This window comes from Camelina sativa, chromosome 12 (assembly GCF_030686135.1).
Source record: "Camelina sativa cultivar CO46 ecotype springtype chromosome 12, ASM3068613v1".
Taxonomy (NCBI): domain Eukaryota; kingdom Viridiplantae; phylum Streptophyta; class Magnoliopsida; order Brassicales; family Brassicaceae; genus Camelina; species Camelina sativa.
Window position 1 is genome coordinate 15,348,108 of NC_141891.1, and position 112,529 is coordinate 15,460,636.

The following is a 112,529-nucleotide window of genomic DNA, read 5'->3' on the forward strand; positions in this document are numbered from 1 at the left end:
ATGTGCTATCAACTAGCTTAGAGATTATTCCAATTGGTACATCCTTCGTTTTTTCCCACGCATCCAGTCCTATTGGTTCCCTAATCTGAGGTAATTCTAACATCGTGAAATTGGTGTTAATTTGTTTAGTATGTAGAATAGACTTCATTTCTGGCCAAAGTCTTGGTGGGTAATCCCTTGCTTGTTCTTCAGAAATATCCTTAGCCATCTGATAGTAAAGCATAAAATAAATCAGCCATAACATATGGCAAACGCAAGGCATATAATAACTCCGCCATAATACATAACTCAGTCGTAAAGCATAAGATAACTCAGTCCAAACTCAGCCATCCAAGACGGCGACAATCACCCGTAACTCAAAAATAAATAGGAAGACACATACCGGAACTCGAAGACGAGACGGCTTAGACGGAAACAAACAAGACCAGCAACGACAAAGAGAAGAAAGAGCGAATGAGGATATCGAGCAAGGACGGCGAGAGATGACGGCGGGAGAGTAGATAAAGACAGATTATCACCGGCGGAATTAGGGTTAGATTTCACCGACGATAAGGACAGAGAGTTTTTTTTCCACGGTTTAAAAACCGTTCACTTTCCCTCTCATTGTAACTGTCGATGCTAGAAAGATAACTCAGCAGTCATAAACGGTATCTCAGCCAACCCTCAAATTAGAATGATTAAATAACCGACTAAACCGAACCGAACCGAAAAAATAATTTTTCCCAATTTGGTATTTTTGTATTGGTATGTTTGCCTAGTTTTCTTATATTCGGCTTATTTCGGTTATATTATGCTAATCTACCTAATTACAATATATTTTGGGTTATTTATTGTTAGATATTCATCTAACAGACCCGTAACCGGAAATAACCAAAAATTAATTTCAAAATTTAAAAAAAAAATTTTAAAAATTAATTTCAAAATGGTACTCATATTAGTATATCCATATTACCACCTTAATCCAAATACATTATATCCAAAACCAAACTGTTATATTAAAAACAAATAATGTTACCTCATCTAACCCTAAACCCTAAACCCTAACCCTAACCCTAACCCCTAAACAACATGTTATGGTATGCTTGACACATTTTGATCAAAATGTGTAAAAATCACTCTTTTTGTCTATAATTATTATTTTTATTGGTTATAATAATAGTAATTTTCATTTTGCCATTCTAAATTTTAATTTTGAGTTATAATAACCTTATTTTACAAATATCTCATAACTCAGCCGTTTAAGTCAATAACCCAGCCACTACTTAGTCAAATTACTGGCCCCTTCTTTAATAATAAATAAAAATACATAAAAAATTTGAATTCAAATTTTTTAATTTATTTTTAATAATAAATCGTTTAAAATATTTTTATTAAGCGTATGGATGATAACAAGAAACATAATTATTGTTTGCGCCTCCCCAACAACCCTTTTTGCATTCCCGAGCAGGTATATAATAAATTAATAGGGTGGCCGTCGGATAACTCAGCCGTAATACCATTATTATGGCCGTTGCATAAGTCAGCCATAACAAAGTTGTTAATTTAACTGACTATCCTAAGTCAGTCGTGTAAAGAACACAACTCAGCCTTCAAGTATATTACTGTCAAACGACATCGTTCGATATATTGTTTTAGTATAAATTAAGTAATCGAGATCGAGTCAAGATGATGGCAAATAGAGATATCTACGGCGGCAACTCCAGGGCTGATGAGAAAACTGCTTCTGAAGCACTAGCTGAGGTAGATCTCTGGACTATCTGAAATCTCAAAGCATTATCTTAATATTGTGTTTGTGGAACTGTAGGAGCTGAATCGTAATGAAATAAATATGAAAATGAGGTACGGCGAAATCCGGAGGCGAGACAAGGGCATTCCAATCGGGTGTAATTGCGGTGCGGTGCTTCTCGTTGCCACTTCTAATGGTCGTACCACGAGAGGAGAACGTTATTGCAGTTGTTCGTATGACATCACATATGTAAAGATTTTTGTACTCTTATTTTTGAGTTTTGTGTTCTGTTTCTGACTTTTTTTTAGTCTAATATGAATAATGTACTATTTGTAAGGGTCCCGGTCAAGGCTGCGGTTTCAGGAAGTGGTGGACTGATGCAGTGCGCGAAGAGTTTAGGGTTATTCAGGAGGAGAAGAATGAGATGAAGCAGGACTTGGATGCATCCAAGAAGCGCATCGAGATTCAAGAAGAAATGATCTTGTATTTGGAAAAGAAATATGACGCGCTGGAGAAGAAGTTTTAGAGCTTGAACAAGTATCTGTGAGATTAGTCAAGCTCCGTTGTTGTTTTTTTTTTTTTTTTGGAATTGATATGAACTTTCTATGTTGTGGTGTTTTATCAATCTATTTTAATAACTCAGTCATGATTAATTATAACTCAGTCATGATTAATTATAACTCAGCCGTGATAAACGATATCTCAGCCAACCCTCAAATTAGAATGACTAAATAACCGACTAAACCGAACCGACCGATAAAATAAAATTTCCAATTTATTATTTTTGAATTGGTATGTTTGGTTTATTTCGGATATATTCGGCTTAATTTTGGTTATATTAGGCTAATCTACTTAATTACAATATATTTTGGGTTATTTATTGTTAGATATTAATATAACCGACCCATAACCGAAAATAACCAAATTTTTTTTTGATTTTTTGATTTTTAAAAAAAAAATTCAAATGGTAATAATATTATTATATCCATATTACCACCTTAAACTATACACATTAAAACACATTAGAACCAAATCCAAAAATCAAATAATCTAAACCCTACATCTCAAACCCTAAACCCCAATCCTAACCCTAACCCTAACCCCTAAACGTCATGTGTTGTATGTTTTACACATCCTTTGTGAGAATGTGTAAAAATCAATCTTTCTCTATAATTATTACTTTTTATTGGTTATAATAATTGTAATATTCATAATTCAATTTTACATTTAAATGTTGAGTTATAATAATGTAAATTTACGAATATTTTATAAGTCAGCTGTGTAAGTCAATAACTCAGCCATCACTTAGTCACTTTGTCGGAATTTTAAGATTTTTATTCGAATTTTGAGTTCAATTTTTTAATTATTTTGTATAATATATTGTGAGAAAGCTAACTTTATAAATTGATTACGCGTGTGGATCTGAGCAGGCACAGAATTATTGTTTGGGCTTCCCCAACAACACTTTTAGTAATATCGAGGCACGGCACGAAAGACTAAACGAAGCCGTACCAAGTACATAACTCAGCCATAACTCACTCATCCATACGAAGTAGATAACTCAGCCGTTTGAAATATAACATATATGTTTATTTAATATTTAATTATAACTCAGCCGTGTGAAGTACATAACTCAGCCGTAACATTGAAAAGATACTAAACAAAGGACTTTCTTATCTAAGTACAATTCCTACCAAAAGAAATCCAAATTTTTCCAATATCCAAGTACAATTCCTACCAAAAGAAATCCAAATGTTTTTTTACATATCCAAGTACAAGTCCTACCTACCAAAAGAAATACAAATGTTTTTTACATGAACTGATTTATAAAATCAGGTGACTCATCGTAGATTTCTGCTGCCATTTTAACACGTATACCCTGGATGTTTTGATCACAGATTCCATCAAAAGACACACCAAGCACTAGACATTCTATAAACTTTAAAGCGTACACGCCACAGTCACCAATCTGTACGTTTTGCGGGACCTTGGAGACTGTCCTCCTCTTGAAGGTAAACTGTTTGAAAGTAGGTTTAAGAATTTCGTGAGGAACGTTCGCGTTCATCATTGCTGGAATCATCCGCGTAAACGCCCTACAAGCATTCAGCATTCTAAGCTCACTGTCATTAGTTACTTGTCCCACGATGCTATCATAGCAATCAATATGCCTTCTGTTGAGATCCACGTGCAGCACCACCCAGTGATCGCCTCCAGTTTGTGGAGCAATATACAGGTGATCCACATCTTCTATCCACTTCAAATTAGTTTGTTCATCTGATGGAATCAAACCTTTAACTAATTCTTCATAACAATTGCCAGTCATTGTAAAAAACTTGGGTCCGGACTTGAACATCGGATAATGACGGTGAACCATTTCACTGGTGAACCACGGGTCTATAAACGCAATGCGTTTGTTGTGGAATGGGAAGGGATCTTGTTTGTACCTACACCTAAGGACTCTCATATACGCGCCCAAGTGTTGTACAACAGAAAACTGAGTAGTAAACGACAACGCAGCCATAATGTAATATAAGCCAGACAACGACAACAATAACTAAGACATTAAGATAAACTTACTTCATCAGTAAGCCACCCATATTTACCATATTCTTCTGGTCTCACTGGCCAGTCCTTTCGTTCGGTGATTAGCACCCTATAGAATTCAATTTCCATTCCGCCTTTGCCTAACGGGATATTCCTAACAAACAAATAAACACAAGTTAATATAATGTTAACAAGCTGTTATTAACTTGTTAAGCAAAAGGGTCTAAAGGGTCATACTCGGCTTTCTTTAGGTACTCCAAAAGTTTCTACAACTTGACCGGATCAACAGGTGCCAGAGGATCATATATTCCAGGTCCAGGTGAACAGTTCTTCCTCATGCACGTCAGTCTGTTGTCTCCAATATTAGGGAAAATCCAGCTTGGATGATCTTGTTGTGTATTCAATGCACTCCCATCCGCTGACAGCTTAACACTCTCCAGCCTTAAAGCTTTAATTCTATCAAGCCTAATCTTTTCCTCCTCATCATCCTCAGATTCAGGTTCAAGTGAGTTGGCTTCAGCAAAATACTCGTTTGTAATATCTTCTGCACCAGCTTCTGCACCAGCTTCTGAACCAGCTTCTCCAGGTAGTACAAATTTCAAAGGCTTAACACCAGCAGCGACAACAGCAGCAGTAGGATTTTTAGGCGCCCTACCTCTACCTCTACCTCTACCTCTACCTCTACCTCTACCTCCACCTCTACCTCCAGCCGCAGCTACTTCTTTGGCCTGCTTTGCCGCAGCTACTTCTTTGGGCTTCTTTAACGCAGCTACTTCTTTGGCCTTCTCTGCCGCCTCTAACTCTTTGGCCTTCTCTGCCGCCTCTAACTCTTTAACATTTCTCCTCGTGGAAGGCCGTGTTTTCGTATCCGCTGGTCTCTTAGTAGCTAGAGACTTCTTAGCATCTGGAGAAGTCAAATAGTTCTTTTCCTGTATATTAAAATTATAATAACTCAGCCTAAACATTCTGAAAAATCAGCCATAAAACAAAGATAAATCATACATTATGATAACTCAGCCTAAACATTCTAAAAAATCAGCCATAAAACAAAAATAAATCAGACATTACCTTCTCTGCCGCCTCTAACTCTTTGGCCTTCTCTGACGCCTCTAACTCTTTGGCATTTCTCCTCGTGGAAGGCCCTGTTTTCGTATCAGCTGGTTTCTTAGCAGCTGGAGACTTCTTAGCAACTGGAGACTTCTTAGGAGAAGTCAAAGAGTTCTTTTCCTGTTTATCATAGTGAAGACAATTAAAATTATAATAACTCAGCCTAAACATTCTGAAAAATCAGCCATAAAACAAAGATAAATCAAACATTACCGGAACTTTTGGTGGACCTTTTGATGTCTGAAGTTCCTGTCCATGTCCCAGGTTATTTAGTTCCTGTCCCAAAATTAAAGTCTGGTCACTCGTGCTCTTTGGAAGCACGAGCTCTTTCATCTATTTGAGGTCCGTCACAAAAGATCCAAGCCTGGTTTCAATCCTTTCATCCATCTTCTTCTCCAGATTCGCCGATACATTTTCAATGTTCCTATCAACGGTGTCAAACCTTGTGTATAACTTAGAGATCAATTCGTAGATAGTACTAACCGACTCATCTTCGATAGTTCTAACCGACCCATCTTCCCCAACATCTTCCTCCTCACTTACCTTTTTTCCTTTCTTCTTCCTCCCCTGTGCAACTCCTTCACTAGTTTCCTGACTGTTGGAAACTTTCATCTTCTAGACTTTCCGCTTCTTTGCGGGAGGAGATTCAGACTCAACAACTGCTTCAGCTTTCTTTTTCTTTTTCTTCTTATCACTCCCCTTAACATCCCAAAAACCTTTAACAAACGTATTCATATGTATGTCTTCGATCAGGCGATCGATTGCTGGGTCGTCTTCTTGTTCTGGCCACGAATGAAATAGCTTGCAGCCATTTTCCTTCATAACCATATTAATCACACGCAGTTGTAACATAAGAGATTATTAAACCCATCAGTAAGTTTTAACTCAGTCATTACTAATGAAAGCATAGATCAGTCATTACGAAAACATAACTCAGCCAACACTAAAGCATAAATCAGCCATTACTAAAACCTAACTCAGCCGTTACTAAACAAAAACTCAGCCATAACTAAATCATAACTCATCCATTACTAAACAATCACTCAACCAGATATAAACCTTACCTCACCAAGCGCTTTGATCTCTTCAGCAATTGCGGTTTCCAGCGATGAACGTGTACGGTTTCCACCCCATTGAAGCATCAGTATGCCACCATCTTCAGCTGATGCATTCCCAAACCATTCTCCAAAGCATTTGATGGACTCATACGCCCAAACCTGTAACACGGGTGTAAACCCACTGAGGGTGTACGACTTTCCCGTAGGGTTCAACATCTTTATGGAATCAACAAGAGCTTCAAATGCTGACCGACCCCACGGATACGTCTTCATTGCTTCATCATCAAAAACTCTTTTGGCACTTTCATATGGAATTCTAGAGTTATGATGCAAACCATAAAGTCCAATGTGTTGAAGAAGCAACAGCCCCAACCATTTACGATGATCAAGGTTAACCCATCCCCAGCACACTCTTAATGCTTCCCTGAGTTCAAGTAGCGTTGGACCTGCCCCACCAGGCACTTTCAAAAGTCTGAAGAAATCTTTGTGTTCCTCTTCAAGTTCAAACCGTTCAGTAGGCATTGGGTCTATGTTTAACCCCGTCAGATAATGAAACTCATTCAACCCAAACCTGATAGGTTGACCGCCGACCACAAACCAAAGCTCCTTCTTATGTACCCTTAACTGGTTACATAGTAGGAAATGAACAACCTTACCAGACCAGACGAATTGGCTATCAACTAGCTTAGAGATTATTCCAATAGGTACTTTCTTTGTTTCTTCCCACGCATCCAGTCCTATTGATTCCCTAATCTGAGGGAATTCTTTCATCCTGAAATTTGTGTTTATATCTCTAGACTCTATTTTAGCGTATAGTCTTGGGGGGTAATCCCTTGCTTGTTCTTCAGAAGAAATAATCACCATTGACATCTGTTATAGTTCATAAGTAAATCATAAAATAAATCAGTCATAACATAAAACAAACTCATACACAAAGCATAACATAACTCAGCCACAAACATATAACTCAGATCTAAAGCACAAAATATCTCAGTCACAACTCATCCGTCCGCAGAATAAAACAAACAGTAAATCAGCCATCGAATCGAATAAATCTAACAAATCAGCCATAAACCCTAAAATAACTGAGCCGCAACATAAAACAAAAAGTAAATCAGCCATCGAATCGAATAGATCTAACAAATCAGCCGTCATTAACAACGACGACTCCAGCGGTAAATCATCGAAAAAACCCATATTCAGCCGGAAAACTCGAAACTAAACAGTCGACACATACCGGATAGACGAAGACGAAAAAGACGAAGAGAAAGAGAGAGCGACGACGAAGAAAGAGAGTGCGACGACGAAGATAGAGAGAACGAGTAAAGACGGTGAGAGATGACGGCGAGAGATGACGGCGGGAGATTGACGGCAAGAGAGTAGACAACAACAGAGTATCGCCGGCGACAAGAGACGACGAGAGTTTCGATATTTTTTTTTTCGCGGTTTGTGAACAGTTAAACCTATTCACTTTCCCTCTCTTTGATATAAACAAGAAAACAAAACTGTGGATCAAAAAAAAAACTACAATCTAAAAAAAAGTTGCTTAATGACTGTGTTAAATCATATCTGATGTGTATTTTAATTTGCTGATGTGTATTTTTTTTTTAATTTTTTACTCAAATTCGAGAAATAAAATCTAAGAGGTAAATTGTAATTACACCCAGGACACTAAACATTCTAGTAATTTTCAAAAGATTTATAGATATGAGTAATAAACCAACTTTTGGATAACATTTGAGTAATTCTTTCTATTCTTTATGCAGACAAAGCTCTACACTAAAGACTGGATTGGTCTGAAAACCTTGGATGATGCTGGAAAAGTGAAGTTTCTTAGTGTCCCTGGCGGACACATCGAAATAACGGAAGAAGAGCTTTTAAATTACGTTGTGCCTTACCTCCAGAACGAGTCTACGTTATCTTCTGAGCACGAGGCAATATAAACATTTCCATCTTGAACCCATGAATAAAAAAGACCTCATCCTAAAATAAGGTCTATATTAATGTAACATCATCATCATCTATGTATCATTGAAATACAAATAAATGCTTCATAAGTTTTATCAAAAGATGATGAGAAAATTATTCTAAATACTACCACTAAGAATTACATGGCTTCAGTATTACGAGAAACTTTCAACCTGATTCTTTTTTTTCCAAGAATTAATCAGTCTAGTTCAAGATCAAAAACCTCTAATCACGATTTGATTAGTTAATCACTATTCAAGATAATTTGGTTTTTAGTCGTTATAGCAAGATCCCTGATGCTGCCAAAATATTTATCACTATTCAGGATTATATTGTTTTTTAGTCGTTATTAATTCCTTATTAGTTCAAACGATACAACAATGATCCTACAGAAACTTCTCGGTTTGACTATTATCTATAGGAAGGATTATGGAAACCTAGAGAACGCTCGTTCTTGTTCAAGCATAAACTTGTGTACCACTTGTATTTATATATACAAAAGACATATACATGACGGCTAGACCTAATATGTAATAACGCTAAAAAAACACATAAAAAGTCCAGTTATAAAATATATAATAAGAGAAGGGTTTTTCTAAACTTTATTTGAGACGATGACATCTAGCGTTTTATATAGTTGACACTTGTCCATTGCTAATTAAATATAACCACAATTGTCAACTTAATCCTTTGGTAATTAAAAAATTTGGCTTAATAAACAAACAAATGAGATTTGAACATGCAGCTCATGTGTTTCTCTTCTCCCATACGGTACTTAAATTGAAGCTCGGATTTAGTTTTAGTTTTGCATTCTGCTTTTGAAAACGTAACCTCTTGCCATCAAAGTAAATTAAGTCATTTGATAATTGTTTTCTTATTTATTTCCAAATATATATTAGTAATCTGTTTTCCATAACATTATAATCCTATAGAATTCAATTTCTGATTACTTTTATTATTATTATAATCTCTCTCCCTCAATCTAATGAGAATCAACACTCCCACCCACACACTAACTACGCTTTTAAAAATGTTACAACCTAAAAAAATTGCTCTCTACTCTACTCTAGAGTTACTCTCTAACGATGACCACCGGTAAAAATATGATTGTTTTTGGGAAGCTCCATACTTTAGAAGAAACAATCTCTTACTCAGCTTTAAATGTCTCTTTCTAGACGAAAATGTAAATCAACTACCTAATCCACACCACACCTATCTCACCTACTGTATATTAAAAACTTCCTCTCTAACTAATTTTTTACTTGCTTTCAGACATGCAATTCGCCTATCTAAGTTTGAAGATCTGTTGATTCGGGGAAAGCAGTGTCTCTCTTTGGGAAAAACTTGCCATTGAAACACATGCCAAGCTTCTTACACTCTGGACAGACAATTTATATTTGAATGCAACCCAATGTTTTCTGAACTCCAACAATTCCGCAAAGATATTATATTTTATATACATATGGTTAATTCTGTATTTGTTTTTTCCCATTCTCCAACATGTAATAGATATTGCTTCCAATTAAATCAGTTTTTGTCTTACTTTTCACATCAGTTTTTTCCCAATATTCCTACAATAATGTTTTAAAATGAACAATAATCTTATAGTCTTTAATATTTTCCCCAGTAACTATTTCAAGGCAAGTAATTTCCCATCAATTTTAGTTGGCAAAATTTATTAACACCCATTGAACAAATAGAGACTTACGTCAAACAACAAGGATGTAGGCATACTAGGAATAGGCTCATCGTGCGAGATATATTTAAGTTTTTTTTGTTATTTATAATATGTATTAAATTTAGAAATATATTTTTGAAATATATATTAAATAGACTTTTTATGAAAAGTTTATTTTTAAAATGTTTAAATGTTTAAAACCTTTATATGTATGGTTCTTAAACAAAACATATTAGAAATATTTTTGATTAAAATAATTAAATCCTTCAAAGTTCTGTTGTTTTGGATTTTATTGTTTAATGATAATTTATTAGGTTCTTAGAGGATCTCTAGTCCCAGTCTATTTTAAAGTCAATACTCTATTTTAAAGTCAATACTCTATTATAGAGTAACATTTGCTCCAGCTCTATTCTATATCTTACTCTAAATTAGATTAAATGGTAGGCTAACTTTATATTCAACTTTATTCTCAGTTTTTTCCCAATATTCCTACAATAATCTTTTAAAATGAACAACAATCTTATAGTCTTTAATATTTTCCCCAGTAACTATTTCAAGGCAAGTAATTTCCCGTCAATTTTAGTTGGCAAAATTTATTAACACCCAAAAAATTTGTACATGATTGAACAAATAGAGACTTACGTCAAAAAACAAGGATGTAGGCCAGGCAATATGACTAATTTATATTTATTTTTACTACTATTACTTAAAACATCGTCTTGCTATTTTTAAGGAACATTTGTTTTTCGTGTAAAGCGAAAGTGGTTGAAGTTGTGTATTGCGCAATAGGTGGCACTACATTTCATGCACTAAATGTAATTTGAAAATGAAAAACTCTGGTTTGACCTTGGCACGTCACACTTTCTCTCCATCTGAAGCTGTGGGAATACTCCGGTGTGTTGTTTTCAATGAGTCCGGAGTGTGGCAATCCGTTGTTTCATAGTTCTTTTCATATGTTTTTTTTTATTTTATTTTGTGTACCAACTATTTGAATGTACTATTCAAACTAAAATTGCCAACCCAAGTCACTTTTTTATTCTTAGGCCAACTTAGATGAACTGGACGACGAGGTGGCTTAGCTCATCAAAGACTTAATAGGGAAGACATTCTATTCCAATGTTAAAGAGTCTATATACAACTTCACGGCTCTATGTACCAGAGTTTTACTGTCAGTCTATCACATCTATCAAAGACGATCAACACCACTTACCCTTAGAACTTGAGACACACATGTGGAAAAAATTTCAACAAGGAATCATAAACCATTTACGCTTGAATTTTAACATTTTCAACTTTACATTTTTTCCTTTGTTATTTTAACAGATAATTATTGATGATGTAAACCAAAGCTTAAAATTGAGGTTGAAGTCTCTCCAAGATTTGCAAGGGATAAAGGCATTGATTGGGGATTTAACATTACTGGTCTATTGTTGACAGGAAATACAACAACAAAAGTAAAACAATTTCTGATGTTGGGAGAAACCAGCAGGAAAAGGGAATAAAATCACTTGTCATTTCATCTACAAAGCAAAGACAAATACAAGCCACATAAAAAGAAGACAATACAAATTTCAAATTTCACCGTATATGTATTACAAATTGGTAGCATCCCAAAACAACACATTCTAATTGTAAAACAGAGAGATATTTTAATCTTTTATACATTTTATTATTTAATAAATTAAACAAGACTAATAAATTAAATTATACATCAAGGTTTGTTTTTAGTAATAGAGTGTCGGTTGGGGTTGGGTATGGATAAATTATTATTTATGCTATGGATTGTTCAAATCTCTTTGTGATGCTGATGCCAAATATCGTTAGTCGATGTTTTCATCAGAACTGAATGATTTTAGGTTTTTAGAAATTGATTTGTTGAATTTAGTATTAGACATATATCTTAAGGATAATATATGTACCAAGTGAAATTTACAAGAACAGAAGGTTTCTATTTTTCTCACTTAAAAGCTTGTGGGTAACTCTTTTTTGAAGAGAGAAAGAGTCTTTTTCAATAATTTAATATATGAGGTTTGATTGTAAAATAAAAGTAAAAATAAATCTGTGTGTAGCACGGCATAACCTCTAGTAATATAATATATTACTCCTCAAGTTGGAGCATGAAATTCCAAAATACCTAACTTGAACACTAGATAATAATATTTGGGATGATCAAACGTCTCTGTTAAAGTATCCGCAAATTATTCTGTAGTAGGAGCATGAAAACTGGATATTATCCCATCAGTAATTGCATCTACATGACAAAACAAACGAGTTGGCTTTGTTTGAGGAGCACCAAGATCCGATAGGAGTTGCCTCAACCAAATAATTTCATCGGTAGCACGAGCCATAGCCCTATATTTAGCTTCACCAGGGGAACGAGATATCACTACAAGAAAAATCGTTATTGGTAGCATATAAGGATAGCACGGTTTCAATAACTGCTATTAAAAGTAAATTTAGAAATTTTGGTACTTTGTAATAGCTTTTGAAAAATGCTATGATAAAAAATCACTAAATCAAAAGTTAAAATAACTTATTCCATCGATATATGCAAAAAATTTCCTCTCCCTTTTAACACTTTTTTTGCATATATCGATGGAATTTTTCTTCCCTTAAGCATCGTGACCTAAAATTTCTTTTTCCCCCAAATTCTAATTAGGGCAATTTTTCGAGATAATCGGGAGATGAGATCTCCATTGTCCTGACCTGAGAGACTCGCAATATTCTTTCAGAAGAGGAAGACTCATGAGTAACGAAGAATTGGAAGAGGCGGATCTGGATGAGACGACGGTCTGGAACTCCTATGCAAAAATTGGTTCAACGAAGAAGTGGAAGAGGCAGATCTGGATGAAGACGACGGTCCGTCCTCCTGCAATCTCGCCGGTCTCCATCGTCTTCTGTTATGGTTTTTCAACAGGATCCTCCGTCATCGTAACACCAGCCATAGACGTAATCTTCTTCTTCTCTCTGGATTTCAATTAATTAAATCATATGGGTTTCATAAAGTCTTGATCATTGCTTTGTAAAGTTTCTTTAATGTGTTACATGGAGAAGCAGTCACATCAATTGCAGAGAGACTATCGATGTCTTGTGTGAAAATTGTTGTGTCTGAATACAAACAGATGTTCCTTGGTGAATTGAGTATGTCTTATCTCTCTTCTGCTCCTATTTCAGTAAGCTACTAGACATTCTTGTGATTTGGATCTGCAATTCAGAGAAGCTGATTGTGTGTCATTTTGCAGTGTGAATTTAGTGGTGAGGACTGCAGAGAATCTAACCGTGGTGACAGTTGAGTTCAAGGAGACGATGTAAGTAACTTACCTATCTCCTGCTACTTACATTGTTTAACTTTGCTAGGGCGGATAATGAGCAAGCCATCTTCCTCTTGAAAGCTTTTCTTGTATGAACTACACATTGGTGATTATAATGTCGAAGTTATGGCTGATACAAGGTGAATGCTTTGTTTATCCCATCAGTCTCTGATTTTTGAGTTTGAGCTAAAATTTCTTTATTTGATCTGTCAACGTTTTGGGTTAGTGAATATCTTCCTTTACATTACCACAAAAGCACCTTATTATTGTATTAATGAGTTGAAAGTATTGTATTAATTTTGATCAACTTCACATTCATGTGGATTCAGTTTTGTCAAAAGTTGGAATCCAAGAAGATAAAGACATACACAGAGGTAAAACTCTCTTCTCCATTAATAATTTGTGACGTAAACAGTGAGTTGTTTATCTAAGATTTGTTGTGGTATTAATTTTTTCAGCTGCAATGTGAGTTTATCCATTTTTAATGTTATACAGAGAGAGAAAACAACTATTAGCAATGTTGGAGGTGTATACAGAAAGAAGAAGCAACAACCATTTTAATATTGGTTCAAAAGCTGTAGCTGTTGGTGATGGATGGCAATGCATAGTTGAACATTGGGTGTTTCTATTTATGTGGTAATACGTGTTTGTTTTATTTCTCATCTACAAGATGGAACTTGGAGTAGAGGTATGTAACTATGTATACTCTTGAACTCTAATGAAAAAAAATTGAAAACATAAGCTTTAAGTTGATGTGGATACACATGATTACAGGGAATATGAACGGGAATGCTAACCGGAACAGCTCTTTAGACGTGTGTACTGCTTTTGATGGGAAGGCAAAACCATAGAGGAGAAGAGATTTAAGAGATCAAAATTTGTCTCTATCCTTATAAGTTATAATGTTAGCTTTTTGGATAAAACTTGGCAGCATAGTACAAGACTTGGTATGATATGTAAGACTTGTTTATATTAATGTTATGTTATGTATGTTGATGATTTATGATTTTTTTTTTTTATCAGTCGAGTTAAATAAAGTCAGCAAAACTATGGTCAAATATATAAATTATAAAAAATCAAATTAAAAATTAAAAATATCCATATAGCAAAAAACAAATGCTATGACATAATATAAAATAGCACGAAATATGTGTTATATAAAACAATATTATAGCATTTGGTTAATGTTGTCAAAGAACGACATATAATAACATTTCAAAAACACTATAATAGAGGTGACACCTAAGATAGCTGCGGATAACATAGCATTTATGAAAACGCTATTAAACACATATGATAGCATTTATCGTGTGTTATGAATATTGATTTTTCTTGTAGTGTATAGAGCGTTGTTTCTTAGTATTCCAAGATAACGCACAACATGAACAGCAGCTTCCCAATGAACTTCACGCGGAGCTTGCATAAATTGTGACAAGATATAAGAACAGAGTAGCACAATTCGGGACGAGTGATAAGAAGATTCCATACTTTTGTCAACTCAACAAGTTAATTCCTCTACTCACTCAAGAGCATCTTAGGATCACTCAAGAGTTGTGGAACACATTGTTCCTTGCTTGATGGAAGGTGGTCCATGACTTGTTAGATATTGGTCCCTTCACTGTCATTTTGTGCAAGGTATTGACACCACGTAAGGTCAAGTTTGTGAGTGTTTCGGGAGAGTTGTGAAACATATTTTTCCTTGTTTGATGCAAGGTGGTCCTCAACTTGCTAAATATTGGACCCTCAGTGTCATTTTGTGAAAGATATTGAAACCACGTATGGTCAATTATTTATTCAAAATAAAATCCATGTTGTTGAATCGTTGATTTTATAAAATTTTTTTGTTGAAATCAAGTGTAATTTATCTGATTATTTCTGAAGTTAATATATAATATATACTAATGATTTATTGTTGAATTTTAAATTCTACAACATATGAAAAAGAATTTAAAAAAAAAAAAACCGAATCAGAGGATAAATTATGATATTCAAAATTCACATGTCGAATTTCCTATTTCCGTATAAAAAATATTTATCAATCAAAGTGCATGAATCAATAATGATTGTGGATAAAACAACTCTTCCAAGTATTCATTGTTGATCGTTATAAACGAAACCAAATATAAAATTTTGAAAATATAGAACCGTTTAACAAAAAATCTTTCTATGGCATACTTTACAAGTACGGTATTTGTAGATATTTTTAAAAAATTAATTCTTACATTGTTATAAAAGTCCAAAGAATAGGCGAACATATCAAACACATGGAAAAAACGTTTTGTAAGATAGTAACTTGTATGGAACCCAATATCTAGTTCGTGTACAGCCTTATTCACCACAATAATTTACTATTTTTTGGACAAAATAATAATTGATCGAAATTCGAAACTAAAATTCATACACAATAGAGCATCTCCATGGATGATAGAATTAGAGTCTTTAGTTAAATAAAATAAAATAAAATTATAATAAAATTAACATTTATTATAGAAAAATGACAGGTGGTTATAGAGTGTTTTAGGAGAGGTATTTAGTGTCTTCCCCAAGACACTCTTCTCTTCTCTTTCTTCAAAAATGTCTAAAATTTCTATTTAAAAAATTACTAAAAACACTGATAATATGACCAATGTTTAATGGAAGTGGTTTAACTTTCAAAAAAGAATTTACTAATATAAAGTTATCTAGTATGGCTGTGTTACTCTTCTACAAAGGTGTTATATATATGTTCTCTGTTATTTATATCTATACTAGATGAGGACCCGTCCAATGTGCGGGTTTAAATTCTTATAAATTAAATTAAATTTGATACAAATATATTAAAATTTGTTGTATGTTATTTATAAATTTTATTTTTGTTATAATACACTTATTTATATTCATTTACAAATCTTTTATGTGTGTTACTATTAAAAGTGTATTTTTTTACACCTAAATATACTTTATGTTACAAATATATTCTTTGTCACCACCTAGAAAATGTCTATATGAACCCATTAAGCCAACTATTTTACTTTCACTTATGCATAGTTTTTTAATTACTAAAATTGTTTGCTCAAAAAAAAATTGAATAAAAAATATATTACATAATATATTAATCAATGATGTATCATCACATTAATGTATGACCACCATGGAGAAAGCCTCGGCTCCGCCCTCATCCCTTATGGAGAGAACCTTGCGTCTAACCTCCTCCACCGTGGAGAGAACCTTGGCTTCTGCCATCCTCCCTTAAAGAGATAACCTTGCGTCCAACCTCCTCCACCATCCTCGCGTCCAACCTTCTCCACTATAGAGAGAACCTCGGCTCTGCTCTCCTCCTATGTGGAGAGAACATGTTCACGTCTTTTTGCTATCTCAAAATGTCTTGCTGAAACAACCAATGAAAGTAAAAATCTTTTTCTAACGTCACAAAATCTTTTGATAGTAACTAATGTTAAATTTTTCAATGTATTCGTAGAAGTATCTTTGACACACAATGATGTAGCCTCTGTCTCTGTAACGCCTCAACCGCCACCTTGCTTAGTGAGCCAATGTCTACTCTCAGTCTATGGGCCCACCTTCCTAAGTGGGCTCAACATCTATTCTCGGTCCGTGGACCCACACATATCCGATGGTCGGTTTGTTACGTCTAGGAGGCTTTAAAAACTTATTTACCGACCCTACAAGTCAACAAATGATATTTTCCTTTGTTTTGTCCTTACTCGCACAGTTTCGATAATCACTTCCAGGAAGGTCATCCATCATGAAGTTCTCTCAAGACCATTGACCAGAAAAATAAGTGAATTTTGGTGACATATGTGGCCAAATCAATTCTTTTAAACATTTCCGCAAACCAGGGTGTCACAGTCTTTGAGCTCCTATGAATCAATCAACTATGATTTATGTTTTTCTAATCTATCTATCTATGTTTGTTGTAAGCTTGTGTTTGATTAGCCTATTTTATCTATCCATTAGGTTGATGAGCTTCTACTCATTATCTCCCTTTGGGATTGGATGAAAAATGGTAACAATTATGTTTGCAAAAAAACAGAAGGGTTTATGACCAACCGTTGAAACATTAGAAGAACATTAATTTGAAATAATTAAAGAAGCTATAGAAAATTATAAGCACGTTAATATATGAATCCCAAATAATTCAAAGATAAAAATAAAAAATTAAATAAAACAATCTAAAAATACTACAAAAAAATTTAAAATACATTCTTAGGAAAAGAAAATGCATATATTAATTTTTATTTGGTCAACATATTAATGTTAACTATTCTCAACTGAAAAAGTAAAAAGTAGAAAAAAATTTTGGTTTAAAAAATAAGAAAAATTTACCTTCCCATTAAAAAAAAATTCTCAATTAAACAAAGTTGAAAGCAGTGTTTTTGAATAAATTATTTAAATATGAGACGATCAACCTTATTATATAAAGCTTGGTTCTTAAAGTTAGTAACTCACCAGATCGTGACACGTGTTAGTTTTAACCGGGACCGGTCCGTAGGTAAATGATGCCTAAAGCATGGTCAAAAATTGTTGCCCACTGATTTTTTTTTCTATATACATAAGATTATATAAGTATATTATGAAATAAATTAAGCAAATTATAAGAATTTAACATGTTTGAAGAAAAAAAAGAGTACTAAAAAATCCAAAACCTCTATGGCAATATAGGTTTATAATATATTTTTTTATAGGTTTATAATGTAGGTTTATAATGTTTATGATATATTTTTTTGGGTCAAAATGTGTTTATAAGTAATGTGTTAGAAACCAAGAGAAGAAAAAAATCTTAATATGATATAAAATCCAACAGTCCACTCTCTTTTTTTGGGCTAAAATGTCCACTTTTAACTTAAATAACTAGACTCCAAATATAAAACAAAGAAAAAGAAGAGATAATAAAAGGTAGAAGACGATTCAGACAGACATACTAAAAATTGATGCCCCTAAAATTACAAAAAAAAAAATGATGCCTAAAGCTTTTGCTTCACCAGCTTCTGGTCTGGGCCGGCTCTGGTTTTAACGATCAGAGATCAATGTAAAAAACTCACCAGATCGTGACACATGTCAGTTTTAACGATTAAATATCCAAGTTAGTAACTTATCAGATCATAACACGTGTCAATTTTAACGATCATAAATCACATATCAAAGTTAGTAACTCATCAGATTGTGATACGTGTCAATTTTAACGATAAGAAATCACAGCTTTCAAGATTGGTGAAACGATGCATAAGATAATTGTAATCTTATTATATTTAAAAAATGAGTGTAAATACAAATAGATGATGACATATTTTACACCAAACAAAATAATTTCGACTAGCTTTGTTTTTCTTGGTAAAATTTTATTCTTTGTTTTTATTAACCTTTTGTTTGACACATCATTGTTCTTGAATAAGTCACAAAAACAAAAACAAAAAAGTCACGAAGGCAATTTGTTTGTTGTCTAATCGAAACAACTATATAAAAAGATTCATATATATTACCACGTGTTTTTGTCATCGTTTCTTTGAATTTTGTTTTGTTTCTCACTTTCATAAGCATACTATGCAATCTTTAACTTTGAAGTGTTAACAAAGTTTCTTATGCATAACAACTAAGGTTTTTGGGATTAACAAATTTCTCACGGTGTTATTATTTCTATTAATTTTCAGGACAAGTAGCATAAAAAGATAAATACACAAATGCAAGATAACAACAGATTATATAACACTTGATCAACTAAACAGAAAGCGTTCTTATTGTCGAACGATAGTACGTCTTACAAGAAAGTGGGAAGCAAGAAATTTTTAAGAAAACAATGAGCTCATTGGAATAAATTTTCTCATAAATAGAAAAGGGATTAAGGAAAATTTACAGAAAATTATTAATTCTAAGAAACATAAATACTCACTTCTATATAAACATAGATTGTCTCATATTATTCATCTAACAAAATAATTTATTCAAAAATATTGCTTTCAACTTTGTTCTATTGGTCAAACTTTTTTAATGGGAAGACAAATTTTTCTTATGTTTTTAAACCAAAATATACTCCTACTTTCTACCTTTTCAGTTTGGAATAGGTAAGATTAGTATGTTGACCCAAAAAAAAATGGAAGATTAATTTATGCATCTTCTTTTTCTAATACTGTATTTTAAAATTTATTGTAGTAGTTTCAGAATGTTTTATTTAATTTATACTTTCATATTTGAATTATTTGAGATTCATATATTACTATGCTTATAATTTTCTATTATTTCATTAATTATGTCAAATTAATTTTCTTCTAATTTCTCAACCTTGATTGGTTGGTCATAGACTTTTTTTTTTGGGCAAACATAATTGTTACCATTCGTTCAATCTCAAAAAGAGACAAAAAAAAAGAGAGGTCATCAACCTAATGGTTGGATAAAATAGACTTTTTTTTGGGCAAACATAATTGTTACCATTCGTTCAATCTCAAAAAGAGACAAAAAAGAGAGGTCATCAACCTAATGGTTGGATAACATAGGCTAATCAAACACAAACCTACAACAAACATAAATAGATTGGAAAAACATAAATCGTTGTTGATAGATCCATAGGAGCTTGGAGACAAAGACTACATCATTGTATGTCAAATAAACTTCCATGAATATATTGGGAAATTTAACATTAGTTACTATCAAAAGATTTTGTGACGTTGGAAAAGGGTCTTTAGTTTCATTGGTTGCTGGAGTAAGCAACTTTGAGATAGCTAAAAGACGTGAACATGTTCTCTCCACACAGAAGGAGGGCAGAGCCGAGGTTCTCTCTATGGTGGAGGAAGTTGGACGCAAGGTTATCTCTCCAAAAGAGGAAGGTGGGAGAGGTTGGACGCAAAGTTATCTCCCCAAGGGAGGAAGACGGAGCGAAGGTTCTCTCCATGGTGAAGGAGGTTGGACGCAAGTTTCTCTCCATAAGAGAGGAGGGTAGAACCAAAGTTCTTTCCATAAGTGTATTGTGATGTAATTTATTTTTTATTCAAAATGTTTTTTGAGCCAACAATTTTAGTGATTAAAGAAACTATGTAAAAGTGAATGTAAAGAGACATGTAATAGTTGACTTAATTTGTTCATATAGATATTTTCTAGGTGGTGGAAAATAATAAATTTGTAACATACAGTATACCTAGGTGTAAAAATACACTTTTAATGGTAACATACACAAAAAGTTGTATATGGATATAAATCAGTGTATTATAGCAAAAAAAAATTATAAATAATGTACAATAAATTTTATTAAATTTAATTTTATTTACAAAATTTTAAACCCGCATATCGGGCGGGTCCTTATCTAGTGTTTATATAGAAGTGAGTATTTACAAAATTTAAAATTAATGATTAACTGTATAATTTCCTTAATCCCTTTGTCTATTTTTTTGTAGAATTAATAACTTCAAATTAAAAATATATAAATAATATTATAATTTCAAATTTTATGAAATATAAATATATATATATAATTTCCTTATAATTTTTGATAATTATCTTTTTACATTATTAATATTTTTTAAACAAAATATTTTATTTTTGTTGTAATCAAATTTCTTCTTTTTAATATTAACTTTTACATTTGTCAAAATCTGAGATTAATAACTTGACACATGTCAAAATCTTGTCAATGGCTAACTTTCAAAACCCAACTTTATATATTAAGATTTATCATAAATAAATTATACTTTCATTTGATGTAAAAAAATAAACATTATACTTTTATTTAAAACACAAAGAAAAAATAAATAAAAAAATTGCAAAGTCATTATTGCCCCACAAAATATAAAAAAAATTCATCCCCGTGAAGAATTTTACGAGCAGTTTAATATATTTCATACTCTTCCATTAAAACACACAACGTAAGACAAATCTGTAACAAACGTAAACTTCTTGCCTTCTCTTTCTTGGTGTTCCCCAAATATTAATACACTCTTCTTTCTATATCTTTTTTCAGTGTATCTAAGAAAGAACCAACGGTACGTACTCTTCGGCGACAATGGAGAAGAGTATCCAACGATGTGTTCTCCTTGTGACCTTGTCTCTCTTCTTCTTCTCCTTTCCAGTATCACTCTCTGTTCCATTCGTTGTGTTTCACGGTGAGTAACAATTGATCCTTAATTCTTCTTCCTCTCATTCCCTCCTTCTTCCTCTCATTCCCTCCTTTACTCTGGCTACTAATGGATTTGATTGAGAAACAGGGTTTGACAATGCATGCTCCGATGAACAATTTATAACCGTAACACAGTCCCTTAGCAACCTCTCCGGCCACCCTGGATCTTGCGTGTACCGACCTAACTCCTTCTTCTTGTTTCATCCCTAATCTTGCAAAATTGTTTATCGCTCTCTGTTCTCTCTTTTTGCATCATCTCATCATAGGGAAATAGGAAATGGACATCAAGATTCCCTTCACATGCCGCTTACGCAACAAGCGAGCATAGCTTGTGAGAAAATCAAACAGATGCCAGAGCTGAGTGATGGTTACAACATTGTTGCAGCGTCTCAAGGAAACATGGTCGCTAGAGGCCTAATCGAGTTCTGCGACAATGCTCCACCAGTCTTCAACTATGTATCTTTAGCAGGTCCTCATGCTGGCATTGCTGCAGTCCCTGAGCCGTGTAATGTGAGTTCTCTATTTGTCTGTGTGTGTCAACCACGCACAATCACATTCTTTCTTACAATCATAATTACAATAACAACAACAATGAGGTTTCTCTGTTTACAGGTCCCATTTTGCTGGCTCCTGAAGGCACTGTTTCCATTTGTCTACAGCGACCTCGCTCAAGTAAACCTTCCCTAATTCTTCTTCTTTAATCAAGACTTAAACCTTAAACCATGATTAATAATGACTCTGCAGGATCTTGTTGCTCCAAGTGGTTTTGTCAAAGTCCCTACTGTAAATTCAAAACCCTGATCTTTCTAATCCTCAAATCATTTCCAATTATATGAAACACTTATCAATTGACACAACATTATATGGTTCTCAGAAAATAGCAGAGTATTTGGAGCACTCCAAGTATTTGCCAAAGCTCAACAACGAGAGACCTGCCGAGAAGAGCTCTACTTTTAAAGACCGTTTCACCAGCTTGCAAAACTTAGTTCTCGTCATGGTGACTCTCTGTCTGAGACCAATGATCCTTGAGATGATCATCACCACAAATCTTGAACAACGTTGTCACTAATTTTCTTTTTTCCATTTCCTAAACAGTTCGAAAATGATACAATGTTGATTCCAAGAGAAACTTCTTGGTTTGGATATTACCCGGATGGAGCTTCCACACCTGTTTTGCCTCCTCAAAAGGTTGAACCTAATCATCTCTCGAATTCAGTTTCTAATTAACTAACTGTATATTCTTTATGCAGACAAAGCTCTACACTGAAGACTGGATTGGTCTGAAAACCTTGGATGATGCTGGAAAAGTGAAGTTTATTAGTCTCCCTGGCGGACACGTTGAAATAACGAAAGAAGAGCTTGTAAAATACGTTGTGCCTTACCTCCAGAACGAGTCTACGTTATCTTCTGAACACGAGGCAATGTAGACATTTCCATCTTGAACCCATGAATAAAAAAGGCCTCATACTAAAATAAGGTCTCTATAACAATGTAACATCATCATCTATGTATTATTGAAATAAAAAAAATAAATGCTTCATCATTTATCAAAAGATGATCTGTAACATCCCCAATTTTATAATTGGGAGTTGGGCCAATTCTGTTAGTTCAGCCCATTAGTGATCCAGCAAAATACAACTCGATAAGGGTTTATGTGTGTCGAATTATGTGCGTATAATACATATGTATTCATGAGCCGTCAAAAGGGAAACGCAAATCCAAACCCTAAGAAGATAGAAATTCGATCCTTGTTTCTTGAGAAGAAGTGGACGTGCTCTTGTTGTGTGGTTATTGGAAAGAGTGAGGAAGAGAAAAGAGAGTTGTAAGGAAGGAGAACAGAAGAGAGAGAGAGAGAGATGGGATGTGTAGAGAGGGGAGAGGAGTAGACGTCATGGAGGTTGTGGGAACACTGGTGGGGTCTGTTTATTCTTGTCATGGCTGTGGAAAGCCTCGGTGGTGGTGGAGGAGCAACGCCGGAGTAACTGAAAGGTGGAGAAGAGAAGAACAAGAAAGAGTTAAGAAGGAAATAAGAACAGTTTGGAAGAGGCATCTTTGGAGGCTCACCGACGTCGGAGGTGACATCGGTATGGTAGTACAAATACACCGGCGTGATCACTATCAAGCCATGAGCTCGTAGCAACTGACGGAAGTCCGATCGGAGTTATACTCAAGAAGTTATGTCCGTTGCTTCCTGCGCAAGAAATATCTGAAACAGTCCGAACCTGCAACACTAAAATCAGATTCGAAGTTCATTACCTTGGAACAGCGTTTGGTGGCCCGAAACTTATCCGATCGAGCTGAGATTTTGTGGGGAGCTTCACGGTACTATAACCTAAATATTCAACGGTGGGATTGTGATTTTAACGGTTAGTTGTTGTTTTACCGGTGTGTTTATGAGGCTTGTTGGTATAGAATAAATGATGACATTGTAATATTTGGTTGGCAAACAAGGTTCGATGGAGCTGCAGCTTTGTAGGAGTTTTCATGAATCTTGGGTCTTACATTAAAAGGAAAAGGATAAATGAGTTTCAACATTTAAGTGGCAAAGGTGAGGGTGGTAATCGCAGAAACACAATGATTATTTTCTAAACATGTCTTTCATGAATTGCTTGTATAGGCTGGGAAACTATGTGATTGGATATATTTATTGTTTGATATTGCATGCTTTGATATGATGATTAGATGTATGATTATAATGAATGATGACATGATATGATGAGTTGATGTGTAACATGATGATCATTGTGTGGTGATATGAAATGAGATTGTGTGTTGAGGACACAAACATGGGATTTGTTTTGTGTCTCATGATGGGCGGAACATGGGATTTGTTTCGTACCTGGTGATGGGCGGAACATGGGATTTGTTTCATGCATGGTAATTGTACAAACCTGGGATTGGTTTTGTATATGGTGATTGGACGAACATGAGATTTGTTTCGTGCCATGCTAAGCTGATGGGATTTCGGTTTAGCGATATTGATGAACGTGGATATGATTAACTATGATGATTTGAGAAATGTAGTTTAAATGATATTATGATTATATGCTAGGTTGAATATTATGTGAAACCGTTATGCTTGTTGGATGTATGTCAAGAATGTGGAGTCTGATTCTATGCTATGCAGTGATTGTTGAATGTGATTAGAATGTCGTCATTGTGTTCACCCTTTTATCTTTTCCCTCAGGTTAAAAGCTTTGTGAGTTGTGGAACATGTTTTATGATTTGAAGAGTTTTATTTTTAAGAAAAAAACATTTTGGCGAGACCATTTGAATAACACCTTGTCTTGTTCGATAAGGCGGGACGGATGTTACATGATCAACTTTATCCAAATTATTATCAATCTCGTATAAGCTAGAGGGTATACTTTACTCGTGATTTTTTATATTTTTTATACTTGGACGTTCCCGAAAAAGTCATGAGGGTTGTGAAACACGTTTTGTTCCGTAGTTGATGCAAAGTTGGTCCGTGACTTGGTAATATTGTAATATTGTCATTTTGAATACACCCCCCTTAGTAATATTGGACCTTGTCATTGTAATATTGTCATTTTGTGACAGGTACGTATTAATAGAAAGTAGAGACCACCTAGTATCAACTCTTAATTCAAAGCAAAACCATGTTACGAGATGAATACAAATCTCATCATTTATTAAAAGATGGCCAATTTTATCCAGATTTCTGTAAATTTCAATTTTTTCATCGAGAAATCTAATAATATGTACATTATTCACCAGACAAAAAGCTATATAGATATAACTGGATAGGTCTGAAAACATTGGATGTTCCCGGAAATGTCAAGTTTGTGAGTGTCTCAAAACTCGGGAGAGTTGTGAAACACGTTGTTCCTTACTTGATTGCAAAGAGGTCCATGACTTATTTAAACGTATTGCAACTACGTAGGGTCAATTATTAGTTCAAAGCAAAAAGCCAAAAAAACAAGTTGACAATCATTGGTTTTTAAAATTTATTGTTGAAATCACTTGTTAATAATTATATCTAAACCCTAGTTAAAATTGGATTTCATATGTTTAGTGATTTATTATTGGATCTCAAAACCCGATAAACTTTTAATATGGGTTATAAAATTGTAGACTATATAATATGGGTTATAAAATTAATTATTTGATTATTTGATAGATTATAGGTTATATGAGTTGTAACCATTAGTTAAATCTCGATTTCAGATCCTTTTAGAAAAGATATTCTAAAAAAAAAAATCTCCACAGAATATTTAATTAACCATATATAGGCAACAAAATCTCAAAACCTAATATTATCCACAGCAATTTTTAAAAACAATCATTTTTAATCCGGGTCCTAAATTTCAACCCGGGTCCTAACTTTTATTCATAACAACTCCTAAAAACAATCACATAAATTATATTTTATATAAAAACCACAATATAAATAAAATAAATTTTAATCCATGCTCTAGCACGGGTCCTAATCTAGTATAATTTTATAAATAAATCAAAAGTTTATGAATCTAAATGTGGATAAAGCTTTTGACAAAAAAAAATGTGGATAAAGCTCTTCCAAGTACTCCAATGTTTGATTTGTCGTTATGAATGAAATCAAAAAGTTTATAAACTAGAGAGTATATAACCGGTTTAAACAGATCATTTTTCTTTAACATATTTTACAGGTACAGTATAGGGTATTTTGTAGATATTTTTGCAAATTGTTGTATAAGTCCAAAGAATACTATATTAATTGGTGTAGAGCCTAGCTACATACATCCAATCATACAACGCAATAATTTACATTTTGTGTCTATATAAATGTTCGAACTAATTCATATACCTCACAACTTTCAAAAGAGAAGTTAATAATATAATACAGTTACAAACTTCTTTCGTATCTTCTACAAGAGGGTACTCTTCTTCCCCTGAGTATAGCTAGCTCCATGGAGAAGAGTTTCCAACGATCTGTTCTTCTTGCGACCTTGTCTCTCTTCTTCTTCATCTCCATTCCGGTTTCACTCTCTGTTCCTTTCGTTTTTTCCCACGGTGCTTAACGATCCTTATTCTTCATCCTCCTTTTTTTTTATTTTGTTATAATCGATAACGAAATAAAGACACTAATGGGTTCGACTTAAACAGGAATCGGAGCTGGATGCTCCAATGATCAAATGAGAAACTTGACAAAGCTCCTTAACAATTACTCCACTGGATCTTGCGTGTAACGACTCAACTCCTTCTTCTGGTTTCATCCTAATTAATCTTGCGTGCAAAATACTTTATCAATGTCTACCTCTCTCTGTTATGTGTCATCCATCTTGTAGAGAAATAGGAAATGGAAAGCAAGATTCCGTATTCATGCCTCTTACGAAACAAGCGAGTATAGCTTGTGAGAAAATCAAACAGATGCCAGAGCTGAGTGATGGTTACAACATTGTTGGAGTGTCTCAAGGAAACTTAGTCGCCAGAGGCCTAATCGAGTTCTGTGACAATGCTCCTCCAGTCTTCAACTACGTATCTTTAGGAGGTCCTCACGCTGGCGTGGCTGCAATCCCTGAGTGGTGTACTGTGAGTTCTCTATATTTCTGTGTGTGTCAACCCTCAACCACAATCACATTCAAAATAACAACAACAATGGGATTCTCTGTTTGCAGAATTTTTTTTGCACGATCTTGAAGGCATTTTTTTCACAGGTCTACAACGACGGAGTTCAAGTAAACATTCTCTTATTCTTCTTCTCTAATCAGGACTTAAACCTTAAACCATGATTAGTACCCATAACAACACTTATAATGACTCTGCAGGCCTTTATTGCTCCAAGTAATTTTGTCAAAATCCCAACTGTAAACTCTAAACCCTGATCTTTCTAATCCTCAAATCATTTCCATTTATTATGAAACACTTGTCAATTGACAAAACTTTATATGGTTCTCAGAAAATAACAGAGTATTTGGAACACTCAACGTATTTGCCAAAGCTCAGCAACGAGAGACCTGGCGAGAAGAACTCCACTTACAAAGACCGTTTCACCAGCTTGCACAACTTGGTCCTCATCATGGTACCTCACTTTCTGTCTGAGACCTATGATCCGTGAACCAAATTGTTAAATATATAGCTCATTATTAAATTTCATACTTCGATATCCTAAAAACAGTTCGAGAAAGATGATGTATTGATTCCTAAAGAAAGTTCTTGGTTCGGATATTACCCGGATGGAGATAACTCAACTATTCTGCCTCCTCAAAAGGTAAACCTTATCATCATCTCTCGTATTCAATTTCTTAACCCGATCATCGGACAACCCCAATATTGGCTTCTTACTCAAATTTTCTTCCTAACAGACAAAACTATACACTGAGGATTGGATTGGTCTGAAAACCTTGGATGCTGCTGGAAAACTGAGGTTTGTTAGTCTCCCTGGCGTACACATCCAAATAACGGATGAAGAAGTTATAGAATACGTTGTGCCTTACCTCCAGAACAAGTATCCGTTATCTTCTGAACACGAGGCAATGTAGACATTTGCAAATTCTTGAACCCATGAATAAAAAAAGGGTCTTATATCTATGTAACACTGAATAAATCTTCTGTAATAAACAAGGAAGATAAATAAAAGTTTCATCCTTTATGAAAGATGATCATTCTTATCCAAAAAAGGTTTCATCTTGTATATTATAACGCTACAGAGACGAAGTACAAGTTCTTCATCACCAATACCTTCAAGACTTTAGTAAATTTCGTATCGAAATTGAAGGATAGATCGAGTGAAACAGCATCTATTGGAATAACGATATTTATTAAAACCCTAAATTTTGTTGCCTGAGAGAGACGTCGGGAAGAGTTTTCCAGTGTTAAACTGGTGATCGACGACGGACGCGACAACGCACACGGCTTGGGCCTAATACTGTGGCCCATTAAGGGTACTTTATTATTTGGGGCCCTTTTACGATTTGTCGTGTGTAGAGATTAGTGAGAATAATTCGATATTCAAAACTCAAGGTTCAGTAACCTTAATTTTATTTTTTTAGTATAAGAGAAAGGGGTATAAAACAGATCTAGTTTAACATCTGAAAATAATAATAAAGGTTTGTTTTGTAAAAGGTTAAGCTGATTTTTTATTTTTTGTTTTAATTTTGTTTATCAAACAAACAAGAATAGCTAATTTAATCAGATTAAAAGTAAATTTAAAAATGAAGAAGAAAGGTTTTTAAGGATACATAGCTGAGTTGAGAGTCAATAATCTAAAAAGTACAATGACCCACATAAGTAACACAACAACCCATCGAACTGGTATTAAAAGTTAAGACCTAGGACGCATCACATCAAAGGTTGACCCATGTGCCATTTGGAGCCATGGACTCAATGAGACAGACCGTTGGTTGTGGTTAGATGAGGACGGTCCAGCCACTCGTTCGCACGATGGACACATTAAAAGCGTGGTCGGGGGACTCATCTGACCGTACAACCGCGGTGATAGCTTTAATGCTCTTAGTTCCGCAGCCTCTTTCTCCAGCCGCCGGTTCTCTTCGGTTAATTTCTCAACGCATCTTTTCAGATACTCGCAGTCTACTTCGGTTTGCTTCAGTTTGGTCCTATATTATGGGATTAACAAAACAGCTTGTATTGTAAATAACATGACTCTCAAGGGTTAAAATGGTCAAATAGTGTAATCAAAATGAGTTCTATCTCACCTTGCTCTTCTGTTCTGGAACCACACTTCCACTTGTCTTGCTGTTAAGCCTAGCTTCTTAGCCAAAGCCAGCTTCTGTTTCTGCATATTTTACCATAAAGCCCTTGTCAAAACAGAGTATTTTACAAAGAATAATACCCTCACGCTCATAGAGATGGATAAAATGAACTTACGGGATTGAGAGTGTTGTGTTCCTTGAAAGTGTCTTCAAGAACAGCAGATTGGTCTTTGGATAGCCTAAGCTTCTTCCTACAAGTCTCACCTCCGTAATCTTCTTCTTCGTCGGAGGTTCCACGTGAGGAAGATCTATCTAGAGTAACGTCGATGTCATCTCCGGCACCACCACCACCTCCGGAGGTTCCTTCTCTATCACTCCTCCTCTTGCCGCTCACGGTGCTCGATATCGTACTGTTCGGAGATGAAACTCCTGTCTCCTCCTCCAAATCCACCGTAGTTGGCAAGCTGTTCACGTCGATTTTCCTAAGAAACTGTTGCTTTTGATGACCTGAAAAAAAATGGACAAGGATTCATTTCGAGATCTGTTTTGTTTTCCTTGTGCTCTAAGACTTTGTAGAAGAAGAAATTAAAGAAGCATACCTGAGGAAGAAACAAAGGTTTGGTTCCATGGAAACATCTGGAGATTGGACACTGGTGAAGAAGTGGGTTTTAGATTTAGCTGGACAGGATTGTGGTTTTGTGCAAATCCCAAGCTAAGACTTAAACTCAGATCCTCTTTTCCCATCATCATGATGTTTTTCTCAAGGTCTTGAAGATTTTTAGGAAAGGAGAATAGCAAAAGTTTTGATCTTTATGGGTAGAGAGATGCAAGAGAAACCTTGATGATCTAAAGCTGATTTTACCTCAAAAGCTCTCTAATTTTTTTCAGTGGTGGGTGGTTAGTGTAAAGAAGATAACAGAAACCTTCTTCAAGCTAGGGTTCTTATAGAGAGAGAGAGAGAGAAAGAGAGATGTGAAATGAAATGGGAAAGAGAGGATTAATATAGGAAGTGAATGATATGAGATGTAGTCAGCTTGGCCAATTATAATCTATAATTGCTCTTTCTATAAACTCAATTATTATATCCCCAACTTGTTCCCTCTTTGTCTTCTCTTTCTCTTTTTTCCTTTTCTTTTTGGATCTCTTTCCCTCTTCGTCTTTTACTATTCTAGTAAATAGTATAAGTCCTATCTTTAGTTTTACTTTGTTTCATAACCTCAATGTAGTTCTATATTTGTATGGAATCCAAAGTCTACTTTCAAAATTTTAAAATTTTAAATTCATATTTTCAATCTCTACTTTATTTTTGCGAATTTGTGGACTAGAAAAAAAAAATAAAGTCTATAATGAGGATCGAATATATGTGGCACAAATCCAACATGACATTATTTACCTTCATATAATTATACAAATTGTTGTTCAAAAGAAAAAAATATATATACAACTTGTATATGTATGTAAAAAATTATCAAGATTCAAGGCCTAGGATATATCATGGTGATGATAAGAGTTTACTTATATGTGTAGTAAGTAGTAACTCATGTCATGTCTTGCTAACTATGGTAGGATTATTATTCAGTGTTGTAAATTGCGAAGTTTTTATAAGAAAATAATTATTAACCAAGAACTTCTGAACTTTTAATTAGGTCAATAATCTTTTCGGACCAAAGACCAAAACATAATTATTTAGTTTTTTCTCATTATTGGTGCTAAAAACTTGTGACCTTGCAGAAGAACTCAATCAGTCAAGATCACACACGGATGAGAACAGATAGTATCAAATAGATAGTTGGCAATTAATTGTTGAAATGATGGGGATAAAAAAAAGGACTAAATCAAGTGGTAGGTACAAAAACACAATCCACATGAATCTGAGCTCCTTCAAAGTAGTGGGCCAATCAAACTGTTGTGATCCAATCATATCCATGTGGGATGTGGGATCTATCATTACAATAACTACAAAACCATATGAAAAAAAAATCCATTATTTATTGACTCTTTCTCCTATGTTCATTCAAAGTTCCTTCCTTTCTAATCAGAATTTGTAGAAAAATTTGCATAATCAGATAGATATATTATTTGTTTTGTTGCTAATCAGATTAATCATTCATTTTGATTGTCCAAAACTATATATTGTTGACCCAAAAATGTAAAAACTGCCGAAAGAAGTTGTATTTTTAGATTTTTTAATACTATAATAATGAGTGTCACAAATAGTTTTTTGGGCTCAAGAGAGGAGGAGAACATGGGCAGGTGGGTCATGTCACGTGACGACGATAAGGGACCCGAAAACACTCGACCCGGCCGTGCGTCTTCTTTTGTTTCCTCACGCGCCGACATCTTATCATTTGCTACCACGCTCTCCTTCATCATTTTATGGACTTCGCTTCGTTGTAATCATTATACGCATCATTTTTTCCCACATGAATTAACTTCTTCTCCTCATTAATGATCTAACTGTGCTCGAGATTTTATACGATATCATAAATAATGTATTCATAATCACATTTTAGAAGAGGTATTTCCTACTTAAGAAACCAATGCAATATGCATATACGTACATTTATATTAGTAACTTTTTCTAAAAACCAAAAAGTAATTACATATATAGATGACGTGAGAAATCATGAATCTTCATTTCAAAGTTAACTAATAGACAATTAATACAAGTCTGTTGGTTTTATATAGGGTGTGACATATCCGTCTGCGGACTGAACCACTTTTTATTTACCATTCAGCAAATATAGTACGCAGTGGTGCAATCCAAATAAAGCAGAGACAAGACCGCAGCGGACCAACTACAGACCGCTTTTGCATACAAATAGAATTGGTCTACAGCAGTCTGTAGTCCGTTTTAAAAATAGAGCAATCCAGACCGCAGATAGATTTGGCCGTCCTGACCGCAGTTACCATTCAAACCCATAGTACTACTATAGTAATAATACTTAAGAGGTCGTGTCTCCACTTCCTTTTTTTTGTTTGGTCAACTGATTTATATTAATGGTTTTGATGGTCGGATACCCTTTGCTTACAAAGACAAAAGCCAAGAGCTTTCAAAATAACAAACGAAAGCAGCCATCATCCACAATTAGCCTACTACTAACAATTAGCCAAAACCAGTCGAGTAAACCTGGTTTTTACAAAAAATGGTTAAAAAACCTAACAACCATTTGGATGACACCCACATATCTATAGAGAGAATACAACTCTCTTCATCCTCGAAAACATTTTGAAGCCAAGTCAGGAAAACTATTTGTGACATAGGATTTTGAAATGTTTAAAACACATGTAGTCTCGATCAAACATATGTCTAAAGCAAAATTAAGATCCATTTTTTTAATAAAAGAAACTTTAATAATACAAGTCGTATTTTCTAATGTTGTAATCATTTGAGGCGTATATGTATGTTTTGCTTTTATAGTAGGACTAATTATCATCAATTTAGTTAATCATATTTGATTGCGTAGCTAGCTTAATAATTATTCTCTACAGAATTGGCTGTAGATTAATGTCATCATTGGGGAACTTTATATGTTTGGACCTAACTTCACCATTATATATAGTCGAATATTATATATTCTCGTACATGTAATCATTCGAATGTTTAAATTTATTATACACTTCAAAGAATATACTCATCATTGACAATTTGACATCGGCATAACGAACAAGAATTAAGGAGGGTAATTAAGCAGTAAGAAAAAGAAAGATAATTTGAGTTTGACGTTTCATAACATTATAGTTAAATTAATTAATGTTTGATTCTTGATTATTTATACATTATTTTAACGCATCAAATGGTATAAACTATATAACTGCTACATATGCATAATTATTGAGATTCTAGCATCATGATTAATCAGTAATGGTTTTGGGAATCTATGTTTTTAAATAAAGAAATATAGTTGGTGTATAAAATGAAGCTTCAAGGAATGCTTGTAACTGAACAAAAATAATAGAATGAAGAAAAGGACCAAGTTGGCTCGTGCGATATATCCTCCCATGTGGAACCGACGTGGCGCACACATTCCTAAGCGAACCACACCACCCATGACAGCAAAGCACACGTGTGCTCTTGTCCACCCGCACGTGCATTTCTGGTCAATATATTCCTATGCTCTTGCCTTGTTGTCCCTAGTCCATGGTCAAACATCCTTCCTTTCACTTGTATTCTATATTTCTATTTCTATGAGTAAAAAATAGCAAGAAGTGACTCTTCCAATCTCTCAAAATAAGAAGAAGGTGGCTTCTTCACTTTGGGATTCTCAAAGGTGGCTTTCACATCTGAGATTTGTAAGGGTAATTTGTAGACCTTCTTGAAAATGGTTGTTCATAATTTCACTAGCTAAATGTAAACGAATTTTGACCTAATATTTAAAATAAAGAAATATATCATTATCATTCTCAAATCTATAACTTAAGTGTTTTTGTAATGGATTGTTCACATTCATGAAGTGTTCATTTAGTGATGAATTTTATTTGGAATTGAAAATGTAAAAGGAAAGTTAATATAAGAACCAAATTCTAGTGGCTTACATATCATTTTCAATTTATCAAAAAAGAAAAAATATAAGACACAAGAGAGATTGCAAAAGGAGTTAACTAAACATAGTTTTAAAAATAGCTTTTAATTTCAAATCAGAATATTTCGATTATAACTGCAAACAGAAAATATATTTTTTTTTTTTGAATTTAATGTTTAATTATATTCAAAGAAAAAATAAACGTTTTACAACCTTGGTATAAACTGTATGCTTAAGACATTTTTGTTTGTAAAATCAAAAAACTTTAGTAGAATCTAGCTTCAAACCACGCCTGCAGATGGGTACCTTCCTTGTCAAGTATGGTACTTAATCTGTTTCGGATGTTTTTGTCAATCAGCTTCACCATCATGTCTTCGGTTGAGTTTGGTTCTCCATGGCGCCTATTGTTTCTCTCCCTCCAAATAGAATGAATGGTATTCTGGATAGTATAGCCCAGAATGAAACTTGTCTTCTTATCCAATTCACTTCCAAGTAGTAGAATCATCACCTTCCTCCACTCGTTTGTGTACTTGTTTTTGAGAAGCCCTTTAACCAGCAATTCCCAGATTTTATGTGAGAAAGGACAGAGAAAGAACAAGTGCTCCTTTGTTTCCAAGGGGTGGTTACAGAAAACACAGCTTACTGAAGCGTTGGTGTTCCATTTAACCATGCGGTCCCCTGTTGCAAGTCTGTTCTTAACCATCAACCAAGTGATAAAAGCATACCTCGGGGTTGCTTGGGAGAACCAAATCGCTTTAGCCTCCACCATCTTTGGGTGCGCTGCATGGATGTGAAGCCATGTGGCCTTTGTAGAAAACTGTTTATGATATGTATTACTCTTGCGCTTCCATAATGAGACATCTGGCTTATCAGGGGCGCGAGAAAGCTGTTTTCTACGAAGCTCCTCTTGAATTAAACAGAGAGTGTTGTCTTGATAACCTCTTCTTCTGATCATGTCCATTGCTTCAGCTACAGTACTACATAGAGGTAATCCCATGGCTATGCAGCCTCGATCCCCCACCTTTTCGTAGAGGCAACCCAAGGAACTCCAGTTGTCAAACCAGAAAGATGTGGTCTCACCATTGTTTACTTCCACACAGTGGAATTGTTTCGCAAGATCTCGATACTTCAGTAGCTTTTTCCATATCCAGGAGCCAGTTGCGACATTTTCCTTTTCAGACCAGAAGGAGCCACTGCGGATGAGGTACCGGTGAACCCAGTTGACCCAGAGTGAGCTTTTAACCGAGAGAATACGCCAAATGAGTTTTAAAACACTCACAGTGTTTGCCTCATGCAAAGAACGGAGTCCCAGACCTCCTTCAGACTTTGGGAGACAAACTTCCGACCATGCAACCTTGGCTTTCTTAGAATTTAAAGAAGGACCCGACCATAAGAAAGCTGAACACAACTGATCCAACTCTCGAATACAAGCTTTGGGAAGCCTAAATGCAGCCATCCAAAAATTTATGAGTCCAAAGACAACCGATCTCAACAGCTGTAGCCGTCCGGCAAAAGAGAGAGTCCTAGCAGTCCATGAACTGATTTTTGAGCGAATTTTCTCCAGAAGAGGGAGGTAGTCTGCAGATGACATCCGCTTTGGGAGGAGCGGTAGACCCAGATATCGAACCGGTAAGGAGCCAGATGCAAAAAAAAACTGCTGAAGAATAACCCTTCTCTGCTCAACTAGAATACCAGCCATGTATAAAGTCGATTTTTCCAGACTGATATTAAGCCCTGAATGAACTGCAAAGTCAGCGAAAACACTAAGAGCTCCTTCAATAGAAGATTTTTCACCGTCGACAAAGACCATAAGGTTGTCGGCAAAACAAAGATGGGTGAGTTGTAGATGTCAACAGTTGGGATGGAAACCAAAAGTCTTATCCGTAGCTGCCTTGTCCAGTTTACGAGAGAGTACATTCATACAGATAACAAACAAGTTGGGGCTTAGGGAGCAACCTTGTCGAAGACCACGGTGACTACCAAAGTAACCTGCTAGTTCGCCATTGACCTGGACAGAGAAGGATGCCGTAGTAATACAAGTCCTTATCCAATTCACAAACTGCTCCGGGAAGTCCATCACACGAAGAGTAGTGAGAAGAAAGTCCCATTGGACCGAATCAAACGCTTTTGATATGTCAATCTGCATTGCACACCGGAGGGAGACTGACTCCTTATGATAATCTTTAATGACCTCTGTAGCCAGTAGAAGATTCTCCATTAGTAATCTGTCTTTGACAAATGCAGACTGATTGGGTGAAATGAATTTGGGTAGGATGATCTTTAGGCGATTGGCAAGGATCTTGGAAAATAACCTTATAAAGCACGTTGCAGCAGGAAATTGGTCTATAATCCTTCATCACCTTGGCTTTTTTCTTTTTTGGAATCAAAGCTAAGATAGTCGAGTTGACTCTCTTAGGCGATTGGCAAGGATCTTGCAAACAGAAAATATCATTTTACATTTTCAGATATTCTTTTTCAATGAACAGCAAATTAGAAGTTTTTTTGTCATCGTCGCAAATTAGAAAATTTAGTTTTCAAATGTAAAGAAAAGACTTACTATTTTAATAAATGAAAATGAGAGGATTTCGTATACAAATGTGGATGAAAATATTTGTTTTCAATTGATTGCATATATATATATATATATATGAAAATATTGTATTATTACTTTAAGCTATAGTATGTTTGAGAAACTAGATTTTTCAACATAATCTATCGAGACATGAATTTGACTAATCAAACCGTCAGATATTTACTTTCAGTTTCGTTAGTTTTGGATCTATAATATGTTAAGATTTGAAACCTTTGCTAGGCCAAAAAGAGGAATATTTCTGCAAAAAACATATGTTTTCGACTTGCATATTTTTTATTCTCCCAATGGGAGGTGAGCTGGTGGTCATGTGGATTCATCGGTTAACCAAAATATCGTTTGGAATATTTTTCGGTTGTAATGCGAGACACGTGCAACAATAATAGGGTACGGACTCATTTCACAACCTTTAAATAATATATAATCCCATATATCTAACACTTTCTCACATGCAAACGTTGCTTAAAAATACTTACGTTCAGGGTAAAAAAATTTAAGTCTACTATCTATCTCTCTTTATAATTTATGTGTTTTCATTATATGTTCTTTCTTAATTATTCTAAAAAATTGACAGTATAAAATAAATTAAGCCATCGTTCGGCCAATCCTCAATATACTTTTTAAGTGTCACTTAACGTATGAATGAATCGGGACCTGGTTCTGGAAGACGTGAAACACTAGACGACCTATATGATATGGCTTGAGTGGTCGGAATTTTTTAGATATAAGAAAAGTAAAAACACCCAGAAAATAAGTTTGATAGTATTTTATTAGGAATGAAGGGTAATCATGGAATTTAGCTTTAGACCCTAATTTTTCCACTAGGTGACAGGCTCAGGAATCATTTTTTTTGGGGTGCCATTGTGTGTGGTTGGTTGTTGAAGGGATACAGTATCAAGTACAACGAGGACTGTGTATGACGTAGATAAAGCAATGAATGACACATGATATATATAAGTATAACCAATCACATCATTTTGTTAATTTTACTATATCACCATCCTCTACATGCTCGCATGCATTATCTCAAAGCTATGTTCAGAAAATATAACGAATATATCTACTCCATCATCAGTAATAGGTTTTGCCAAACCTCAAATTTAGATCACAACCAAGTAATCAGTTTCTTATGTAAATCAGTACAATACCTATCATAATAATAGGTTTTGCCAAACCTCAACTTTAGATCACTAAGCGAGTAATCTATGTACTAAATGAACATACGGACACACTTCGGTTTGGATTCAAATACGTTTGATATCACATCTTTCTTTTTAATAAACTGAAAAGATTGAAAGTGTATATGATTCCTTTTTTATTGGGTGTGTGATGTAATCGGTGAAAGCTGTTCTCGAATGAATTGGCTTTTTGGAAACAAGAGGAGCCCACTGAGAATGATACTCTTCATTAATTATTCGGCAAGAACTACTTTGTAATAATGATTAAGTTTTGAATCGGAACTAATTTTCTTTTAAAAAAGAAATAATTAAAACCGACAAACTGACAATTTGGCCTCGCTGTAGAAGAAGAGCATAATGGTGAGAGTCAAATGATTGTGGACTAGAATCATTATGTGATGAAACACAAAAGGCCTAACATAATCAATGATACGCCCTAACCCCCGAATGATCATTCCCATTTATAGTAATAATGAGAAGAGTTCATAATTAATGGAACAAACCTTCTTCAAAGTAAGCATGCTCTTTCTAATTATATACTACTAATAAAATTTACAAGAAATACATTTCCTAAAAAAAAGTAAGAGATGCCGTAGTTGGTGTATAGGGCCTTTTGGATTTGGAATCATGAATATCAGCCCATTTTAACTTATTGGGGTTTAGGTACTCCATTAAGACTCCAAGGCTTAAGATGCAATTTTTACACATGAGTGTGATGAACAGTAAGCAATTTTCTTAATGCAGATTTTGTTGTTGTTGTTCTGTACTACTGGCTGGGTATGCAGTTTTTTTCCAGCAGTGAAGCAAAAACGACTACAAACTCTTAGTTTCACATTTTTCGGTATAACACTAATGCAGAACTGTAACTATTTCTGTGTTGTCATTATTTTACAAATTGAATTAATGAAGACTAATCTGTATACAATTTTGAAAACAGTTTAATCATTTATTTCGCTTTATGATCCATGGATTAGAGGCTCAGAGCTGTTTCTATTAACACTGTTACTTATCGGAACCATTTAATCGGCTTAGAACTACACGACCTGATCTATGTACCACGTACATATAACCCTTTCAAACTGCAGGGTTAAGTTTCCTTTAAACCTCTTAGAAACCGTAATACATTTTCAGCTATGTGTTAGTAAGAGTTATAAATAGTTTAATAAATCATTTGCTGTGCTAATCAGAGTTAGAAATAGTTTTAAAATAGATATTGTTGTTTTGCTCTGCCATTATATTAAACGCATCTTACTAACCGATTTTTCTGCATTTCATCATCAGTAACTCAAAAAACAAACCCTTCTCGCTCTCTCTCTCTTTATATATCTGATTTATATCTATAAATATATGAACCTTATAGATATTTACTTATATTTTTGTTACTACTAAGTTTGTTATGAGACAGGAACAAGTCTCTTGAGATATCTTCTTCCTATCATCCTCTACTGTGGTGTATCCTGGATTCTCTCGATCACCAGCATACCTATCTACCCTGCAACAAAACCAGAAACAAAGGTACCAAAAAATTAGGCACAAACCTCAGAAAGATCAAGCAATGCATAATAACATAACAACGTTTACCATATCCATGAAAATGATAAGTTTTAATAAGGGAGAGACTTCACCTTTTTTTCTTTCACCAAGAGACTACTTTGCACCAATCATCGCTGCAAATGGAACACAATCGTTGTTACGAGTTTCTTGATCATTAACCACGTTAATGTAAAGCTAAATAGCTTTCCAAATGTGGGTTTAATGTTATCTTAGCACAATGATAATGAAACTTCATATCGTCTCTAAATAGCACTAAAGGACTGTCATCAAGTTCATACTATCTAATGTATCTAATGTAGCAAAAGGGTTGGTTGATCCAAGGCATTTAATCAAAGCAAAGTAATTGAATTGATCAAAGCTAATGTGCACACACACACCTTAACCGGAGAATTGGAAACTTTGAAGCAATCAGCATTCATCCCAACGAGACACAATCCAGGGAAAATGACCTATATACAATAGCAAAGACATTATTGAAATGCCAAAGAGATGAAGAGACTAGTAGAGATAGTTTTCAGGGGTGAGGCATTTCGTCGAACACCTGGTGAGTGGTGACTTACATCGAGATACTTCTGCATCGTTTTAGTCCTCTTCCGTGGTCGGCGAGATGGCCTGTTCCCACACATGCTGAACAAATCCTCTTCGATCTCGTCTCTAGAAAGAGCAACCCAAAGCCTGTGATTCTCCTTCGCAACCTCACCACCGCCTAATCCGGGTGATTCCGCCGGGATTCCTCTCTGCCTGTTCGATTTCGGCTCCATTCCTCCGCCTGATTTCTGATTCTTCACCTCCGAAGCACCTCCTCCGCCGCCGCACGCCTCCGCCGCGAGTACGCCGTTTCCTTTCTTCAAACCACCACCACCACCACCACAAGCCTTCCTCGGCCGAAGATTCCAAGGCCTCTTCTCTTCCTCCTCCTCCTCCTCATCCTCCGCTTCCTCTCTCTCCTTCGCCGACACCGGAGCTTCGTCTCTCTTAGGAGAAACCTCATCGGATTTCATCTTCTTAGGGTAATCGTTGTCGGATGACTGAACAAAGGTGGAGAAAGAGAGCCGCGGCTGACGACTAGACCGTGACGCCACCACACGGTTAGAGACAGCCACCGTATTATCGGCCGATTGAGAAGCAGACCTCTCTAACTTGGAATTCGCAGACATTGAGATGGGATTATACCAAAGACCTATTCACCTGAGAGATGATGATCAAAAACCCTAGACCAACCACAAGCAGAGAAGAGAGAGAGATATGTAGTACAAATGAGGATTAAGGAAAATGCATGCGTAAGTTTCTTTCTAATTATGTTTTTTTTTTTTTTTTTTTTTTTTTTTTTTTTTTCATTTAATTTCATTTAATTAGTTTTAGACTAGTTGATTCTTTTCTTCTTCCATCTTACAAAGTCTTTCTTCTTTGAATTTAATTTGTTGTTATTTGGACTTTTTCTTACCCAAATTTATTGTTATTAGATCTTTCTCTGTATGTTTGACTTCCAATTTACCAAATTTCGTATATATTTAAAAATACATATGTAATTGTTATGGAGAAAAAAAAAGCTACAATAGAATTTTCAAAGACTAATCTTTGTTTAATTAGGTTAAAAATCATTAATATTGAAATCCTTATATATATCATACCAAATTAAAAGGATTCTCTTCAATGCATGCATGCCACTTAGATACAAAGCATACAAGTAATAAGTGACCCATTACATTACAGCTTCTATGCTTTTTTGGATGTATAAAAGGATCTAGAATATGTATAATATTCTTGAGTATATTTGTTATTAATTACTATAACTTATACTTATGGAAACTAGGTTAATTAGGTTATCATTCTATTCTTTATATAAACACTAGGTTTTGAACCCACGCTACGTATGGGTTTATTTGATATATTTTAATGAAAAACCCACGCTACGCATGGGTTTATTTGATATATTTTAATGAAAATTTTATATACTCACTCAGTTTCAAAATATAAGAAATGACCACTTTAAAAAAGTTTACTTAAATTAGTATTAAGTAAAAATTTAAATTTCAGATATCCAATTTTTAAAAATATAAAAATAAGTTGTGTTATAAAATCAAATCACATCAAACAGATAATGAATTTAACTCGACGTCCAGGCGAGGCAAATCAAAATGGTGACCTACATATCCTAAACCATTTCTTTGACCACCAGAAAAGCGAAATAATTTTATAATCTTGAATTTATCTCGTTTTTCATATTTAATTCATAGCTACCACCTATGTTTTCGTGTTTTAATTCAATATTTTCTTATTTCATATTCTTTATTGTCATTTCCGTTGTCAAATTTTATGGTAATTGTCATCGTTACTTTTATCCGGTTCTTCGTTATACTCTTCTTCTTCTTCTTCCTTGTCAACTTTTTCACATTCTTCCATTGAAAAACTTTTTTTTTAGACTACCATACAACTTGTTAACCCATCAAACTCTAAGACCAAAATCATTTCTTTTCTAATAAAATTTGTGCAATTCATAAAGACCAGCATAGTCAAAACATGCATTCAATTATTGATAATTTCATCCATATACTTATTCGTTTTTAGATCCACACGTATTGAAACTTCTCAAACCAAAATCCTTACTCACGGAGAAAGTAATATGAACACATGTATAGTTAAAAACAATATTTGTGCTTTTCGTCGATCCTTCTTTTTTAAACTCAAATAACCTCAACTCAATGTCTTGCGACGTCAATCTTTCTTTCTTATACTTAAAAATAAAAATTTTACTGCAAGAATATGAAATCATATTTCTTTTATTTCTATAAATTTTACTTTTTTTTCTAAAAATTCTTAATAATATAGATTACTACTATATTTCCAAAAATGTTAATTAGTGAAATATCTAATTTTTATTGGTTGTTTTAAATCCTATATGGACACCTTTAGGAGTTTATGGCTTCAACTTTTAATTAGTATAGATATAATATTTTAAAATTTCTATGGAGGTTAAGTAATTGTAATATTTTAAAACATTCTATGAGATTTAAATATTTTTAATATTTGAACCTTTTAAAAGTTTTAATATTTATAATATTTTAAACTTTTAAAATTTATAAAGTATAATTTTTTAGAAACCTTTATAAGCTAAGAAATTTTTAAAATTTAAAGACTATAAGATTTTGAAACCTTTTAAAAGCTAAGACTTTTAGAAGTTTCAATATTTATAATATTTTAAACTTTTAAAAGGTTTCAAAATATAATATTTTAACCTTTTAAAAAGTTCAATATTTATAATATTTTAAATACTCAAATAAAAAATCGGATCAAAGCGAATAAAACTTTTTAACTTGGACGCATGATAAATCAAGTTTTCCTGCTCATTCGCTGTTGGAAGCATATTAATCTTTATTTATACTGGTTCTGAACCATTATCTAAAACATTTCTAGCCGATGTGGGACGTTGTACATAATTCTTTTATTTCCATAAATTTAAAATTTTCCTTTTTCTAAAAATTCTTAATATAGAAAATTCTGGAAATTTAAAAAATGTTAATAAATGACATGTCAAATCCTTATAGGTTGTTTAAAATAATTCTTAATATAGAAAATTCTGGAAATTTAGAGAATGTTAATGAGTGACATGTCTCCCGATAGGTTGTTTAAAATCCTATGTGGACGCCTTAAAGAGCTTATAGCTCCTACTTTTATTTAGTATAATTTATAATTTCTATTGTATATTTTATGAGAGTTAATATACTGTTTTCTAAACACTAAGGTGTTCTTTTTTCACCAACATTCAACATGATGTGTTTATATTTTCTTGATAGTTTTGTTTTGTAGCCTATGTACTGCATAGTGCCTACAGATGCATATAATTTCACAAATGGAAAGAAACAGAAATTTTATTGAGCATAAATGATTTGAACTAGTCAACTTAAACTTAGTATAGATTAAACGTTAGACTCGATTTCTATGTTTAATGAGATTAGCATCAAACATAGACTTAGATTATGTTTCATACTAGATTAGGACCCGCGGTACACCGCAGGGCAAAATTATTTATAACAAAAATATTTAAATTATAAGTTGTATTTGTTGGTTATATATGTTATAGTTATATAATAATTATTAAATAAACTATATAATATCGCAATATAATTTATTTTTTATATAATATTTATTTAATCAATTTAATTAGATATGTCTATTCTCTGATACCGACAGTGTTAACAAAATAATGAAATGATGTTTTACCACTGTTACACCGAATTAATGATATTTTTTAATTTATATAAATATCGATAAAACCCGTCCTGTTCTATAACCCCGTCCCGAGATATTTTAACTCACACTATATCATCTTAATTTTTAATATTTATTGTGTATCTACAGTATAATATTTATCATATTTAACCTTTTAAAAATTTTTAAAATAATAAACCGGAATAAACCAATTAAAAGGTTTTAAAGTATGAATGCCTCATAAATCAAGTTTTCTACTCATTTGTATTCGGAATCATTTTGGTTTCTTTTATAGTATGACTATGAACCATTGCTCAATTCTTTTAGACAATGTGGGATATTGTATCCGTATTTTTTATTTATCTATTGAGTAATATATGTCCGTTTTAAAAATTTTGTATTACATCATATGCAGGAAAAAATCACAAATTTTTATTAACTAAATGTATTATAGAATAATTCAAGATAATTTAAATATAAATTCAAATAAAAATAAAAAAGAATCATATATTTATGTTTGAATGATGTAGAACGATTTCTACTAAAAATAAAATAATAATTAGTCACACAACTTGTTTTTTTTTAATGAAGGTTGTGATTTTTGGCAAGAATGGCGGAGCAGGAACTGAACCAATTGAGAGAGGTAGCAATGGCATCAGTAGATGGCTTCATTGAATTAAGGCACGGTCAGTTTTTTCACTACATTAGTGGAGTAACTATCCTGTATTCGGATTCATACTTTTCCCGGTTGGTAGCCATCTTGAGTACCCTATATTTCCTATCATTATATTTTTTCAACTTTGCCACATAGCGATCTGTAATCTTGTCCAAAAGATTAGGCTTGCCTCTCACAAAATCAGTGCACGTGAATTCCAATTCTTGTCCAGATGAGATAACAATCTCTCTAAATCTCTAATAAGTAATTAAGAACAAAATATAAAATTGCATTTTTCTTTCTTCATTCACTGAACTGGTCAATGATGTACTACAAAACTGATGATGTATAACAAAAAAAAAAACTAGTTTTACTTACATATGCTTGAAATCTTGCAAAGGTGGTGATTTGTAGACGTTTGGTCAGAAGGAACATTCCAGCGGAATAAAACTAGGAAAAAGATACCGTTCGGCAACCACGAGATTAGAGAGTTTTTTTGATGGATCATCCACCAACTCATACGCTTTCTTGAAGAAATCCAACACCTCGTTTTTTCTTATATCTTCCATATATCTATGTTAGATGAGAAAGCAATACATAATCGAATTCAAAGGTTAACAAATATCATAGCAAATCACAACCCTAAAATATTACAGACCCATGAATTCACGTGGACGACTTTTTTATAAAACTTTTGTTAATTTTCAGTTTGAGCCTATATGTTTGGGTTTTGATAAATTTTTCATTAGTTTTTTTCTTTTGTCGGCAATTTGGTGTGTTGTTGTTATGTATATAGTAGTAGTGTGTTATGAAAATCAAACAAATAGAGGTTATAAAATTTTGTAAATTACTATTAGATTAAATTACATTATTAGATGAATAAAATAAATAAATGCTTCCATCTCAGATCTATTTTCATTAATTAACCATACCAGGTCCATCATTAATCCACATCAAGCAAGCAAACAAATAAACAAACAAAAGACAAAGACAAACAAAAGCTAGCCAAAATGTTTTTTATACTAAGGCCATGTTCGTTTCATCATCTAGCATTTCCATCTAAATGATCTTTTTAAATGATACATCTAAATGATTCATCTCAATGTCAAATGATCCAACAAACAAGACAAAAAGTAGTTTATTTGGATAGTCCTTCAATGATTCCCCTGTTCTTTTTGGATGAACCATCTCCATCCAAATGGTTTAATTAGAATCATCCAAATGAGTTTCAAATTTTTGCCTAAAATTTTAAAACTCATTCAGATAATTCATGTGAATGATTCTGGATGATGTTCGTTTTTTTATAAAAACGAACAACATTTGAATGGTTCATTCAGATGGTCCATCCAAATGAATAAACGAACAAGAACTAACAAAAAAAACAAATAAAGATGAGTAATCTTATTTTCAGCTGATGCTACACATTATTAGGTGGCGCCAGATTGGTAATAGCAGCATTGATTTGATTGAGTTCGTTGATGGCAGCCTGAAGGTGATGCATATTATTCAATTACAAATACACACAATAAAAGAATGAAATTAAAGTCAAAATTATTAGAGTTAAAAGTGTCTAAACAAAAAAAATAATAATAAAAAAGATGTCTCACGGTGTTAATGGAGTTTAAAATTAATGGGATCCTATCTTTGAAACATCGAATCCCTCTCTTGCTACAAATCTCACTTGGTTCAATTCCTCTTTGTTCATATTCTGTGGAGGAATCTGTCCGGCATAATAATCAGGATTGGTGATATTTTAGATGGTTGTTAGTCTGTTGATGACAAACTCAAGATTCTGAATATTATTCTCCTACAAATCAAACCAAACCAAAATTAATATTATTAGCAAAATATTATTTTTTGTGATTTTTCATTCATTCTTGTGATTCAAAACATTTTAACTTTACTTGTTTTGCTAATAATACTAATCTTGGTTTGGTTTGGTTTAGTTGGTAGGAGAGTAATATCCAGAATCTTGATTTTGCCAACAAAAGACTGATAACCATTCAAAATATCTCCAATTTTGATCATTATGCCGGACAGGTTGCTCCAACGAATATGAACGAAGAGGAATTAAACCAAGTGAGATTTATAGCAAGAGAGAGACTGATTTGTAATTTGTAATTTGTACTAATTTCGTCTACTGATTTGTAATTTGGACTAATTTCGTCTACTGATTTGTAATTTGTAATTTGTAATTTGGACTGAAGAGGTTCCTTGTTAGTTTCGTCCACTGATTTGTAATTTGGACCAATGTGTTTAAACCGGTTTTTGGTAAGAAGAAATCTAATCTGACGTTTTTATAAGCAAACCAACCGGTTTTAAAATAATGATACGCACCGTTTTTAACACCGTCTAGGCGTCTACACACGAGTAAAATAAGTAGAGACGCAATGATGGCATGGCGTCTCAAAAACCTCAAGAGCACAAAAAAAAAAAACATGAACAACTTGTTCAATCCCAGTAGACCAAGCCCGAAGCCATGGCCAAACAGGAAGAAGCAAACCAACAAACCCGCCATTTTTCTTTGCTCCGTTACCCTTTTTGTTTTCTTCTTCATAGTCGTCTTCTTCTTCATCACTTACTCCGAGATGCCCAAGTCCCTGTTCTCGATCTCCGCCTTTTCTGGATCCGTTCAATTCCCTCAGTGCAGATCCGAGACACTAACCCGAACTCTTCTAGGTCAGAAGTTTCTATTCTACTCTCCTCACAGTGGATTCAGTAATCAGCTCTCCGAATTTAAGAACGCGCTTCTTATGGCGGGAATTCTTAATCGGACCCTCATTGTTCCTCCGATTCTCGATCATCACGCCGTCGCTCTCGGCAGCTGTCCTAAATTTAGGGTTTTGAACCCTAGCGAGATACGTCTCTCTGTTTGGAATCATTCAATTGAGCTTCTTAGGACTAACAGGTTACAAAATCATTTGTTTGTTTCATTTACAAAATCACTTTTTTCGTAATGGGTTTTAGTTATTTTATCAATCTTGGTGGTGTTTACAGGTATGTTTCAATGGCTGATATTGTAGACATTTCGTCGCTGGTGTCTTCTTCGGCTGTTCGAGTGATTGATCTTAGGTACTTTGCATCACTACTGTGTGGTGTTAACTTGGAGACTCTATGCTCTGATGAATTAGCTGAACAATCTCAAGGTTATGAATCACTGAGACAGTGTGGCTATTTGTTATCTGGAGGTCGTGGTAATGTAGATAAGTGTTTGTATGGTGTGGATGAAGATTGTAGAACCACGGTTTGGACGTTTAAGAACGGAGATGCTGATGGAAGATTAGATGCGTTTCAGCCTGATGAGAAGCTCAAGAAGAAAAAGAAATTATCTTATGTGAGAAGGCGTCGAAATGTGTATAAGGCTCTTGGACATGGTACAGAAGCTGAGTCTGCTGCTGTTCTTGCATTTGGGAGCCTCTTTACGGCTCCATACAAAGGCTCGGAGCTCTATGTCGATATCCGTAAATCTTCAAAGATAAAGTCTTTGGTTGAGAAGGTTGATTTCCTTCCTTTTGTTCGAGAGGTTATGAGCGCTGGGAAGAAATTTGTATCAGAAACCATAAAGGCACCGTTTGTTTGTGCACAGCTTAGATTACTAGATGGTCAGTTCAAGAATCATCGGGAGAGCACGTTTACGGGGTTATACCAGAAGTTGGAATCTTTGAGGTTAAAGAATCCTGGTCTAATTCATGTGTTTGTAATGACTGACCTTCCTGAAGGTAACTGGACCGGAACTTACTTGGGTGATTTGTCTAAGAACTCTACAAATTTCAAGCTCCACTTTATAGGGGAACAAGATGAACTCTTAGTGCGAACGGAGCATGAGCTTGGTTCTGCGAGTCACGGCCAGAAATTTGGGTCTATTCCGATGAGTCTTGATAGTATCAAAAAGATGCAGAAACACTGTTCTCCTCATGAAGTATCCAATGTGCAGCTTTACGTAGAGGAAGCTGTTTGCAGCTGTGCTTCACTGGGTTTCGTTGGTACTGCAGGGTCTACAATAGCTGATAGTGTAGAGATGATGAGGAAATACAATGCGTGTAGTAGTTGAAACTCAGACTGTGATTTCTATGATCCTTGTTTCTAAGGTTGGATTCATCTGCTGGATTAGCCAATGTGGAGTGATTTTGGTTAAGTTTTTGCGGATCTTTGTGTAGAGATGAAAACAGGCTTTTGGATTGTTTTGTGTTGTTAAGTTATTTAGGAAACTATCTACACAGTAGTTTCTTATTAATAGACTACTTGTGGTTCCTTTCTGATAACTTACACAACGAATGGATCGTGCCTGAGAGCCTAGACAAGGATGGTAGAGAGTGAAGAGTGGTTTGCGTGGGATGGGTGCGGTTGGTGGTGATTGATTAGTGTCTGACTCTAAAGTTTTTTTATATATGTAGAATCCTTGTAGTTTCGACAAGATTTGTAATTTGTACCAATGGATTTTAACCGGATTTGGTTGACTTGAGAGACATCGTAATCATATTAAACCGGATTTAAAACTTACGTCGATGTGTAATTTATGACCAATGAGATCTGCCCACGTAAGAAGATTCCACGTGCAGCTTCTCCAGTGAGTAAAGGCCGATTTAAGCGAATTGAATTTTAATCGGGCGCCCGTCGGTCACATCCACCGCGAACATTTCGACCGGACTTTTAAGAAAATTCAGAAGTTTTCTTCAGTGTTATTTGATATTTGGATCTGCGGTCTGATCATCGACGCGGAACGTTTTCGAATCGAATTGGTTTGGAGAGGTTCTGTTGAATTTTGAATTCGGAGTGAGATCTTTCAGCGGTTTTCACCGCCATGGCTGCTCCGTTTTTCTCTACTCCATTTCAGCCTTATGTCTATCAGGTTCTCTTCACGCCTCTAAGATTCGTGTTTTTGCTACATACACTACTGTCGAGAGAAGGCTAGTGTTCAAATGTGTTTCTTTCGCGAGTATTTTAGGATCCTTTCGTGTAGGTGTTGAGGACTGTGATGTACTTATAACTGTTAGGCGCACGATCCAATCTAATTTAGTTTCCATGAATACGTTTTGTGATAAATCTAATAAGATGTTTCCTGGGAGAGAATTGATCTCTTGAATCTGTCTGTAAAGAGTATAACCTCACAAGTGCTCATGTGATGCAGAGTCAGGAAGATACGATCACACCTTTCCAAATTATGGGTGGTGAAGCACAGGTTGTTCAGGTAGGTTTCTAGTCTGCGCATTTTGTGGACCTGTGTCATAATCCTCAAGCTCTTTTAACCATTTGATTGTTTCTCGACAGATCATGTTAAAACCACAGGAGAAGGTCATTGCTAAGCCTGGTAATTTCCAGTCTATTCAATCTTTTATGTCTTTGGAACTTAATCATCCTAATTGCTCATTCAGTTTTGTTAGATCGGTTTGGTTAGATTGTATATGGTCACTGATTACTAGGTATGGTGCTGTAGGTTCAATGTGCTACATGTCTGGGTCCATTGAGATGGACAATACTTATACCCCTGAACAAGAAGTTGGAGTTGTACAGTGGATTTTAGGCAAGAGTGTTAGCAGTATTGTTCTTCGCAACACTGGGCAAAACGATGGATTTGTCGGTATCGCTGCACCTTCTTTGGCTAGGATTCTCCCAGTTAGTGATTCTTGCTCTTGCCATCATTTTTTTCTCCTTATTATTAAATGTCATGCTTAATGTAACTCGTTATCTCGTTCTTATCTTTCTTTGAAGATTGATTTGGCAATGTTTGGTGGCGACATCCTTTGCCAGGTAGAGCTCATTAACGAAAACCGTCAGTTTTTGTAGATGCTTACTTCTCAGCGTTTTCCTCCACAGTCAATGATATGACCTTTTCTTTTTTGTGTTATGTAGCCAGATGCGTTTCTCTGTTCTGTCCATGATGTGAAGGTTGTAAACTCTGTTTACCAAAGACAAAGGGCAAGAAACATTGCTGCAGCTGGGGCTGAGGTAAGGAGAACAATACATTCCATTGGCTTTTGACACTGTTCATTCTAAACTTAGATGCTACTAGAGTATGTAAAAATTTATATATGTCTGGCTTTAACTCACAGAATCATTGTTGCAGGGGTTTCTGAGACAAAGGCTCTCTGGCCAGGGTCTTGCTTTTATTATCGCTGGTGGCTCTGGTATGCAACTAAAGGTTTATCACAACATGATACTCTTTCATTTTAGGCCATATAAACTGATCCGACTCCTTTTGCTTCATAAGTTGTACAGAAAAACCTGGAGGTGGGAGAAGTTCTCACCATTGATGTTTCTTGCATTGCCGCTCTCACTCCCTCGATTAATTTCCAAATCAAATTCAATGCTACAGCTGTAAGACGGGCAGTCTTTGGGGTATGTTACATATCTTCCTTATCCATTACAAACAAAATGTATCAAGATTGTTTCCTTTCGTCAAACTTACAAATCTTCTTTTTTTTTAATCAAAAAGGGTGATAACGTAGTAACAGCGACTCTTACGGGACCGGGCATCGTCTTCATCCAAAGTTTACCGTTTCATCGACTCTCACAGCGAATTGCTAGGTTAAGAATCGAAATCTCATCTTTGGGTTAAAACGATGGTTTCTTGTATAAGAAGAACAATTCAAACTGGACTCACTAGGGGTTTTTGCTTTGCAGGTCGGTGACGTCCCCAAATATGAGAGAAAATCCAAGATTATTAGTTCAAATGGGATTATTCATATTTCTTGCATACGTTGTAATTGTGTCCTCTTTAATCCTTACTGAAATGTGAAATAGACAGGTTTCTTTTGTCCCTTCGCTGGAAACATGCACTCACTTTTGTCTACTGTCTTCTCACAATATTTTGAGTTTAAAAGTAATGTCGTTGGACGAGATTGGACATGTAGAGAATGAATGGATGAGTGTTTTTGTGCGTATATAAAAAGATGAGAAATTGCCTCAAATAGCTCTGAAAAGATAGTCGTGTATGTAAATTGCAAATTTGACAATATCATTATGCTATCATTGACTAATTATACACATATTTTAGAAATATTCAACGGTAGATACAAATCTCATACACAAACTTTGAAATAAATGTAAAATTTTACAGATAAGATTCTAAACGTAGTGAAGTGACTTTAGTGCAGTGGCAGGAGTTAAGTTCATTTGTAGAAGACACCATCACACCCGGGATCGAGTCCCGGCTCCTACGAATGTAGGAATTTGGCTAATGGGCCGGCCAGTTGTGGCCCAATTACAAAAAAAAAAAGATTCTAAACGTAAAATTTTATTCTGGCTATAAAGCACATATCAACATTTTCTCCAAAAATTATAAACTTTTTTTTCTTAAGTTATTTTGTTTGAGACAGTATTTACTTTTAATATTGCAATTGTTTGGTAAATCTACATATATCTTTTTTAATACTAATATTATAGTATTTTAATTTGTTTGATGTATATTACCATTTTAAATTGTTTGTTATATTTGCATCATTATTTTGTGAAATATTTAAAAATATTAATTATTATATTCTAATTGTGAAAAAATAAAATTTATTAATTTATCAACCACATAAATTTAATTTTACCAACCTGTCGATGTGGAACATTAAAACACATGTTTTTTTCTTCATAGATTGAGTAATATATCTTTGTTTTAAAAATTTCAAATCACAATATATGCAGAAAAAATCTACATATTTATTTATCATATGTATTATATGATAATTTAAAACAATTTGTAAATGAAAAAAAAAATATGGATACTTAAATATAGTTAAATCTTAACAAATACAGTTATTAAAATAATAAATTGGATACTTAAAGATAAAATCTTACTTTAAAAAAATCTAATTGATTAATTGATTAGTAATTTTTGTCTATAATTAATTAGAGAGAGAAAATATTATTTTTGGAAATTAATAATTATTTATTTATTTTTGTTAATCTAATATTAAAATTATATTTTTATCCTTACTGAAAAATTAAACATTTGCGTTAAGACCAATGACATGACAATGTAATCTTTTACACTTTATAAGCTTAGTTTCATATTTGTACCTCTCAGTTAATATAGTAGGATAATCCCTATATTATTTAAAAAGATTTAATATGATAATATATGTTTTAAATACAAGATTTGAATTTTACCCACTTTTTGAATACAATTGAATATGAGAATTTGTTAAAAATACCCTTTTTGATATAACCCTTTTCAAAAATACACCATTTTTTGGCCATTTTTATTTTTGCCCTCCTTTGTGTTTTAATGACCATTTTACCCTTAGATGAAAAATATTTTAATCAATAAAAAGAAAAACAAAATTTTCCCGCCAAAAACTTTTCAAAAAAAATTTCCCGCTCAAATTTTTCGTGCCTAAAAACATTTCCAAGGTTTTTAAAAGGTTTTATAAGGTTTCTACCTTATAAAAGCCTTATAAACACCTTGTAAAGACTTTTACAAGATTTTTTCAAGAGTTTTAAAAGGTTTTTAAACACCTTGTAAACGCTTTTACAAGATTTTTAAAAGGTTTTTAAAAGGTTTTCAAATGGTTTTTAAAAAGATTTTTAAAAGGTTTTTAAACATCTTGTAAACGCTTTTACAATTTTTTAAAAACCTTGTAAACGTTTTTATAAGGTTTTTAAAAGGTTTTTAAACACCTTGTAAACGCTTTTAGAATCTTTTTTAAAAGCATTTACAAGGTTTTTAAAAGCGTTTACAAGGTTTTTAAACACATTGTAAACACTTTTAAAAAGTTTTTAAAAGCGTTTACACTGTTTTTATAAGGTATAAATTTCAATATTTTTGGCGGAAATTTTTTTCGATTTTGGCGGGAAAAAAATAATTTATGACGGGAAAAATTTCTGATTTTGGCGGGAAAATATTTTCGATTTTGATGACTGTACATTCTTGCTGTCACTCAAAAAAGGTAATTTGGTCATTTTGTATATAAAGAGGGGTTGTTTTAAAAATGGTCAACATAAAAGGGTATTTTTAAAAAAAGGTATGAAAAATGGGTATTTTTGAGAATGCCCCATTGACTATAGGGAATTTGGTAGCAATAACCAAAAAAAATCTATAATTCACTCTATGACCACTCTAACCAAACCATCAATCTATTATATCCTTTGTATTATGTATATTAATACCCAAATTAAGCCTTGTGCATGACCAACAATTACAATGTTTTTCTCTCTTTTAATGGCTATGTAACAAAAAGTGTTACAACAAAAACTGAACATGACAACCTCTAATATTGATTATTATATAATTATATATTAACTATGTTATGCATAAATCCTCTTATAACTAAAAATATATATACTATTGCATAAATAATTTGACTACAGATTATTAGAATTTGATTCTTTTGGTCGCACTTGGTTTGTTATTATTGGAGAAACATAATATAGATAAAAATTACAATATATAAAATATTATATTCTGAATATAATACAAGTATTTTTAATTAACATTCTCGTTGATAATTTAGGTTTATTTTATATATTAAATTCTTTGTAGTATAACAAATTTTTATTTGGCATATTTAACTTGATAGTTTTGGGTTCTATTTGTTGTATCTTTTAAGGTATAGATTTTTTTTTGCATGCATGTCTTTGAATATATTGGTTAAAATAAAAATGATGTAAAGAAGAATTAATAAAACTGAAAATTTCACATTAAAAGTAAGATAATGATCCCGCACAAATGCGAATACAAGTTTAAAATTTTGTTTTATGTATTAATAAAAAAAAGTCACATGAAACATTAGCTGTTTTAAATAAAAAACGAAGAGTGTGACAAACTGAAAATGAAATGAAACCCTTTATATATTACACAAACATTCGATTACAGAGGACTTTTTCTTTAATTAACGCAATAAAGCAGATTACTCCAATAACTTTGTTTTTGGTTTTTGGCTGGTCATCGTCCTAGCCCATGGCTTCGTCTCCTTGCGGTTGAATATGATGATGAAGGGCGTTTTATGCATTCTTCTGTATCTTCAAGCTCGCGACCTCTCTACTTTCGACCGCTTGGAATGGCGGAAATGCTCATCATCACCACCGGCGTCGGAAAATGCCACCGAAGGAGATCGCTTGTACCTTGATGGCTTCCTCTTGAAATGTCTGTCTTCATCATCACTCGAATCGTGTTCTGCCGACTCTCTTTCCCTCCGACTGTGACGACGACCCGATGAAACCGCTGCAACCACCGAGCTCTCTTGAGGTGCTGGAGAAGACTTTGATGATGTCTTTCGGTGCTTCCTAGAGACTGCCTCCTCTGGAAAGTTTATGCGAGCGAATACGCTGGACTTGTTGTTATCATCGATCTCTGCTGTAGTTGGCTCCGATGATTGGTTTTCGGATCTTTTACGGTGCTTGCGATCTGTCTCTCTGTGGCGGTCACGGCGGCGATCGTGTTCGGAATCGATGTCTTGGTGACGGTCATGGTGGTGATCGCGCTCAGATCTCCTGCTGGATGATCGAGAGGGAGATTTTTGCCTCCGAGATGAGTGACGCTCTGGTGACAATCTCTCCGATCGCCGGCGACGGTCGTAATCAGGCGAAATCGGTGGCGGAGGTCCCTGTTTCTGTTCATCCAAGACCCAATAAGAGTTACATTTAGTAAGAGGAATTTGGGTCTTGGGCCCAACAAGAGATACATTTAGTAAGCCCAAACTCATTTTTCATCTAAATTCTAATTTAGCTTGTTAATTTAGTTAAGCACGAAGTAAACAGTGAGCAAACAAAGGTTTATTAGTTCACTTTTCATGTAAACGTCCCTTTATCACTTTAAAAACCTGACACCTATGGATCTTACACAAACTTGTTATTTTGTTTTGATATATATAAATGTAATTTAAAAATATAGGTGTGTTCATTTACTATGATTTGGATATCAATTTTTTTCTTTAAAATATAGACTACATATAAATAAATAACAAACAATAAATAATGCAAAGAATTTAAAAAAAAAATGTTTTAGACGCACGGCAATGCTAAACATTATTAATGGTCAGTTTGGGACCATGTCTCCGACTAACCCGCAAAGAATGTGGAAAGAACTATAAAATCAACCCGTTAATTTAAATACCCCGAATTTAAAACCTCTTCCTACAAGTCTACAACTCTCTACTTAACATTTTTTTTCCCCATACCAATTTTATATCTTTGAATAGGCAAACAAATTATGGGGGATCGGTGGTGCTTTACTTGTGACCTAACTGCCTAGGAGACGACTGGAATTCATTTTTATGCATTCTATAGCAAGTCAATACATTTTATTGCATTTAGATCCAATTTAGCCCTCTAGCGCATCTACTTTTAAATGTCTCGCATCTTGAGTTTTACCCCTAAACCAAAATTAACTATCATATAAACAGACGCCTATTTAGCAATTATGCAATCAAACCATTTTCCTTGACGTAATGATAAATGCAGAGAGCGATAAAATAAGAGATAAAAGAGAGAAAGATAGTGTTGAAAAAGTTGGTCTCTTGAAAGCCAAACCAGTTGGCCGAGAGAGAGAGAGAGAGAGGGAGAGAGTAATGAGACAACAAAATGATACATACAGTTTTTGGTTTCATGGGCGAGGAAGAGGCCGCCGAGTTATTGTTCATCATTCTGTTCTTCTCACCGTCCCTGTAGACATTCCCTCTGTACCACACAAAAAACAAACATCAAGTTAAACATGCTGCAGCCTGCAGTAATACATAGGCCTTACATAAGGCTGAAATTAGCGATTGCTCAGTGGTTTACCCTTCTGACCGTCTCTCGTTTTCACGCTTTCTTTTCATCTCAGCTTTCTTAGCTTCAAATTCCTCTCTCCCCATAATAGGACGTTGGAGATTCATACGATTCCCCATCTCAGAAAGGTCCCTGTTCAAGTCACATGTCCTGGTCATTATAAGCTTTACTAATAACTACAATGAAAGAGACAAAATCACAAACTACTTTGAAATGAGAGTGCAAGTATCAGTTAGTCAGTACCTATGGGGTGGTGGTAGATTAGGGAACCCGAAGCCCTGTGCAGCGAAAGGATGGCCTAATCCATAGCCAACAAAAGGAGGCATCGAGCCAGGAAAAGGGCCTGGAAACCCATTGAAACCATGATGAAAGCCATCGAACCCAGGTTGCACGCCGTTGAAGCCGGGTTGCACACCATTGAAGTACTGATTACCAGGACCTGGACCCATGGGCATCATATAGTCAGGGCCTGCTGGAATTGACATGGGATTCCACTGCATGTCTGCAACAGATCACAAAGACAAACAATCCGTTAAGCCTCTCCATACAGTTAGCATAGACTGGGAAGAAAGAGTACTCAGCATAATAGGAAAAAGACCTACCAGTTCCAGGCACCCGAGGTTTCTTTTTCTTTCTTTTTCCTGGTGAAGAGAAAAAGTATGCATTACTTTACTAATGATATTAATTGCCAAACATTAATGTACATAAATGTGCAAAAGGTGATGGTTTATCTTCTTTATGCTAGTAGGATGAAAACCAGGGATTACCTTGCTCCCCAGAAGCAACCTGCTGTGGTATTTCTTCCTTGGGTGCCTGCGTATTCAGCTGTGGAACTGCTGCTTCCTTGCCATTCAAGGATCCTTGAGTGTTTTCAGATGCATCATCTGGCTTTTCCACTTTAACCACTTCTGTAGTCACCCGAGGAGCACTTGTGATCTCCGCTATTTCGACTGACGGCTTTAGAGTTGAAGTCTCATTGTTGTTACTAGGAGCTGGTTTCATTTTGTCTCCAGATGCAACAGATGTAGTAGGTGATATAACCTTGGGAGGTGGACATCGTTGTGACTCCATATCTAGAATTAATACGCTTTAGTTTACTGATAATGGTGCAAACAAAAAAAAAAAAAGACTAAAAATGGTGAATGAAATACCTTGGACTTGACACATGCTGCCAGCGTTTTCAGCACTACTGTTACCAGACTCCAACATACGGTTTATAGTATCCCTTAGGGTCTTGTTTGGTAGAAGATCATCAGCTAGTACATCAGTTGCTCCACAGACACATTTTGACTTCGTAATGATGTGATCTCTGATACCTGAATAGTAGATAATTAAAGTTAAACAACAAGGATCCGCAATTGATAATGATTAAAGTAAAAGGCTTTTGTGGAACAGCAAAAAGCATCAACTGTATTGGGATTTGAGCAGGAAACTTACACTTGTCACAGTAACTCTTGAAACAGCATTTGCTCGTCAGTGCAGCATCTCTCATTACTTCTTTGCACAATGGACATTTGAGTTCAGGAGGAAATTCTCCAACAGAACGTGTTGTTGATGCCGCCAATCCCTCCATTTCCTTCTCAAACGCATCCCTGAATTTGTTTATATTGATCAACATTATGAATGACTTATTATGTGAATAATGGTAAAGAGGAACAACTTCGCCATTTTAGTTCAGCAATGACGTACTCATTTGGTTTCAAAACTGCTACTGCGCCACTTGGCAAGGAATAAGAGCCATCTGGGGTCGCCATCAGCATTGACTTAGGGATACCAGTAGGTGGTTTAACTCTCTTAACATCATAGCTAGGATCGCCATTTGTGGGGCAGTGTTGAATAAAATGTCCTGAGTCAGGAAAAGATGCTCAGAAGACAGTTTTCTCTAGGCAATAAAGAGAATATAGAAACCAAATTCAACAAATAATCAAAAATACCAGGAACATTGCAACGATGGCAGGTATAGCCTGGTGGCGGCGCCGTCTTTCTTTCCATTCCTACTCGCACACATACAAATACAATCAGTTCCTGAGCAAAATAAATCTGAGGGAACTAAAGAATATAATTCAATCATATGGCAAAAATATAATTACCAAAGCCGCGTCCACCCATCCTTACAGCCATACCCCTTCCAAAACCTCTGCCTGGGCCATAACCATCTGCAGCTGGTCTGTAACATGAAAGAAAATAAGAAGGTTATGCAAACTGTATGCAAAGATCTAATTCCACATGCTCAAGTCAATCAGTTCAAGAAAGACTACTTACTGCTGCCAGTCTAATGCTGGAGTGTCAATTAACGCCTTTATTTTGGTTTCTTCATCTACCTTATCATCAGCTGGTGCAGGGTCGTGGCTAGAATGGATAGATGGTGCATCAGGGATTGAATACAAATCAGTCCCAAACTCATCAAATTCATCTTCAGCCTATAACGTAGATTAAAATGTGAATTAATACGTTTGTAATAGAATTCAATGCAACAGAAACCCAGAAAATTTGCCACAACTCACTGTAGGTATATCAGCAGTAACAAAATTGTTGGTATCAGCCTGAACGTTTTCCACTTTATTCTCAGCTCTCGGCCTGCAAAATGTAGATATTTACATCATTACACATAAGGGTGCGGTATAACTTCACGAAAATCATTATTATGCAATGCGCAGCTTATACTGTTTTTTTTTAGAAAAAATCTTTCACAGATTTGAGGGGAAAAAAGCCACTATGATTGAACTAAGAGCAGTTAAGAAATTAGATATTAAAGATATAGATCTCAGAAATTACTCTGGTATGGTAATAACTCTGATGCGAGGGCGTCCAGGGACCCGACGAATTAGAACAGAAGTATTCTTTGGGATTAGCATTGCTTCATCTAGATATTCTGAAATTGCAGAAAAGACAAAAATATAAAGGCCATACATTGCAACTATTTCAGCAGAGAATCCTAGTTAGGAGTTTTTACATGTAAAACACTTTATAATGACTCACAACCACAACCAACTGATAACAGTCTAACCACAGAAGGAAGTAATCACATTCAACACAAAGATAATACAGTATGCAAAAGCCTTGATTTTTTAATTTTACGATTCAAATAACAAGAAAGTAGCAGGCACGTCACAATAAATGTTAAAAGCAATTAGAACTAAACAATACCACAGTGCAACAGAAGATAACAAACAAACCAGCAGATGCTCTAAATCTACACAATTTGACAAGTAAATGTTGATAAAGACCAGACCAGATTCTCACATAGTTATTAGAAAACATAAGACACGTATCTACTACTAAGGATTAAGACGCAGCTATGTGAAGACAGCAACAAGGAGGAAGGAAGACAAACCTTCGTTAGTTTGGGCGTTAGAGATGACAATGTCAAGGTCTTTACCACTTCCCAAATGCTTAGTTTCGTAAATTTTTTCTTTGAGAAAACCAACTGATATAAAAGGACCATCCATGGGGATAGTATCATAATCCCTCGCACTCTTAAACTTGTAATAAATTGCCATTCGATTTAATCTGATAAAATAGAATCAAAAATACAAATCTATATAAACACACCCACAAGAATCTCTCTACTCTTTTGAAAAAAAAACCCTTAATCAAAGCCCTTCCTTAATTAAAAAAAAAAAATATGAAGGCCAGAATTTGATTTCCAACAAGAACAAGTATGTATAAACTACAACAAGAAAAACTCAAAATATAAATATGATGATTCTTTACTTCTCTGATTCGACTTCAACAAAACTCGATGGAGCGAAACCTCTCTCTCACGCGCTTCCCAGACGGTATCAGATCAACGAGAATCTATCTCCCACAAGTTGAGGAACGAGAACGCCCGTGTTTGAATCGATTCCAATATAAATCGCTCAGCTACACTGTAGAAATCTTCAATTGAACCGGCCGCCGCAAACAACTCTAACGAATGGCTTCAATCCAGAAGATCTCTTGAAATTCTCAAAGCCACCGACGCAGGGAAATAGAATTTGAAACCACGGTGAGATTGCAGACGATCTTGAGGGGAAAAATTGAGAAATCTTGAGCCTTTTGATATGTATATGCAGGAGAAACCGATGGATGTTATGGAACAGGAATACGAACGAACCTCTAGGGTTTGATCTGAGAAGAGAACTGTCGTATTCGTATCACCCTAATTCTCTTACGTTTTCTTTTTGGCTTTTTGTTATATATTAACTTCTCATGGGCCCTTTATAGTTCATGTCTGTCATTGAAAAGGCCCAATAAATAAAAGACCCAATAAATAAAAGGCCCAATAAGGGCTTTGCTCAATCTAATGGAAACCCTAGCTGCTCCCATGGAGACATCTATTTAAAGCGGAAACCTAATCAGAAAGAAGAAGTGACTGCGACGCCGGAATTCGCAATGGGTACGTTTCTTAGCTCATCAGCTCTTTCTTTCTCTTTGATGTTGTTTTCTGTATTGTTCATTGGTGTTTATATATGTTTCTGTGAGGGAAATGAATTTTACGAAATGTGGGTTTGTTTTGACGATAGGTGCGTACAAATACGTGTCGGAGCTATGGAGGAAGAAGCAGTCGGATGTGATGAGGTTTCTGCAGAGGGTTAGGTGCTGGGAGTATCGCCAGCAGCCTTCAATCGTTCGTCTTGTTCGTCCCACTCGTCCCGACAAAGCTCGTCGTCTCGGCTACAAGGCCAAGCAGGTCCTTCCTTACCTTCTTCTCCTCTTCATTTTGTTTGTATTAAGTTAGAAATCGTATGTAGTTTTTAGGTAAAAATGTTGAATCAAGCCTTTGTTATCTTTTGATTTGCTGGTTAAGCGGTGTCTTGATGCGTAGGCATTTTTTTGTCTTTCGCGAATATGATAGAATACTTCCTGAACCCAGCTACATCGATTCATTCTTCTGACGGAACAGCTCTTTATCTTCTGTGGACTCTGTTCCTGTCTAAGATTGATACATTTTTTTAATTCCTGGACTGACAATGTAGTTTTTTATCGGCTGAATGTGTGTTTCTGACTTCTTTTTTTTTGTTCTCTCTATTAGGGATTTGTTGTCTACCGTGTTCGTGTCAGACGTGGTGGTCGCAAGAGGCCAGTGCCTAAGGGTATTGTGTATGGTAAACCCACCAACCAGGGAGTAACACAGCTCAAGTTCCAGCGTAGTAAGAGATCTGTTGCTGAAGAACGTGCTGGTCGCAAATTGGGTGGCCTTAGGGTCGTTAACTCCTACTGGCTCAATGAGGTATGCATCACACCCTCACTCTTTATTGTAGTAACTATCCTTGATAGCATTTTTGGGTTGATAACATGATATCTATTGTTGGTCGAGATTAAACTCGAGTTTTGTATATTCAGAATATGGCATGTGTAATATATTCGTATGATTAACTGTTTGGCTGTCTCTGTTTTACTCAGGACTCTACCTACAAGTACTACGAGATTATCCTTGTAGACCCCGCACACAATGCTGTCCGTAATGATCCAAGGATCAACTGGATCTGCAACCCCGTGCACAAGCACAGAGAACTCAGAGGGCTCACCTCAGAAGGAAAGAAGAATCGTGGTCTTCGTGGAAAGGGTCACAACAACCACAAGAACCGTCCTTCTCGCAGGGCTACCTGGAAGAAGAACAACAGTTTGGTTCTTCGTCGTTACCGGTGATGAACTTTATGTTTTGTTTTGCTCTAAGTGGTATATCATCCGTGTGGATTTGTGTTTCGGAATTCTGGAATTACATTCAAGAGTTTGTTTCAAGTTGAGTTCTTAAAAACTTTAATTCTGACCATAGAGCAAGTTTTTAAGTTAATTTTTATGGTGATTTTGTTTTTACTCAATATCCCATGTGTAGAGGTTCTCCTACATTAATTCTTGAAGATGCAAATAAACCGGAATTTTTCGAACAATCTCTTAAAATTGACCAAGCAGAAAATAGCTGTACAAGTATGATGTTTCGTTCCCATGAAGACTTGTAACGGTTAATTTGCAACGTGAATTCCAACAATGACGCCTCCTTGTTAGCATTTCCAAGTTGTTATCTTAGAGCCTTTGTTCGATGAAACTGTCCCTTAGATTTTGGAGAGTTTGACGAATTGAGTCTTCTGTCTGTGAAGAGTATTTCAAGCATATCAACCTTTGAGCAACTCGGTAGATCCTATGTATTTCGTGGTGCTTCACACAATTTAGCTCTATTCTTTTATTTTCCTGCACAACCATCATTAATATATGAGAACTAGTAAGGCAAAAGAGCTTAATAGTTTATGCTAGCCTGTTTTAATTGTTTGGGTAATACCTTGTCTGTGATTCTTGAGGTTATGGTCCTAGCTGTTTCAATCACTGTATTAGGCAGACCAGCCACTTCGGCTAATAGAAGGCCATAGTGTGGAACATGTAGGGTTCCATCTCGCAAGTGAAACTGATAAGAAAATGTAACATTCAGCAACAGTATCTAAACCCCAAACCCATACGCGAGGAAGGCAGATAGAACCTTGAAGTCTAAGCGGTTGTCTCTGATGTCTACATAAAAGTGAAGAACCTTTACATTTGGATAGATGGTTGCTAGCTCAGCGAGACTATCCATGTGGGTTGCAAATACTATGTACCTGCAAGTTTATAGCCACAAATTACACATTTGCATTTACTTATTAAGTAGCTTTCTGGCAGTACTCAGTTAAAGGCTTACGCTTTCAGGGATAAGAGATACTCGCAGCAGCTCCATGCCATTGCTAACCCGTCTGAGGAAGAAGTCGCCCTCCCGAGTTCATCCATGACTATCAAACTCCTACATTTTGAGGCAGTACTAAGATATGAAACTGAGGGGAAGGTTCGTTTGAATTGATTGCTTCCATCAAGGCTACCTGTTGGAGACATTCTGCATTATGAAAGCGGTCTCTCTCATCTCTGTCATAAACTGTGACATTGAAAGTAAGGAATGAGAATTGTGATATCAAATCTCCCATATGTATTTTCCTCTTTGTAATATCAAAACTGTTGGGATTTATCAACAGGCCAAATCGTTAAGAGACATTGAAATCTGAGCCAGAGTCTAAAGGATTACCGTGCTTGAGTTCGACTCAAGGTTATCCATTGTCCCCATTCTTGTAAATATGCGGTCAACCACCCTTATAGTTGCAAAGCGAGCTGGGACGTAGCAGCCAATCTGAGCGAGAATGACTACTAGACACACCTGTTGGAGATATGTGCTCTTTCCGCTCCTTGAAATATGGAATACAAAGACAAACATGAGTCGATGAGTTGCTGAACGATTGATAAGCACTCGAGGAGTTAAAGTAAGAGTTCCCCTTACATGTTTGGACCCATAACTACCAACATGTTGGTTGCTTCTGACATGAAGATACTATTAGACTGCAAAACAGAATTTGTGTTTAAACAAAAAACGTGCACGCCCCCCAAAATCAAATATAGTTACTTCATAGTCTGATGAATCATTGGCGGAATTTATTAATTGGACGAGATGAAATTCTTAGAATAAATTGAGGGATGATAGATAGAATCATGAGAAATAGCGCGAACAACTTACAACAAAGTCGTTGTGTATGCTTTCTAGGATGGGATGCCTTCCAGCATCAATTGCCAGTGGGCCACTTTCTGCCAAACAAAACGTTAGTAAATTCCACACAAAACGTTGATCAATTATTTAACTTAAGGTGTTTAAGGAATGATAGTGAGAAAGTCAGCTACCTGTTAGTTCAGGTCTAGAGTATCGATCCACTGGCTTTGTGGATATTGTATGAGCAAATGAATTAACAATCATATCTAGGAGACATAAGACTTCTGCTAGGAGTGTGAGGGCAGAGATATCTTCCCTTATCGCATCCATCAGTGCTGCATACATACAGAGAACGTTTAGTGTAATAGCCTTAAAAAATCAAGCATGATAGGATTATAATAAATCGGGTTACTACATATAGTTGAGACTTGTGAGCAATGTGAATTAATCAACCTTCCAAGCATGTTTCCGTTCGAATGAAACACTCTCCAGCGGCAGACTTATTCCTGACATTCAACTGCACAACAGATCATTGTACGGTAGATATTAATGAAACATTGGGTCTAGGTTCCTGAAATCATGAACATAGCTTCTACTTGTCCTAGATTTGAGGGCTCATTCTTCTCATCAAATATATCCGTGGTGTCTCAAGTCTTCAGTGTATTAAAACTTTGGAAGGGGAGTTTTGTTCATTTATTATCATTTGCATCAACTATTAAACTTTGTATAGATAGCTGTAATGTGAGCCTGAACTATAGTACTTCCTGAACTGCTAAAACTGATAAAGCCACAAGGAAACGATGCATCTGAAATTTTGATAATTTGACTTACAGAAGCCAGTTCCAGACTCGAACAATGTATATTTTTCCCATGTTTTACAACCTGGAACATACCACGTACAAGAAAAATTAAGTCAGGAACCCCACATATATAGATAGAACATTAATTTTTCAACGAAAGTGCGTTTTTGACCTGAGTGAATTTGCTTGGAAGTTTTCCCTGAACTTCCTTCTGAGGAATTCTGAAAAAGAAGCCTTGCCTGTTGTTGAAAGGGAGTTTTAGATTTGGCAAGTTGAATTCCTCACGATACTTACTCGCCAGATTATGTATTGCTGACAATGTTTTCAAGATTATAGATTAGCAGAACAAAGGAAAAATCAGTGATAATACAAAAAGAAGCATAATTCTTGGTTCACCTTCACTAGTATCACAAAAGGTTCTCCTTGCAATATCCAAAAATCCATCAATTCCGGCTTTTAAAGCAAAGCACTGCTGTGTGCGGGCAACAAAAGGAACCCGTGCATGGAGAACATCATCATCAATAACCTCCCCAATTCTGAAACAAAAAGAGGATAAAGAAGTTAGTGACTTCGAAACTCTAGTTTTTAGAAATTTTGAGGAGGAAATGGAAAAAAATTCCAGAAACGAAGTATATAGTCAATATCTACTAGCCAGATCCACTAATGGCATACTTTTTTCTGATGGAAGCATATTTATCATTTTCACACACAGACTTATAAACATTGGTAAGGAGAAAACACTTTGCGTCCTTTAAAACCTACATTAAGACATGGCGTGACTAAGGTTAGGGATAGGTCATAGACATAGCTGCAAAATCAAGTAAGAACAAACTAACAACAAATGAGAAAGAAAAACACCTTAGCAAGTAGAGGCAAAGCATCCAATGCAGTCTTAAGTAAGATGATGCTTGAAATCATGTTTTGGCTCTTTCTGGTATTATCAAAACCTAGGACCGCTTCTGTGACTTTCTTTGGCTTGAAGCAGAAATGACAAAGAACTCGATCTGAAAATTTGTTTTGAGATGATGTTATTAAGAGAAGAAACAAGCTCAATACATTGGATGCAATGAGAAAAGGTCAGGATCTTCCCACTTTTTCTCTTAATTACTAACCAGTCTCTTTAGGAAATTTACGTAAAACCTGTGAGAGCCCAAAGAATAGTTGTTCATTACTCATCAACTCATCCTGCAATTACAAGAAGAGAAATTTTGCGTTGCGATTAATGCATTATCAAACAATGGAAGTTTTCTGCTAGCTGCACAATTATCAAGCTCTGTCAGTCAACTTATTTAACACCAAACGGAAATTGAATGATATGTGTTTAGAAGTTCCTTAAAGATATATGACACCTTAATAATAGCTATACTAACCAGGCAATCCAGGCGAGTGTTAATAGTTTCAATATCTTTCAGAGGCTGCAACAAATTGGCTCGAAGAAGCCTAGTCCTGACCAACATATCATGCATGAAATAAAAATGACTAGTGAGTTAAAAAGGTCTCACATGCCAAACTCATATACAATATGTTTCACAAGACACAATTTGTAATTTCAACTCTTAAAAAGTGTGTTTCCAGTTACCCGCCAACTGTTTTTGTTGTCTTGAGCATCTGGAACAGACTCCTCTTTTTGTTGCTAGTGCCCAAAAGTGCGTTATGAAATGGATCAATGATTTCCAGATTCTCAACACTACAATCAAATCAAGTAAACAATGAAACAGAACGATTTACAGTAAAATTATCCATAATTTAATAGACTAGGAAAATGAACAATATCGGGGTAATCCTACCTAGTTGCATCGATGTTCATGTGATCAAACGATCCATTAAAAGTTACCTAGACATAGGCAACAGAATCCACAAATGAGAAGGTTGAACCCAAGAAGAAACAGGTAATACCGAAACCATACAGAAACAATGACTCATTCATTATGCAAGAAATTGTGGATTTACTGCATATACAACTTTTACAACCAGATAATCGAGTATTGTATATAACCAAACACATACAGTCAGTGAGTGGTTGGTGATTATCACACCCTTTTCCGCCTCAATCCTGCTCATGAGTCATGACACAAAACACCAAACTCAGTATTTCAAAAACAGCAAACTGATATTGCACTGAAGCAAAAGGCCATGATGTAGACACCATTTGATCGTAGCTGCAGCAGCAGCCAATGAGAGATAATGCTGCTTATAGTAAGTGTCTAAACCAGGAGCCAAAGGTTCTTCTGCAGCCAAGTTTTGTATTAATACAGCACCCTGAAACATATGGCCAAAAATGCATACCCAATTAAAAACTACACGACTACAAGAATCAATGAATGTTTGTACTATCAGAGGTTCCTAAATCAACCTTAGTATCATCAAAACAGCCACGGGCAAGCACAACCTGCGAGAAGGCAAGATAGTAACAGTCAATTGAATCGGCTATATAGCTAAAGACATACATTATTTTCCCCCCAATTTGTACAGACTTATCATCCATGGAACAGAAATTTTCACCTTCCTAACAGTGCTATAACATCGATCCACCAGTTCTGATACACCAACCATGCCATCAGCTGCTAATTTGTTGGGAGGAACGATTACCACAGTTGGATCATAGAAACGCAATAGCGTCTTCGTGTTTTGGTATGAGCTGCTCGTCTCTATATACTGAGATAGATGCAGTGAAGCCGATCTTAGGTCAAAAGCAGCCATCCCGACCTAATCAGAAAAATTCAAATTTAGAAGCTAATCCGAGAAATCGCCGTCGCGAAATAGAGACCCAAAGAGAACACAAATAAAGGAGCCAAATCGGAAGACCATAGTCCGGCCAAAACAGCGAAATAGACGAACCGTACGTACCTCTTTGGCTCTGTTCTCAATGAGGCCGGCGACGAAGCTCGATCTCTCTCCCCCGTCGTCTTCCATATTCGCTCCACAGATCAGAATTTGAAAATTGAGCAATCGGTACAAGTGTTCCGAAAATGAAGGCAAAAGCGCGCCACTGTGAATTCTATAGTCGACGACACTTCACTCACTACGCCGATATTTATTTCGGAAACCGGTTTAAATTACCAAAAACTGTTCAATTAGACTACTCAGGGAGTATTTCCCGGTTCAATTTTATTGGTTAACGATTAAAAAGCTAAATAACCAAAATAAAATCAAATTCGATATCTTTCGTTTCAACTAGAATCAAATTCAATTTTCAGTCAACTACATCTAAATATTCTTTCACAAACAATTAAGTTTCTATCCAATTGAAAAAATGTCGCTTAACAATTGGGTTTTAGATCGGTTGTTTTGGTTCAATAAAGTTTGAATCCGTTGGTATTGTCCGGATTATAGAGAAATTGAGGGGTATGTTTGATACAGTTCGCATTGCTAAGCTGAGCAATAAGTTGGAGGATCCCTTCATTGTAGCTAGCTCTGCTCAGTTCAAACCCCTACTAATAAAAGCTTAAACACAGAGTAGAGAAAAGATTCAGCTTTGGATTACATCTTATAACAGTTGATCACTCTCTCTTTTTAGTTCTTACAATAAACAGTTGTATGGCAAACATAACGGACAGCACTAATACAAGCTTTACAAAGGTTTCTTTACCTATATGTCCGCCATAAATCACATGACCTCGTCAATAGTTACATAGCGGCGCTCCTCAATGGAGAGCTGTGCAGCAACTCCAATGGCAACAGCCATTAATCCATCTTCCAAATCAACAGCTGCTCTTCCTTCACCTCTGATTGCTGATAAGAAGGTGAGGTGTTCCAAGTAACTTGACCCGTGATGCAACCCTTCATATCTGAATTTTAACATCATGTGATGTGAGACTGCAAGACAATATGTATTCTAGATGAATCAATCTTACTTTATTCTTTCATCCTCAGCTTTTATCGTTTGAACGTTTTCTCTTCCTTCTGCACGACTGCCAAATCGAACTATGCCCTCTGGAACAAGTGCCTCCCCCTACAACAAAACCTTGGCCCAACTCAAAACTCATAACTCATATAAACAACTCCAAAGAAATAGTCAGAAAAAACTTTATGTTCATCTTCCCTGCCTCATCTCCCACCTATATGCATAGCTTCAGCTGATAGTGATTACAGGAGAGCTAGCATGTAGGTCTGCCATGTGATTTTGGAATAGATGGAAAGTATGTAGTTTTCATACATAACAAGGATTCAGAGTATTCAATACAAAATAAAAACACCCAACTCTGTTTTTTTCATTTCTGACTTAAAATCCTATCATACCAAGACCATAATAAGCACAAACGAAAAAAAAGGAGCCCATGATACTTCAAAAAGCTCACCTTTCCAATGTCACCAGTAACAGATATTTCTTGCTCGTTTTTGCTTCCTTCAGCAAACATACAAAGATCAAGCATCCCACGACATCCATTGTCAAACTCAATTATAACGTAAGCGTTATCAATTATATCAGGAACCTATATCACAGAGAAACGAATAATATGAAACTCACAAGTCACAACACAGACTCATTTACAATGATGGAGTGTAAATCTGGGATTAGAATGAACCTTTCCATCATAAACTTCATCCTTGTGGTTCACATCCATGCCTCCAGAAGCCATCACACATAGAGGATTCGAACCAGCAAAGAGCCTCATAAGATCAAAGAAGTGGCAGCATTTCTCCACTAAGGTCCCTCCAGTGTTCACATTGAATCTATTCCAGTTATTCACCTAGTGATAAATATGTTCTCTCAGCAATCGTATAAAAATAGGATGTGTAAAAAAAAACTACACAGAGTCCATCTTGTTTAAGCCTACCTTAACCAAGAAAGGGAACCTATGTTCGCGGATTGCTACCATCTTGACATTACCAAAATCTCCACCTTTAACTTTTTCTATTAGCTTAGCTACAGGCGGCATGTATCTGTATTCTAAACCAACTTGCACAACCATATCTGACCTTTTCTTTGCAGCCTCCAGAACCTGATTCCCAAACACAGTTTCATGAATTGATCAATCATCATACTCAGCAACATTTGGTACCAAACAAGAAAAAAAATGACCTGTTTGCAATCAGCAACTGTGGTGCATAAAGGCTTCTCAACAAGAACATGATGTGGTTTTGGATAATCGATAATATCCATAAGAATCTGATGATGAGTCATATTTGGAGAAGACACAACAATCACGTCACACAGCTCACTCTTGAGCAACTCTTCGTGTCCTGAGAAAACCTTAATCACAACAAAATATGGAGAATCTCACTATCCTGAGTTTACCAAAACGCCAAGTACCAAAAGAGTTTTATCAAGTACAAATTGAAAATACCTTGAGTTCCCAATTAAAGGATTGAGCGAGTTCAATGGCAAGGAGCTGTGAGGGAGGGTGAGGATCGGCGATACAAACGACGGCGAGGCCTTGGTCACGGAGGTGGTGAAGATTGATGAGATGTTCTCTTCCCATCATACCGATCCCTACGATTCCATACCTGGTAATCGCTCCTGAGTCCTTAACATCCGCCATTACTGAACGTCTGAGCTCCTCTGACTCACTTTCGCTTGATTTGGGCTAAACGACGTCGTGAGGACGGTTTCAAAATTACACGGACATGTCTTTTTTGGGTAATTTGATATTTTTTTCTATTGATGGATGATAAGATTTTAGTGGAGAGGACAGAATCTAACGACGAGTCATATTTACGGGAAAAAGTACATATCCGGCAAAAAAATACATGTACCATCTCTTTTTTATTTTGTGCGTGTGTGTGGTGTACTGGAATTATGCAAGTGCCAGTTGCTGAGTAAGAAGATTGAGTAATAATTTTAAGTATTTACCATCTCTTTATTTTTAATTTTTTTTTAAGTATTTACAAATTATTTTTTTTAGGTTTGGGTTGACAAATTTAGATTTAGTGTATAGTTTTTAGGAGGTAGGGTTTAGTGTTTAGGATTTTGGGTTTAGTTTGAATATAAAATCTTTAGTATAATTTTGTAGTATTTTTGGAAAAAAAATTATTTTGTGGTATTTTTGGAAAATAAAATTGGCCATATTAATAAGTTGACAAGAAAATAGAATAATTATAACTTGAAAGGAAGATTATTGGTTATTTGTTGATAGAATTTTTTTTTTCCAAATTAGCAAATATTGTTAAAAATTCATATTTCTTTTGTAGAGAAAAGTCAGTAAAGAGATTAACAATACTTATTTATTGTTTAACAAAAAAAAAAAGAGATAAATGTTTTTTGAATAAGAGATAGCTACACTTGAAAATATCTTTGACGAAATAAATCAAATAATATCATTAGAAATGGATATTATAAAATAAAAAATCATTTTTCATCAATAACTACTCTGAAAACAAATGTGTATAAAATAACAAGTAGTAAATTGGAGATTATGATTGATAGCAAAATTCAGTTTTGTATTAGTAAACAGTAAAACTCACTCTATTTATTTTGTAGAGTTTTGAGTTATGCTCAAAATTTTCAGGAGGGGAAATAACAGACACACATAGATCAGACACATCACAACACAGAATCAAAGGACAAAAAGGTGTAGCAATGGGATGAGTCAGATTCGAAGAAATAGCGGCAATGATACGAAGAGTCTCAGCCACCTCATGTCTCTCCGCCACAGCTTTTAGATCATTTACGAAATGGTCCTTTAAATCTTCTCAATTTCACGGCGAGTCCCTCGATTCCTCTGTTTCACCCATTCTCATCCCCGGCGTCCACGTCTTCCATTGTCCGGTACGTTCCAATCAATATTCATGGATGCTAAACTAAACTAATTGGAACTATTAGTGTGACTCTCCGTCTTTTGTTTTAGGATGACGTTGGGATTGTAGCGAAACTATCAGATTGTATTGCTGCCAAGGGTGGAAACATTCTTGGTTACGATGTGTTTGTTCCTGAAAACAAGAACGTCTTCTACTCTCGAAGGTATAATTCCCACTTTTCCTTTTGGAAAAATCTCACCTTTGATGCTACTTCAATAGATTCGTTTGGTTAATTTCCAATCCAATGTCTTTAAAGTGAATTCTAGTTAAAGGTTTCTATTTTTGGGTTTAGTTGTGATGAAAAGGTAAATTCTTTTTGGCAGTGAGTTTATATTTGATCCAGTAAAATGGCCGAGGAGTCAGATGGATGAAGATTTTCAAACTATTGCACAAAAGTTTAGTGCTTTGAGCTCGGTTGTACGAGTTCCCTCTTTAGACCCCAAATACAAGATAGCTCTTCTACTGTCAAAACAGGTAAATATTTTGTGTCATAAAGATCCTTTTATTCTGTGTCCTCTTGTTTTCTTTTTTCCTGAAGTTGTGTGATAATTTTGTTTGTCTGTAGGATCATTGTCTGGTTGAAATGTTACATAGATGGCAGGACGGAAAGCTTCCTGTCGATATAACATGTGTGATAAGGTTTACATATAACTCTTATCAACGAACTGAATGCATATATTAGGTATGACTAGTGTGATTCCTGATATTTTGTGTATTCAGTAACCATGAAAGAGCTCCAAACACCCATATTATGCGGTTTCTCCAGAGGCATGGCATCTCTTATCATTATTTGCCAACAACCGATCAGAATAAAATAGAAGAGGAGATTTTGGAATTGGTTAAGGATACTGATTTTATAGTTCTCGCTAGATACATGCAGGTATGTCAGATTTTAAGTTCCATCCTAAGCTCCTGAACAGTCTCATTCTGATGACTGTGTCTCATTACAGTTTACTTGTGTCTTCTCTAGTGTTATCCAAAAATGAATCAAATTGTCCTTTTACACCGTTCTTGCTTTGAGTTTATGCTTCTTTGCTTCAGCTTTCTTAACAGATGAAATTTCATAGCATTAGTTATTATATAGACCGATGATGTTGACTGTAACATTTTCCTTTGACAGCTACTGTCAGCTAACTTCTTGAAAGATTATGGAAAAGATGTAATCAACATCCATCATGGCCTCTTGCCTTCATTCAAGGGACGAAATCCCGTGAAACAGGTTTCTTAGTTCTTTGATGGCTCTATCTCTCAATGCTCATCTCTGTCTCTTATGCTTCTAGATTCTGTTGGTTAGGCATTTGATGCAGGTGTGAAACTAATTGGTGCAACAAGTCACTTTGTTACAGAGGAACTTGATTCAGGTCCTATCATTGAACAAATGGTGATTCATCTCCCAACTAGTTAATTTGTTCTGAGGGTTACATTGTTCTACAAAAGTGTCTCAGTTTGAGTTTTACAGGTTGAGAGAGTTTCCCACCGAGACAATTTGAGGAGCTTTGTCCAGAAATCAGAGGACCTCGAGAAAAAGTGTCTCATGAAAGCTATAAAATCTTACTGCGAACTGCGAGTATTGCCTTATGGGATACAAAAGACTGTCGTATTCTAATACGGTCTACATGAAAATCTCCGACATTTCTTCATATGATATGCTCACTCATGCAAAAATATACATACTACTTCTCTATAAGTTTTTGATTCTTCATAGCTTACACGTAAATGTTTTGGCTTAGCAAATCAGAAACTGTATCATGTCAATAAAAACAGTTCAATTGAGATTCATCATTCTTCTGATGTCTTTCTGTACATAGCAATATTCCTACCACTTGTTGTGATCATGTGAACAACCTGCTGTGTTTTTATCCAAAAGTCGTTACAGAGACTGACATTGTACATTACCAGGTTTCTGAAATACCTCACAACAGCAAAAATGTGGATTATATGTATATAATCAAATGTATACAGGATCCTTCATCACGTGTGACCAGTGAGACTCAGAGATCCCAGTGAGCATTTGGCAGCTTCAAAGCAATTTACTTGGCGGAGAAGAGACTGTACCCCATCAACCCATCTCTGCTTGTGAATCTTGTTCTTGCACTTGAACTCCAAAAGACCTTGTCCTGTCTTCAGACCGAAGTAGACTTCTTCTGAATTTTCCCTCTCTTTCCTGTAAGGCCAAGCTGATTTCTCATCGCAGACTCCATAGACAACGCCTTCAGAAAGGTACAACAAGTTCAGAATGCCGTCTTTCAAGTAATTTATCTAAACTGAAATATTAGTAAATGCTTACATTTGGTCTTCTTGGAGAATGCCCCTCCAACATGTTTGCTTTTGAGTTTGATCATTACCTGCAAATAATAAGCATTGGCTTAGAAGTGAACTGAGATGTGTTGCGTGTTATGAATACTAATCAAATCTGCTGTACCTGAGACTTCTTGTTGATATAGACGCAGACACGCTTAGTTCGCTGCACTCCTGCAAGTTAAAGCACAAACAAGAAGAGTTAAGCTCTCTCTTTCTTATCTCAGTAAACTCTTCAATTAATCAGACTCTCACAGACAAAAGAGAACTACCATTTCGTGCACATTGCATCAGTTCGCCTTCAAATGGAAGATTTGGTTCGTCCAGTCTAAACTTCAAATTTGCAGGCCAGTGAGAGTCAGAGAAGCTTCTCTCAAAAGGGGCAATAGCTGCATTTTTCCTTGCTTCCTTTGGCTGCCTCGCCTTCAGAGCCGCTTCTCCTCTCAAAGCTAGTGTCAGTTTAAACAAAGTCAGATCAAATGCATATCAACGAGACCACAAAGCTTTGTGCAAAGAAAGCCTTACCAGTTGCAGCAGCGGCTGTTAGAGTCATGAGATCACCAGGGCTGTTGATATCCACAGAAGATCTAACCGTGGAAGTAACACGTGCACGGTCAGCACCAGCTCGCTCAGCCATCTCAAAACAGTGTGAGGCTAACAGTTCAGTGGCTGAGGCTAAAGCCAGTGCCATCTTGGAGCCTGACCCTTTGCAATTGCTTGCAGATGTTACAGAGGCTAAACCTGCAGCCAGAGCCGCTATAGAGACAGCAGAATGCACGTGGGCGTTCTCAACGCGCACCTTGTCTTTCTTCTTGAGATTGGTGATTGTGCTGCTACTGCTGTGTTCCTTTGGGTGGTGAAACCATCTGGATAATGTCCCTGCTCTACGTGTGCCAACCGAGTTCAAGATCTTCCCAGCCTAAAATCATTTTCCCAGAGTTTTAAACTATGAAAAGTGTTTATACTTTATACATTCCAATTCCCAAGAACTATGTTGGGAACTGGTGCAATGGCCATATATAATTGACAAGTCTTTGACTTTTACTGCTCATTATAATTATGAGAAAAAGGAATAAGAAAGAGGGTTGTACCATGAATGGATCTGCAGCAGCAACAGGGAACAAAACAGGAGGACTGTTTTGGCCAACACAAAACTGTTCTTGTTGTTGTCTATGTTTGAGTGCAAGTGCTTTGGAGATTTCAGAAGTAGAGAGACTCCAGGATCTTGACAGAAACTCCATAGGCTCTTTTGGTGTCTGAGGCTGAGGAATGGACGAGAAAAGCTCTTCAGCTCTGAGAACTCCATCTTCCAACTCTTCCTCCATATTCTCTGATCCAAACAACGAAGAAGAAGAAGTATCTTTCCAATCTGAATAATACCCATTTTCCATTTTTCTCCTAAAATGAATCTTCAGCTTGAAAATGAAAGATTTTCGAATTTTTGAAAAGATGACGTGGGATCAGAAGACAGAAGAGGGTATTTATTATCCTGGTGGAGCAAGAGTTATGTTTCTGATGGAAACCATGTGACCAAAACAGAGAAACCAACCAGCTTTGAGTTTCAGAATTAAAACAGAAATGAACTGTAAAACTAAAATAAAAAATAGAAAAAATTATTTTATTTTTTTAAAAGGAGATGAAAAGGATGATGTTGACTCAGGTGGAAAAGAAGAGGAAGAGCATAAACCAAACTACACAACAAGAGAATCTTTTTTTCTTTTTTTATGAAAGAGAATTATTCAAACCACAAGTCGGAAAAGTACGTGCGGACTGACAATGATAGATTACAATAAAAATCTGGATGAGTGTTTTAATCACCGTAAGAGTCTTTGAGATTTCAAGAACTCGTTTCCATGTTCTTTCTTTTATATAAGTGTGGCTAAAGATTAGGATAATATTGTGGTTTAGAACATTGTCCATGAATTCAGGTAATATCTTAATCTGGTAGGACGGTTTGTGAAACCACAAAGGGGCGACAGGTGCATTGGTTTGAGAGCATTTTGTCTTTTGAGCGGACGGCTCTCATACGATTCATTCCCCCACAACCGACCAGCTTCCTTCAAATAATAATCATACGTAAAAGAGACAACTTAATTTGTTTTTCTATTAATGCACTCTATCGTTTGCGTTGGTTTCACGGATTAACGATTTTTTTATAAATGTCTTTGTAGCATTACTATTTTTTCACTTGAGTTTAGTACTCAAACAGTTTTGATTACACGAAAGTATATCCCACCCAATGAGATTCAAATGGGCCTTATCATAATTATCTTTGAGCAATTTGGAATCCTAATGGTTTTCTAATGCATACATGATATAACATGGACTTTCTAATGAATTTGAAAGTCATTACTAATGTCTAATCTTATCCTTTGTGATTGACTGATTGTTATGGACCTTTTTATTGTGAACAAGTATTAGTTGGATAGTCATAAAACTGGTAGTTTTAGCCATCATCGAATGTCAAATGAGTTTACGTACTAAAATACGTTTAGAATTTAACGTATGCAAGAAAGTGTAATCAATGAGCATATATATGAAAAAAAATAAACAAGAAATTTTGAAATATATAAAAATTTAACGTATGCAAGAAAGTGTAATCAATGAGCATATATATGCAAAAAAAATAAACAAGAAATTTTGAAATATACAATTTTTATTTTTAACCAACGCAAAATACAACTTTGATCCGTTTTCTCCACATTCAATCATTCATTTTCGGCCCAAACATTTTCACACAACAAAAAAAGCAAGCCAAACAAATTAAAACCGTACATGAATGATCAAGGGTAGATTTCTGTGGTGGGAGCTTGAGCGTACGATCCAACAAAGACACCGTAGATGAGTCCGGCAAGTGCACCACCGACTAGTGCCCCCCCCCCCCCCCCCCCCCCCCCCAGTAGATCCATATTTAAGAGAAGTCACCACTAACAACAGCTGGTCCAAATGACCTGGCCGGGTTCATGGAACCGCCGCTAAAGGGACCGGCGGCGAGGATGCTGGCTCCAACGATGAAACCGATAGCGATAGGAGCCATGGTCCCGAGCGATCCCTTCTTGGGATCAGCCGCCATTGCGTAGACTGTGTAAACAAGAGCAAACGTCACCACAATTTCTATCACTATCTATATATACATTTTTGAAGTACATTTTAGGTTTTATACCCTTTTATTTGTACTTATTTGATAAATTCGGGCTTTATTAGGATTTGATATGGGCTTCCAACTCAAAACCAATTGACAATGAGTGGAGAGGCCCTAACCCTTTATATATTACTCAAGTCCTTTCTCATCTATCAGATGTGGGATCTTTTCTCCACACGCCCCCTCAAGATGATGGCTCTTCTAGCCATTAATCTCAACAGAATCCATCACGCCTGTAACGCCTCCGAACCGCTCTATGACCGAACCGGCCACAAAACGACTCAGTGCGCTACTTGGTAACGTTCACCAACAGTCCGGCCGAGGTTCAAGAACACATCAGGACCCTCAGCTAGTCCGTCGGCGGCGTTCCTTTTTTCCGCATGGAACATCTTTTAGGCTTTGCAACCCTTGAGACATTCCAGGCGTTGAGCCGACCCGGACTAGGCGTATATCAGTTATGTCTCATGCGAATATAAATCCGAAATTTATTAAATACCAAAAGAAAAGTTATTACAAACAGAACCCAAACGGTTCAAAGTTCAAGTTTGAGGCATGCAGCCCAAAGTTCAAATACAAAAACATACTTTATTCTACAATAAACACACAAACTACTCCGGCTTCCTACTCGTTCACCACGCCCTCTAGTTCCCTCTAGGGTTTTCTGCACAGCAACACAAACCGTAAGTAATCGCGAAGATTACTTAGTGAGCTCAGGATTCCAGCATATAAATTAAACCCCCCAATTCCCCAACAACAACAAAGCAAGCAATCACACATGCAAGCAACAACAAAGCAAGCAATCATACATGCAAGCAACAACAAAGCAAGCAATCACACATGCAAGCAATAACAAAGCTATCAACTATCAGAAATAGCAAGCGGAAGCTAAACAATCAATCAACACAACAACATGCATATGCAACACTCAAATACAACATGCAACAACCAAATAAAACTTGCAACTAAAACTAAAGAAAAAGTTTTAATCAAGTTTTAATTCCTTAAGGGCCCGGTATGCTTCCTCTCCTCATCAACTCTTGAACAACCGTATCGCAACCACAAAGGCATACGACCGGACTTCACAAAGCTACACCGTCGTGTAGACAGCATCGGCCAGGGTAGCGAACCCAGTAACCTCCGAGCTCTTCGTCAGAGACCCTATAGCCCACGACCATGGGTCACATGTCGCGTCTGTATGCTGTACGGAAATTCGTTGAGGACAGCAATACCCAAATCTTAATACATTAGCCGGACTTTCTCACGGACTACATGCATTAAGACCTCATCAATTAGATACTTGTCTTTTATGGTTTTAAAGCTCATAATTTCTCTAAAAGTATCTCAACTAGCTTCCATCTCCAATACTTAGATCCTCCCAATCTAAAATTGAGAGAAGCGCTCACAATGTTACCAACTCCATTACTAGAACCTTTCGAACTAGTAATGAGTGTAACCTCACACCACATGCATTTCACAAGAAAAATCACAAAGATAAATCAAGTAAATGCAACTAAACACTATGCAAAACCGTCTACTAGATGGAGTTCATCGGGATCCACTCTAGTTCGGTAATATGCGTCTGAACTCACAGATAACCGGCGAAATCTGGCGGGTTGATCTCGATCTCGTTCTTTTCTCCGCAGCAACTCGGTGCTCCTCTTGTTGCGATCGAGCTCTTTCTCGAGCCAACACTCGGCGATGGTCGATAGTCTTGTCTTGCAACGTCTTCCTCTTCCTCTCTTCTTCTCCCCTTCGCTCCTCCTCTCTTCTTCACTCTTTCTCACTTTTCTCTCTTTCTCTTTTCTTCTTTTGATTGTGTGAAATGAGAAATGGGAAGAGAGGGCTCCTTATATAGAGAGCTTGGGCGGCATGATCAACCAATGCATGTCATGCACTTGGTTCGATCTCCTTTCTCACTCTTTGAGAAACTTTGACACAAAGCTACTTCTCACACAAGTATTCTCTTTGTCCCCCTCCATCTTCATGCATGAATCACCATTGGCCACCTCCAAATGATGATGCTTCCTTCTTAAACTTGCATGAAAGGCTATTGGTCCAACACACAAATGCTAGAGATTCCCTTGTCTCCTACATTCTTGCATGCATTTTGATTGGACCAAGTGGAAAAACAATTCCATAAAAATCTAGAATTCTTGTTGGCTCGGACGGCGCTACCGCGGTTCGTCAACGGTACGCGTCACGGCTCGACCTCCGTTGGATTTCCTCAGCACGCCTCGAACCACTCTGCGGTAGGTCTCGGCCATCCTCGACACGTCTCGGCAAATTCCGATACGCTCGGCAACTCTCGGCAATCCTTGATATGCCTCGACAATCTTCGATACGCCTCGGTAATCCTCGATACGCCTTGGCAATCGTCTCGGTACCACCTCTCGGGTACGTCTTGGTACCACGTCTCAGTATGTCTCGGCCATACGTCTTGGTCATCTCTCGACTCCACGTCTCGGCCATCGTCCGGAATCCCTCGTTCCTTCGGGAATTCCTTAGACACTTCTTCGGCAATTCCCGGTCCTTCGTCCTTGCCTTCACTCTGAGACACTTCTCAGCTCTTTCCATCAGGGGTTTTTATTTTGAATTTTACCCCATGATGAGGGTCATTACAACGCCCCCTCGAGATAATGCTCTTTATTTAGCTATCTCGATGGAATTGGGCCTTCCTTTGGGCCATCAATTAATGGGGTGATCGGGCCTCTATTCGGGCCGGATTAATTAACGGGCCAGCGTGTGTAGGCTCTGATACCATGATAAATTCAGGCTTTATTAGGATTTGATATGGGCTTCCAACTCAAAACCAATTGGCAATGAGTGGAGAGGCTCTAACCCTATATATTACTCAAGTCCTTTCTCATCTATCAGATGTGGGATCTTTTTCTCCACATGTAGAAGGATCTAGAAGATACACAAGATAATATGAATATATTGTATATTTATGATATTGATATGTAAAGATTTAGTTCTATCTTAGTTTAGGAAGCTATTTCACTATATAAACATGTGTAATCCCTATTGTATAATTCATGAGAGTAAATACTAATTCTCCACTCCTAAACTCTCATCAACCTTTATCATGGTATCAGAGCCACAATGATCTAACGATCGGCTCCGTTCCTGTTTCTAAGCTATATGCTTCTTTTGTTTATTTTTTTTTTGTTTTAAGCCAAGTGCTTCCACATTCAAGTTCATTATGAACCTCTGAATCTAAGCAATAGAGCTTCTCTTATTCAAGTCTACCATGTAAGACCTCTGAATCTAAGCCAAATGCTTCTCTTTCATAATTTTTATTTTCAAGCCAAAAGTGCTTATATCATTCAAGCTTATTATAAGCCTCTGAATCAAACTGAATTTCTTTTGAATTAAAAAAAAATGTTATTATCGTTTCCTCAAACCATAGTGCTTCTTTCTATTTAATTTTCTATTAAAAAAAAAATCTTTCAATATTTTTGTCGTTATTTTGTTTGCCTTGAAGAAGAAAAAAAAAACTCATCGGATCTCTTTCCATAACCAAACAACTGCTTCCCCCAATATGCTGGCCAAGTCCAGAAATCTCACGATGTGTCATCTACACGAGGTCCTCCATCTACGCTGCACCATCAACATATTCTACAAGTCAATCTCAAGCCGTTCATTCCAATAATTCTCCATTACCACCTTGAGCTTCAGGGGGCATGTAGAAGGATCTAGAAGATACACAAGATAATATGAATATATTTTATATTTATGATATTGATATGTAAAGATTTAGTTCTATCTTAGTTTAGGAAACTATTTCACTATATAAACATGTGTAATCCCTATTGTATAGTTCATGAGAGTAAATACTAATTCTTCATTTCTAAACTCTCATCAACCTTTATCATTATTTAAAAACTTATTTACAAAGTTAATCCCTAACAAATTTCTAAAAATAGCATTACTACAGATTTTATTTCCTAAATATTTTACATACCATTCCAACTAAAAAATTCAGCATAATCAATACAGAAACAAAACTATGATATATTTAACCACACCTTCTATTGTGTACAAATAAAACAACAATTTGATTCCTATTTTATTTTCTAAAACCTGTGAGCTTTGATTCTTAACGTAAGAAGAACTTCGATTCACGTTTATTTAACTATTATAATTAATATAAATAAACTTAATAAAATTTTAAAGTATTACAAATATGTAGAATTAAAATTTTTTAATATATTATATAATATGGTTATATAGTAGATGGGTTATAAAGAGGACATGTTGGAATTAATAAAATATCATTAAATTTGTGTTAACACGGGTTAAATCCTCATGTTGTTATTTGTCAAAACTATTAATATTAGAATATTTGACATATAAAAATTAAGTTGATTGAACTAAGATTGTGTAAAATAATTAAATCATTAAGAAAATTATGACTTAATCATAGCGTATAAATGACTTACTATATGTTTAGATCATTTTTTTGTTATAATAATTAAAAATCAAAATAGAATCTCAAACACTAAACAAAACAAACAAATGAAGTATATTGTGGATTAAAAATTTAATATAAATTAATATTTAGTCGCACAAACGGTCAGAAAATTAGTTATTTCTCTATTTAAAAAACATCTAATATTTAACAAACAAATATAATATAAGATATAAATAATAATAAAAATCATATGCACACAGTGTACCGCGAGTTAAAATCTAGTTATTACTTCAACAGCTCCTAAATCAGCCGCTACTCCATGGGTCGGTACGCTCTGCATGACCAGAAAAATAAACACATTCTCAGTTTATTATTAATCCATATAACCTTCTAAACCAAACCGGATTTTTTTTCTAACCGGATGTTGAAACCGCCATAACATTTTTTAATCACGGTCGTTTGTGTTTGAACAAAACATTCCCAATCCGAACTCATTCAAGATTTTAATAAGCAAATACGAATGTTTTTGGGTACCACGACATTGGTAACGAAGGCAAGGAGGAGACAAGCCACGATGGAGCCAAGGCATTAAGCATTGATATATGTACTGTTTGATCTGGCAGTTTTAATTTTCTGTTTGTTGAGGACAAGAACACTATGCAGCTGAGATCATTATTTAATTTCTGAATTCCAATGTTTCCAGGGAGCAGTTTCTTTAATTTGTCAGGTTTTGTAGCATTAGATTTTAGAGTCTTGATAAAAAGTTATCAAAGATAGAGATTGTTTCCTTTAAAAATAAAGCAAACTCACTCACTGCATGTTGGATCATCGAAAGGGTTTGGCAATTTGTTTACACACAAAAATTCATGTGACAAAAATATTAAAAGATGAGAGATAATACATAGATATATTATTAGACAATGTCTTCCACCAGGAAAATCACATATGCATCTTCCGGTATAAGCCGGTTAATTAGTTGATTATGCAAACATGATCAGAAAAAGAAAAAAAAAAACAGAAACGATTTAGAAACAAACAAGCCAAGTAAGTCCCACATCATTATCGCAAAACTCAGGGCGTGTTAGTAGTCATCTTCTCAATGTCCTCACTAGTCTCCTTCTCCTGTTCTCCACGTCCAACTCATCATCCTTCACCTCGTTGCTACTTACCGAGTTCGATGAGGTATCTCCGCTCGCTGCTTCCTCAGCAGCCTCGTATAGAACCCTAGCATTAGCCGTAACTCTATCGATGACACGACCCCGGAGTTCCCAATCATCGCCGGCGATTTCATTCATAGCTTCTTCGCAGATGGCTCGAATGGTCTCGGGACACGGTAGCGGACCATCCCCAACCACCCGAATTCCCATCCTGTTGAAATCAATGGCGCTGATTGCTTCCGGATTCTCGAACGCGCTTCGTGCCGAGGAAGACATCTTTGTCGATGATCTTTTTTTAATCTATCTGCCTAGGGGTTTTGATTTCTCTCGTGCTCACTTTCCCAAATCGCCATATATATATATATATACTCTTGCTAAATCCCAACCCTAGTGGGCCTTTTTCTACTCTTCCTTTTTCTTTCTTTTTTTCCTTTTACCATATGTATAAATTACAATTTGAAACATATGTAAATAATTTTTTTTTCCTTTTTAACATGTATAGAATTACAATTTGAAACAAATGTAAAATTTTTTTTGGTGATTGCGCTACATTCCAATTAGTACATTAGAGCTAGTTCCGCATAACCGCAGCCAAACAATCCACACAATGGGTGGATTGTTCTTTGTTCCAACTGGTGTTGTTTGTTGCAATAGCCTCGACCAAATTTTAGTCCATCCGGGAGCAGCAGCTAGCTGCGACTGTAGCACTTGATGACTGCTTAAGCCTCTACAAAGATGATGATAATAATGGTTTGTTTGCAAAGATACAAACTTTTTTTGGAGGTATATAATTAACTAGTTCTTGATCCTTGTTATCTCTTGTGTCTTTAAATGTTTCCATCCTCTTCACTTGATCCCATCTGCATGCATGCATGCATCACAGACAGCGGCTGGGACATGTTTTGCGTTTTGGTTGGAGACTGCAAGTATATCTTCTCCTTATGGCATGCGTACGTAGCCACTATAACCTGATCAACGCATATATATGTGATGGTAACTCGCGTATCTACTTTCATATGATGATATGAATGTACATTAGAATAAGAATCCTCAATTCCTCATGATTAAATTCAAACCAATCCTCAAATTAATTAGCTTTCTAGAGTTCTCAAAGCCTGAAAAGAAAATGAGTAGTTCAGAAGTCTACACAACCGTCTCCTTGATTCTGAATATATTTCCAGGAAAATGTTGGTCCCCTTGCCTTTCATTATTAGGTCTCGTTTGGTTGGGAAAACTGTACCTAGCTTTATCGTTTTACTTCGGTTAGTCAAGCAGCTAATGGTCTTGACTATTGATAGATTGGTTGGAGGTATTGCTGCCTTAGCTTTCGTTGCATTAATGGCAATAGCAGTTGTTCCTATTTTCTTAATCTGCAAAAGTATTGCATTCCAAGTGAAGATATTTTTGAAAATTTGTGAATTTTCATTAATGAAAAGGTATTGTAAAAGATTACAATAAACAGAGTTCCGGAAGATAGATCTTGCTCAAAAAAGCTAAAAAACAAGAGCTACCTTAAAGGTTACTTTCAAAGGAAAGGAAACTAGAGATATCTTAGCCAATCTGACATAAGAAGCTTGAATTTCGAACGGTGACTTTTAGCCAGAATGGCGTCTCTAATCTGCCTGTCCAGGGACTTAAACAGAGTATGCGGCGTGGTGTTGATGTTGTTGTGGAGTCAGTTGTTTCTCTCTTGCCAGATAGCGTAAAGAGCTGCTTGAGTCACTAGGCGACGCAGAGACATCTTGGAAGATGAGAGAGGAGTATCTAACCAAGTTACGAATGCTTCCCAGGTGTGAAAGACAAAAGGATTGTAGCCTAACCTCCCGGTTACCCGCTGCCATATCTCTTCACTGTATTCGCAGTTGAGAAAGAGATGATCGCGAGTCTCCGGGTAAAGACCACAATTGCAGCAAGATGTGTCTAGTTGCATCCCCCAGGATGCTAACCTGGTACGAGTTGGGAGGCGATTCAGGAACATTAGCCATATCATGAATGCGTGTCGTGGAATAGCACCCTTGTACCAGACATGTATCGTCCAGGGTAGCGGTTCTTGTCTTTCCCTTAAGGCATCCCAGGTTCGTTTTGTACTGAAGCTGCCATGCCTTTCTCCCTGTGTGCACCAGAAGAAGCTGTCTTGTTCCGAGTTCATGGACGGAAGTCGGATTGTGGTTAGGTGAATTTGAAGCCTTTCAGCTTGCGGAGACCGTGAAGGGCGTAGGAGCCAACCATGCGGAGTACAAGCACTCGCCACAGTTCCACTTAACGAGATTCCTGTTTGAGCAGGCCCTGATGGTCTGAGATATTGTATTAATTGACCAAAAGGAGTCCAGATGTCATACCAGAAACTTACTTGGTGTCCATTTCCCACGTCACAGCTAAGGAAATTGATTGCAAGGGGTCGAAGGTGGAGCAAAGCTTTCCACGTCCAAGAAGTCTGCTTCTTCTCATCAATTTGCCAAAGGATCTCATCTTTGATTTTGTTATTGCGAATCCAGTTTGCCCACAAAGAATCTGCATTAGAATGGAGACGCCAGAGCAGCTTAAGACACAGCGTTTGCCCACAAAGAATCCAAGTGAAGATATTGTGTGTGACTCACTAGCTATTTGATATTTTTAATCCGATATCATGAGATCTTTCTGTATTTGGAGTACTGTATATGAATAGTAGGTCATTAACGTGAATCCAACGTAATTCTTCATGTGATTTTAGTATCATGATATAAAATGTAGGAGTACTTAATTCACAAGTATTAGTTGGATAGTAAACAACTGGTAGTTTTAGCCATTTTGGAATGAGTATATACTAAAATACGTTTGGAAGTAACGTATGCAAGAAAGTGTAATCACAAAAAAAACAAAAAACAAAAAAAAAACCCAAGAAATTTTGAAGTATACACTTCTTATTTTTAACCAATCACACAGCAAAAAAAGCAAGCCAAACAAATTTAAACCGTACATGAATGATCAAGTATTAGTTGGATAGTCAAAACTGGTACTTTACCATTTTCGAATGTCAAATGAGTTTATACGTTCGGAATTAACGTATGCAAGAAAGTATAATCAATGATCACATATATCTTTTAAAAAAAAAAAAAAACAAGAAATTTTGAAATATACAATTCTTAATTATTTTTAACCAACACAAAGTACAACTTTGATCCGTTTCAGAAACATTTTCACACAACAACAAAAAGCAAGCCAAACAAGTTAAAACCGTACATGATTGCTCAAGGGTAGCTTTCTGTGGTGGGAGCTGGAGCGTAGGATCCGATAAAGACATCGCCGTAGATGAGTCCGGCGAGTGCATCTCAGTTTAATCCATACATAACCTTCTAAGCCAAACCGGATTTTTTCTAACCGGATGTTGAAACCGCCATAACATTTTTTAGTCACGGTCGTTTGAGTTTGAACAAAACATTCACAATCCGAACTAACTCAAGATTTCAATACAATAAAAGCAAATACGAATGTTTATGGGTACCACGACATTGGTAACCAAGGCAAGGAGGAGACAAGCGACGATGGAGCCAAGGCATTGAGCATTGATCTACTGTTTGATCTGGCAGTTTTTCTGTTTGTTCAGGACAAGAACATGCACTATGCTGAGACCATTATTTAATATCTGAATTCCAATGTTTCCAGGGAACAGTTTCTTTTGCCAGGTTTTGTAGCATTAGATTTTAGAGTCTTGATACAAAAAAAGTTATCCAAGATAGATAGAGATTGTTAATTTCCTTTAAAAGGAAAGCAAACTCACTCACTATTGGATCATCGATCGAAAGGGTTTGGAAATTTGTTTACACAAGACAAAAAATTCATGTGACAAAAATATTAAAAGACATTAAGAAACAAACAAGTAAAAGTCCCACATCATGATCTCAATACTCAGGGCGTGTTAGTAGTCATCTTCTCCTTGTCCTCACTAGTCTCCTTCTCCACGTCCAACTCATCAGCCTTCACACCTTGTTGCTACTTACCGAGTTCCGATGAGGTATCTCCGCTCGCTGCTTCCTCAGCAGCCTTTTTGTTTCGGATAATCTGCTGCTTAGCCTTGTATAGAACCCTGAAATTAGCCGAAGCTCTATCCATGAGACGACCCCGGAATTCCATATCATCGCCGGCGATTTCATTCAAAACTTCTTCGTAGATGCGTCCAATGGTCTCCGGAGACGGTGGCGGACCATCCCCAATCACCCGATTTTCCATCTTGATGAAATCATTGGCGCTGATTGCTATCGGATTCTCGAACGCGCTTCGTGCCGAGGAAGACATCTTTGTTGTTTCTTCTATCTCTGCCTAGGGTTTTTTGATTTCTCTCGCACTTTCCCAAATCCCCATATATTTATACTCTTGCTATATCCAAACCCTAATGGGCCTTTCTCTACTCTTCCTTTTTCTTTTTCCTTTTTACCTATGTGCTTCCCCACGCAACGCGTAGGTTGTGGTGTAGTTGGCACTTTCTTGTTTTTTTGTTGGTCTTTTTCGTTTTCTCTTTTGTAGGCCTGGGCAAAATACCCGGATCCGAATATCCGATCCGAACCCGATCCAAAAAACCCGATCCGAATCCGTATCCGAAATTGTAAAATACCCGAACGGGTTCTAAATCTCTATATCCGAAAACCCGAATCCGAACCCGATCCGAACCGAAATCCGAACGGGTATCCGAATATACTAACATTATTAATATATAGTAGTAATATATTAGTAATATTTATAATTTTAATAATATAAATGTTCAAAATATTCAGATTTTTAGATATTTTCGACAATTTGAAGTATTTAAACTGTTTATTAGTAAATTTGGGTAGAAAATACACTAAATTTTTAGATATATTGCGTATTATTGAATAATGTAGACTAAATTAGATACTAAAATATTGAGTTTTGTGAATTTCGGGTAATCCGAATCCGAACCCGAGATATCCGAACCGAACCCGATCCAAACCCGAAGTCTAGAAATACCCGAACGGGTTCTATACCTCTAAATCCAAAAACCCGAAATACCCGAACCGAACCCGAATGGGTACCCGAATGCCCAGGCCCACTCTTTTGTATTATTTCGTTTTAATTAGGCATATACGGGCTTTGCCGTCACTTTTATTTATACATTATATGTTTATACCATTTCGTTCAGATGTGTATAATTGTGGCGTTTACTTTTTATGAATTATGAAGATGTTGTTTCTTACTTTTGAGGATCCAATCTTATCATTGACTGATATTGTTTCCAATACATTTATTGTATTATATATTTTCTAATTAATTGCTTATGTAAACCCTTCATACATTGATGTTGCAATAATAAGTTATTTTTAAAAAATATCTTCCATGTAAGTGATTATGTTTGTATGCCCATGTTTTGGTCTAATATCAATAAGATCGTTTCTGTTTTTCTTTAGTTGGCTTTGAAACCAATATTGAGTTAAGCAAATAATGGATCGAATTATGGTGTTAATAAGTAATATAAATTCTTATGTATATATATTGTATATATGTGACTATAAATTTAGCTAACTAAAAAATTATGTAATATTTAAATAAAATCTTGAACATATATATATTTTTTTTATTTGTGGGAGGAATGTATGAAATTATTGGATAGAAATTATTTTTGAGTTAAATGACCTTTAATGTCTTTAAAGTGAGTTAAATATTAATAAATTTTTCTATGTGTCTTGATTTTTTTAAAAAGGAATACCAAGTGTTTCCTTCCAAATTTGAAGTGATATAGTATTTTAGTTTTCTTATATGATTTTATGAACTTCAATGTAAAAGTTTTTCAAAGTAATAAGTACACTCACTGATTGAATTATAAAATTTGGAGAAATGTTTATTTCGTTTAATCATCTGCTCTTTTAAATAAATTAAATAAGTATGTTGTTATTCCTACAAATAGGACAACATATATTATAGTTTAACCATGGAGTTAAGCAATGGAAATGGAACTTGTGATTGCAAGACAAAATGCTTATATGTTACACATTGATCGTTTAAAAATAAATAGGAACATCTAATTCTCAAATAAAGTTGATTGTTTTGTTAAAACCAATATATGTAAATTTAAATTTAACTATTCAAATTTTAAAAATAAATATGAATAAATTAGATTAAACAAAAAAAATGCGTGATGGGAATGGCGACAGTAAAGGCGATTTTACAGTTATTTTATCAGTTTTATTTTGCGACGGTTCTCGTCGATTTTGCCGGCGGAGTGGCAGCAGTTTTCTCCATTTCTCAGGCAGTTATCTCCACTTTGATTTCCCGCAATCATCGTGATGCCACTACGGCGGTTATTGAGTGGATTCCTCTATTTAATCGCAGACATGGAATTGGAAATTTTTCACTTACTTTCATCAAATTTGCATCCCAAACACTCTTTCCTTTTCGATACTAAGAAGTTCTCGCAAAGATGGGTGACAACTTGAGAAGAGCAGTCCAGGATCTCAATCTCGGTGCAGACGACGCCCCAATTCCAATCCCAGAAGAGATAGTGGCCCAGGCGGCTGCGGAGAATCGCTTTATCATCATGGGTAGGCCAGTAATGCCACGACGTCAGAATCTTCGATCCATCATCGCTGCGATGCCTCGGGCTTGGGGTCAAGCGGGCCTTGTTCATGGAAGGATTGTTCCAGGGAACCAATTTCAATTCATTTTCCCTTCGGAAGAATCAATGGAGACGGTTATGAGACGCGGACCTTGGGTGTTTAATGACCGTATGCTGGTGTTACAACGGTGGAATGCTCTTGAAAATCCTCCGTTGCTCAATTTCATTTCGTTCTGGATTCAAATAAGAGGAATTCCACTCCAGTTCCTGAACCGTGAAGTCATTGCTCATGTTGGACGAAATTTGGGGAATCTAATGGAGGTGGACTATGACGCTGAAGCCGCTGCACGGATTGAATTTGTTCGTGTGCAAGTCAATTGGAATGTGGAGGATCCCTTAAGGTTTCAACGAAACTTTCAGTTTCAGAGGGGTGTTAACACGCTTCTACGTTTTCGTTTTGAGCGCCTGAGAGGGTTTTGTGAAGTGTGTGGAATGCTGACCCACGATACTGGTGCCTGTCTGGTTCAAAATGGTGGAGAAGAACAAGATCCTGATGAGGATGCGGATGATGAACCTCCCCAGAATCCTAATCCAGGAGTGATAATCCGTGAGATAGGTGACGACGAACCGAATGGAGTAGCAGACGCTGACATCCCTATGGTTGAAGAACCGGAACCCAATGAAGAGCTCGATGATATTGATCCGGAACACAATGCATTGGCAGATCAAGAAGTTTCAGAAGATGATAATGATCTCGAAGAATCAGGTGGTGAGTACAATATGTACCAGAGTGAGATGGATATGAATGAGCTCTACAACCCCATTCCGGTTTTCGACAATGCAATTGGTGACATACCAGGGAGTGTTCTATACCAAAGGTACTCTCCAAAATTTCAGCCAAACCCAATGGTCATGGAAGCTAATGCCAGGAGGATGGCAACTGAAGCAAATGAGAGGGGAAAACGTAAGAGAGAGGAAACAGAGCCGCAAGAATGTGAAGCAATACCGGTCAGTCCTTCAAAGGTAGTGATTCGAGAGAGTGGGGAGAGCAGCAGTTCCTCAAGGAACAACCAGTGTAGAGGCGCGGTGGGCCCTAAACCACCACAGCCACCATGAATACAGCCTGCTGGAACTGTCAAGGTCTTGGCATAGACCTTACAGTTCGACGCCTTAAGGAGATACAACGGATGTATCTCCCGGACATGTTATGCCTAATGGAAACAAAACAGCAGGATGCAAAGATCAATGAAGTCGCTTATGATTTGGGGTATTCTCAGTTTGTAACAGTTCCACCACAAGGTATAAGTGGTGGAATGGCTGTGCTTTGGAAAAATTCAGTTTCTGTTTCAGTTATTTCCCTTTCAGCTCATCTTGTAGATATGCAAATCAACTTCAATGGAATTTCATTTTATTTGTCGGTTGTTTACGGTTACCCAGATCAAAGTCGTCGACACATTCTCTGGAATCTACTAGAAACAATATCAGAAATGAGACAAGGACCATGGTTGATAATGGGAGATTTCAATGAGATAAAAGGAAATGGAGAGAAGAGAGGAGGTCCACGAAGATCAGAAACATCTTTTACTGATTTCAGAAACATGATCACCATATGCGGCTTCCATGATCTCAAGTCAATAGGAGATCATTTCTCTTGGACAGGGAAACGACATACTCACGATGTGTGGTGTTGTTTGGATAGAACAATGGCCAATTCTGAGTGGCTAGCCCTCTTTCCATCAGCTCAAACAGAATTTCTACCTTTTGAAGGATCAGATCATAAACCCCTTGTTACAAACTTCTGCTATACACCGGGACAGCGTAAAAATCACTTTCGTTATGACAGTCGTTTGATCAAGCGAGATGGATTCAAAGAAATGGTGATTACTGATTGGAAAAACCAAGACAATACTTATTCTCTCAATGACAGATTAAGAGGTATTCGGAGCTCGATTGCTAACTGGAAAAGAGATAATAGACTGAATGCAACTGTCAGGATCAGTATGTTGAAAAAAGAGTTAGACCGGGCTATGACCACTGGCACATATTCGACACAAGAAATCAGCAGAGTAAGACATCAGTTGGCTCAAGCCTATCGAGATGAAGAACAACATTGGAAACTAAAAAGCAGGAATACTTGGCTTACCCTAGGGGATCGAAACACAAAATATTTTCACGCTACAGCTAAAGAACGGGTTGCAAGAAACAGAATTTTGGCAATAGAGGATTCAGGGAGAGTTTACAGAGGTGATGATGAGATAGGAGATATCGCAGAAAGCTTTTTCACAAACCTCTACCAATCGACAAGAAATCAGAATCAAGATTACACAGAGGTGTTTCAGGGTATGGAGCCAAAGGTGACTACTGCAATGAATAATGATCTACAGCGCATGGTAACAAAGGAGGAGATAACAAAAGCTGTTTTCAGTATTTGGAGTTGATAGAGCACCAGGCCCTGATGGAATCACGGCTGCTTTCTATCAACAACTTTGGCCAGAAATAAAAGAAGAAGTCATTGCCGAAATCACGTATTTCTTCAGAGAAGGCAGAATGAAAGAAAACTTGAACCACACGAATATATGCCTCATCCCAAAAGTGGAAGTCTCAACAGCCATGAATGAGTTCCGGCCAATTGCCCTCTGCAATGTAAGCTACAAAATCATCTCAAAAATCTTAGTGGAACGACTGCAAGGCCATTTATCAGCTATAGTGTCAGAGAACCAAGCCGCGTTTATTAAAGGACGAAACATAATGGACAATGTTATCATAGCTCATGAGATGATCCACTCTCTGAAAAGAAGAAAACGTTGGGCAAACAGTTATATGACAGTGAAGACAGATATATCCAAAGCCTATGACAGATTAGAGTGGCAATTCCTAAGGGAGACAATGCAGCACATGGGTTTTGATACAGTTTGGATCAATTGGATAATGAATTGTGTTGAAACAGTTAGCTATTCAGTCCTGATAAATGGAACCCCACGAGGATATATCACACCTGAAAGAGGTATCAGACAAGGGGATCCTTTATCCCCTTATCTATTTATCTTATGTGCTGATGTTCTAAGTCATCTACTATCAAAAGCTGCAAGAGACGGTAAGCTAAAGGGTATGAAGATCAGCAATACAGGACCATCGATCAATCATTTATTGTTTGCAGATGATGCACTCTTCTTTTGTCACGCGCATCCAAAATCATGCAACACAGTTATGAAAATTTTGTCAACATATGAGAGGGTTTCTGGGCAGGCAGTCAATCTCAATAAATCAGCAATCACCTTTGGCTCAAGAGTGAGACCTCAGACTAAAACGAAGCTACGAAGGATACTTAATATCCATAATGACGGAGGCTGTGAAAAATATTTGGGTTTACCGGAGCAGGTTGGTCAAAAGAAAAAAGAAATCTTTAAATTTGTGGTGGATAAAGTACAGCAACGAACTAAGAGTTGGAAGAATCGATATCTGTCAGAGGCTGGTAAAGAAGTGCTAATAAAGACGGTGGCCTTGGCTACACCGATATACACAATGAACTGCTTTAAACTACCCAAAGGAACCTGTGATGAGATCAATAAAATGATGGCTAAATATTGGTGGGAGAAAGATCCACGGAAAAAACCAATGCATTGGGTATCTTGGAGGAGAATGAGCACACCAAAGAAAGAAGGAGGATTAGGTTTCAGAGATATAGAACAGTTTAACCTCAGTCTTCTTGGCAAACAAGTATGGCGTATCCTGCAAAACCCTGAAAGCTTGGTAGCTCGACTGTTGAAAGGCAGATATTTTCCGGATTCGAATATCTTTAACGCTGGAAATGGTTATAAGTCGTCTTTTATTTGGAAGTCCCTGCTGGAAGGACGAGATCTGTTGAGAAAAGGAATGAGACTTTTGATTGGCAATGGTCGGAATACACATGTTTGGGCTGATCCTTGGCTATTAACCCATCCACCAAGAGCTCCAAGGATAATTGAGGGTATTGAGGAGAACTTCAGAACAGTCAGTGAATTAATGAATGACACACAAACTGGCTGGAATTTAGAAACCCTACAAAGATATGTGATCCCAGAGGATATACATCTCATACAACAAATCAAGGTAATACCAACGGAACAACCAGATCTTTTGGGTTGGCATTACAATGATTCTGGGATTTATACGGTCAAATCGGGTTACTGGTTAGCAACTCACCTGGCAGACTATAGAAACCAAGATGATGTGCCTTTATTTCATCATGATTTGAAGACTACAATGTGGAAAACCAAGACTGCTCCGAAATTAAAACATTTTCTTTGGAGAATTCTAACAAATGCTTTGGCAGTGAGAGTTGAACTTAATCGTCGCAGGATAACAACTAACCCCATTTGTCCAAGATGTTTACAGGCTGAAGAAACTATCTCGCATCTTCTTTTTGAATGCCAACATGCACGAGACCTCTGGCAGACACAACAAGGCCTTTATACTGAGTTGTATGCACAAGATTACTCTTTGGCTGAGAGGATAAAGATTATTATCGACCGTCACAATAAGGAAGAGTATACAAAAGTGGAACGACAACTTCCACTTTGGTTGCTATGGAGATTATGGAAAAGTAGAAATATGTGGCTGTATCAACAAACAACCTACAGTTGGCAGGAGGATTTTCAGTTTGCACTAAAAGAAGCAATGGATTGGGTGGACATATGGTCTCTAGAACAGACAACTCGAAGTTCAAGAGGACAGAATGCAAGATCACATTCCTCACAATGGCGAAAACCACAAGAAGGATTCATTAAATGCAATGTGGACTGCAAATTTGGTCAGAATGAAACTGCTTCACAAGCAGGCTGGATACTTCGTGATTCAGAAGGCTTTTATATTAATGCAGGATGCAGCATAGGATCGAGATGCCATGCACCAATGGAAGCAGAACTTCAAGCGCTTGTTATAGCAATAAAGGAGACATTGAGACAAGGATTCACACGGATAATTTTCGAAGGTGATAATCTCAAAGTTATGAGATTAATCAACGGCGAACAACACAGTTTTAGATGGCACACATGGATCAGAGAAATTAACCATCTCAAGCAGAATTTTGAAGAAGTCAAGTTTCAATGGACAAGGCGTAACAACAACAAAGCAGCAGATCTATTAGCCAAATCAAATTTTCAAAATCACTTGACTCATATTTCTCATTCCTATGTTCCAAGTTTTCTTGTAAACATTCTCCATGAGGATCACTGTCCAAATTAATCAATGCAAGCAGCTGTTTAAAAAAAAAAAATATGAATAAATTAGAAATGCAAGAAATATAAAAGAAATATTTTTTATATAAATAAAATAAAAATTTAAAACAATGTTAAATATATATAATACTTTCTACATTAAAATATAGAATCAAACTCTTAGGACATGTTTAGGCCATCCTTAACGGTGCAACACTTGATGTGTTCTAAGCCATTTATATTATTAAAAAACAGAACAGTGGGCTTAGATCAAAAATATTGGTCTTGAGATAGAACTGATGTACAACCCTGTTCTAATTTATTTCCTGTCTTCTGATTGGTCGAAAATGTTTTTGAGAGAACGAAAAATTTTCATTTCTCTCCTTCTCCTTCTGACCAAACCTCCGATTCAACATCTCCACCGGCTCCTCTCTCCGTATCTTCTCCTACTGCTCCTGTAATCTATCACTCTCTCTCGTTTGCTCTCTAATTGCTTTAATTTTTACGTGAGTAGTCTTAGGGTTCTTCTGGGTTTCTGAAATTTTGCGGTTGTTTCATTATAATTGGGGTTTTTGATATCAGATTTATCTAGGGTTTGGGATTCAATGTGGCATTGTTTGGAACCTTAGATCCTTGTTTTGTCTGCAGCTTCGAACACATCTTTTGTTTTGTATTCTTGATTTGGGTTGAAGTGGTATATAGAAGGTCTCGTTTCTTCCTATGTTTCTTTGGCTGAAACTTCACTTTTGTTCTTGTGGATTTTATCGTTCTGTTTGAATTTATAGAGTTCGACTAGATTGAACAATTTCAAGATATCTTGAGTTGATTTTATTTACATCTTGTGGATCTTGGGGCTATTCATTGTGTATCTCTTTAGATTTTGTTTGAATCATTCTCCCTGTGGAATTTTTTGGTGGTTTTGATTGATGGCTTTGTTTGTGGTTTTGTAAATTAACAATAATCTCATTGGTCTTAAAGCATGATTGTCTATAGCATTTGTTGTGTTTCCTCTTACCTGAAACTTATGACTGAAACTGATATTGATCTTTTGGTTGTTTCTCCCTGATGCAGAAGAAAGATAACACCAGTCACTGACTTTTTCTTCTTGTTTTACACATCTATCTTCTTTCTCTGTTTTTATGATCGTCACAGGACTTACAAAGTTGGAGAGGTAAATTGGACACTCAAATAGGGACAAGCTTGAGCACAAAGCGGTAAAAGACGGAGCTGTAAGTTATGCAGCATTGGAGAAAAAGGCTCAGTTGTATGAGAAACTTGTTAGAGGAGAGCTCTCTGATGAAGAAGGTGAAGAGAAGTACTGTGTTGATTTCTTCAGGAAAGGCATTGAACATGAAGATCCAAAACCATCGAGGAGTTACAACAGTTCCATTTCAGCACCACCTGAAGATTTAAAACATGATGGTGAAGACGATGGTTCGCTGTTTAGCAACAAAATTTGTTGGACTTGGACGAGCAATTGGGACAACTGATCTAGGTCAACATGTGCGCATGGTCAGGTAATTCCATTTCTAATCTCTTTTCTCTGTTAATTATTTGTTTCATCATCGCTCTTAGGAAAGAAGGCAACAAGTCCATTGCTGTAGAATTTACTCTGTTTTAGGAAGTGAATCGACATATCTCTCTTGTTTATTTAGGGAAGTTCATGAGGAAGTAAATCAAGAGAGAGAAAAGGCAACTGAGTTGAAGCAAAGGAGACAAGAGCAGGCAACAAATCGTCGTGAGAAACTCAAACAAGCTTATCTACGGAAGCAGTTCGAGAAACTCAAGGCTCAACAACAACAACAACAAGAGCAAAAATCTTGATTTTTTCACTTCGCCAAGGTTTGGGATTTTGAGTTGTGGCCTGAACGTAGAGAAGACAATGACTGAGTTGTATGTTTGTTTTTTTTTTTTACATTTTATTTACAATGTTTTTTTCACTATATTTTTATTCTAAGAACACCATAATTAGTTTCCCTATTTTTTTTACCTATGATCTTAACAACTGATCTTACATTATTTTCACTATATATTTAATCTAAGAATACAAAAAAAAGTTATCCCATTAAGGATGCCCTTATAGGGGGATCAGGTAAGGGTGTTCTTAGGGGAGAAATATTGTAAAAATAATGTAAGATCAGTTCTTAAGAACTTTTGTTAAGAAGTAAGTTATTGGGAGAACATGTATAAGATCTTAAGATTTAATAATATAATATTCTTATAGAAATTTTAAAATGTTTAATAAATACATATATTAATGTTTAATAAATAATTTAAGAATGTTTAATACTATTTAATAATATAATGTTTATTAATATTTTTAAACATATTACAATTTTATAAAAGAACATTTTAATTGCAAACTTATAAAACTTTACTAAAATTCATTAAAATATATGGATTAATAAATACATAGATTAATGTTTAATAAATAATTTAAGAATATTTAATACTATTTAATACTATTTAATAATATAATGTTTATTAATATTCTTAAACATATTACTCCCTCTGTTTCACAAAGAGTGTCATTTTGACATATTTCACACAAATTAAGAAAAGTTTGAATTATACTTATTTGCCCCTATTTATTAAGTGATTAATGATCAAAATTCAATGAAAATAGCTTTGGGTTTAGGGGTAAAAAAGAAAATTTAGCATTAAAACACTCATTGGAAATGTAAAATGACATTCTTTGTGAAACAAGAAATTTTCTCCAGAATGACACTCTTTGTGAAACAGAGGGAGTACAATTTTTATGTTGGCTTTTTAGAACTCGTTATGAAGGTGAAAGATGTATCGAAGTATCATTATGTTCAATACACATTGTATATAATAAAGTGAACCACATAGTTCAGTGTTAAGCAAATATCAATCAAGTTTCAATGTTTCATAATCACATAATAAATAAAATAAAGTTACACAATGCGACACAGCAGAAGCAGATTCTCTTACTTCCTCCACAACATTTAAGAGAATCAGAGATAAAACCATACTCCCAAACCGGAAGAGAATCAGAGATAAAAACAGCTCCGAGAGAGTTTTTCTTTTCTCATTGATCATTGCAGGCTCTATAACTGCTTGCTGATGTTGAACTCTTCGAGACCAGCCTGGGGTAGATGTTGTTGTTGTTCTTGATCTTGCATTCTGACCAAATGAATTTAAAGCTGTCATTGCCCGTCCTTCCATGTTCCATGGATTATGATGATTCTGGTTTACGAAACTATGAGGTCCATGATTCCTATCTGAATTACCAGCTCTATTTTGCGACTCTGTTTGGTTAGAATCTTTCTCATCGTTAGGTGTTTCCCCTCCTTGAAGAAGCATCTTATACCCGTTATTCCGAAACAAGGCTAACCTAATCAGAGACCTAAAACAAGACTAACCTAGATCAGAGGCCAGGATATCATAATGCCGACTAAGAATGTTGTACAGATCCAAGTGATCAGAAGAAACAAGATACTTAATTCAGAGATAAAACCATACTCCCAAACGGAGCCAGTATGGTAATAATACAGGTGTGTGCTTTCCATGTTTTCAAGTAACTGAGTTACTGTGTTCAAATGAACACCGCTGTGTTGAGACAAGAAAAGCCTTCAAAATTAGAACATGAGTATTCTTCATTATTAAAGGGAGTATTCTCTCATCACATTTCTCAGTCAATGGTTTTGAAGGCTTGAAGCTATCTATTAGAGTCAAACTCCAGTGGATACAAGTTTTGAATGATTTAAATTGGATGCTGTTCAAAAAATAGGGTAGTTCTTGCAAGTCAAAGAAAATCCAAACCTGTGCAATCCACTTTCTATATGAGCGTCCAGAGATGAAATCACTTGAGGAAGCTGCACCAACGCCTTTAAAGAAAATGAGAAATGCCATAAGACACACAAGTCATTATTTATTTTATACATTCTTGATTCTTCTACACCATAACACATACATACTTGTCCAGTGGCCTTAGTCAGAGAAGCTTTCGCCAAAAGATTCTTCGGGAGCTTTGCCAACTGCACCTGCACATAACCATTATTCCAAAATCAGAGATAAAACATCTTACACCCACTCATCCTCATAAAACTCTATCAATGCTTCTTTATTAACTAGATTCCAATGAAATAGAAGGCATCTTCTTCTTAGAACACCAACGAAACTGTTGCATCTATGTCTGAAATTATTTCACCAAATCCCCATTTTATATCATCAGAATCAACCCTAAAGGTCTTCATCAAACAAACCTAATCAAAACCAATCCCTAGAGCAACAACAAATACAGATTTGATCAAAGACTAATCTTACTTGCATACTTGTAGCTAAAGCCACCAAAAATCTCATCCCCACTTCATCACTAATTCACTCCTTAGACCAAATTCAACTTCTGAGACAGAGAAGACGACGAGACAGAGGAGATTACCTTGTCTATTAACCCGACGAGACAGAGGAGACAGAGAAGACGACGAGTTCTTAAGCTTGGCGACACAGAGGAGATCTCTTGACTTCGGGGGACAGAGGAGAGAGAGGATACGACGAGAATCGGTGGACACGACGAAACAAGGAGACGAGGAGACGAGGAGATCGGTCGACTGGGTGATTCAATGGCCGGAACGAGACAGAGGAGACGACGGTAAGATCCGGAACACAAATTGCTCGCCTTTTCGCCTTGTCGCCATTTGCAAGAGAAGAAGAAAAAGAAATGTCGAAGAAAAAGAAATGTGAAAGAAAAAAAAATTGAAACCGAACTTTTCCGTGTGACACGTCAGTGTTAGATCAGGACAAGAACTGATCTTATTCAAGATCAGTTGGACCGATCTTATGGCCACTGTTCATTAAATTTGATTTTAATATGGGTTTAGGCCATATTTATCGGTAGATCACCCCATGTGATCTAAGCCCATATTAAAATCAAATTTAATGAACAGTGGCCATAAGATCGGTCCAACTGATCTTGAATAAGATCAGTTCTTGTCCTGATCTAACGCTGACGTGTCACACGGAAAAGTTCGGTTTCAATTTTTTTTTCTTTCACATTTCTTTTTCTTCGACATTTATTTTTCTTCTTCTCTTGCAAATGGCGACAAGGCGAAAAGGCGAGCAATTTGTGTTCTGGATCTTACCGTCGTCTCCTCTGTCTCGTTCCGGCCATTGAATCACCCAGTCGACCGATCTCCTCGTCTCCTCGTCTCCTTGTTTCGTCGTGTCCACCGATTCTCGTCGTATCCTCTCTCTCCTCTATCCCCCGAAGGCAAGAGATCTCCTCTGTGTCGTCAAGCTTAAGAACTCGTCGTCTTCTCTGTCTCCTCTGTCTCGTCGGGTTAATAGACAAGGTAATCTCCTCTGTCTCGTCGTCTTCTCTGTCTCAGAGGTTGAATTTGGTCTAAGGAGTGAATTAGTGATGAAGTGGGGATGAGATTTTTGGTGGCTTTAGCTACAAGTATGCAAGTAAGATTAGTCTTTGATCAAATCTGTATTTGTTGTTGCTCTAGGGATTGGTTTTGATTAGGTTTGTTTGATGAAGACCTTTAGGGTTGATTCTGATGATATAAAATGGAGATTTGGTGAAATAATTTCAGACATAGATGCAACAGTTTCGTTGGTGTTCTAAGAAGAAGATGCCTTCTATTTCATTGGAATCTAGTTAATAAAGAAGCATTGATAGAGTTTTATGAGGATGAGTGGGTGTAAGATGTTTTATCTCTGATTTTGGAATAATGGTTATGTGCAGGCGCAGTTGGCAAAGCTCCCGAAGAATCTTTTGGCGAAAGCTTCTCTAACTAAGGCCACTGGACAAGTATGTATGTGTTATGGTGTAGAAGAATCAAGAATGTATAAAATAAATAATGACTTGTGTGTCTTATGGCATTTCTCATTTTCTTTAAAGGCGTTGGCGCAGCTTCCTCAAGTGATTTCATCTCTGGACGCTCATATAGAAAGTGGATTGAACAGGTTTGGATTTTCTTTGACTTGCAAGAACTACCCTATTTTTTGAACAGCATCCAATTTAAATCATTCAAAACTTGTATCAACTGGAGTTTGACTCTAATAGATAGCTTCAAGCCTTCAAAACCATTGACTGAGAAATGTGATGAGAGAATACTCCCTTTAATAATGAAGAATACTCGTGTTCTAATTTTGAAGGCTTTTCTTGTCTCAACACAGCGGTGTTCATTTGAACACAGTAACTCAGTTACTTGAAAGCATGGAAAGCACACACCTGTATTATTACCATACTGGCTCCGTTTGGGAGTATGGTTTTATCTCTGAATTAAGTATCTTGTTTCTTCTGATCACTTGGATCTGTACAACATTCTTAGTCGGCATTATGATATCCTGGCCTCTGATCTAGGTTAGTCTTGTTTCAGGTCTCTGATTAGGTTAGCCTTGTTTCGGAATAGCGGGTATAAGATGCTTCTTCAAGGAGGGGAAACACCTAACGATGAGAAAGATTCTAACCAAACAGAGTCGCAAAATAGAGCTGGTAATTCAGATAGGAATCATGGACCTCATAGTTTCGTAAACCAGAATCATCATAATCCATGGAACATGGAAGGACGGGCAATGACAGCTTTAAATTCATTTGGTCAGAATGCAAGATCAAGAACAACAACAACATCTACCCCAGGCTGGTCTCGAAGAGTTCAACATCAGCAAGCAGTTATAGAGCCTGCAATGATCAATGAGAAAAGAAAAACTCTCTCGGAGCTGTTTTTATCTCTGATTCTCTTCCGGTTTGGGAGTATGGTTTTATCTCTGATTCTCTTAAGTGTTGTGGAGGAAGTAAGAGAATCTGCTTCTGCTGTGTCGCATTGTGTAACTTTATTTTATTTATTATGTGATTATGAAACATTGAAACTTGATTGATACTTGCTTAACATTGAACTATGTGGTTCACTTTATTATATACAATGTGTATTGAACATAATGATACTTCGATACATCTTTCACCTTCATAACGAGTTCTAAAAAGCCAACATAAAAATTGTAATATGTTTAAGAATATTAAAAACATTATATTATTAAATAGTATTAAATATTCTTAAATTATTTATTAAACATTAATCTATGTATTTATTAATCCATATATTTTAATGAATTTTAGTAAAGTTTTATAAGTTTGCAATTAAAATGTTATTTTATAAATTTTTATAATTGTAATATGTTTAAAAATATTAATAAACATTATATTATTAAATAGTATTAAACATTCTTAAATTATTTATTAAACATTAATCTATGTATTTATTAAACATTTTAAAATTTCTATAAGAATATTATATTATTAAATCTTAAGATCTTATACATGTTCTCCCAATAACTTACTTCTTAACAAAAGTTCTTAAGAACTAATCTTACATTATTTTTACAATATTTCTCCCCTAAGAACACCCTTACATGATCCCCCTATAAACATGCCCTTAGATCACATGGGGTGATCTACCGATAAATATGGCCTTACAAGTTACAACACATATGAGATATAACAACATTTGATATTGGTAGGAGAGGAAGAGAGAATGTTTACTATAAGATGGTAATCCAAATTAGATAATGGAGATGAATCTTTTAAAAATAGAACAATGTAATATCTATATATATATATATATATAATACTTTCTAAATTAAGATATAGAATCAAACTCTTACAACACATATGAGATATAACAACATTTGATATTGGTGGGAGAGGAAGAGAGAATGATTACTTATAAGATAATAATCCAAATTAGATAAAGGAGATAAATCTTTTAAAATAAGAACAATGTAAAATATATATCATGTAGTCTGTAAAATTAAAATTTAGCATTAACAATTTACAATGATATTTCTTTTTCTTTTTACAACCCATACAACAAAAATAAGAAATCAAAAATAACAAAAAAAAATAAAAAAATGATTTGAGGTATTGTAGAAGAGAATGAGAGAATGCGAAAATGAGATAGTAAAAGAATGTCAATATGAGAGAATGATAGATTGAGATAATGCTTATTTATATGATAAGAATTTATGGAAGTTACATTTATAACTATGGAGTTACAATAGTAATTTATTGTGTTTGAATAAAATTGAGTGGTAGAATATGATTAATGCATAATTTATTTTATTTTCAGTTATAATTTTATTTTAATGTGTGAGTTAAATGTATTGTGTTTATTGGATCTTAAATATTGTTTAAAGCAATTAGAAAGCAAATAAAAAAATAAAAACAAATTAGAAAACATTAAATGAAAATCAACCAATAAAGAGAGATCAAAACCTTAATTTTATATATATGATATATTGCTTTAAACTTTGAAATGAGAAATATATTATAAACAATAATTTTACATGAGAAATATATTAATTTAGCCAACCAAAATATGAATATAAGTTTAGCCAACCAAAATAAATAAAAAATATTAAAATTTAACCAAAAATAATTTTTCTTGAAAGATAATAAGTTAGTAGGAGGAATGAATTAATGTACAATTATTGGATAGGAGTTACATTTGTGTTAAATGGAGTTACATGTCTTTAATTATAAATAAATATTTTAATTTTTTATAACCTAAAATAAAAGGAATACCAAGTGGCTGAATCAAAATTCACATGATTTGGTTGTTTGTTGATATAAACTCAACATTTATACATAATATTTCAAAATAAAAAATATTACTTTTTAAGTGACAAACTAAATTAGTTTTCTTATAAAATTATATGAATTCTTCAATCTCAATAATTTTTAAAATCCCAAGGATAACTTATATTTTTTTGGTTTTCACTCATCAATTTAATTTATAGTGCTAGATTTCATACTAATGGTTTCATCTTTAGAGAATTTAGTGAAATCATATTTTAAAATTATATTTTATTTTTATATTTAAGTTCCAGTTGAATATGTTTTGTTTTTGGATCATTTTTTATTTTGATTAAAGACACAAAAAGCCAATTGTTTAATTATGTTCTTTTTGTTTTCAAAAACCTCAAATCATAAAAATATATATATATATATATATATATTATATTGATCTCTGCAGATTTAACAATTGGATCATAAAACAAAATAGTCTTTATAAATGGATAATTATATTGATCTTTAAATATTATATTGATCTTTATAAATTATTTAAAATGATACATGAATATGTGAGATAACCAGAGACATAATAGATAATTATATATGGATCATTTCAACTTTATGATCTTATTGTGTGGTGAATATTGTAAGGAAGTATGAAAATAATGACTTATAAGATGTTAATATAAAATAGAAAATGGAGATAAATATTTTAAAAGATTAAAATAAATATATAAGGTATACATATCATACAAACTCTAAAACTAAGCTTTTACAATGATATTTGATTTGATTTTTTATAACCCATACAACAACAATAAAAAAAAAAATACAAAACAAAATAAAACAAAACAAAAAAGAGATTTGAGAGTAGTGGAAGAAGATGAGAGAATGAAAGAGTGATAGACTAAGAGATTAAGATAATGAGTATTTATAGGAAGAGAAATGATGAAAAATTACATTTAGAAAAATGAGAGTTACAATTCTAATTTATTGTTTTGTTTTAATACAATTGATTAATACAACTTAGTGGAGAAATAAAGTTAATGCATAATTTATAGGGAGAAGCTATAAAGATTTCAGTTTTATATTATGTGAGTTAAATGTGAAAATTAATTGTTTTAAATTTGTGTTTTAATATAATTTTTTTTTGTTAAAATTGCATTGCCAAGTGGACCAATAAGGAGAGACTGAAACTCTACTTTTATATATATGATTTAAATTAAAATTTGAAACGTATAATAAAAAAAATTAGTAAAAATTGTCTCTCGTCTCTCTCTCTCAGGCAACACACAGGCGATCTTCACAACCGTTTCTGTATTTGGGTTTTACGGGCCGCCGGCATTTGCCGGTGGTTCTTCTTTGTTTTTCTTAATTTGTTTTTCTCCTGTTTTCGATATTTGCCATGGGAAGCAGCCACTTATATCGGAATTCTTTCCGATCTATCTCCTTCTTCTGGATGTTGGCAAAGCTTGTGTTTGTGTTCACAACAGATTCTCAGTTTCATGAAAAATCGACGCCAAATCCGGAAGCAGGGGGTATTAACCGGTGTTCTCTCAATCAAATTGTTCGTTTATGTAATTTCCAGCATCTTCCTCCGTTTTGGGAGGCTATTCATTCATGGTTCGTTAAAATGTATTGGTCTCCTGGCTTCACACACGATGAGCCCATTATCTCCGTGAAAAATCTCTTGATTTTTTATGATGCCCGATTCCCACAATCCCCATCACTAGAAGGGATTGAGTATAAAGTCCACAGAGTTTTATGGCAGATGCAATTGTGGGATCCAGGCATAACAATTCTAAGGAGACTCAAAGAAATAATGCAAGAGAAGATTTTGAGTATCACCAATGATATAAGACACCTATGGAATTTCTTCCATGAGAAGATAGCTAAGAACGACGATCTCATAATTTTGGGATTAATTCTGGAGAAGGAAAGAAACAGGTTTAATAATCTGTTGGTGAGTAAGGCTTTGTTAGTTCGGGTGGGCATTCGGGTTTGGGTATTACCCGAACCCGATCGGGTATCCAAACCTCAGAGGTATTGAACCCGATCGGGTTTTATACAATACCCGAACCCGAACCCGACCCGAAGTGGATGAGACATAGTTCTGTATTAGTTAAGGCACTTGATGAGGTAAATTGTACAACCCATTTCAGATTATAAGCATTCCTTTACATACAAGTGGTTTTTGACTACCCATATCTTTTTTTTTTTGAAAATATGTTAAATTAGATTCAAAAAAAAGAGAAACGTTTTTACATCAAGTGCAATAGGGGAAATAAATTTTGTTTGTTAACAACAACAGAGAGAACTAATAACGCGTTGCTAGCCAAATGCCCAATCCATCCATGTATCGAACGTCACCACCAAGTTGTAATGCAAGCAGCTGGTTTCGAATTTGTCTAGCAATCCGTTGAACAAGTTGATCTCGTGTGGTAGGGGGAGCCTTGTGAAGTCGATCGTTTCGTTCCTGCCAGAGGGAATAAACAGAGGTCTGCAATACGTAACGCGCAAGGAATCCCATTGTCCTGTTAGGCCAAGAGGAAGAAGCAGTCTGGATGATCGTTTGCCAGTCAGTAGAGTGTTGAGCGGAATAGATGCGTGAAGCAAGGTTATTCCAGAGACCAGCAGTAAACTCACAGGAGAAAAAGAGATGGTCTCGCGTTTCAAGAGCATTGTGACAGAGAACACAAGTTGCATTGACTCCGCTATTCCAGAGCGTCATCCAGTCACCCGTTGACAGCCGATTTTGCACTGCTAACCAAACGCAGAAAGAGAACTTCGGAGTGGCATGAGTGAACCATACCCCACTGCTCCACCCGACAACACTTGAAGCTTGACGGATGTTGTGCCATGTATCTCGTGTCGAAAAAACTGGTTTAAAGTCATCATTATTCCCTTTCCATAACACTTTATCAGCTTCTGGTTTGCGGTTAAGGCAGTGTTTATGCAACTCGTCTTCAATTGCCGTGAGCTGAGATGTACAATGGCGCCTCCGACGACGGTTCCAAGCCTCAGCGACAGTAGCATGTTGACCAATACCTATATCTATAACTCCCCGTGAACCTATCAGAGGCATGAGACGACCCAGACCCGACCAGTCATCATACCAGAACGAAGTCCGCAGGCCATCATTAACTGTAGTCTTAGTGAACGGTTTAGCAATATCCCAAAACTTCAATATTTTTTTCCACATCCACGAGCCCAACTGTGTTGTCTCCACTGACCAGAGAGATGAGTTCCGGAGAAGAGATTGTTTCACCCACATAACCCACAAAAAATCATCACAGGAGATAAGACGCCAAATTAACTTCAAACAGCTCACATCATTTGCTTCTTGCAGAGATCGCAGACCTAAACCCCCTTCCGTTTTTGGTTTACAGACATCCACCCAAGAGATTTTGGCTTTATTTGTATTAAGCTCTGCTCCAGACCAAAGATAAGCATAACAGAGCTTCTCCACTGTTCGAATACATTCCCGGGGAAGGCAATATGCAGCTAACCATAAGTTACAAATGCTCCAGAGGACAGAACTAATCAAGTTAAGCCGACCCGCATATGAGAGAAAACGTGCAGACCAGGATCCTATTCTTTTTTTAACATGCTTAATAAGGGGTAGATAATCTGCAGAAGAGAGACGCTTAGTGACTAGTGGGAGCCCTAAGTATCTGATCGGCAGAGTACCCACTGCAAAGGAGAAACGATCCATAATTTCTTGGTGAACTTCAGCAGAGACCCCCGCGAGATAAACAGTTGTTTTCTCCATACTTATACGCAGACCAGAAAACCTGGCAAATTTCTCAAAAACCTGGACTATTCCCTCGATTGAACGAACACTACCATCCGTGAAGACAAGAAGATCATCAGCGAAACTAATAACCTTGTACAGTACGTTGGCTATTATTTTTGAAATAACCTTGTACAGTACGTTGCAACAGGATATTGGCCTGTAATCCTTCATCTCCCGTGCCTCTGTCTTTTTTGGGATCAACGCTAATATTGTGGAATTGACTCCCTTGGGCAGGAAGCCTTTTATGAAAAATGATTGAACCGCCAAAACGAACTCATGTCCCACATAGTCCCACACAGCTTTATAGAACTCTGAAGTATACCCATCCGGTCCAGGAGATTTATCATTTGGCATGGCAAACAAAACCTTCTGAACCTCCTCTGCTGATACAGGCCGAGTCAAGAGAGTTTTATCACGTTCAGAACAGCGATACAGCATCAAACCCTGTAGAGCACCAATTGAAATCTCCTCACAGTCACCAGGGACCAACTGCAGGAACTCTCTGAAAAAGCGCTCTGCTTCAATTTTAATCTCCTCCGGTTCCTTGCCAACAGAACCATCTGGTCTTAGAATCTCCCGAATAGAATTATTTGCCGCACGTTTGAGCACTGCTCGGTGAAAAGTTTTGTTGTTTTATCCCCAACCTGCAACCAGTGCAACTTCGACCTCTGTTTAAGGTATTTCTCCTTCAAACTTACCACACGCTCCCACCTTTCATAAGCCACAGTTTCTGCATTCATCGCTTGTGGCGAAGGAAACAAAAGAGTCTGCTCCTGCCTTTTACATAACTCTTCATAAGCCTCCTTAGATTTCTTGATCAAGTCACCCATTTTGTTCTTAGCCAGTTGTCGCAGTCCCAGTTTCAAAGCCTTCAACTTCTTAGAGAACCTGTATAGCGTTGACGTGGACATATGCAATGGCTCAGTGGCACGCCAAGCTTCACTGACAAACGGTTTAAACTCAGGGAGGCTTGTAATAGCATTAACAAATTTAAAAGGTTTCTGTCGAGAACATGGAGTTCCTGCACCTGCCGTGAGTTCAATCCGACAACGCATATGGTCTGAGCAGCCACCTGCCTCAAAGACACTGTATGATGTCGGGAAAGAGAGCAACCAACTATCATTCACCATTACTCTATCCAGTTTCTTTGAAATGAGATCATTCACCCTCTTGTTACTCCAGGTAAACAAAGGTCCATGAGCTGCTAAATCAGCAAAAGAGCAATAGTTAACAACACTCTGAAAATCCCGCATACCATCTGTGACCGCAGGCTGACCATCCAGATGAGAATGCTCTGACAGATCCAAAGTTTCGTTAAAGTCCCCCATTATCATCCACGGCTTACTACCAATAATCGGACTATCTGCATGATCACGAAGCTCCGACCACAGCTCCCTTCTCTCTGTTGCCGTGTTATAACCATAAATAAAAGAACAAAAAAATTCCTCTTCCTGATCAGGCAGCTTGATTGAACAAGTTATCATCTGTGCACTCTTATAAAACGGAGTGAGAATGACGTCAGGTCCCCACACTAACCAAATTCGACCCCGACGATTATACTCATAATTTGTTAGAACCGACCATTCAGTAAAAACTTTCGAAGCCACCAACGGAACTCTTCTCTCCCGTACTCTTGTTTCTATCAAACACCCAAACTTCAACTTATTCCCCTCCACCCATTTCTTTATAATGGAATGTTTTTTTGATTTATTTAAGCCGCGAACATTCCAAAAGAAACCTGACATAACTATTGAGGTTTGGAGTTCTTCATACCCGCTCCACGAGTAGAAGAAATGGTGACCGTTTTGTGAGCAGTTTTAGAGTCTCGAGGAAGATATGGGCGCAAGGGTGGATCAATCACCGGTTTATCAACCAATGTCGCCGACTCCTGCACCGCAGAACTACCTTGAAGAGCACTCTCCTTTGTAGGCTCACCAGAATGCTTCTCGACCTCATCCGTAAGCACCCTGGCTCCATCCCCCATTTCCTCATTCCCACTTAGAACAGCGTAGGAATTCGAGAGTGTAGAAACCACAGCTAAAGGAGTATTATTTCCCTTATTAGGGCTACGACTCTTCTTTTGGGGGGTACTCCAACCATCTACATCCCCCTGTGCAGACACTTCCACACCCGTAGTAGCAGAGACAGTAGCAGCCTTAGGAGAACTGTGCCCTAGAACCTCAGTCTGTGCTTCCTCTGAAACAACAGTTTCAGTCTCCAAGGCGTCCGATAAATCTTTCTCCATATGAGTCGATTCCGTTGAGGTAGTCACCGTAAGACAAGAATCTCGTAGGTGACCCCACTTATTACATCCCGTACACCTTGGTGGTAACCAAGGGTAAGAATAATGAATTACCGCGTCCAACTCACCCTCCTCTTCCCCGCGGATTACAAATTCTTGTGGTAACTCCTTAGTGAGATCAGCTTCAACTAGGATTTGAGCTTCATCAAAACTTTCACATGCCTCAGTTTTGGGGTGAAGACGAACTGGCTTCCCTACTCCACTAGCTAAGAACTCCAACCCCTTAACAGTGAACATTGTCGGGGGAACATCCTTTAAGTTGACCCACAACTGAATGGATGTCATAGCTGGCTGCACTTCCTCTGTAAACGGAGACCATTTACTCACCATCATCGGAATTCCCATTATATTCCACATACCCCGGTTCAGGATCCTACGCCGCATCGTCTCGTTTTTGACTCGAAACTTGAGTGTTGTGTCATTAACAACAAGGACATCGATCATTGTGGACGTATCCCCCAATCTCCAGATCTTATTAAGGATCATATGAACTTTCCCCACATGGGGGGCTTTCTCGTTAAGGAATTTCCCGATCAAAAAATCTTCCCATAAAGGCTTCGACCCCAAAAGCACCTCTTTAGGGACAATAACCCTCTCCTGCCCATCCACCTTCTCTACCACAAACTTCTGCTTAGTAAACACATGCTTTTTAGCGACCGTGAGGAACGACTTCTTCCCCAGAACATTACCCTTCTTCACCAACACATCAGAATTAGAAACCTGTGAATCACTTGGCTCCCGTATACTACCATCAAGCCCCACCTCTGCTCGACTGTTAGATCCACCGTCCGACCCAGGCCCTGCCCCAAATCCACCGGAGGAGACCCCGACGGCGGCATCCTTGGCCGTCACGAAAGAGAAACTCTAATCGCCTTTAGAATCACCCTTGCCACGTCAGCAGAGAAAACTTATTATATTGCTTGTTTGTTTTGATATCTCAAATTATTTATGGATTCAATCGACTACCCATATCTAGCATCAAACTAAGTTTCCTATTGTTCTTGATTCTTGCCTTGGTTTTCATTTGATTTTTTTTTTCATTCTGGTGGCTGTTTTAATTTGCTGTTATATATTCAATTTCGTCGAGTGAAGGTGAAGAGAGCGATGGGGAAAAGCAAACGGTACAGGGGACCTATATCGTTTTACTTCGGTTAGTCAAAGCAGGTGATGGTCTTGACATTATTGATGGATTGGTTGAAGGTAATATATTGCTGCCTTGGCTTTCGTTGCAATGGCAATAGCAGTTTTTTTTTCCTAAATTCTTAAACTACAAAAGTATTGCATTTCAAGTGAATATAGTGTGTGTCGCTCACTATTTGATATTTTTAAACCAATATATGAGATCTTTCTGTATCTGGAGTACAGTATTGAAAAAATTGCTATGTTTTAAATTAAAAAGTAGGTAATTAACGTGAATCCAACGTACGTAACTCTTCATGTATATGTTTGATGTGATTTTAGTATCATGATATTAAATGTAGAAGTACTTCACAAGTATTAGTTACATAGTCAAAAACTGGTAGTTTTAGCCATTTTGGAATATGAGTATACTAAAATACGTTTGGAATTAAGTAACGTATGCAAGAAAGTGTAATCACAAAAAAACAAGAAATTTTGAAATATACACTTCTTATTTTTAACCAACACGTACAACTTTGATCCGTTACAGAAACATTTTCACACAGCAAAAAAAGCAAACCAAACAACTTAAAACCGTACATGATTGATCAAGGGTAGCTTTCTGTGGTGGGAGCTGGAGCGTAGGATCCGATAAAGACATCGCCGTAGATGAGTCCGGCGAGTGCACCTCCCACTAGTGGACCCACCCAGTAGATCCATATCTGAGAGAAGTCACCACTAACAACAGCTGGTCCAAATGACCTGGCCGGGTTCATGGAACCGCCGCTAAATGGACCGGCGGCGAGGATGTTGGCTCCAACGATGAAACCGATAGCGATAGGAGCGATGGTACCGAGCGATCCTTTCTTGGGATCAGCCGCCGTGGCGTAGACTGTGTAGACCAGAGCAAAAGTCACAACAATCTCCATCACTATTCCTTCAACAGCTCCTAAACCAGCTGCTACTCCATGTGTCGGTACGCTCTGCATGACCGAGAAATAAACACATCCTCAGTTTAATCCATATAACCTTCTAAACCAAACCGGATTTTTTTCTAACCGGATATTGAAACCGCCATAACACTTTTTAATCACGGTCGTTTGTGTTTTTGAACAAAACATTCACAATCCGAACTAAAGTCAGGATTTTAATACTATAGACGCAAATAAGAATATTTTTGGGTACCTCGCCATTGGTAACGAAGGCAAGGAGGAGACAAGCGACGATGGAGCCAAGGCATTGAGCAATCCAGTAGAAGAAACCGGTGATGACTGTGATGTTTCCGCCGACGGCAAGGCCAAGGGTCACGGCGGGATTAAAATGACCGCCGGAGATGTTTGCGGCTATTGACACACCGACGAAAAGGGCAAAGGCGTGAGCCACCGCGATAGCGACAAGACCAGCCGGGTCCAAGGCTGCATCGGATGTGAGCTTCCCAAAAGCAATAGCAGAGCCAACGCCAGCAAACACGAAGAGAAGAGTTGCAATAAATTCAGACAAGTAAGCCTTAAGAGATGCCACACTAAAGGAATCACCCAAACTTCCAATCTCAATCTTCACCATTTTGAATAGCTCTAAGTGTTTGACTTTGGTTGGTTACAAGCTCTTTCTACTTCTGTATTTTGGGCCTGTTTATGTATGACTTTATATAGGAAAGAGAGGTAATGAAGTTGTTGGTCTTACTCTACGTGGCACGTCACCATTGGATGCCGCCCAAACCGCCAAGTGTTTAGATTAATCGCTTGTGAGGATTACTGACATCGAAAATGATTAAAGACGACTAATAACTTAATAAGCATAATGCTAAGAAAATGATGGGTAAGGTTTTTCATAATATGTGGGGATAAGAGTGGTCTGTTGTCATGTTAGTATCCTGCATTTAAATTAATTCGATTGCACACCAATTATGATAAATGGTCGTATCCTTTTATATTTATTTTTATTTTATTTTTGTTAATATAGAATTTGTTTCTTATTAGTTTTGGGAGTTGCTAAAAGCCTAAAATATTAATAGGAATTACGAGTTGAATCAAATACCCACCGTTGCTTTGTTTGGAGTTGGTGTGTTAGAGATATTAACATAAAATCTATACTATTAAAAAGAAGCATTTTTAATAAGTAGACATAGATTAAGAGATTATTACATGAAATGCCACTCAAATAAGAATAAGGATATGTATACTTATAGCCAAACAGTTTGATAGAACAAATATTAAATGATTTTAACACATTAACACATAAAAATCGGAAGGAATTAAAACCTATCATAAAATCTAAATAAATCAACCCCCATAATTAGAGTAGAATTAAAACAACCAATTAAAACCTAACCACATAATTAGCAACATAATCTTTAAGTCCATCGATTAGTAAAATTCAATCTTACAATATCTTCTAAAATAATAAAGATGTGTCTAACTTATAAGGGAAGTTAACATAATCTCGGAAATTAAAACCAAAATCTCGGAAAGTATCTTAGAATATGATCTTAGTTTAATTACTTGCTTAATTATGAAATATTTAAATTATACTAACTAATATACCTTTCAACCGACCCTAATTGTAGTATCATTTCAAAATGCTATAAATGATAACGAAAGAAAAAATATTTGCAAGAAACAATTAAATAATTTACTACTCCTGAAATTAACAGCATACCTTGATCAAATATTTGATTGGATTTTTGGATAGTTTCAAAAACTCCCAAAATTTTAAGAAAATTTGAATTATTGATTCACTAAAATACTGATTAAAAGATATTTAAACAAGATATGCTGTTAATTCAGCTTTTATTTTGCCTGAGAAATTAAAGTAATATGCAATTAAGTATTTATTTGTTGAGATTTTGATCCTACTAAACCTAACTATCTTCGAGCTCTATATATCTTCTTAAAGTTGCACACACTACATAAATCATTTCATAAAAAGAATATTTTCAACGGCCACTGAGAAAATTAACCCTGCATAGCTTGGAATACGAGTGTGCAATGGTTTTAGAAAAGAAAACGGCAGATGATGTTGAATATGTAACCAAAGTCCATCATTAGTCTCCTATATTTTATATGGGGTGAGTCTTATTTTTATTTTATTGTAGGTTCACAATTTTGTTATTTATATTTAAATATAGAATTTTGTATTTGCAGATAGTGGATAACATACATAAAAAGTGACATACATAATACCTAAACCTAAAGAGTGTAAGGATGCATCTAGGTTTTGTACATGAGTTAATTTGATCATTTATACACACATAATATAGTCATCATATATCCTATATATTTACAAGCATTACCATTGTCTATAAACATTTAAACAATTTTCCATTTACTAAATTTTTTACAAATAGATTTACCGTCGATTAAATCTGGCTTTTCATATGATGTACTCATGTCATTTTTTTATTGTTTATGGTGTTTAGTCTTAAGATATAGAAGAGAATAGTATGTAATTGTATTGTAGA

The 112,529-nt window shown here is 35.9% G+C and overlaps 16 protein-coding genes, 1 long non-coding RNA gene and 2 pseudogenes across 28 annotated transcripts; 10 read left to right on the forward strand and 9 right to left on the reverse strand.

Moving 5' to 3' along the window:
* Positions 1-12,275: 12,275 nt before the first annotated feature.
* Positions 12,276-14,393, forward strand: LOC104731824 (uncharacterized). Of its 6 annotated transcripts, none has more exons than XR_015575042.1 (7): positions 12,276-13,030; positions 13,110-13,254; positions 13,324-13,389; positions 13,474-13,532; positions 13,722-13,766; positions 13,888-14,080; positions 14,167-14,393. It is a non-coding gene; the product is annotated as an uncharacterized LOC104731824 (long non-coding RNA). The 6 variants fall into 6 exon arrangements; XR_015575041.1 differs by having other exon boundaries at positions 12,298-13,030; positions 13,139-13,222; XR_015575040.1 differs by having other exon boundaries at positions 12,467-13,030; positions 13,110-13,222.
* Positions 14,394-21,076: 6,683 nt separating this feature from the next.
* On the forward strand, positions 21,077-23,043 carry LOC104731827 (uncharacterized). Of its 2 annotated transcripts, none has more exons than XM_087479474.1 (9): positions 21,077-21,239; positions 21,335-21,476; positions 21,579-21,663; positions 21,757-22,000; positions 22,103-22,162; positions 22,235-22,273; positions 22,365-22,487; positions 22,586-22,678; positions 22,741-23,043. In XM_087479474.1, the coding sequence occupies exons 2-9, from the start codon at positions 21,377-21,379 to the stop codon at positions 22,915-22,917; spliced, it is 921 nt and encodes a 306-aa protein (XP_087335600.1). In that variant the 5' UTR covers positions 21,077-21,239; positions 21,335-21,376; the 3' UTR covers positions 22,918-23,043. The 2 variants fall into 2 exon arrangements, with proteins under 2 accessions (XP_087335600.1, XP_010449613.1); XM_010451311.3 differs by having other exon boundaries at positions 21,233-21,261.
* A 2,943-nt stretch (positions 23,044-25,986) lies between these two features.
* On the forward strand, positions 25,987-28,087 carry LOC104731828 (uncharacterized). Its single transcript, XM_010451314.3, has 8 exons — positions 25,987-26,503; positions 26,597-26,675; positions 26,779-27,022; positions 27,109-27,168; positions 27,259-27,297; positions 27,390-27,512; positions 27,609-27,701; positions 27,796-28,087. The coding sequence occupies exons 1-8, from the start codon at positions 26,401-26,403 to the stop codon at positions 27,970-27,972; spliced, it is 918 nt and encodes a 305-aa protein (XP_010449616.2). The 5' UTR covers positions 25,987-26,400; the 3' UTR covers positions 27,973-28,087.
* A 522-nt stretch (positions 28,088-28,609) lies between these two features.
* LOC104731829 (homeobox-leucine zipper protein HAT1) lies at positions 28,610-30,247 on the reverse strand. The gene is made up of 4 exons (XM_010451315.3): positions 29,742-30,247; positions 29,318-29,649; positions 29,146-29,225; positions 28,610-29,046 (listed from the first exon to the last, which is right to left on the reverse strand). Exons 1-4 carry the CDS (start codon positions 29,890-29,892, stop codon positions 28,755-28,757), a joined length of 855 nt encoding a protein of 284 aa, XP_010449617.1. The 5' UTR covers positions 29,893-30,247; the 3' UTR covers positions 28,610-28,754.
* A 3,683-nt stretch (positions 30,248-33,930) lies between these two features.
* On the reverse strand, positions 33,931-39,017 carry LOC147930554 (uncharacterized; annotated as a pseudogene).
* LOC104731830 (uncharacterized) lies at positions 38,682-40,352 on the reverse strand. 4 transcript variants are annotated; one of them, XR_015573913.1, is made up of 4 exons: positions 39,529-40,270; positions 39,365-39,436; positions 39,059-39,100; positions 38,682-38,920 (listed from the first exon to the last, which is right to left on the reverse strand). XR_015573913.1 is itself a non-coding variant. In XM_087477641.1 (4 exons), exons 1-3 carry the CDS (start codon positions 40,142-40,144, stop codon positions 39,095-39,097), a joined length of 675 nt encoding a protein of 224 aa, XP_087333767.1. In that variant the 5' UTR covers positions 40,145-40,352; the 3' UTR covers positions 38,682-38,920; positions 39,059-39,094. The 4 variants fall into 4 exon arrangements, 2 of the variants coding, with proteins under 2 accessions (XP_087333767.1, XP_010449618.2); XR_015573912.1 differs by having other exon boundaries at positions 38,682-38,925; positions 39,529-40,269; XM_087477641.1 differs by having other exon boundaries at positions 39,548-40,352.
* Positions 40,353-46,207: 5,855 nt separating this feature from the next.
* LOC104731831 (O-fucosyltransferase 30) lies at positions 46,208-48,349 on the forward strand. Its single transcript, XM_010451317.3, has 2 exons — positions 46,208-46,759; positions 46,849-48,349. The coding sequence occupies exons 1-2, from the start codon at positions 46,242-46,244 to the stop codon at positions 47,900-47,902; spliced, it is 1,572 nt and encodes a 523-aa protein (XP_010449619.3). The 5' UTR covers positions 46,208-46,241; the 3' UTR covers positions 47,903-48,349.
* Position 48,350: 1 nt separating this feature from the next.
* Positions 48,351-50,740, forward strand: LOC104731832 (uncharacterized). Its single transcript, XM_010451318.2, has 10 exons — positions 48,351-48,700; positions 48,980-49,039; positions 49,120-49,159; positions 49,286-49,464; positions 49,561-49,599; positions 49,702-49,797; positions 49,916-49,976; positions 50,060-50,187; positions 50,285-50,376; positions 50,473-50,740. The coding sequence occupies exons 1-10, from the start codon at positions 48,653-48,655 to the stop codon at positions 50,585-50,587; spliced, it is 858 nt and encodes a 285-aa protein (XP_010449620.2). The 5' UTR covers positions 48,351-48,652; the 3' UTR covers positions 50,588-50,740.
* Positions 50,741-53,517: 2,777 nt separating this feature from the next.
* LOC104731833 (E3 ubiquitin ligase PARAQUAT TOLERANCE 3) lies at positions 53,518-59,697 on the reverse strand. The gene is made up of 16 exons (XM_010451320.3): positions 59,260-59,697; positions 58,880-59,055; positions 58,321-58,417; positions 58,050-58,122; positions 57,808-57,965; positions 57,636-57,712; positions 57,480-57,539; positions 57,235-57,391; positions 56,983-57,137; positions 56,697-56,861; positions 56,313-56,618; positions 56,148-56,186; positions 55,789-56,047; positions 55,558-55,677; positions 55,371-55,455; positions 53,518-54,389 (listed from the first exon to the last, which is right to left on the reverse strand). The coding sequence occupies exons 2-16, from the start codon at positions 59,043-59,045 to the stop codon at positions 53,802-53,804; spliced, it is 2,505 nt and encodes an 834-aa protein (XP_010449622.1). The 5' UTR covers positions 59,046-59,055; positions 59,260-59,697; the 3' UTR covers positions 53,518-53,801.
* Positions 59,668-61,349, forward strand: LOC104731835 (large ribosomal subunit protein eL15z). Its single transcript, XM_010451324.3, has 4 exons — positions 59,668-59,923; positions 60,051-60,217; positions 60,560-60,757; positions 60,931-61,349. Exons 1-4 carry the CDS (start codon positions 59,920-59,922, stop codon positions 61,174-61,176), a joined length of 615 nt encoding a protein of 204 aa, XP_010449626.1. The 5' UTR covers positions 59,668-59,919; the 3' UTR covers positions 61,177-61,349.
* LOC104731834 (DNA mismatch repair protein MSH4) lies at positions 61,310-66,849 on the reverse strand. 2 transcript variants are annotated; one of them, XR_015573834.1, is made up of 24 exons: positions 66,670-66,843; positions 66,325-66,528; positions 66,176-66,211; positions 65,969-66,081; positions 65,830-65,875; positions 65,610-65,656; positions 65,402-65,509; positions 65,193-65,268; positions 64,935-65,007; positions 64,681-64,826; positions 64,495-64,580; positions 64,219-64,358; positions 63,995-64,134; positions 63,854-63,904; positions 63,438-63,539; positions 63,214-63,357; positions 63,053-63,120; positions 62,819-62,877; positions 62,570-62,726; positions 62,370-62,422; positions 62,195-62,293; positions 62,000-62,114; positions 61,805-61,927; positions 61,310-61,716 (listed from the first exon to the last, which is right to left on the reverse strand). XR_015573834.1 is itself a non-coding variant. In XM_010451323.3 (24 exons), the coding sequence occupies exons 1-24, from the start codon at positions 66,733-66,735 to the stop codon at positions 61,552-61,554; spliced, it is 2,379 nt and encodes a 792-aa protein (XP_010449625.2). In that variant the 5' UTR covers positions 66,736-66,849; the 3' UTR covers positions 61,310-61,551. The 2 variants fall into 2 exon arrangements, 1 of the variants encoding a protein (XP_010449625.2); XM_010451323.3 differs by having other exon boundaries at positions 63,476-63,539; positions 66,670-66,849.
* Positions 66,850-67,279: 430 nt separating this feature from the next.
* On the reverse strand, positions 67,280-69,534 carry LOC104731836 (uncharacterized). Its single transcript, XM_010451325.3, has 7 exons — positions 69,111-69,534; positions 68,846-69,016; positions 68,601-68,765; positions 68,349-68,513; positions 68,121-68,255; positions 67,677-67,774; positions 67,280-67,610 (listed from the first exon to the last, which is right to left on the reverse strand). The coding sequence occupies exons 1-7, from the start codon at positions 69,303-69,305 to the stop codon at positions 67,430-67,432; spliced, it is 1,110 nt and encodes a 369-aa protein (XP_010449627.1). The 5' UTR covers positions 69,306-69,534; the 3' UTR covers positions 67,280-67,429.
* A 596-nt stretch (positions 69,535-70,130) lies between these two features.
* On the forward strand, positions 70,131-72,351 carry LOC104731838 (formyltetrahydrofolate deformylase 2, mitochondrial). The gene is made up of 8 exons (XM_010451327.3): positions 70,131-70,531; positions 70,611-70,723; positions 70,884-71,034; positions 71,126-71,199; positions 71,281-71,440; positions 71,681-71,779; positions 71,855-71,941; positions 72,020-72,351. The coding sequence occupies exons 1-8, from the start codon at positions 70,376-70,378 to the stop codon at positions 72,164-72,166; spliced, it is 987 nt and encodes a 328-aa protein (XP_010449629.1). The 5' UTR covers positions 70,131-70,375; the 3' UTR covers positions 72,167-72,351.
* Positions 72,310-74,697, reverse strand: LOC104731837 (VAN3-binding protein-like). The gene is made up of 6 exons (XM_087477551.1): positions 73,950-74,697; positions 73,384-73,777; positions 73,131-73,307; positions 72,983-73,032; positions 72,848-72,905; positions 72,310-72,770 (listed from the first exon to the last, which is right to left on the reverse strand). The coding sequence occupies exons 1-6, from the start codon at positions 74,247-74,249 to the stop codon at positions 72,532-72,534; spliced, it is 1,218 nt and encodes a 405-aa protein (XP_087333677.1). The 5' UTR covers positions 74,250-74,697; the 3' UTR covers positions 72,310-72,531.
* A 13,256-nt stretch (positions 74,698-87,953) lies between these two features.
* Positions 87,954-89,231, forward strand: LOC147930555 (uncharacterized). Its single transcript, XM_087477946.1, has one exon. The coding sequence runs from the start codon at positions 87,981-87,983 to the stop codon at positions 89,229-89,231; it is 1,251 nt and encodes a 416-aa protein (XP_087334072.1). The 5' UTR covers positions 87,954-87,980.
* Positions 89,232-89,302: 71 nt separating this feature from the next.
* LOC147930556 (uncharacterized) lies at positions 89,303-90,553 on the forward strand. The gene has a single exon (XM_087476929.1). The coding sequence runs from the start codon at positions 89,303-89,305 to the stop codon at positions 90,551-90,553; it is 1,251 nt and encodes a 416-aa protein (XP_087333055.1).
* A 3,932-nt stretch (positions 90,554-94,485) lies between these two features.
* On the forward strand, positions 94,486-95,290 carry LOC104759403 (uncharacterized protein At4g18257 pseudogene; annotated as a pseudogene). The gene is made up of 2 exons (XR_015573676.1): positions 94,486-94,827; positions 94,966-95,290. The product of XR_015573676.1 is annotated as an uncharacterized protein At4g18257 pseudogene (transcript).
* An 8,879-nt stretch (positions 95,291-104,169) lies between these two features.
* Positions 104,170-108,789, reverse strand: LOC109125204 (uncharacterized). The gene is made up of 4 exons (XM_019233577.2): positions 108,682-108,789; positions 107,422-108,640; positions 106,347-107,050; positions 104,170-106,191 (listed from the first exon to the last, which is right to left on the reverse strand). The coding sequence occupies exons 1-4, from the start codon at positions 108,787-108,789 to the stop codon at positions 104,170-104,172; spliced, it is 4,053 nt and encodes a 1,350-aa protein (XP_019089122.2).
* Positions 108,790-109,562: 773 nt separating this feature from the next.
* LOC104731839 (putative aquaporin TIP2-2) lies at positions 109,563-110,906 on the reverse strand. The gene is made up of 2 exons (XM_010451328.3): positions 110,255-110,906; positions 109,563-110,052 (listed from the first exon to the last, which is right to left on the reverse strand). The coding sequence occupies exons 1-2, from the start codon at positions 110,630-110,632 to the stop codon at positions 109,678-109,680; spliced, it is 753 nt and encodes a 250-aa protein (XP_010449630.1). The 5' UTR covers positions 110,633-110,906; the 3' UTR covers positions 109,563-109,677.
* Between the last annotated feature and the right edge of the window lie 1,623 nt (positions 110,907-112,529).

Coding starts and splice junctions, on each gene's coding strand:
- LOC104731827 (XM_087479474.1), top strand. CDS start 21,377: ATGGAGAAGAGTATCCAACGATGTGTTCTCCTTGTGACCTTGTCTCTC. Junction 22,163..22,234: donor TCTACAGCGACCTCGCTCAA/GTAAACCTTCCC, acceptor ATGACTCTGCAG/GATCTTGTTGCTCCAAGTGG. Junction 22,274..22,364: donor GTTTTGTCAAAGTCCCTACT/GTAAATTCAAAA, acceptor TATGGTTCTCAG/AAAATAGCAGAGTATTTGGA.
- LOC104731828 (XM_010451314.3), top strand. CDS start 26,401: ATGGAGAAGAGTTTCCAACGATCTGTTCTTCTTGCGACCTTGTCTCTC. Junction 26,676..26,778: donor TACTCCACTGGATCTTGCGT/GTAACGACTCAA, acceptor TCCATCTTGTAG/AGAAATAGGAAATGGAAAGC. Junction 27,702..27,795: donor CTATTCTGCCTCCTCAAAAG/GTAAACCTTATC, acceptor TCTTCCTAACAG/ACAAAACTATACACTGAGGA.
- LOC104731829 (XM_010451315.3), bottom strand. CDS start 29,892: ATGATGATGGGAAAAGAGGATCTGAGTTTAAGTCTTAGCTTGGGATTT. Junction 29,650..29,741: donor AACCTTTGTTTCTTCCTCAG/GTATGCTTCTTT, acceptor ATTTTTTTTCAG/GTCATCAAAAGCAACAGTTT. Junction 29,226..29,317: donor AACACAACACTCTCAATCCC/GTAAGTTCATTT, acceptor TAAAATATGCAG/AAACAGAAGCTGGCTTTGGC.
- LOC104731830 (XM_087477641.1), bottom strand. CDS start 40,144: ATGTCTGCGAATTCCAAGTTAGAGAGGTCTGCTTCTCAATCGGCCGAT. Junction 39,437..39,547: donor CGATGCAGAAGTATCTCGAT/GTAAGTCACCAC, acceptor TATTGTATATAG/GTCATTTTCCCTGGATTGTG.
- LOC104731831 (XM_010451317.3), top strand. CDS start 46,242: ATGATGGCATGGCGTCTCAAAAACCTCAAGAGCACAAAAAAAAAAAAC. Junction 46,760..46,848: donor GAGCTTCTTAGGACTAACAG/GTTACAAAATCA, acceptor TGGTGTTTACAG/GTATGTTTCAATGGCTGATA.
- LOC104731832 (XM_010451318.2), top strand. CDS start 48,653: ATGGCTGCTCCGTTTTTCTCTACTCCATTTCAGCCTTATGTCTATCAG. Junction 49,798..49,915: donor TTGCTGCAGCTGGGGCTGAG/GTAAGGAGAACA, acceptor TCATTGTTGCAG/GGGTTTCTGAGACAAAGGCT. Junction 50,188..50,284: donor TAAGACGGGCAGTCTTTGGG/GTATGTTACATA, acceptor TTAATCAAAAAG/GGTGATAACGTAGTAACAGC.
- LOC104731833 (XM_010451320.3), bottom strand. CDS start 59,045: ATGGCAATTTATTACAAGTTTAAGAGTGCGAGGGATTATGATACTATC. Junction 55,678..55,788: donor AATCTACCACCACCCCATAG/GTACTGACTAAC, acceptor TGACTTGAACAG/GGACCTTTCTGAGATGGGGA. Junction 55,456..55,557: donor AACGAGAGACGGTCAGAAGG/GTAAACCACTGA, acceptor TGTGTGGTACAG/AGGGAATGTCTACAGGGACG.
- LOC104731835 (XM_010451324.3), top strand. Junction 60,218..60,559: donor TCGGCTACAAGGCCAAGCAG/GTCCTTCCTTAC, acceptor TCTCTCTATTAG/GGATTTGTTGTCTACCGTGT. Junction 60,758..60,930: donor ACTCCTACTGGCTCAATGAG/GTATGCATCACA, acceptor TGTTTTACTCAG/GACTCTACCTACAAGTACTA.
- LOC104731834 (XM_010451323.3), bottom strand. CDS start 66,735: ATGGAAGACGACGGGGGAGAGAGATCGAGCTTCGTCGCCGGCCTCATT. Junction 65,269..65,401: donor ACAACAAAAACAGTTGGCGG/GTAACTGGAAAC, acceptor TATGTTGGTCAG/GACTAGGCTTCTTCGAGCCA. Junction 63,905..63,994: donor TTCCAAGCAAATTCACTCAG/GTCAAAAACGCA, acceptor GGTATGTTCCAG/GTTGTAAAACATGGGAAAAA.
- LOC104731836 (XM_010451325.3), bottom strand. CDS start 69,305: ATGGCGGATGTTAAGGACTCAGGAGCGATTACCAGGTATGGAATCGTA. Junction 68,514..68,600: donor GGTTCCCTTTCTTGGTTAAG/GTAGGCTTAAAC, acceptor ATTTATCACTAG/GTGAATAACTGGAATAGATT. Junction 67,611..67,676: donor GCTGAGGATGAAAGAATAAA/GTAAGATTGATT, acceptor GTTAAAATTCAG/ATATGAAGGGTTGCATCACG.
- LOC104731838 (XM_010451327.3), top strand. CDS start 70,376: ATGATACGAAGAGTCTCAGCCACCTCATGTCTCTCCGCCACAGCTTTT. Junction 71,441..71,680: donor TTCTCGCTAGATACATGCAG/GTATGTCAGATT, acceptor TTCCTTTGACAG/CTACTGTCAGCTAACTTCTT. Junction 71,780..71,854: donor GACGAAATCCCGTGAAACAG/GTTTCTTAGTTC, acceptor TCTGTTGGTTAG/GCATTTGATGCAGGTGTGAA.
- LOC104731837 (XM_087477551.1), bottom strand. CDS start 74,249: ATGGAAAATGGGTATTATTCAGATTGGAAAGATACTTCTTCTTCTTCG. Junction 73,308..73,383: donor AACAGCCGCTGCTGCAACTG/GTAAGGCTTTCT, acceptor AACTGACACTAG/CTTTGAGAGGAGAAGCGGCT. Junction 73,033..73,130: donor GATGCAATGTGCACGAAATG/GTAGTTCTCTTT, acceptor TTTAACTTGCAG/GAGTGCAGCGAACTAAGCGT.
- LOC147930555 (XM_087477946.1), top strand. CDS start 87,981: ATGGGTGACAACTTGAGAAGAGCAGTCCAGGATCTCAATCTCGGTGCA.
- LOC147930556 (XM_087476929.1), top strand. CDS start 89,303: ATGTATCTCCCGGACATGTTATGCCTAATGGAAACAAAACAGCAGGAT.
- LOC109125204 (XM_019233577.2), bottom strand. CDS start 108,789: ATGCCGCCGTCGGGGTCTCCTCCGGTGGATTTGGGGCAGGGCCTGGGT. Junction 107,051..107,421: donor TTCTTCTACTCGTGGAGCGG/GTATGAAGAACT, acceptor ACACGGCAACAG/AGAGAAGGGAGCTGTGGTCG. Junction 106,192..106,346: donor ATGAAAGGTGGGAGCGTGTG/GTAAGTTTGAAG, acceptor TCTGTTGGCAAG/GAACCGGAGGAGATTAAAAT.
- LOC104731839 (XM_010451328.3), bottom strand. CDS start 110,632: ATGGTGAAGATTGAGATTGGAAGTTTGGGTGATTCCTTTAGTGTGGCA. Junction 110,053..110,254: donor CCTTCGTTACCAATGGCGAG/GTACCCAAAAAT, acceptor TCGGTCATGCAG/AGCGTACCGACACATGGAGT.